This window comes from Tursiops truncatus, chromosome 2 (genome assembly GCF_011762595.2).
Source record: "Tursiops truncatus isolate mTurTru1 chromosome 2, mTurTru1.mat.Y, whole genome shotgun sequence".
Taxonomy (NCBI): domain Eukaryota; kingdom Metazoa; phylum Chordata; class Mammalia; order Artiodactyla; family Delphinidae; genus Tursiops; species Tursiops truncatus.
The window spans coordinates 95,494,795-95,638,973 of NC_047035.1; the positions used below are offsets into that span (position 1 = coordinate 95,494,795).

The 144,179-nt window shown below is 38.1% G+C and overlaps 2 protein-coding genes across 15 annotated transcripts; one reads left to right on the forward strand and one right to left on the reverse strand.

Moving 5' to 3' along the window:
• Positions 1–3,106: 3,106 nt before the first annotated feature.
• Positions 3,107–90,424, reverse strand: ATOSA (atos homolog A). 14 transcript variants are annotated; one of them, XM_033851695.2, is made up of 13 exons: positions 90,220–90,424; positions 88,788–88,903; positions 27,860–28,044; positions 26,698–26,900; positions 26,292–26,417; positions 23,665–25,513; positions 21,422–21,541; positions 18,149–18,228; positions 17,319–17,427; positions 13,615–13,773; positions 8,692–8,760; positions 6,173–6,372; positions 3,107–4,133 (listed from the first exon to the last, which is right to left on the reverse strand). In XM_033851695.2, exons 2-13 carry the CDS (start codon positions 88,801–88,803, stop codon positions 3,980–3,982), a joined length of 3,270 nt encoding a protein of 1,089 aa, XP_033707586.1. In that variant the 5' UTR covers positions 88,804–88,903; positions 90,220–90,424; the 3' UTR covers positions 3,107–3,979. The 14 variants fall into 14 exon arrangements, 12 of the variants coding, with proteins under 12 accessions (XP_033707586.1, XP_033707585.1, XP_033707584.1 ...); XM_033851694.2 differs by lacking the exon at positions 90,220–90,424 and adding an exon at positions 89,240–90,172; XM_033851693.2 differs by lacking the exon at positions 90,220–90,424 and adding an exon at positions 89,221–90,172.
• LOC117311186 (translation machinery-associated protein 7B-like) lies at positions 59,661–61,800 on the forward strand. The gene is made up of 2 exons (XM_033852561.1): positions 59,661–59,670; positions 61,580–61,800. The coding sequence occupies exons 1-2, from the start codon at positions 59,661–59,663 to the stop codon at positions 61,798–61,800; spliced, it is 231 nt and encodes a 76-aa protein (XP_033708452.1).
• Positions 90,425–144,179: the final 53,755 nt, after the last annotated feature.

Genomic DNA, 144,179 nt, shown 5'->3' on the forward strand with positions numbered 1-144,179 from the left:
GCCAAAAAACCCTGAGTATAAATGGTGATGTCTGTGAGAAAACTCAGGGAACATTACCTGAATAAGTAAGTCAGAGAACTGTAAAAAAACAAAAAAAAAGTTTTAATAACTTGAGTGTTGGAAGTGGAGGATGCCACTTCTCTAGGGACTTAGTGAGACAAGAGAACGTTATACGAACTGGAAAGGCTGGAATAGGAAATTTTTGAATGAATTAAAAAGAATGACGAACGGTGGGGTCTGGAAGAGATATTTAAAACTTTAAACATTTAAATCTCATAAAATATTTGCCACAATATGTTTCTAAAACTTCTCACAACTGTATTTGCATGCCTCCTGACAGTATACTAAGTTGAAGGGCCTCTGAGTTGCTTTAGGACATTCCTTCCTAAAGTCTTTTATTTTTTAATCAAAATATTTTTCCCCCTAATGATTAATAGGCATTGCCTTATTATATAATCTCATTACACAGCAAATTAACTTTTTGCCAAGAATATTGATGAAAAGTATATTTTGATGCCAGGCCACAATTAGTAGTAGAAAAAAGAAAAAAGGAAAAAGGGGTGAAATGCCAGTGTAGTAGAGTGGAAAAGAGAAGATCTAACCTAGATTTGAATCCTGGCTCTTCAACTTACTGACCATGGGACCTTGGGCAAGTACTTCAAGTGTCCTTTTTCTTTCATTGTAGACTATATCCATACTCTCTCTGAATCATGGCTTTAAGTATTAAATAACATATAAATTGTTTACAATGCCTGGCACACAGTAGGCATTCATATGTTCCCCACCTCTTCCAACAGTGTTCAAGTTTAAGACATATATCTCTCACAGATAATCCATGGTGGACTACAATGAGCTGATTCCAATGTCACACAGAGACAGTCTTAGGGATTGAGAGTGAATTCCTACCATGATGAAAAGCCTACTTCCCATCTAGACTGATACTGTGTTCCCAGGTCTAGTAGATCATGTGGAGTGTCATATACTAAAATTTTAAGAGCCACCACATCTGTAAAGTGATAGCTAGAAAGGTGGATTGAAGGAGGGACTTTCACATTTACTTTACATATCTATGTACTGTAAAAAATTTTTATAGTAAACATGTATTGCATAAATTAAAAAAATTAAATTTAAAAACAAATCATTGCTTCACTCACGAACTGACTAGGGAGAGTGGGGATCCCAAGGATGAAGTTTTTGAAGGAGAAATTGCTTCCTTTCTCTAACCCTCTGGGAATGAGAGAGAACTGGTGGGGTAAAATGACAGGAGAGGGAACCTTCTGTTGGGTGCCTTGCAGCCAGTCCCCATTGTCACCACTTCTTATTAATATTTTTCATTCTCTTCTGACAAGAAAATCTCCAAGGACTTTCCGGAGGTTACTTGTGTCCTGGGGTTCCTTTTAAAAAGAAGTTATCACTCATTTTGTTAGTCTGCAAAACTGCCAAGTGAGCCTGCAGTAAGTGAGATCTCTATTATCTGTCACAGGTAGCAGTGTTGGTTGTCTTTACCTGCAAGCCAACTCTCAGTGTAGTGACATAATCTGTGAGTACGAAGAGGAGCCACACAGGAAGTGTGGTAAAGTCTCGGCCTATGACAAAAGAAGGGTAGAAAAAGAACCATTATGATAGAGATAGTGCCAGGGCAAGTGAGAGCAGACAGATGCTGGGTCACCATACCTCACTGGGAAAAAGAACACAGACAAAAAAGGCCTTAAGAAGTAGATGGACAAAATGTCAGCACTTGTTTCCCTTGCACAAACTTGCTAGGAAAAGCACAAGATGCATCCAGCTGCTTCACTCATTTTCTGGAAATTTTCTTTAAAATGCCCAGAAATGTGGAAAACCAGGTACTAGAAATAATTCTAGAAAGATTGCAGTGTCATATCCACATAAAAAGACACCTGCATACACATACATCATTAATTTTTGGAGTACTAGAGAGGTCAAAGCAGCAATAACATTTTTTTAAATTAAATAAAGGCATTTTGATGTTTTAAATACTTGGTATTTTCTGAGTTTTATATAAAATTATCAATATTGACTTTTGTCAAATATATATAAAAAGTCTATTGGGATTGACATATACACACTACTATATACAAAATAACTAATAAGGACTTACTGTATAGCACAGGGAACTCTGCCATACTCTGTAATGGCCTGTATAGGAAAAGAATCTAAAAAGAGTGGATATATGTGTATGTATAACTGAATCACTTTGCTGTACACCTCAAACGAACATTGTAAATCAACCGTACGCCAATAAAATTTTTTTTAAAAGTCTAGATACATGTATTGAAATACATATTCCAATAATTAGATGACACTTTAAGAAGAGAAGACACGTTAATGATACTCTCACCCCATTTTCTCAATCACACAGAGCCAGAAAGGTCAGTTCCATCAGATACCATTAGAGTTAGGACTATAATCCAAACCTTATGGGTCCTAATTCCATGTTGATACCACACACCTAAAGATTAAAAACAAACCTTTATAAATTTGTGTCACTGAAAACTTTTTTTTCGTGGAGTGTAAATAGACTTTTCTCTTTAAGCTGGTGTTTCAAAAGGACTTTATAAGAGGCTTCTTGCTGAGCACCCCACAGCCTGCAGGTATACACTCTTATATGCCTTGTATAGTCTATCCATTAGCTGAGTGCCAAAGTAAAGACCCTCCCATCTCCCAAATTCCAGACTGCTCACTTGGTTCTAGACTCCCAGGTCTCCTGGGTCTGGCCTACTTGAACTGTATGTATTTTCTAACCTGCGTTCACAGCTTTGTGTGAGCATTCCCAGTATTTGTGCCTTGTTAACTGATCTGCCGTTGCCCACTGTCCCTGTACAAAGATCTAAAACCACTCCTCTTTCTGAGGGGGATGGATGGGAAGACTTTTGATGCGCTCAATCATGTTCCTTTACTCAGTGTTTTCCCAGTTGCCAAATGCCTTCCATGTGACTGTGAATGAGAAAGTGATAAATTGGTACAAGGCTCAAGATATCTCTCCCCTCTTATCAGCTGTAAAGCTAGAATAGAAACTGTCTGATCGGTACCAGAAATTCACTCAATCATATAAATGTCTCATCTAAAAATAAAAGCCAAATACACATTTCTTTGTTTCTTGCATATATTTACAATATAAATACTAATTTGTTTTCAAAGTACATATTCTTTTAACAATTTGCAAAAGTTTTCTAGAATGGGACAGCAATTTAACGTAAAGCCTTTGTAGTAGTGATTAAGGAAAAAATAGAACTGTTTTGGGGATAAGGGATTCTAGAAGGAATATGAATGGGCATGATGATCTGAACTTGCTAAGGGAATGTGAAGCAGCTTACTCCGCGTTGCACTGCCGATACAGCATGTTAAAGGACTACTGTGTGAGACAGCAACCGGGATGGGGTGTTGTAAAAACTAAACCTGGGAGATATAAAAAGTACACATGCTTGCATAGTGCGTTAATCTTGAAAGAAGCTCAACATTTCATTCTCATTTTCAATAACTTAAATGAATAGTACTTAAAACACATCACACAAAATTAAAAGACTTGTGCATATATTTCAGATTTCAACATTAATGTCAAAAATACATAGTATGATTTTACATAGGATTTGTGCTACATTAGAACACTAAAGACAAACATCACTTGAGTAGTAAGGAAAACATTAAATATTAAATAACTGAGAAACGAAACGTGTAAACGCTAATCTAACTGTGGCGGGGGTGGGGGGATGGGGGGTGGTTTGCTCTTGCAACAAGTCCAGTGAAGTGGTTTCGACAGTACAAAAAGGGTTAGGACATGAGTGTTTCCAGTCTCCTTGGAATATGTGGATCTCATCCCAGGAATCCTTTCATAAAAACTGGTCCAGGATAACAGGAGAGGACCCACTCTCCTGCTTGTTAATTTGGTACACTCCCTTCTACGCTATTTTTTACTTTCAAACTTGGGTACTGAGCAAATACTTTAAATTGTCACTCTTTATCAACATCTTGGTGAAAACTGAGGGTTTGTTGGCGATTCGGTGTAAGATTTGAGTTCATATGCAGCACCGCTATCAACTTCCATCGACTTTCTAGAGAACAGGAGCCGTACATCTCTATGGAGGTAGATCTTTCCAGATTTAGAACTCTGGAACCTAAACAAAGAAACAACAAAATGATGCTTCATTTCAGGGAATTAGTGTTTAAAACAAACAAACCTGAGTAATTAAATTTTGAAAGCAGGAAGGATTAGTCTTGCTACAACATTAACAGTGCCTCTTTAACAAGATATTTAAAGTCTTATATTGCCAAAGCACTTGCTGCTATTTCAGTGCCTCTCCCTCACTATCCCTAAACATTCCATACTCCCTTTCCCCTCTTACAATGACAGAGGTGCTTCTTTTTGTAAATCTGGGTTTCACATGCAATCTGACTCTACATCCCTGACACCACAGCACATGCACCTTTCCTTACCTGTAGTATGCACTTTCAGTTCACGTCAGCCAATTACACTACATTTGGGCATCTTCTAGCTACAAAGAATGACCCATTTCACACAACTTGCCCTCCTACAATTTTGAGTACATTAAAATGGATTCCACACTTGGAAAGTCACCACAGAAAACTATCAAGTTTTGAGACAATCACAGGATGAGAAAGGACTGCTACCACCAGTAGTGGCTAGCTAAATAAAACCTGATCTTCATTAGAAACCAAGAGGAAAGTTAGCAGTGAAATGAAAATGGTTACCAAAGCTGTATATGGAACTGTTTCTATCCTCTGCTAACAGCTTACAGCATAATACAGGGGGTTGGAGGCTTTAATCACATAAACTTAACTGGCAGATAGTCAAACATACCCTTTAGTGTTAATTTCTCTAGTTTTCCCTTTGCATAGCAGAAATATCTGGGTTTGTGGATTTTATTCCCAAATTAGCTGAAAAATCTGGTGGTCAGTTGTATATATTAAAGCAGACCTCAGACTGGCTCACTCTTTGATTCTTTCTGCAGTTTTTCACCTTCTCAATCTGAAGAAGAACATGGTGAGCTTTGGGAATTATGCCATGCCTTCTAAAGCAGTTTCTTCACAGCATTTAAGGTATCTAATCATTATGTGGAGATGACAAAAGCTGGGATAGTTGACTTTTTGGCGAATGTTGGTTATATATGGCTCAGGCTGTTGTAACAGATTGAAGTTACCTCCTCCTGATGAATAGGGCTCCTTGGAGTAAGCAGTTAAGCTAAGATGAATTACTGTCACTGATGTGATTGAGGACTTCTTATGAACAACATCAGAAAATTATTATTAGGAATAGAGTTACAGGCAAAGGGCTACTGAGTTCTCTTCTAAGCAATACACTTGCTCATTGATCTTAAGAACTACACTAGGATTTCAGGGCTAAAAACCTTACCCTATGATGCTGGAAGCATGGACCTCAAGAGCAAACAAATGGTTTCTCACAACCTAGAGCTATTAGCTGGGTAGTAAAAGTCTGAGGAAAATATATTTCTAATGGAATCACCAGAATATAAGCTGTATAAGAACAGAGATTTTGTCCCTGCTGTTTCCAAGAGTCTAGAAGCATGCCGGACACATCAATGTTTGTTGAATAAATGAATGAATAAATGAAAGTTAAGAATTTCCCTGTCCAACTCAGCAGCCACAAGCCACATGTGGCTACTGAGCACCTGAAATGTGGCTAGTTCAAACTGAGTACAGCAAAGGAATGTAAATATCTCATTAATAATTTTTATATAGATTACATATTCCAATTATAACACTTGAATATGTTAGGTTAAATAAAATATATTAAACCTCTGCTTCTTATTACTTTTTTTAATGTGGCTACTAGAAAATATAGAACTATATATATGGCTCATATTACAATTCTATTGGACAGCATGGGTTTAGACAACTGTGTTTCATTTCCCCCAGATATATTAGCATTGTTTTGCTATAACATAGTTTCCATTACACAGCTATAAATGAAAACTCCCCTAATTCAACAAGTAGTAATGACTGAAGGAAGATATGCCATGTGTTTTCTGCATCCTGGCCTATCATAAAGAGTGTCGAAGTTAAGCAAATTCCAAGGGGTACTCGTCTAGTTAGAATGACAGTTTTTAAAAATAAACTAAAAATTTTAGAGTTTTCTTCTAAAGTAACGTATTTTCATATTCATTTGAAACATTACCTCAGATGTATGAGGTAGCGTAATAACCGTTCTTCTGTATGTCGGATGTTCTCTTTATTAACACTTCTCTTCATTTCTTGTTTAACAGGTACAGAAAAAGTTCTTTGTCGTAGGAATGTCTGATGATTGGCTGGCATATCTCGTAAGTCATATATCACAACAAACATCTTCACCACAGTCTTATTAGGATTAAATAAGGTCTGAAGAAACAATATAGAAATTATTCTTTAAAAACAGTGATTTGTTCATTTGATTCAAAATGATTGTGCCAATAATAAAATAGGCTTTTCAATAATAAATTAATCCCAGTGGATATAATTCAGTTTGGGGGAATAAAGTTAATAAAATTTCAGAAGTTTATGAAATGATATTCAATATTTTTTAATGGTTCAATTAGATTTTTTATTTATAGAAATAAAAGAAATAAAAACTCCTGTAACAAATCAAAATCTTTAGTCACAAATGTCATATTAATAATAGATAATACATAACATTTACTCTTGTTCATATTTTAAGAAATGGTTCCATTAGATTAAGCAAAATACACCTTCACTGAATTAAAGCATTCCAGTTCAACTACTTCAAACACTAGCTTTATTAAAATAAGTCAACTGAAAAATGCTCAAAATAGAATTTTAGTTTTCCTCACATTTTAATAGTGAATAAATAGAATTTTTTTAAATAAAAAAATAAAATCTTGGTAAAACTAGAATTTGATATGATGTTTCAGGTACATATGGTTATTATAAAATTTAAAATATATTCTCAAAAAAGAGAATTTTTCTTGTTTGGAAATTTTTCCAGGTTTAGAAAATAAAGTTCATTATTATTAGTTACAAAGTAGGCTAAGTAATACTTCATGTTCTCACAGTTGGATTCATTTCAAACACTGCAGTGACACTAGACTTTTTTTTTTAATCATCATCAATATCATAATAGACTGAAATTAAATTCAGTTGCTACTTGGCCATTAATAACTGAAGGAATATTATTTTTTAAAGTACTAATTTTTAAACAAAATTCCAAGCTGCTGATTTGACTTTAACCAAATTACCAACACATCAATAGGTAACTTGGTGCCCATGCTTTCAGAAGCTCATCCGTGGCACTGGACATCACTCACTGAATCAAAATGAGAAATATATCAATATTATGATCCAATTTTTGAAATCTAGTGAGTCTTAAGATTAAGGCTAATAATACATTTAACAACCACAACAACTAGCAAGCCAGGAGTTCAAGCCATGTTTATACATAATTAAATTTATACAAGGAATGAAAGACATATCCAAATTTCAGATTTAAAATAGCCAGTAGAGTTGGTAGTCTTCAAACAAGGGGTAAATGTGCTGCCTCTGGGTTTCTGCCTCATTATTATGACACCTGATAGCTAGCTTTCCAGTGACCCACACTTTCACAAGCACTACAGAGCCAGAGGCAAGAGATCAGAAGATGATCACTCTTTTAGTTCAAGAAATACATTCAACATAAAAATTTTACTTTAAAATGCAGTGATTTTTCCTTGGTAAAATTTATACGTATGTACATACTGCAATACATACATGCATATATATTGCCTAGTACTATGTTTCATTCCTGTGTGATACGAAATAAACAAATGTACAGACTCTTCGCTATACTGGAACAACGAAGATGAGTAAAAGTGGTCCTTCGAAGCACTGATCACACTGAAGCCAAAGGTCATCAAAAGGCTTGCTGGATTAGACCAGATCCTTAGTGTGAGGAACTCAACTAGACTCTTTTTTTTTTTTTTAATTTCAGCTTTATTGAGGTACAGTTGACAAATCTCAGCTAGACTCCTTCCAAGAGTTGCAAGAGCCAACACTGTAATAGACTTGCGCGCTTACAGGATTATCCTGGGTCTGACTTGGAGATGAACTCAATCACAAACTGGCCTCGATATAAAATTACTCTTCTGAGAACCCTAGATCAAGGATGATGAAGGATTACTGCTCTGGCCTAGAAGAGTTCTCCTAAGCCAAAACTAGATCTACACCTAGACCAAAAGGAAAGAGGCATTCTTTGCCCTGACATCTGTCGGACTGCATTTCTGCTTTGTGTAACCGTCTCATTAAATCAATTTTAGAAATTATTACAGTAGGGATAATATAATTTTGCTTCCCATGTTTCCCTGACAAAGCAATACTAATATTTGGGGTCTCCTTTTACATAGGTCAATCTCAGTCCGGCTTATTATATTAAGTAGAAGGTACTGGTAATCTAAATTCTAATTATACTGAAAATAGCTCTATTTAAATTATGTTAACTGTCATACACTATTTTTCTAAAGCATTCACCTTGATTAGCTTATTAATGCTTTCCTTTTATGGAGGTCCCCAAATGGTCATTCCTGAGGCAGAGCAGGGAAACTCCAAACAAAGCTGCAGCCCCACTGTTACTTACCAAAGTTGTTGCAGCAGCAGTAGCAGGAGAAAGGGCTAAGTTCTATATGTATGTGAGAGAATGATTATTGCAATTGTAGGCTATAAAACACATACCACTTGTATTGTTCCTGAAGGAGGTACTCGATAACCCCTTTTACCAAGGGACTCTAAAGTAATCACACCCTTGAAATAAAAGAAGACAAACTGAGTACAAACTGATGCATATATATACATAAAAGACTAAAATAAGAATAATAAATCATGTAATTACTAACATTTCAGAATTGTATTTGTATGGAAAAACATTCACATTGAATTAATAGAGATACATTCTATGAATATGAAATAGTGAGGATGCCACCTCACTAGGAAACAATTTACTGTTCTTCCAAGAGATGCTTCAATAAACAATACATAACATCAATGACCATACTGCTTGAAATTAATATTAAGATATAAGATATAGAAGTGAGAAGTTCTTTAACTAAAAAGGAAATAAAGGGAGATGACAGGATTATTCTCTTGTACCATGTGGGAGCAGGGAAATGAAGCAAAACAATTTATTGGTCTTTGGACATACAGAAACTCAGGAATGAGGACTGATCCTAAGTCTTTCCCAAAAATGAAGTCAATTCTTCAGTCAGAAAGTTGAGTTGTTATATACACATATGGACTTCTGACTAGAGACAGACCAGCATCATCAGCATCACCTGTGAACTTGTTAGAAATGCATAATTTCTGGCTTCTCCCCAGACCTACCAAATCAAATCTGCATTTTAACAAGATTCCCCAGATGATATCATATGTACATTGAAGTTTGAGAGGCACTGCCATATTATATAAAATAGTTTTCTGAGAAAGATGCTGTAATCACTGCAGAAGTTGAAACAATGACGAACAGTATAAATTAAAACACGGGAAGCTAAGACTGAATGTGTGAAAGTTTCTAGATAACCAGGATGACCAAATTACTACAGGTGGTGACTGTGATACTTAATTCTTAGGTGGCTTTAAGAAACAAATGCTGATTCATTTAACTGGGTGAATAGTTTTCTTTTGAGTAGTTAAGTAGAATAATTGCATGCTCTACAACTCATATCCCATCATTTTACACTGTACCTGCCAAAATGTGTCAACCTTATGTAAAAGTAAATATAAAACAGGACTGTCCCATCAGGCAACATTTGTTGGGTTTGAAAGACAGACCAGGGGAGGCGGTGGGGGGTAGAAAGCAGTGGACAAAGGTAAAAGGGAAGGCCAGACTCTAATATGTGAATACCTAATCTCCAAGTGAACAGCAATTGACAATCAGAATATTAAATTAATACGTTAATAATGGGAAATGTTCATGGAAATGGGCACTGAAAAGACATATGTGGTTCTTAACAAATATGATTACATGGTCATTTAAAGCATGAAAACAGCATATCAACAAACTGCATCCCTAACCAACACAGTAATGAAGTTTTAATAATTTTTCTCTTACAATCTTCTCTACATGAAAAAATGCTATGGTATATAATGCTCCTCTTCTTCCTAGTTCCAGAAAGAAAAAGCAGAATATATCTAAATAATAGCTACCTTTCACATTGCTCCAGGCAATATATTACTGTTTTTCCTTGCCATCCTCCGCTAAATATATATAAGAAAACTGGTGAGGGAAAATCTACTACCAAGCCTACACTTACTTCCTTTAACACAATACAACTCTAATAGATTTTAGAACATAATAACAGTAACTAAATCAATTTATAAAGAAAGAATATGGATAAAACCCCTCAAAGTTTAAGGCAACACTTTACAACAATAATTTCTAAGCAATATAAGACTAGTATTGGCAATGGCAAGTTAGGAATTTTGAAGGGATTGGGAAAGTATTTGGAATTTTATTTGTATTATTATTAAATTTATTATTTTTTTAAAAATTTCATTATTTTAATTGGTTGGCATATTAATATTTCCACCTAGAAAGTTACTGTATTTAACATAAAGAAGAAAAATACATTTTCTTCTGGCATTTTAGGATGGAATAGGTAGATTAAGATGAACTAAATTTGGTCAAAATCTTACACAAAAAATTCTCAAGTGACTGGGGAATAGAGAATATGCAAAGCTAAGTAAAACTGAAGGAGGTATATCTTAATTTCGTTAATTATAAATAGAAGAAAATATATAAAATATATAGTGCTGTTAATATGATCATAAAGCAAGTTATACCATGAATTTGCCACGGGCAAAACTGCTTTAGACCTTTCTGCCTGGTTCCACCGTGCAATAGTTTCTAAACAGTGAAATGTTGCCATATTACGTAACACTTGGAGAACATTTTTACTACTGACATAGGATTGGAGAGAGACATTTGTATGGCTTTGAGCTAGTCTAAAAGGAATTATTTAATGAAAAGCCCTGTACTATCTCTACTCCACAAAGACAGAATTCTCTGTGCTAAAATTTCACCCTTGCAAGTCATTTGTATAATTTGTCATGAGAGGTCCCAAGGTTATTATTAGAGTAACAAATAGGGGTTTGGTGTCTCAGCTCCACTGGTCTGTGATATGTACTATCTTATCAAAACATGATCAGACCTTTGAAAACAGACTAAACTACCAAAATACAAATAACACTCCCTACCGAATAAGATTAATTTGATTAATTTACAGTAGGAAAGATCCGTGGGCTAAGATTTGGACTGGGTCATTTGTAAAGGGAACCCATTCCTAATGAGTAAAAACAATTACATATTGGAAAATTTATTAAAGAATATTATCAGAGAAAAGTAAGAAAAAGATTCTTAAAAGATAGACTAACTTAACCTAATTTAGACTCTTTTCAATATTTATTCAAAATCTGTGATCATTTGTGTGTGCTTTCTGGAGACAGAGTGATAAAATCCTTTATCTCTCTCTTTTTAAAATTTAATTTAATTAATTTATTTTTTATACAGCAGGTTCTTATTAGTTATCTATTTTGTATATATTAGTGTATATATGTCAATCCCAATCTCCTAGTTCATCCCACCCCCGACCCCCACTTTCCCCCTAAATCCTTTATCTCTTAATCCTTATTTTTTTAGAGGTCAACCAAGGTCAAGAATTAATGTTATTTTGCTTTTTTAAAGCATAGTTCAAATTACCTCTTGCTCATGAATTTCACTCAAAGATAGTTTTTTGAGCTGACTTTCAGCCAATTCACTCTTTTACTTGTTTCTAACTCATCCTAATGGTCATCAGGGACTCTGTACACTAATGACCTCAGATCTTATCTTTCCATTCTTTATTACCATGTGCCAATAGAATACCTGAAACTAATGAGACTTCTTGATGTCCCAGTAAAGCAGAATGGCCATCTTTATAGCTATATTCTTTTTTTCTTTTTTTTGCGGTACACGGGCCTCTCACTGTTGTGGCCTCTCCCGTTGCGGAGCGCAGGCTCTGGACGCGCAGGCTCAGCGGCCATGGCTCACGGGCCCAGCCGCTCCGTGGCATGTGGGATCTTCCCGGACCGGGGCGCAAACCCATGTCCCCTGCATCGGCAGGCGGACTCTCAACCACTGCGCCACCAGGGAAGCCCTATAGCTATATTCTAATATTGTAAGCATTCCAGTAAGATACACATTTTTTCTGGTATTGAGCTTATCTCAATGATATTTTCCATTTTATTATCTAAAATTAACAGTTATTTTTTCAAAATTATACTGGAAAGTGGATACATCTTACTATGGTAAATGAGTAACAAGTGGTATATGTGATAACTGGGTAGGCTTGTGAAGAACTGGGCCTCTGTTTTTTATAACAACCACTGTTATGCATCTTTACAATTATGACCCACAAGTGTTATTATTATTGAAAAAAGAAAACTTTGAATAAATGACACCACTGTGCTTTTTAGATCAAAGTATGAAACACCAATCAGAGTCTTGATTAAAATTTCACCCTTAGAATGGAATAAGGCTTAACAACCTCCCGTGAACAAACTACATCAATAATGAGTAGACTGCATTTAGGTCCCTAAAAAACTGTAACTTCCCTTCCTCTGTTGTTTCTCAATTATGCAGAATTTGCTTTTCATAGTTTTTATTAATAACAAAAGACATTGCTGCTAATGTCCTTGAGCAACCTAGAAGGTGGGGGAGAGGGATATTAGAAAGGAAGCAATTGGGTCAGGAGATAAGTTAGGAAATTCAAGTAGCAGACCAGAGCTGTATATTTCTATGCCTACTGCAATTTGTATTTCTCAAAGTAAGACCTAACATAAAATCCCAGATCTGACTCCATATTTTATACCATCAATGTAAACTTCTTACAGACTTGCACTGCTAGCCACTAACTTGTCTTTTGGAAAAGGGCTGATAGTAATCACACACCAGGACTTGGTATCATTTTTGCAGTTGAGGGCTTATTTCATCCTCAAATCCACTGGAATAAAAGATGGGAAAGATAAAATTATAGGATCCTAAGGCTCAAGACAGTGCTCTTATTCCTCTTAGCTATTTTACTCTCCACTAAAACATTGGCATGGAGTCAGAAATAGCTAGTATTCTAAAGAACCCTAGGATTGGAAAAAGAATGGTCCAAAGATAAACCAAACAGGAGAAAGGGGGTGAAAGCGCATCACAAAAGCCGTACGTCACCAAATCTTTACCTAAACTCTACTGAGATGAGGATCATAGTGAAGGCAACACTGTTAGAACTAGAGTGCCCAGTAAGCACTTGAGAATCTGCGTGAACTCAGCAAGATATGGAATCACAGTGTCACTAATCAAAATTTTATCATTTTTTCATATTACATAGAAACAAGTAAATTTTCAGCACAATCCTCAAATGTAATAGAGGATATCTGTTATTAGAGCTTGCTCAGAAAGAAGTTGTGAGGTGTTATTTTGGCATATTCATCTCTATGCAGCCTTCAATCCCCTCTTAGGAAATGCTTTATATTTTCAAGCATTGCACCAAAGTAGTACTAAATCTCTTTAAACTTAAAGGTATTTGTCATTAAGATGGTTGATTTTAGCAGAAGAAGACAATTAAAAATACTTGCCATATAAGGAGAGGGAGCATTATCATCAGAAACACTGTAGAATGACACTTCAACGGGAAGAGTCAAATGAGTGGGGCAGAAAACACCACTTGCCCCTACCTCGGCAGTAAAGCCATCAACAATGCCGAGAGGATCTAAACGATAGTTCAAGACAGACTCCTGGAAGGCAAAATAAAAGAATTTTTAAGAAATAAAATTTAAAAGTTAACACATTCATTCCTTCTTTCTATTTAAAGAAATATGTTAGTATGCTTTCTGGCACTACAAAAGTGGTCGCTGCCATTGCCATGCCCTCATTTCAAATGTTCATCTGACCTGAAATCAACCCCCTCCCAAATCAATCTTCTACCACCTTACAAAGTTTGGCCTCCTTACTATTCCAACCCACACTGAACTATCTTTGAACTTCACCATTATTTTTTTTCACCATTATTTTGATATAATGGTTTAATGAGTTATTCTTATCTCTGTAAAGAAAATATGCTCTACCAGAGCAGGTAAAATATCAGAAATTTTCTTATTCCTCAGAGTATATTTCTACTGTTAGCCACAGAGAAGCACTTGAAAACTTGTTAACAGGTCATATACAGAAGTTCCATCAAAACAGAAAGCCAAGTACTCATAACTTTAACTGAAAAACAACTGCCTCTTAAAAATTGTTGTTGGATGTGACATATGTTTTATTGTTTAGTTTAATTTAAAAAACAGTAAATACACATTGGGAAAAATTTAAAAGTACATAAATACAAACAACAGAGAAGCTCCTTATCCATCTCTCCCAAGCTCATTTGCTGAGGAAACCACTTTTAACAATTTAGTGTTTATCTTTCCAGGTATGAGAAACATGTTAAACCTTTCACAAGCTCTCTTTCCTATACATATATCAACATATATATGCATACATCAAGAAATGTGAGTAACATTTCTTTGATTCAGTAATTCTTTGAAAAGAAACACTCCAAGCCCTCATGAGTCTAAATTTGAAAGTGGCATCAGCAATTCTCAAGTCCCGTGTCAAAAAGACCAGACCAAGAGACCTATGTTACAACGAGCCTTCTATATCTCCCTCCTGCCCTGCAATCAATCCAATCCATACCCTGCTGATGGGACCTCTCAGTCTCACAGCCTCAGCTCTCTCAACACCAGTAACCTAGCTCAGACCCTCATAACCTCTCCTCTGAACAAATGCAATACTCTCTAATTAGTTATTCCATCTTTAGTGTATCATCTGTATTACTGCCAGAGTTTTTCTTTAAAAAAAAAAAAAAGTCTTACGTTACCCACCAGGTTAAAAACTTTGTTTCTTGATGTCCACAGGATGAAGTCAAATATTCACAGCATGGTATGTAAGGCCCACCCTACATCTCTTACCACAGCTCTCCTCACTTGCACGCAGTCTTATACTCCAGTTCTGGATGATGCTTTTCAATATCACCATGCTCTTTTACTACTTTTACACATATGCCTTTGCACATGTAGCTCCCTTTGTCTAGAATCCCTTGACACTTCTCACACAATTTACTTGGCAAATTCCTACTCAACTTTTGTAACTAAGCTCAAATGACAGCTCCTTAGTAAAACTTTCCCAGTCCCTTAGCAGAGAGAACAAATATATGGAGACTGAGAAAATTTCTATTACAGTGCTAATTACTTCGGTTTATAGATTATTTATATGTCCAACTTCTCCAGCAGACTGTAAACTTCTCTAAGGTAGGCAGTTTATTATTTAGCTTTATATTCCTAGCATATAACATGACACATAGTAGGTACTCAATAAATGTTTCTTAAATAAGAAACATGTTCTAAGGATGTATGAAAATTTCAGAAAAAGAGCACAAAAATGCTAATGGATAAGGCCAATGATCCAATGTAGTCTACGACTTTATTCAGATTTTTGTGACTTTAAATGAATATATTGTACTAGCATGCATGTTAGGCCCTACTGAGTGCAAAACTACAAGAAAAGGAAATAAAAGGCATACAAATTACAAAGTAAGAAATAAAACTGTCCCTATTTGTAGATGATGTGGGAATCTACATACAAAAATCCGCCCCCTCCAAATCAATAAAATTAATAAGCAGGTTGAGCAAGGTCATAGGTGATTATATATGTTTATACACACATACATACATACATATATATATATATACACACACACACACATACATATAAAAACACTTATATATATATATATATATATATATTTTTAGCCCCAACTCTCAGCATGCAAGATCTTAGTTCCCCAACCAGGGATCCAACCCATGCCCCCTACAGTGGAAGCATGGAGTCCTAACCACTGGGCTGCCACGGAATTCCCTAAAATCACTGTTGGGAATGTAAATTGGTACAACCGCTATGGAGAACAGTATGGAGGTTCCTTAAAAAACAAAAATTAGAAGTACCATATGCCCCAGCAATCCTACTCCTAGGCATACACCCAGAGAAAACCATAATTCAAAAAGATAAGTGCACCCCAATGTTCATTGCAGCACCATTTACAATAGCCAGGACATGGAAGCAACCTAAATGTCCACTGACAGGGGAATGGATAAAAAAGATGTGGTACATATGTACAATGGACTATTACTCAGCCATTAAAAAGAATGAAATAATGCCATTTGCAGTGACATGGATGGACCTAGAGATTGTCACACTGAGTGAAGTAAGTCAGACAGAGAAAGATAAATATCATGTGATATCGCTTATGTGTGGATTCTAAAAAAAGGGTACAAATGAACTTATCTACAAAACAGAAGTAGAGTTACAGATGTAGAAAACAAACTTATGGTTACTGGGGGGTAAAGGGGGGGAGGGATAAATTGGGAGACTGGGATTGATATATACATTGATATATACACACTACTATATATAAAAGAGATAAAACAGATAACTAATTAGGACCTACTGTGTAACAGAGGGAATTCTACTCAATACTCTGTAATGGCCTATATGGGAAAAGTATCTAAAAAAGAGTGCATATATGTATATATATATAACTGATTCATTTTGCTGTACACCTGCAACAACATTGTAAATCAACTATACTCCAATAAAATTTTTTTTAAAATGTCATTTACAGGTTCATGTTTAAGATTGTTTTCTAATTGAAGAAAACTAAACCCTTGATATACTTGATCCCAAGTAGAAGAGTCATTAAATAAAGCAGCACATGTATCAGAGACCTTTAACCATTTGATTTTTTAAAAATAATCTTATTTTATAATAAATTTAGATTTACAGAGGAGTTGCAAATATAGTACAAAGCACTATTTGATTTTGAAAATCAGCCTCCTTGATCATGAATCAGCTGCTATCAGCCCACAATCATCCTTCCTGGGTCCCAGAGCCAGTTTTACCAGGTAAGAAGGTGCGGTCAAGTCTACTTTCCAGCTCGAGTAACGGATACCTCCATCCAACCTGATTTCACCTAAGTCCTGCATCTCCTCCACCAGCTACCCAATTCTAAAATGTCACTGCCAACAATTCTCCCAACTTTACTTCTCATGAAAAGGAAAGGAAAAAGGGAAATCAAAAAAGGAAAAAGGGATAAGGAAAAAAGAAAAAGGGAAAGGAAAGGAGGTGATTTCAAGGCTTTAGAAAAATATAATCCACTTATTTCCTTTTTAAGAACAAATGACATAAATGACACCATGGGTCTAGGTTAGGAAACTTCAACTCTTAAAATAGTTTCAAAAAACATTACCTCAAAATTTCCTAAGAGACTAAGACTTGTTATAGGTGGAGCACTAGAACTCAGAAATGGTTTTTCATGAATATCTGGATCATCTTCAATGTTTAAACATGGTCGAGGACTATTTAAAAAAAGAACAAATCAGCAAATGGACATATTAACAACAGTATTTTCTAATTCACTTTTGTACAAATTAAATTAGGAGGATCTGATCAATTTTACTTCAACTACCATAATAAAAAATTAATGTAACCAAATTTTAAGATATGAAATATCTCATTTTAAATTCCTGATTAGATTTTATAATCTTTGTTATAATATTTGATAAAGAATATAAATAACATCCTAGGTTTCAAGGTGGAATTTATAACATATCACATAGCAGCATCTACTGGAAATATATAATATTGTAATGCAGTCTTCTATATCAATCTTCATTTTAAGTTAAAAATTAGAATACAAAGGCAAACTTATGTGACTAAGGAATATAATGAGAGTAGTATTTGTCAACATGGAACAAATTGCCAAGGCTTTTTTGCAAAGGAGTATAAGACAAAGGAGGAGGTGAATGACCAGAAACAGACAAACCCACTTAAATGTTAAAACCAATGTAAGTGTTTTGTTTATCATAATGACCACTGTATAGTTAGTTACTCATCATCTTAATTTCTCCCTCACTCATCCTTAATAACTGTATGTGTGAAATCATCTTGAAAATGATAAACTGAAAAATGGGATTCCTGTTCAAAGTTTGATTTTCAGAGTCAACATTATTTACTGTGAAAGGCTAGAATTTTGTGCAAGATTATTTCATATACACTAATGAATTTTAAGATAAATACCTTCTAGATGATAAGCTTTTCAGATGCAGTAATGAAGAATCCAGATTAAAGCAACCTGATTGTGCCTTTCTTTGAGGAACCTAAGGTTAAAATAATCACTTGTTAGGTTTCAAAAGAATTTCAGAAGACTATAATTTTTTTCTTGAATTGACAGGACAATTTTCAAATGAAAGCTAAGCATATCTTAAAAAATAATAAAACTTCTCTCCTAACAGCTTATTAAAATCATGCTCTTTATTACATATTGTCCCTATGTCCTCATTTTATTAACTAGTTTGGAAAAAAAGATGATTAATAAAAGCACTTTTACTAGGTTTTTATTTTTTTCTTTTTTTGGCCAACCGCACTTCGGAATCTTAGTTCCCCAACCAGGGATTGAACCCTGGCCACAGCAGTGAAAGCGCTGAGTCTAAATCACTGGACCGCCATGGAATTCCCTCGGTTTTGATTTTTTAAGAACCAGAACCAGTTTTTTCTAAAACCAAATCTTACATGTAATCCCAACATATAATATAATAAGACTTTTACTTTTTTACTTTATATACTTCTGTATTGAGGGGGTAGGAATAAATGATTAATAGCTTTACAATAAAAGGGGGAAAAAAAGAATTAAATGGCGATGGGAGTCTGGGGTCCTGACAACTCTACTGTTCTTTTAACCATCCCTACCCGACTGCACATTTCCCAGAACCCTGGCTGGGGCTTCACAGAGAATAGGTTTGAAAAATACTACTGTGGATTTTTAACCACTATTGTATAACAAATTACATTTAAGACAAACCACCAACTAGCTAAAAATGATCTAAAAATGAAAGACCCAAGTGTAAATTAAAGGTAAAATCACATACAACATACAAGTTAGACGGATTTGTCTCTAGAATTAATGTTAAATATGTATAAAGTATCTGAGTGATTGGTCTAATTTGTGACTAAGAAACAGATGATACTGAAAGTCTAAAAAACCTCAATATTTTTGAGAGTTGTACAAGCGCACCATTCTATATTTTGGAGTTAGAACTTAATGTGAAATCTTCAATCCAAATTCTCATGTCTTCAATTCAGGAAAGTTTTCTACTTTCATTTCTTCCAATACTGCATTTTCCTCATTCCACCTAGCCTTCCTTTTGGAATTTCTACTAGGTTTATACTGAACATCTCATTTTATCCTCCAGGGCTCTTTCATATTTTACCATTTCTCTTCCCTTCTGCACTTTATTCTAGGTGCTTTCTTAATACGTGTCTATCCATTGACTAAATCTCTATTCAGCTGATTCCAGTCCACCATTTAATCCATGTGTATGTGTATGCGCACGTGTGTGTACACTTCAATTATATTTTTCATATTTTTGATTTCTATTTTTCCAATCCCACATGTTCTCTTATCTCAGTTCCCTGTCTTTATCTTCATTTATCTCTTGGAACATACATTCACTCATTCATTCATTTATTTATGTTAAAATCTTTATTGGAGTAATTGCTTTACAATGCTGTGTTAGTTTTTGCTGTATAACAAAGTGAATCAGCTATACATAAACATATAACCCCGTATCTCCTCCCTCTTGTATCTCCCTCCCTCCCACCCTCCCTATCCCACCCCTCTAGATGGACACAAAGCACCAAGATGATCTCCCTGTCTTGAAACATTTTAAAAAGAATTATTTCTGATTCTCTTTCAAGTTGCTCTGATAACAGGATTCCTAAATATGAATTTTCCCACTTCTTCTTGCTGATTCTTTTAAGGTGCTTTGTAATTTTAATTCCCCTGAGATCATCCTCAGTAAGAGTTATCTTCCATGAAAATAAATCCTTGGTGCCATGGGTGATAGATGTGGGATAGTTTCATGTTTTCTCATAGACAGCACAAATTCAGAACCCCCTAACCATGGGTGACTTAGGCTTAGGTCCAAATTCTTTTGGGGGCTTCTTTTCCCATCTACTCTATCCCTCCTATTGCACCCCTTAAGTAAATAGGTGATTTCTTTTCTCTTCTCCCATTTCTAGAATGGCAGTCCTCACCTGTTTCTGGCTTTATGGAGTTTGGTTTTAGGTCCCAGCTACGACCGGTATAGACCTGACTCCTGATCCAGCAGGAGCATTAAACCCTAGCACTATATTAGATTTAGATATCCTAGAAGGTCATAATTTGCCCCAAGTTAGTTTCGGAGATTTACCTTTCTTGCACTTACACTATATTATGTATTTAAAAGTTGTGTTATATTTTGTCCAGGATTTTTGTGTTTGGGAAGGAGGAAGGATCTTCTTGTATTAACTCAGTCCACCACATTGAACAGAAGTCTGTAGTGCTTTTTACACCAGCATGATGCTGTAAGTTTTTTCCTCATCACTTGGGCATTTTGAAAGCACCTCATACATATGTCAAACATTTGGGGTTATTTTAAATTGTTTAGAATTCAACTTCCCTAAAATAAACACCTAAGGTCCAAGTTACAAATTTAAAACTAAATCTCTTATTCAAGAATTAATTTTTGAAAATATGCTAGATATTGTATGCTTTGAGTTTACTTAAAAAAACTCACATAAAAACAAAAATTATGTCAATAGCAAAAATAAACATGTTTTTAGTTTACTAGGATATTGACTGCTTACCTCTGGTTTAACCGAAATGGCAGCTTTAGCGACTATCAAATGCTTACCAGGAATGATACTAATCATCTTCCCAACACTAAGGTAGACATTATCACCCATTTTTCAGATGAGGAAACTGAGGCTCAGAGAGACAATATTCCTCACCTAATGTCACACAGCTAGGGTGAAGTCAGCGTGATGCCAAAGCGAGGTTCTTAACCATCACACTCAGATCTATAAATTTATTAGTAAATGTAGAGTGGGGAAACGTCTCAAAATAAGACGGTTAACTGTACAGGTTGCAAGTCAAAGACAGCCACAAATTTGATTCCCAGATGATTCAGCTGGTGGTGTCAACCAGCCACAGTACTATGATACAAATCTATTTAGAGAAAATCCACTTTACACTAAGTATTTTCTTTACATTAGTGAGAATTAATACGCTGGACAAAAGAATTTCAGAGAAATTTTATAATCCTAATACAATAAATTCATTTTTATTCATTTTTTCTGCCTTTTTCCATATTAACATTTAGCTATTAAATGTATCAAAAAATAAAATGTTTTCCCACTAGAAATTTATTTTGAAGGTATTTAAATTTTTTCAATTAAAATTTGGATAAAGTGATTTGCAAACATTTTACATGTTTTGCAAGTCTAAACATAAAATAAGAGAAAAACACTTACAGGACTGGAAAGAAGAGGCAATCCAGTTCGAGGATGAAAGGCTCTGGTTGAGGTTCCATCCAAGGAATGAAAATTATGTTTCCGCCAGACACTTGAGTGTTTAAGTGGTATAGTTCTCTGCTAGGAAAAGATTTAGATTTTAATGGCAATATTTAAAATTTTTTTGTTTCTAGATTTATTCTTAACATCTACTGAGGTATTACATCCTTGGTGGTAAAGCTAACAACCTATATAACTATCTATACACACATATATATACACTTTAATCAAAAAACAGTGTTTAAGAGTTTTTTCTAAGTTGATGAATAAACTCAAATATTCTAAAAAAAGTATGTCCAAACACAATTGCCTTATCAACATATTTATCAAAACTCAGTCTGGGCTTCCCTGGTGGTGCAGTGGTTAAGAATCCGCCTGCCAATGCAGAGGACAAGGGGTTCAATCCCTGGCCCGGGAAGATCCCACATGCTGTGGAGCAACTAAGCCCATGCACAACTACTGAGCCTGTGCTATAGAGCCCACGAGCCACAACTACTGAAGCCCGTGCGCCTAGAGCCCGTGCTCTGCAACAAGAGAAGCCACCGCAATAAGAAGCCCTTGCATCTCAACCAAGAGTAGCTCCCGCTCACCACAGCTAGGGAAAGCTCACGCACAGCAATGAAGACCCAATACAGCCAAAAATAAAAACAAATAAATAAATAAGTTTGTTTTAAAAAAAAACAACTCAGTCTATCATTTAGTAAGCTAATATTCAATTCTTTTAATCTGTGGGAAAAAAAACTCACAGAAAAAAATTAGTAAAATATTCTAAAATATAAAACTATGTCAGTAGCAAGAGCCATTCTCAGAAAATATAATTTGGTACAGCATGATACAAAAATTTAAATGTGAATTTTAAAATATACTTAACACAGTCACAGTATCATGTTTTTGAAGTGATATAAGAAATAGACTAATTCTTAAGAATTTAAAATGGCAAATTTATACCCAGAAACAAAAAATGCATAAAAACACATGAATAAAAATCAGAGAAGAATAATTGGGGCCCTGGCTCTACCATTTACTAGCTTTATGACCTTGGGCAAGTTACTTAACCTCTCTGGGCCTAGAGTTCTCATTTGTAAACTGGAGTTAGTAATAGCGCCTAACCTCAGAGCGTAGTGAAAGGATTTAGTAAGCCAGCATGTATAAAACACTCAGAAGAGTGCCTGGGCATCCAGTAAATGCTATATAATTATATTTAAAGTAAGTGTATGAAAAAACAAATCTTAGTGGCTTGAAAAATACCATGGTCAAAGTAAGTCTCCCTATTAGGTACCAGAAAGGATTGTGAAAAGCTAGTATTCTTAAGGCCAGGGTAGGTTTTTGTGACAATTATAGTTTTAGGAAATTGGAAACTGTCATTTGATTAAACCCATGTGTTAGAAAGAGATCGTCTGTTGAAAAATATTAATTGGAAACATGGCATACTTTTAAGACTCTAATGTCCGGCAAAACTAATTTGTATGATAAAGAAGATGAATCAAGGTCATTCAGATTTGGATCGAGGCAGTTAAGTAGTTTTCCATATAACTGAGATATAAATTTGTGATACTTCTTGGAAAAATAAAGGAAATTTAAGCCTAGTAATAATTTTCTAAAGTTAAAAAGTGATTTGGTAGACAAATAAAATGGAACTAACAAATATCTTTGATTTAGGTAGTGCATTAAAAGCTTACAAAATGTTTAAAGATCTATAATTTGATTATCACCACAACTATAAGCAAAAGATATTCATCGTTCTTATTTTAAAATCGAGGAGACTGAGGGTTTTACAAGTTACGTGATTTATTCAGCTTCACTCAAGGACCAAATTGTCAGGACTGACACTTGGGTATTCTGACCAACAGCCCAGTGATTTCACTATAGGTATTCCTAGGCATAACACAATGGGCACACTGCTTGTACTAGGCCAGAGCTGCTGTCAAACAATACCTTAAGCTAATGATACAAGTTTCATTTCTGACTCTTATTTACTCTCCAGCAACTGTTCACAGTATTAAAATAAACAAAAAAAGGCAACAGGAAGAATTTACCTAGCATTTGCTCTGAAGTGGGCAGGTTATTTACAAGGATGTTTATTATATCAGACAGTGAGTTCTATAGATAATGGGCATCTTGGGCCTAACTAGATCTCCTGTAAACAAAGTTCAAACCATAACAAATGTTTGAGGATTACATTTGAAATGTTAGATATTACCTACCAATACCTCTTTATCTTTCAGGCGTTCACACGTAAACAAACAGTCTTTTATATTCTTCCTCTGAGAACAGTTTTGAGATTTTTCATCAACTGGATCTTCTTTCTTATCCTGTTCACTGTTTAATTGGTTTGGCTTTTTGCATTTGAAACCTTCACTATCTTTATTGAGGTAATTTTCTATACTATTAAGTTGAGTATTTTGTTCGCATGACTTAGGCTTTTTTGAGTCTTTATCTGAGCACTCATTTGCATGTTTGTTCAAATATCCAGACATTTCCAACACAGTAACATTTATTTTCGAGTCATTTTTTTTTGAATGATCAAACTGGTGATTGTTAAAAGATTCTGGATTATAATTTTCATTTATTATTATTTTGTCCTTATACTTATTTGTGCAAATCTGTTTGTCAATACTGTTACATTTTGAATACTGTTTATTGATTTCATTGTCAATTTCTTTTTCCTTAAATTGACACTCAGAAAGTGTGTTTTCCAATCTTATTGTGAAATCTAAGTTATCTTCTTTGCAAAGAGACATATTTGAAGGATTCATTAAACCAGTGGCTTTGTTCTGTGTCTCTTGAAATGTACTTTGGATTTCACTAGGATTGTTCTGATGCAGATTTCTTCTTGTTTGAGGTTTCAAAGAAGGCTTGACATTACTATTGCATTTAAAAGAACTAAAACGTTTATTAGGTGTTAAGTGTTTCCCTTCACTGATGTTATCTAACAAGGAAAATTTTGTATCAGAAATGGAAACAGAGGTGTCATCCTTGTTCTTCTTCAACAAATTTCTGTCTTCATAGGAACTCCTAAACACTTTAGAAGGAACTGAACTGGAGTCCTGAATGTTGAATGATTGCCGGGGCATGTGAGGTGCTGTTGGATCAATGTGCTCCAAGTGCTGAGCAATCCTTGCAATGACATCTTGCCGCTCCTGGAGTAAAGAGCTTATCAAAGGATTAATCTCACCAACAGACTGATCAGAATGAAGACCATTAGAAATGCAAGTGTCACTTCGAGGAGTTTCTGGTTTTACTCGAATTTTCCCTTCATTGGTGTCTTCTGAGGAGGTGAGCGCTGGATTACCAAAAGAAATGGAGAACGTTTCTTTACATTTTCTCACATTTTCATTTTCTTGTGAAACCCGGAAAAGCTTTGAATTAAGTGAACTAGATTCTTGTGTATTAAGTGGATGTCCAGAAACATGTGAAGTGCTTGGATCACAATGAATCAAATGCTGAGCTATTCTTGCAATAACTTCTTGTCGCTCCTGAATTAAAGAGCCTATTAAAGGATTAGTCTCACCAACTGACTGCCAGGAACTCTGGCGGCTAGATTCACTAGAATCAATCACTGAAAATGATTTTAAAGTTCTCACTGATGTTTCATGTGACTTTTTATCTCCTATACCACTGAAGCCCAGAATATTGCCTTGAGATGTTCCATAGTCAGATTTACCACTAGTGCCCGGATATAGTTTGACATTTTTGACAGTTGCAGTATATTCTGGAGTTGTGCCATTTTTTGCATGTAATATTATGCTTTCGGGTGCCATGGTCCAAGTTTGTTTGCTACACAGACGCTGTGAACTGTTTGTACTACATTGCTCTGCTTCAGTAGAATTTCGGTGCTGATGGGTTTTAAGTTCATGGTCTTGAACTCTTTTCTCAAAAAGGCCAATATTAGTGTGAATACTACAGGTCAAAACTGGATAATTAGATTGTCTGGGCAAGGACTGAACACTGACTTTCAAGGCCACATTGTGAGACACATTGGGAACAGGAAACACATGTTCAATTGGAGTTTGTGAAAAATTCCACTGTAGGTCTACATCAGCAGCACTGATTCTAGAATCACACAGAAAAAAATGGAATCAGTGGATTATAAAACATATCATTATTATATGTTATTTAAAAAATGTTAAACAGTCATATACTTACCTTTGTTTGCATTAATTACTATTGAGATTTTATTTTAACCTACTTTACCATGCATGTCATTCTAACAAAACCAACATAAATAGATTATACCTGGAATAGAGACCATCTTCTTTTTAAGAACACCATTCTATTAAAGCATTAAAGCTCAAAAATACTATAATTTAAAATTTGTTGTCAAAACAGAAAAAAGGACTTTCCATTTACTACTAAATAAATGGATTCAGCTAATTCTGTTGCGCATGGTGATTAAGAGATACTCTCTATCTCACGGCCACCTGCCTAAAGAGACAGTTAAGACAGTTGTTCAGCAGCCTGTGTGTTTATAATTTTCAGGATCTAAAAATTAAGTCTACCATTATGGAAATTCAGCAACCCAGAAAGTTTTTCCACTTTATTTATAATGGTGGTACATTCTCATTGTTAGTTCTGTAAAGTAAGCTAAAAAGTTCTCTGAAAACTATTCTACACCAGATTTAACCCAAGAAGCAAAATGCATATTGAGTCATATCTAAATTTCTCCAACTTGTTTTGAAAAACAAGTAAAGTTTTTAATTTTTAATTTCAGTAAATTTTGTCCACTTATATTTAGAAATGAAGGATATAAACTGCCTAAAAGGTAAAATGTCATTCAGTAGCTAACCACTGTAGCTGAATACACATTGTCCTTTTTCTGCCCTAGACATACCTGTAAATAATATTTCGTGGAATAGCACCATGAGAAACACTCAGCCAAGCACTTAATTGAGAAAAAAACACAAATGAGCGGACAGCCAATAGGAGAGTCTTCTCTTCAATAAATCGATCGCCACTCCTAAGGGAAGTAAAAAAGCATCATCTAAATGTCAACAAGTACAAAATGGCTAAATTTTAGAAAGATAAAAGCTGAAATAAACATATCACTCAGGACATGTGCTTTCAAGAGTATAAGAGTGCATTTACCAGTGTCATTTGAAGTCACATAAGTACTAAATATGTAAATTTTACTACATAAATAGAGGGACTCAAAGATATGATATATTATTAAAATAATTTATAGAAAGTAATGGAAAACCTGATTTACAAAGGACAACTTCAAACTCAGTTCAACTTACTGTCGAGGAACTGGCTCCAATATCCATCTTTCTAATAATAACGCATCTTGCTTAATTGCAGGATCATTTAGATCAATCCCTTCTGTGGTGGGCCCATCGTCACTGTAGCAGCAATCTGGTAGTAGCATCACTTCCACCATGATTGGAAGGTTATTCTTCCACAATAATGCGACCTCAGACCTAGTTCGTCGGGCTTGGCGACACTTGAAGAAGATGGAGATAAGCAAAATGGCTCAAGAGCCCACCCAATTTTATATTTAAATTTGAAAAATATAATTGTAAAGCAGACATCTGTATGAAAATGAGTTGCCTATTGCAGGGCTCAGCTCAGGCTTGTCTGCCTATTTAGGTTTCCTCATTAAACAATGCATCAGCACTAGGAGCTCTAGAGTGTGGGGATTAGTAGCAAACAACAATTATGATGCAAATTTTCTCCGGGGAGGATATCTTTGCTCTATTTTGCGGAAAAAGAACTGCCATGCCCAATGTCTGACAGGCCGCAAGATGGCCCAGCCTCGCCTCATTTGTTAATTACATCATCATTAATTAGAGGAAAGATTCATTCTAAGATCAAAATATTAAAAACTCATTTTCATTAAACACTCAAAGTAGACAACATTTTTAGAAGTTTAAAATTTTGGACTACAGTTAAGAGACTAACTGGGAGGAAAATCCTTACAGCAAATTATACGCTACATATCAAAATAAATATTTTTAACAGTATTCTACAAAAACATTAATGATAGCAAAAAGTATCCTCCCATTAAAAAGGGGAGGGATATAAGAGGGAAAGTGATTAATGTGGGGAAAATAATTATGAACATCAATCTATTAAATAAACAAGAACACAAAGTTGATGAAGCGGGGCTGAGACTAAAACTAAAGAAAAGCTAATTCATAGTAACAAAGATAATCTTAAATCTGGTGTGTGTGGAGGCAGGTATGAAACTGGCTGCCCACCTGCCTGCTGATGGAAAAGCCTTTTAGAGCCTTGTTCACAGCCAAAATTATTAGCTGCAGTTCAGGATTAGTACCTTTTCTTTATGTTGTGACCAATTTTATACTTAAATGTGAACATTATAATTGTGATTTAACAAAGTCAATGACAGAATTTAAACAGGTTTATATAAAAGATAAAAAACATTCAAAACACAGTTCTCACCTGGGCCAGCTTATCACTACATTCATGTTTGCTAGTTACTGGGTAACAGGACTGTGCTGGAGGGCAATGGAAACTTTCCGTCCGACCTTTAACAGAACATTCAGGTGTTCGTCCTTCTGTTATTAACAAGGCCAGAGAGACCAAGAACTCCTCTGCATCATATTCAAAATATTCATCCAGACTATCTGGTATCAAAAAAAAGAAAGAAAGAAAGATGGGTCCTTGCTTTAAGGTATTCTTGACAAGAACTCTTTTTTTTTTTAACATCTGTATTGGAGTATAACTGCTTTACAAGAACTCACTTTTTTATGTCTAAAATAACTAATACCATAGCCCAAATTCAAGTATATTCACTAACAAAGAGTGAAAAGAGAATAAAAGTGAGGCAATTAAAATACAATAAACTCTTGGTACTTCCCTGGTGGCGCAGTGGTTAAGAATCCGCCTGTCAGTGCAGGGGACATGGGTTCGAGCCTTGGTGCGGGAAGATCCCACATGCCACGGAGCAACGAAGCCCGTGCGCCACAACTACTGAGCCTGTGCTCTAGAGCCCATGTGCCACAACTACCGTGAGCCACAAGTACTGAAGCCCACGCTCCTAGAGCCCGTGCTCTGCAATAAGAGAAGCCACTGCAATGAGAAGCCCGAGCACCGCAATGAAGAGTAGCCCCCCCTCACCGCAACTAGAGAAAGCCCGTACGCAGAAACAAAGACCCAACGCAGCCAAAATAAATAAATAAACAAACTTATTTAAAAAACCCAATAAACTCTTAATTCACAAGGTACAGAAGTCAGATGATGATGGATAATTCAAAATTTCATTTAAGACAAAGCCGGTTAAAATTACGGCATAAAATTGTTTTTATGTAAACTTCAATTAAAATGTTTAAGATTTAGGAGTACATTTATAATCTTTTAGATAATGATATTTTTGGACATCAAATACAATAGTTTTCACACACAAAACTTCGCTAATAGCCAAAAGGTCAAAATGTCTTATTAGGTCATATAAATATTTTCAGCTAAGACGTTTTATTACTGTTATTAAATATTAGAAAAAGAGGCAGATACAAATGTATGTTTCTCCCTTTCTCTCCCTCTCCCTTCCTTAACTAGTTCCTTGTTCTTAGAGCCCTAATTCTGTGATGTGGACACTCACAGCCACAGGGTCCTTCTCTTTCCTTGCTATGCAGTGGTAGTAGTTTCAGAGGAAGAAATTTTATAATTATCCAACAGGAGATGCAGGCCTGTATTGCAATATATGAAGTGTGATATTTTTTGGTTACTAGGCAGTTCCAAACAATCTAACCTGCAGATGTTTCACTTAGATATATTAAATTAAATTTTTTTCACAAGTCCTCCAATTTTAAAAGCACGGTTAGTCTTTAAAACTGTTAACCTGCTATGCAGGTTGAACATGCATGCATGTGTACATGCACACACGAAATTCAATTTATAGTGCAAACTTGAAAAGGTTGCTTTCTCTTATCTCTGCCAGCTAAGCAACACATATTTTAAGTGCCTAGCACACTGTAGTAGGTGACAAGGGGACACAAAGTTGTACTGCACATAGCTAATAGTTTCAGAGGATTTGATTCAGGGACGATTTTTTAAAACAATAGAACACTGAAGCATATAATAAATTCCAAAGAAGTTCAGATAACAGTGGTAAAATTTTGCCAAAGAGGTAGATGTTAAGCTGAACCATGAGAGAGAAAGTGCAACTTGAGCGGAGCATTTGTACAAAAACAGTGTAGAAAAGGCAGGACTGGAGCCTGATTGTGAATAGCCTTGAAGAGTATGACGACGAGTGCCTATTTCTAGCCTCAGGAAGGCCTTACCAGGAAAAGAAGGAGTCTTGAGAGCCAACTTGATTGAGCTGGTATTTTAAGACCATTCAGTCCCTAAAATGACCATTTGCAATATATAAAATAACAGCCAGCACTTAGTAATGTTGTTAGGCATTGCCAGTTCTCACTACTTTCTATACATTAACTCATTTACTCCTCAAAGCACCTCTAGAAGGGACTATTACCACCATTTTTATAGATAACCGAAGCATAGAGAGGTTAAATAACTTGCCCAAGATCACCCAGCTAGGAAGTTGCAAAGTTGAAATTTGAACCTACACAAGTCTGGTTCTAGAATCTGAGTCCCTAACTACCCCACACATGCTTCCTTTCACTGTGGCTACAAATTTTGCCTTTATATACTTTAATAGACATTTGTAAAAATATAAATAATATGTATTCAACATATATTTTAACAATATATTTTGGAATATTGTGGTACAGGATTTGTTTCCAGGAAAAGGACCATAATTTATAATAATGTGCCAAACTGGGGGAAAAAAAGAGGTCTCAACTTTCAACTTTCCTCCAGGAACCAATTAGGTCATAAGCCAAGGGTCTCCGGTGGTCTCCTGGGACTCACTGAGTTAAACCATGGTGTCCTTCAGAGGGAAGCAAAAGACATAAAAACAAATCCATTCAGACCTTTCTCTGATGGTTCTGTGGGTTTTCAAGGCTAGCTCAGGCTTGCCATGGGCTGGCTACATGGGATGATTTTAGCTCCCGGGAGATTTCTCTGGGCTCATCCTTTTCCCTCTCTCGGACTGTGGGGTAATCCTGCAGAGCTAAGAATTGTGGCAGAGCAGTGGCTCTTACACTATGGAAAGCTGAATGATGTCAAGATGTCAGTTACTCCATGTGAGTACCAAGGATGGTTCACAGCCTAAGTAATGTCTCATATATATTTGGCAGTATTTTTTTTAAATTATAATTTATCTCCAAAACCCTAGCAGGATATCCATTGACAGATGAATGGATAAAGAAGACGTGGTACATATATAATACCATGGAATATTACTGAGCCATTAAAAAGAAAGAAATAATGCCACCTGCAGCAACATGGATGGACCTGGAGATATCATACTAAGTGAAGTTAAGTCAGAGAGAGAAAGACAAATATCATATGATATCACTTATATGCGGAATCTAAGAAAAAAAATGATACAAATGAACTTACTTACAAAACAGAAACAGACTTAGAGAATGAATTTATGGTTACCTGGGGGAAGGGTGGGAAGGGGGAATGAATTTATGGTTACTGGGGGGAAGGGTGGGGAGGGGGATAGATTGGGAGTTTGGAATTGACATGTACACACTGTTATATTTAAAATAGATAATTAACAAGGAGCTACTGTAAAAAAATAAAAAACAACCCTATCAGGAAATGGCTTACTCATATACTAGAAATTACCAAGTTTAAAGTGATAAAAATTAAACTGTTATACACTGTAAAGCAACTATACTCCAATAAAAATTTTAAAGAACTGTTACGTGATGACAACCTTTAGGAACTTGTCAGGAAAAATTTATGAGTGTCTGAATTTTAATAAATGAGAATACTAAATCACAGTAGTCATTAGAAAAGTTGCATTATTAAAATTTTGATAATTTCAATCTCTAAAACCTCTGCCATAGCGCAGAGTTTACTGTAATAAAGAATATGACTAAGGAACTGGGAAATTTTATGTCATACCAAAGAAAATTCATTAGATCCGACGATACTTTGAGGACATAGCTTACTCAAGAAATAAGGTATAATTTTTGGGTCTCTGAAAACAATTTACTCTTTACAAAAACAAAAAGTGCTGCAAATCTAGACAAATACGGGCTGCTAAGGCTTACCTACTAGCTATACATTTTAAAAGAGATAAATTATTTGATGTAAAATATAACTTTGAAAAGAACAGAAAGGATGTTATAAATTGTCACAGGCTATCAATGACAATTGACAGTGGGAATTAATCAATCAAATCATAGTCCCTCTGCCCCCAAAACCTCAATGAGGATAGTGTTTACACCACAGTCGGACTAGAAGCCATGACCAGACTAGCTCCTTTTTTGTGGCACACTCTTCTGGCTCCGGAGTTCAGCCATCTTAAAGTTCTTCATCTGTTCTCTCCAACAAAAGAGGTTAATAATTTGGCCACTGGGAAAACCTTAAATAATCAGAATGACCCATAGGTGAAACAGACTAACTTGGGAAGTAAATTCTTCATCACCAAGGCACAAACAGACTGATAAACAATTGCCAGGGGTGTGGTTGAAGGGATTTAGCTGTCAAGTGGAAACTGAATTAGACTTGCAGTGGTTCTTTCAACCTTGAGAGTCTATGAATCTCTGTTCTTCAGAAGTACTTCATAAAAAACCTAGGGGAGAGACCAGAACCACCACTTCCTTCTTGGGAGGCCCTAACCAGGAGCCCCTCTCAATCAGAACTCATCATAAACACTTAATGGTGGTGCCTCTGGATCCTTGATTTAAAACAAAAACCTAGGATACTTCAAAGCTCTGTCTCAAGGAAACAGAAGAAGGTCCTTCCTACCATTGGGCTGCTGTATATACTGTTCAATGTACTTCTAAAGCCTGCCAAGGTAGTAGATTGCACCCCCCTCATATATGGAATAAAATGGCAAGAGAAGCATGAGAACCCCTGGGGGATTGCCAAAAAGAAAGTTTCTCTAAAAATAACGTCCTTTCAAACTTATGATGGACAATCTAATAATACGAATAAAAATTATTCCATGAATTTATTCCAATGAAATAACAGAACAAGTACACAGAGATGAATGTTGAAGGATATTTATTAAAATGTTTATACCAGTCAAAAATAATTGTAATCAATCTAAATGTCCAACAAAAAGGGACTGGTTAAATATACTGTGGTACAGTTTTATCTAAAATAATGATATAGATCTACTTTTGACAAGGAAAGATTATCTACATCATAAGTGAAACACAACTCTCAAAAGAATGTTATGATCATGTGTTTGTGGAATTACACATGCATAGAAAGATATACATGCAACAAAATATTATCAGTCCTATAAAGCAAACACACAAACACATAAACTAAATTTTAAATAAATTACTATTCTCTGACTGGCATTAGATAAATGATAAAGCCTATTAACTGAAAAATAATATGTAAATAAAAGAATTACATAGTGTCATATATTTTAATTAGAGTTATTGTTTTGTAAAACCCCTGCTAAGGAGATCATAGTCTGGTTACTCAGTAGAGGAATTTGTGAAGACACACGTAAGTAACAGCACACTGGTTCTGGTGTTGAAAAATTAGAACTTAGCAGTTTGAAACACTTTTCTGCTTTGCTTTGCTTTCTTTTTTTCTCTTTATAAATAATCTTTTAAAAATAATTAGGTAAGAACTAGCACCTCAAACTGATAATATGAGAAACATATGGATGAATCTGAGAAAGGGTGTTAAGAATTAGTAGAAGAGGTTATGCTCAGAGAATTGGACTCTCAGTTGATATTACCAGTATGTAGGTATGAAGATGGTGCTAAGTGCCATGCTATAATTGCAAAAATTGAGAATAATTATGTAAATGCTTTATACTAACTGTTGAGGGATGGCTTTTCTGAGCAGATAACATTTAATTAAGCCAAGGTCTGAACAAGGAACAAGCAATTCAAAAATCAGAGGAAAGAGCATTCTGAGCAGAGGGTCTAAGGTGACAATAAAGGAGTAATGTCCCAGGAACTAAAAGGTGAGTAAGGCTGGAATGGCAGTAGCAGAGAGGGAAAGTGGTAAGAACTATAGTTTAGAATGGTGGGCAGGGACTACATCACACAGGATTTTGAAGCTAGGGCAAGGAGTTCAGATTTTATCCTAAATGCAATGGGAAGTCACTGGAGGGTTTTAACTAGAGAAGTGACACGATCTGATTTACTTTTTTAAATGATCGCTCTGACTGCTATGTTGATAACAGAATAGGGGAAAAAGAATCAGAGTAGGTATACTAGTTAGGAGGTTGTTGTTTTCCAGGGTTGGGGATATAGTTTTGGGAATCATTGGCATTTGGATAGTATTTAGAGTGAAGAGTTACCTAGAAGCATGTAGAGGGTATTCATGACAAAGGCCAGAGGCACTCTAAGAAGTAGAGATCTGTTAGAAGATGATGAACCAGCAAAAGGAGCTGGTATATGTCAAGTATGGTATCATGGAAGCTGCGAGAAAAAAAATGTTTCATGGAGGGCATGGCCAATGGTCTTAAACACTAGTGAGGTTTAATAAAATATAAACAAAGAAATGACCACTGTATTTGACAATAAGGAAGTCATTGGTGACTTTGACAATAGCGATCTCAGTAGGTGGTGATGATGGAAGATTAGATGTGACATACATTGTCAATTATTCTGAAGGGTACAGATGATAAATACAAAAGCCTACTTTCCTAGTCCTCTCTTAACACAATGGCAATTCATGTATCACAATATAAGTATTACACATGCAAAATCATCACTCATACAAAATTGTCGCCAAATCCCAAAAGGGAATAAGAGAAGTTCCCTTCTAAGTCTATGGTACAGGGGCAGGAGATTCTCCCTCTTTATGGTCCTAAAATCCAGTGACTGAACAAGTCACTAACTTGTTCTTCAAATTTCTCTTGAAATTAAACCTTCCTTTTTAACCTCAAAACAGTTACCAAGTTAGATTCCTATTACTTTACACATAAATTACTACACCAGTCTCCTAGCTATGGTCTAGGACTCTAGGCCCTTTTTTATTCATCTTGCACCCTGATGCAGATTAATCTTCCCGAAAGAAGATTAATGCCATTCCATCACATTCCTCAAAGTTTTTCTGTTTGTTGTTTGTTTGTTTTACTGGCTCCCTAACTTCCTATTAAACCCAGTGTGAACTCTTAAGCCTGACATTAGGGCCAGCGCCACTGTACAGAGGTAGCTACTCTGGCTGGGCATTGCCAGATTCTGATGTGAACACTGCCTCTTGAAGTTATACACTGAGGTGACCCTGCTTAAGACTCCACCCACCTCTGGTTCTTAATCTCATCTTTTACTGCTCTCTGTGTTCTACCCAAACTGCTGTCTATACCACGCTCTACTCATTTCTCACCCTGTACCACTGCTTTTTCTTTCTGTACTGCTAACTTTAGCCAACCCTCTCCCAACTGCAGGCACTTCCAGAGTTACACTAACCCATCCATTTCTTTATAAAAATATTCTTAATATTTCACAGATGTTTATCTCCTAATGGGTTAAGTTCTACATACATTGAAATATTTTTGGTTTCTCATTTATATGTTCCAATCTCATAGGTATGTGTTGAGTGTTTCTGTTTTAAGTGAGAATTGTAAAGGACCTTAGAAATCATGTGGCCTAATCTACCTTACTTCCAGATGAAGAGAGTAAGGTAAAAAGACATTAACTTTCTTGCTTAAAGTTGTATGCAGTATGCATACTGGAGAAATCCAGGTTTCTTCATTCCTAGTGCAACTTGACTTATACACCATGAGAAGTCTTTAAGCAGAGAATAAAAGACAAAGCTGACTTTAATGACAAGTGCAAAAAATAGTGGCTGTGGCTATAAATGAAAGCAACTTTATATCTGTACTATTATTTTATTAATACTAGTGACACATAAATATTTCCACTGTCAGAAGAGTACCTTCAAACACAAAAATATTCTCTGTTTTTGTTAGCCAACAACAAAGCTTAAACTGAATTTAAAAAAATCCTCAGCACTCTATTATGAAAAAGGCAAGTGATCTGTAAACAAACTTATCATGGACTGACTTTAAAAGCTTTCTAGACGTGTGTGGTTTAAATTCAACCAAGTATTTCTGCTGTACATCTACAGTAACCACCAAAATTCAAAATTATGATTAAAACAATGAATATTCTGAGGTTCTATCTGAAAAACAAAGTCATGTGTATGTTTTTATAATAATCTAGCTCTTTGAAAACTGGCTATAAATTTTAATTGTCACGTAATACAAACATTCAGTTAAACAAAGATGATCATTATCATCTTGAGTTGTGGAGTGTTTTATCAAGTGCTTCCTCATCTTAATTCTCATGATGTAGCATAAAGTAATAGTTAAGAACATGAACTCTGAGGTCAGGCAAACAGTTCTGTTACTTGCTAGTTGTTTGGCTTTGTACAAGTTATAGCGATACAACCTCTCTTTGCCTTAGTTTTCAAAAAATCTATTAAATGGCAATAATAGTAGTATTGACCTTCAGAGGGTAGTTAATAGGTTGTTATTTGTAAAATATTTAGAATATTGCCTGGCACATAGTGAGCACCATACTGTTTCTTTTTTCTTTTATTTTCCATCTAACGTTTCTTAAATTTAAAATAAAATAGGGACTTCCCTGGTGGTGCAGTGGTTAAGAATCCTCCTGCCAATGCAGGGGACACGGGTTCGAGCCCTGGTCCAGGAAGACCCCACTTGCTGCGGATCAACTGAGCCTGCAAGCCACAACTACTGAAGCCCACACGCCTAGAGGCCATGCTCCACAACAAGAGAAGCCACCACAATGAAAAGCCTGCACACTGCAAGGAAGACCCAACACAGCCATAAATAAATAAATAAATAAATAAATTTATTTTACAAAATGAAATAAAACAAAAATAAATGCGAAGGCATAGGTTTTTCTCTCATTTTACAGATGAAAAAACTAAATTTGTAAAATCATTTGCCCAAGGTCACAAACAGTATCAGTAAGTAGAGAACCATCTGTAGGAGCCCACTTTCCACTACCAATAGTTCTTAATAATTCTCAATTATGAAAGTTCATTCTTATTTTTCATTTCACACAAAAAAGACTCATTTTTAGGGTAGAGGTTACCCTACCAACTCAGGGCATAGATTCTAGAAATCTCCTCAGATAGACATATCTTCAAGGATTCCTGGTATTAAAAGAATTTGGACAGCTATTCCTTTCTCTCCTTATGTCTCCCAAGTTTAAAGGTTTCTCAATTTAGATATCATGGAAAAGGTCTGGATCATGCAGTTCCAGAAAGAGCAAGAGGATATCCCACTTAAAAACATTATCCTTATAATGCTTGGCAAAACTGTACAATTACATCTGCTTATAAATAAAATGTTTCAATGTTCTGTTTTGTGCATTCAAAACCACTTAGAGTTAATTAAAACCAAACTTGGTCCCTCTGTCATCAAAGAAAAATAAGCAGCTTCTGTGGGCAAAACTACAGGGGATAAGTTAACAAGTGGGGCGAGGTGGGGGGAGTCTTGGCTTTTGTATAGAATTCAGGAGTAAGAACTCAAAGGAACCTTCAAGAGTATGTATTTTCATTAATCTATAGATGAAGAAATTGGACTTCAGAGAGTAAAGTGACAGCTCAGACACACAGAGCAATATAATGGTAACGTGAGGCCTTAAATCAAGATCTCCTATGTATATAAAATGCTAAAAATCTGAGGACTTATTTCCAAGTCTCATCCAGGGTGCCTACCTAAACTCTACTCCCCAATTAGTCCAATTCCAATTCTGGCTCAGGAAAGAATAATGGATGGAGACTCAGCCTCAGGTATTTGTTGGCTTAGCATCAAGATCATTCTTACAGCTCATTCTGTATTGGTTATCCAGCCTGTGAATGCTGATTCTGGTCCTTACTGTAAAACATCTTGATGTTTAATTCCCAATCTCTGTTTTCCTTTGAATTCTAACTGGACTTTCCAGTTTACACGGTTACTATTCTGCAATCTTGACAGAATTTTCTTTGTTTCTCTGCTCATGCAACCACTCTGAACCCTGTCTTTCACCACTGAGACATGAGGTGCTTACCTATCTCAGGACTGTTTCCTCAATATCTATTATATCTGATAGGGATTCCTATATGCCATGGCTACCCAAACTAAACCTGACACTTTGAAAGCTGCAAAAGAAGAGTTGTGAATGAGTTGGAAAACCAAAGGGGGAAGGGAAACGGGTTAAAAACCTTAACTAAGGAGTACACTGTTACAAACTGTGTATTTTCCAATGGAGAAACTGAAAATCTGCCAACTTTTTTCTAGTCCCTGATTTCAGTTAAATTTCAACTCAGGCGGGAAGCAGACACAGAGGGAAATCCTCTCATAAGCTTCATGTGTTCCTACTGCAATTCTTAATCTACTCTAATGGCCGATTGTCTCTAATTAGATTATAAACTCTAGGCATGCAGGAGCCAGGTCTAACACATCCATCATTCTATTACCAGTGCCTAGGACAGTGCCTGGCGTATAGGAGATGCTCAATGAATACATAAGCAAAATGAAAGAGTGGTTAAAGTGTAGTTATTTAACTAATTAATAAGATCTCAGTTGCAGATCAACTTGAGATCTATGTTAAAGTATGACCAACTCTGAAGAATTCAGGTATTATAGGACAAGTGACCTCAGATTATTAGCCCTCTAACAAATGGCAGATTGAAGGTGCCAGGACATCAGGCAATGCACAAGAAATTCTTTTAGCTTTTATTTTACTACGTTTTTTTAAAAACAGAATTTAACTTATTCACACTGACATTTTAATAAAGAGTTGTTAAAACACACACACACACACACACACACACACACACACACACACACACACACACACCACTAAAATGATTATATTCATGTGTGTTCCTGGGCCTCAATCATCAGTATCTCAAGAGAATTTGTTTCCTACATTCCAATTTGACAGCCAGTTCTGCCATCTGATAGTGTATTCTCTAAAATGTTGAAAGCAGGTAATTTTTGAGGGTCAGATCTTACAGATATCTTCACACTAAATCTCAGAGAAACCAAAGGAAAAGCCTTGGCTAATTCTCTAATCACTAATTCTCTATCGTTAACAATTAGCACAACTAGTATAACCAATGGAAATGGACTAAAGGAAGGCAGGCTTAGTGATCTGACAGGTGAGAATTAGGACTTTCAATTATTTTCAATGCTCCAAAATGTTTCTTAAATTTTTCTAAAACTGCTCATGTTTGTAGACATTCTAACAGGCTCAGAACTGGTGTTTTGAAATTTTCATATATATACACAAAAATTTAATTATTGTGAACAAAATCAATACAAAATATTCATTCCATCATTCTTAGATATTTTAAGATTAATAGTATTTTCTAAAGCACTTTGAACTTCTTGAAACAAGGATCTAAATAACATTAAAAGACAAACAGTTCTAGTTCTAAAACTAAAAAAGAACATAAGAGAATTCTGGAAGCATAGAAGGTGCTCCTTTGATATGAGCTATGACAAGCCTGTGTACTCAGAACTCAGCCCATACTGAGTTCCTATGTTCCCTAAATTACTTACAGTCAAGTAATAAGTACTAACCCTTTTCCCACCTTTGCAAATATTGCATAATAAAAAACAGCAATCACCTACCAATTTGAATTTGTTTACCACAACTATTAAATAAATTACAGTAACAAAAAATACAATGCTATGTAATTTTTTAAAACACTATCGTAGACTATATTAAAACTTTAAAAAAGGCATATATTTTATGCCATTTAAACTGCTCAGATGATTATATTATAGGTTAAAAGCTTGCATAACAAAGAAATATGGCATTTATGATTAGTATTTACATATCTTCCATCAAAATAATTTTTAACTAAAAGTGCTACATAGGCATAACACAAAAGAAACAACTCTTTATAGTAGTAAAACAATTGGTGAGTTCATTAAAAAAAATTCAATCTAATTTATGCAATACTTACTACTGAATTTTTCACCCAGTTGTTAGCAGATAGATATTGTCTAGGCACAGAAGAGTAAATAGAGTTCACCAGAAGCCAAGGAAGGTAAAGCTTGTACTTCACACAATTCTGCAAGGCGACTCTCTTCCCAGAGGACTGTAATTGGCTGCCGTAACAGACATCTTTTCCTCTACAATCCGAATTCCCAACTACACAAAGCCTCTAATATGTAAGTGCCATCCACATTCCCCTCCTGGCTCCTTACCAATTCAACCACAGTAATTTGGTCGGAGATAAGGAAAGTTTTAAAGAAAACAATCAGAAAAGAATAGAAGGATAAGTAACTAAGAATTGTGATCAAAATAAAGAGAAAAAAAGGAGGAAAGGGACAGGGAGAAACAAAATAGACAAAGAAGAAAGAATAAACAAGAAAATAAGATGGGGCGGGGGGGGGAATATAAAGGGAAAAATAAAGTATACAGAGTAAGAGTAGAGTTAGAGGAAGCTGAACAGATGAGGGAGGGAAAAACTTTTCAGGGGAGCCATCACTTTCTGTTCTAATTGTTCCTTAGACTCTTTTCCTAAACTCCCATCTTTCAAACATTGCAAAGTAGGCTTCCCTGTCTTCTCACACATGCTCTACTAGCACCCCTAAAAGGAGCCCCAAATTTGTTAGGTAGTTGTATACCCATTGATTAAAAACATTTTAAAGTAGAAAAGGCCAATTCAATCTGGATTTCAGTTCACAATAGTGTTCAAAAGGTACAGAGCTTCAATTTAGTGAGCATAAAATATTAACTGTAACCTAGGCAAGTTGCTCTCTTAATTATTTCTCTGGTAACTAAGAGATGATTTATTGTTTGATAACCATATTGCTTATAATAATTTTTCTGTTGGTTTTAGATAAATGATCTTAAAGATTAATTTTTCTAAAGGACACATAATAAGCCAAAATTATAACTGTGAATTTTAAACCTGAAATATTAAAATTTTATGTTCTTCTATAGAACTGTGATGGTTCTAAACTGTGGCCTAACTTCGAGGAAAAAATTGGCTTTATGATCAAGTAGATGTAAATTCAAATACTGAGTGAATCTAGGCAAATTAAAATAATTCTTTGAGAAATCTCTGAGAAAAAAAAGACTCTGCCCTTTGATCTCTGGCATACACCGCTATGGTAGGAATTATCAAATTAAATTTCAGTTATTATTTAACCTTAAACATCAAACCTCATGTAGTTGACAAATATTTATTTATTTATTGACAAATATTTAAAAACCCACTATAAATTCACTGCTCTTTATGGTCAGAAGACATTCTTAGTAAAGTTTTCATACAAAGGGCCAGAATATAAATTAATTATTGATTTCAGGCTGTATTTCCTTCATAATGTATTTGATCCAAGGAATGCTATGAAGCATAAAACCTTCCCATCTCCAGAAATGAAATGAGGTTATATACAACATAACTGATGGTCAAAGTGAAAATTAAAATTCATGTAAAGATCTAAAAATAAAATTAACCTTTAATAACTATTTCGTAACTGCAATACGTAAAACATTCACTGCAGAATTTGATTTTACTGTTTTCACAAAGACAGTAGGATCCAGTGAGGACAGTCCTGGGCAAGTTCAGGCATGTCACTTAATTTCTTCATTTATACAATGATAATGGTAAGTGTCAGGGGAGAAAGGAACTTCTTCCCTTTACCTGGGTTGGGTCTCTGTACACAGGGAGAGCAGGACTTTGCCACAACTCTTATCTTCCACCAAGGAACATACTGGGGAGAAACGCATGATTTCTATGTTCATCCATTTTATGAATTCTTCCACAAGGCCAGTAGGATGGCTGACATGACTGGTTTGATTTTGGTAGTCACTGTGCTATTTCCAGTCAAAATGGAGTATCAGGGACTTGATTTACCCACACACCTAAACCACAACAAAATACAAACAACTGTTTCCAGACACTGGACAACAGACAGTGTAAGACAGTGATCTCTGAGAGAAAAATAAACAGGTGAGCTCGAAACTGCCCAACTTTAATGCCTGGAGAACGTTTCCAGGCCGAAGGACAGGGAAGGAGAAGGCAGATGGAATCCAGCAGTCTCCCTGAATCAAGCACAAAAGAACTAAGGGAAAGGGAAGTTAGGTGGCTAGAGTCACAGGGCAGAGTACCAGACAAGGGAGAGTAGCACAAAGAAGGTGAGCTCAGGAGAAATAGAGAAGGAGTGAAAGAAGAAAACTGTCAACCTGGAATTCCTGAAAAACAAACAAACAAACAAAAACCTTAGACCCAGAAAAGCTGAAACAAGTTTATCACCAACAGACCCTCACTACCAAAAATGGTAAAGGAAATCCTTCTGTCAGAAAGAAAATTAAACCATTTGGAAATCTGGATCTACACAAAGAGAACTGGAAATCATAAATATGTAGGTAAATAAAAAATAATTTATTATTTGTTTTTAAATAGAACTATTTAAAGGAAATGTTGAAGTATTTGAAGGTAAATACTTCAAAGTATTTGAAGGTAAACTGTGACAAGTTAATTATTGCATACTTTAAAGTAACTACTGAAAAAACAAACAAAACATACCCCCATAAAACTAATTATAATTAATAAGTTAACAAAGGAGATAAAATGAAATTATTCAAAAAAACCCCCCAAACTGTCAATCCAAAAGAAGACAGAAAAAGAAGGATAAAGGAACAAAGACCAGATGGGACAAATAGAAAGCAAATAATAAGATGACAGGTTTAATCCCATCCATATCAACAATAACCTAAAATGTGAATGGTCTAATTAAAAAGCAAGGATTGGGCTTCCCTGGTGGCGCAGTGGTTGAGAGTCCGCCTGCCGATACAGGGGACACGGGTTCGTGCCCTGGTCCGAGAGGATCCCACATGCCACAGAGTGGCTGGGCCCGTGAGCCATGGCTGCTGAGCCTGCGCGTCCGGAGTCTGTGCTCCACAGCAGGAGAAGCCACAGCAGTGAGAGGCCCACGTACAGCAAAAAAAAAAAAAAAAAAAAAAGCAAGGATTATCAGATTGGTTAAAAAAGCAAGACACAACTGCATACTACCTATAAGAAATCCATTTTGAATATAAAGACACAAATAAGCTAAAAGTGAGTGCAACACTAGCCAAAAGAAAGCTGGAGTGGCTACAGTAATCAGATGAAACAGATTCCAGAGCAAATGAACTTGCAAGTGATAATGGTGGCCATTTCATAATGATAATGAGGCCAATCCATCAAGAAAGCATAACAGCCCTAAACATTTACGTACCTAAGAAAATAGCTTCAACAAGCATAAAGTAAAAATGATAGAACTGTAAGAAGAAACAGACACATCCACAATTATATTTGAGATTTCAACACCCGCTTTTTCAATAATCAATAGAACAAGTAACAGAAAATCAGTAAGAACATAAAAATCTTGAACAGTACCATCAATTTGACCTAATTGGCATTTACATTACACTCCACTCAACAAAAGAAGAATACACATCTTTACTAGGTACACATACAACATTTACCAAGACAGACCATATTCTGGGCCACAAAACAAGTCTCAATAAATTTAAATAGTTTTAAATCATCCAAAGTGTGTTCTCCAACCATAATGGAATTAAATTAGAAGTCAGTAAGAGAAAGATAGCTGGAAAATCTCTAAATATTTTGGAAGTAAATAACTGGTGTGATTTCAATAGTCACTGGACCACCTCTTTACTCTGAAGTGAGGTTTCCAAGTTTATGGACTGAAATGTGTCCCACCACACCTCCCCCGACCCCCAAACTCATATGTTGAAGCCCTAACCTCCAATGTGACTGTATTAAGAGACACGGCTTTTAGAAGGCAATTAATGTTAAATGAAGTCATCAGGGTGGGGCCGTAAACCAATAGGATTGGTGGCCTTACAGGAAGCGGAAAAGAGAAATCTCTCTACCTCTCTTCCTTCCCCTCCCACCTCCCCCCTTTCCAAGCACATGCACCAAGGAAAGACCATAAGGGCTTCCCTGGTGGCGCAGTGGTTAAGAATCCGTCTGCCAATGCAGGGGACACGGGTTCAAGCCCTGGTCCGGGAAGATCCCATATGCTGTGGAGCAACTAAGCCTGCACTGCACAACTACTGAGCCTGCACTCCAGAGCCCAAGAGCCAGAACTACTGAAGCCTGTGCGCCTAAAGCCTATGCTCTTCAACAAGAGAAGCCACCACAATGAGAAGCCCGTGCACCACAACGAAGGGTAGCCCCCACTCTCTGCAACTAGAGAAAGCCTGCGTGCAACAACAAAGACCCAATGCAGCCAAAAATAAATAAATTAATTAATTTTAAAAAAAGGGGAGACCATATGACCACACATCAAGAAGGCATCCATCTACAAGCCAGGAAGAGAACACTTACCAGAAACCAAATCAGCTGGCACCTTGATCTTAATACTTCCCAGCCTCCTTAACTGTGTGAAAATGAAATTCTGTTGATTAAGCCACTCAGTCTATGGTATATTGTTATGGCAGCCCAACCTGACTAATACATCAAGGATAAAAGCCAGGAATCTGCCTCTATATTTCCTGTTCTTTGCTGAAACTCAGAGGGTGTAGTCCTGCACCTTGTTCCAGATTTCTAGATAAGGGCATGCTGGAGCCAGTGCCTAAAGCCTACATGTTCTCAATTAATAAAAGAGGGAGTAAAAATACCAGGCATAAATGGGTTTCCAGAATCCTTGCACTTGGAGAACCACAGGGTGCATGCCTGGTTTAATAAAGTGATACTCTATTTCTCATTCTATTGATACCATCAATCATGTGTGTATATACTTGCAGTTGGAAAGGAGAAATGGTAGTTAGTACTATGAATCCCTAGCAATTATAACTATCCAACCATCTTACATAATTGTCATGATGATCAGAAGTGAGGTATGCCAAACACTGATTCATTAAATTAATCTTACTCAAAGGAAAAAAAACCCCTTCTGTTCGAGGGCATGGCTACTTAATGAAGTCAAGGTGGGGGCAAGAGGAGAAAACTGAGAAAAGAGTGAGGAATAAGGGGAAAAGAAAAACAAAAGTAATGATAAATACATGAAGAATTCACTAAGTACAACATCATATTCTACTCCCCCCTACTACCTATACATCTTCAAACCCAAATCTGCTCTTTCTCTTGAGTTCCCTATATAGTCTAACATTATCGATGCTTAACTGCCCAAGCCAAAAACTTGGCAATGGAGTCCTATAAACGGCACCACCTAAACAGCTCTAGCCACTTTTCTTCCTCACTCTATGGCCCCTACCTATACTACCAATGGCCATATGGGGACTTCCCTGGTGGTCCAGTGGTTAAGACTCTGCGTTTCCATTGCAAGGAGCATGGGTTAGAACCCTGGTCAGGGAACTAAGATCCTGCATGCTGCATGGCGTGCCCCAAAAAATTAATAAATAAAAAAATAAAATAAAGAAACCGTTAAAAAATACATACTTTAAAAAATGTCCATATGTTACACACTAGTGTGTATAAAATAGATAACCAACAAGGACCTACTGTACAGCACAGGGAACTATACCCAATACTATGTAATAACCTATAAGGGAAAAGAATCTGAAAAAGACTATACATATATATATATACGTATAACTGAATCACTGTGCTGTACACCTGAAACTTATATGATATTGTAAACTATACTTCAATAAAAAATTTAAAAAAATAGCCATATGTTAAAAAATACCTCCTGTAAAATGCTATAAAAAAAATATATATGTATTTCACCAAGAGTGAACCCTAATGTAAACTATAGACTTTTGGTGATGATGTGTCGATACAGATTCATCGACTGTAACAAATGTACCACTGTGTCATGGGGTATTGATAGTGGGGGAAGTTGTGCATGTGTGGGGAACAGGGTGTATATGGCACTCTGTACTTTGTGCTCAGTCTTGCTGTGAATCTAAAACTTCTCTCTAGGGACTTCCCTGGTGGTCCAGTGGGTAAGACTCCGAGCTCCCGATTCAGGGGTCCTGGGTTCGATCCCTGGTCTGGGAACTAGATCCCACATGCATGCTGCAACTAAGAAGTCTGCATGCCACAACTAAGAAGTCTGCATGCCGCCACTAAGAAGTCCACATGCTGCAACTAAAAAAGATCCCACATGCCGCAACTAAGACCCAGGGCAGCCAAAATAAATAAATAAATATTTAAAAAAAATAAAACTTCTCTCTAAAAAAAAGTTTATTAATTAAAAAATATTTCCCTTCTATAAAATGCCAGAAAAATATTCTTGGTGTTTTTTTTTTTACTTTCTGCAGATTTAAAAAAATAAAAATCAATACTGAAAATAATCTATTCACTTATCCCAAAATTGTACTTAAGAAGTTTCCCTCAGGAAGCATGAATTATGAAGACAAAAACAAAGATTACAGGGGCTTCCCTGGTGGTGCAGTGGTTGAGAGTCCACCTGCTGACGCAGGGGACGTGGGTTCGTGCCCCTGTCCGGGAAGATCCCACATGCCGCGGAGAGGCTGGGCCCGTGAGCCATGGCCACTGAGCCTGCGCGTCCGGAGCTTGTGCTCCGCAATGGGAGAGGCCACAACAGTGAGAGGCCCGCATACCACAAAAAATAATAATAATAATAATTATAGTAGAAAGCAACAAAAGAAGCACAAAAGAAAATTATCAAATCTCAGATGAGCTATCACTGTCCCAGGATCAAAAAAAAAAAAGACGTTCTGTACAAACTTAAATTAACATAGTTCATGTTTTATATTAAAGCATTTTAATGCCTGATAAGTATGAATATACTTAAAAGTCTTCAGGGTCTGAAAAGAATGTGTAAGTTACTGAAAGAACTGAAATAATGTTCTGCAACATTATTTGCTATTTAATTTGTATTACAGGTAAGAAGTTAAGTGACTGAGGGAAGCACAGTTCTTATTATAACTGATATTCTCAAAGTCTACTGACAATAATATTGTTTCTCATATAACCTCTGGTGCTGAGCTTCTTGGACAAAATTCCCCTAGACTAGACTATTGAATACCTATGTTAAATTCTGTATTTTGAGAATATGCCAGAGTAAGAGTCCTTAATGAGCAGTACAGTGCAGTATATTGTATAATGATGGCTTTCAGCATTCTATAAATACAGCAGTCTTGGAAATATCAATTTAATGCCAGTCAGATTTGTTTATAAAAGAACCCACCTACAGGAAATAACTTAAATAAGTTTCACTTACAAACTGAAGACTGCTTGGACACCTTTCTCTGGTCTGTGGTTGTGGATCCATCATGCAATTATAACACTAGTATTTACAATGCTATAATAACAGCTGACACTTCCTAAGCTCTTACTATGTGCCAGATACTATGATGATTATTTTATCTTATTTAATCTTCACAACGATACTGAGAATACATCACACTGTTTTACCTCCAAAAATAGCCTGATTATATACGGAATGGTCATTCATATATAACCACTATTGTTAATTCATCAAATCTAAGATGTCATTAATTTTAAGATACATGACTATTTTATCTTTCATTAAGAAAGAAAAATCTGCCAATTTAACTACAGTGTGCATCAAAGTGTAAGAAACAAATTTCTTTCTGATTTCAAAGATTTAAAATATAGAAAATGTGCATGCTAAAATCAACCAAATATGGTAATCCTAAAATTATAAGTTTAATCAGAATCTGATTTAAATGCAGTATTTCTTAATAGACCTGAAAACAAAGTGAGCTAACTAACTGAATGTTTTTCAGCCTCTTTTGAGAAGAAATCCAACCTTGGAGAATGAAATCATTTCGCCAACAAACTTCTTAACTGAATGGGAAAAAAGAGAGAGAGCTACAGCTGCAGGTGTTCATATGAACTGCATTCATACTTTACGCTTATATATTTTTAGTCTAACTATGTACATTCATTATTCAAAGTAAAAACACCTTCATCAAAGTGTGTGTTTAACAGTGACTGGTTAATCTATATTGTAATAAAAGGGTGAAATAAGACTGGATATTTATAGTTTCGTGGTTAAGATCATGATTAACAGACAATCTGAATCCTGGTTCTGCTGCTAATAACGATGTAGCCCAAAGGAACTTATTTAGTCTCTCTAAACTTTACTTTCCTGAAAAATGGAGGTAATACCTATTTCATAGCATCAGTGATTTCATGAGGTAACAGTATGTTGTGTTGGACAACATGGCATACAGTAAGCAGTTTTATATAATACATAGTCTTACTGTTCCTTAATAAGCCAAAGTATCTGGAGAGAAATTTTCAATAGTTCTAGAATCTTGTGGTTTGGAATCCCAGCTGCACATTGAACAAACTGGAGAGCTTTAAAAACAAAGTATAAGACAAAACAAAAAACAGAAACAAAACCCAGGGACACATCCAAGACTGGATATTATATTCTTATAAAAGCTCCCTAGGTAATTCTAATGTAATTTTAATGCAACAAGGATTGAGAACCACTGCTCTAATTGGAAGCTTGAGGCTAAGCAAGGGGAGAAAATGAGGATATTAGGCAAGGTGGTACATGGAGAAAATAGTGGTGACATTCAAAAAGCAAGAGACCCGCTTTAACATATGTACACTGGAGTTACATTTTCAGTTATAGCTGTGAATTTTCAAATATCCATTTATAATATATAACTGAGGTAGAAGTGGTTCTCAGACTGGGGTCTGTGGACATTCTGGGGATCTGACAGCTCTTTCTCCAAATTTAACACGTGATTTATTTTCAATGAAAATCTCAAAAAATGAGCAAAAACCTAGCCTGGAACATCCTGGACAATGATAATCAAGGATTGCCTTATAATGTCAGTGCTATATTCATATGTACTATTATGATTTACATTTACAGTTTTGCTGGTGTTTAAATAACACGACTTTAACAGCTCTAGGCTAGTGAGAGAGGTGGACTTAACACAGATGATGTTTTTATATTGTGTGCAAAATGGTGGCCTGGGGTACCAACAAAAGTTGACAATGAGTCAAATGGGACAAGCAAATATCAAGCCATTGTACGGTAGGCACGTTCATCTCAGAAGGACTTGGCCCATAATACCAATCATGATAGTCACATTTTGACCAGTAACTTTGTAACACATCATAATGATTTAAAGTTTACTGGTTCTACAGTTTTATTTGCACTTAGTTTTTAATTTTTAAAAACTTTTTAAATATTTTAATTTTATTGGAGTTGATTTACAATGTTGTGTTAGTTTCAGGTGTACAGCAAAGTGATTCTGTTATACAGATACATATATTCATTGTTTTTTAGATTCTTTTCTCATATAGGTTATCACAGAATATTGGATAGAGTTCCCTGTGCTCTACAGTAAGTCCTTGTTGGTTATCTATCTTATATATAGTAGTGTGCGTGTGTTCATCCCAAGCTCCTGATTTAACCCTCTCCCCCATGTTTCCCCTCTGGTAACCATAAGTTGTTTTTGATATCTATAAGTCAGCTTCTGTTTTGTAAATAAGTTCATTTGTATCTTTTTAAAATTAAATTCCATATATGAGCGATATTGTATGATATTTGTCTTTCTCTGACTTACTACACTTAGTATGATAATCTCTATGTTGCTGCAAATGGCATTATTTCCTTCTTTTTTATGGCTAAGTAATATTCCATTATATATATGTACCACACCTTTTTTATCCATTCCTCTGTTGATGGACATTTAGGTTGCTTCCATGTCTTGGCTATTGTAAAAAGTGCTGCAATGAACATCGGGGTGCATGTATCCTTTCGGATTATGGTTTTCTCCGGATATATGCCCAGGAGTGGGATTGCTGGATCACGTGGTAGCTATTTTAAGTTTTTTAAGGAACCTCCATACTGTTCTCCATAGTGGTTGTACCAATCTACATTCCCAACAACAGTGTAGGGAGATTCCCTTTTCTCCACATCCTCTCCAGCATTTATTGTTTGTAGACTTTTTGATGATGGCCTGCATTTAGGTTTTAAAAATCATTTTGGTTTTATAGTTGTACGAGGTCTATAAGAAAATTACACTGAGTTCAGTTTTCTACAATGTAATTAAAAAATAACTTATGTCAGCTGGTTCAAAAATTTTTTTTCCCTTAAATAGTTGTGGGGAGTCCTGGAAGAAAGACTGAATGGATTCAAATCTCAGTTCCATCATATAAGGAGGAGGCTTTCAACTTTTCATAAAATCTTTAAGATCTCTTTCTCTCTCTCAGGTATTATTCTGAAGTTGGCAAAAAGTCATACTTGGCACACCTGTCAGAATGGCTATTATCAAAAAGACAACAAATAACAAGTGTTGGTGAGGATATGGAGAAAAGGGGACCCTCGGGCACTGTTGGTGGGAATGTAAATTGCTGCAGCCACTACGAAAAACAGTATGGAGGTTCCTCAGAAAACTAAAAATAGAACTACCATAGGATCCAACAACTCCACTCCTGAGTATTTATCCAAAGAAAACAAACACACTAATTGGAAAAGATATACGCACCCCTATGTTCACTGCAGCATTATTTACAATAGGCTAGATATGGAAGCAACCCAAGTGCCCAGATGAATGGATAAAGAAGCTATGATTTATATATACAATGCAATATTACTCACAAAAAAGAATGAAATGTTGCCATTGCAACAACATGGATGGACCTAGAGGGTATCATGCTAAATGAAATAAATCAGACAGAGAAAGACAAATACTGTATGATCTCTGTTACATATGGAATCTAAAATACAAAACAAATGAGCGAACGTAACAAAACAGGGTCATAGATATAGAGAACAAATTGCCAGAGTGGAAGGGGGTTGGTTGCCAAAGTGGAAGGGGGTGGGGGGAGAAAAGAAATAGGTCATGGGTATGAAATGTACAGTGTGGGGAATATAGCCAGTAACTATGTAATATCTTTGGTATGGTGACATATCATAGCTACACTTATCATGGTGATTATTTTGAAATGTATAAATACCAAATCACTATGCTGGTGCAACAGGAACTAATATAGTGTTGGATGTCAACTGTACTTCAAAAACAAAAAACTAATGCACTCATAGAAAAAGAGATCATTGTGGTTACCAGAGACAAGGGGTGGGTGAAGGGGGAATTGGAAGAAGGTGGTCAAAAGGTACAAACTTCCAGTTATAAGATAAATAAGTACTAGGGATGTAATGTACAACATGATAAATATAATGAACACTGCTGTATGTTACATATGAAAGTTGTTAAGACAGTAGATCCTAAGAGTTCTCATCACACAAAAAAAGGTTTTTTTCCCTGTTCTTTAATTTTGAGATGATGGATGTTCACTAAAGTTATTGTGATAATCATTTCATGATGCAGGTAAGTCAAATTATTATGCTGTACACCTTAAACTTATACAGTGCTGTGTGCCAATTATATAGAGAGAGTATGATCCTATTTTTGTTTAAAAAGAGTTTTAAGGGCTTCCCTGGTGGCGCAGTGGTTGAGAGTCCGCCTGCCGATGCAGGGGACATGGGTTCGTGCCCCGGTCTGGGAAGATCCCACATGCTGTGGAGCGATTGGGCCCGTGAGCCATGGCCGCTGAGCCTGCGAGAGTTTTAAGACATCTAATATTATATATACTTACATGAGGACAGGAGAAAGAGTAAAGATACAAGCACAAAACTATAGATACTGTTTATCCCTGGGAAAGTAGGCATAGGAAGAGGTAAGGAGTTTTCCCTATTTGCTTATACACTTTTTGTTTGTTTGAATTTTTTTTCAAACACCATGTACTATTACTGTAATTTTTAATCAAATTTTTCAAAACTGGGGGACGGGGCAGTGAGAATCAAATAAAGATACATGCCTTTAAAGGATTTTAAAATCACAGATAAGAAATACCTACCATAAAAACTAGAGCATTACCAACTTTTTACTTTGCTAGATATTTTTTAAAAGACTACTGAAATAGAGAACTCCTAAGATGACTAATTATATATAAAACTTTAAGACCTCTATCTTATATAAACTTTCCAAGACACAACAATATTATTTAATAACAGTTCAAATATATATACAGTGATTAAGGGAAAAATATTGAGTATCTACCATACACCAGTGTTTCTCAAATTTTAATTTTTCTAAATATTATGGTAGACAGAGTAATGACCCCCCAAAAAATGTCCATGTCCCAATCTCTGGAACCTGTGTATATGTAACTTTACATTGAAAAGGAACTTTGAGGATGTGATTAAGTTAATCTTGAGATGGTGGGGGAGGGGTCCCTGGATTATCCTGGTACGCCCAACATAATCACAAATCCTTATAAAAAAGAGGCAGGAGGTAGAGGTGAAAGATGATGCTACATTGCTACCTCTGAAGACTGGTGAAGGGGCCATGAGCCAAGGAAAATAGGAGGCCTCTAGAAAGCTATAAAAGTCAAAGAGACAGACTTTCCCCTAAAGCCTCCAGAAGGAGGAAGACAGCCCTCTGGACCCATTGTAAACTTCTGACCCCAGAACTGTGAGACCATGAATGTATGTTGTTTTAAGCCATAAAGTTGTGGCAATTTCTTACAGCAGAAATAGGATCCTAATACAAGTATCATCTTAGGAGCTTGCAGAAAATGTATATTCCCAGGTCCTACTCCCAGAGATTCTGACTCAGGGGGTCTGCATGTTTAATAAGAAAGCTCTATGCCTCTGATGCAGGTGATCTCTGAATCATACTTTGAGAAATAGCACTTTAGATCATACATCAAAATAAATACCTCACAAGTAAAAAAATCACATCTAAATTTTAACGGGGAAAACTAGCAGAATATTCAATATGTATTTATTTGACCTGTGGAATAATGAGACCTTTCTCAGCTTGGCAAGAGAAAAATACACACAAAGGAAAATATTGGCAGATTAAAATGTTTTAAATCTAAATTTTATATATTTCTTTTTATATTTCTTAAAGGTAAAAGGTAGAAGAGGACTTCCCTGGTGGTGCAGTGGTTAAGAATCCACCTGCCAACGCAGGGGACACGGGTTCGAGCCCTGGTCCGGGAAGATCCCACATGCCATGGAGCAACTAAGCCCGCAAGTCACAACTACTGAGCCTGCATGCCACAACTACTGAGCCTGCGTGCCACAACTACTGAAGCCCATGCACCTAGAGTGCGTGCTCTGCAACAAGAGAAGCCACCGCAATGAGAAGCCTGCGCACCGCAACAAAGAGTAGCCCCCACTCGCCGCAACCAGAGAAAGCCCGTGCATAGCAACGAAGACCCAATGCAGCCAAAAATTAATAAATAAAATAAATTTATAAAAAAGGGAAAATATTTCTATACTATATGGTTGACAAAGTGTTCCTATTTATATTATATTATTCTATATGCTATTTTAATTAAACTTACTATTTCAAAAGTTGAAAAGAGAAAGAATTCACATAAGGTGAAATAAAAAGAGTAAACACATAGAGAGGAATGTTTACTCTCTCTAGCAAAGAAATACCAATTAAAACCATGTTGAAAATCCATGTTTTATCTACTATAATAGTAAAGTTAAAAATAATTTTTTTAATTATCTATGAAAAATGGTTTGAGTGATGTTATGTCAACATGATGGAATATCCAACAGCCATTAAAATAATTATATTATTTAGAAAAATGCACTCAAAATCCATTAAGTTAAACAGCAATACATACAATATTATATTTAAGACTTTTTTCAATAATGTATAAACTGATATAAAGATGATCTGAAACAATGACAATATAAAAAACTATAATAAGTTTGCTAAAGTTTGCTAAAATAAGCTCTCTAAAGCTTCTGAAGATTTTTAAATACTTTACTTCTTAAAAGCAAAATTAGAAAGAAAAACAGTACTATCTACCTATCTTTTTACTTTCACCATCATTTCATAAAAGAAATAACAAAAATTTAACAGTCATGATCCAGAAAAAGGAGTCTCTCTTGAGAAAGGCTGCCATCTTTGCCATGGACAAATGAAAAGCTTATGTTAGACTAGCACAGGTCTGAGGACCAGTCTTTGGGAACCAACTACTACTACCCTGAAAACTACTGGACTTTAGGCCCTGTGTGAATAATAACCAAGAGCCCAACTACAGTTCTCTGGGGGTTCTTCCTCTTTCTCTCTCTACTGCTCCCACTTCAATCAGCCTGAGAAGCTTGTCTATCATTTGAAGGAGCAATGATAGGGAGGGTAGAGACCATGTTCCACAAAAGTGGAAAACTGCCAATTCTAAAAAAAAGGGGGCAATGGACCAGAAGTCAATGAGAAAGATAGCTTGCCAAAAAGAAAATGAGATGATGTAATAGCACCAAGAAAGAATACCCACTGGTTCCTTCAGTGATCCAACTGGTTGAAGCAGGGAGACAATGCCACCCTTTTAACCATTTGTTTGTTCAAGTGGATTCATTCATTAACCTCTGTGCAAATGTGGGGAGATCAATTATTTTGAATGGAAGTTGCAGTTTAGCTGTAAATGGCTATTGTAAAGATGTCACCTTGCTATATACAAGGTTGGTAAGAAAAGAAACAATACTTTTTTCTCTCTAATTTTTTTCCTCAAAGGCAGTTTCATATTGCTCTATTTCCCCTTTAAAATGGGTAACTCTGCCAAAGACAGTATCCTTTGATAAAGATAATGATCAAGCAGGGGGATTTAATGCTAATGTAATGCTTTTAATTAACGTTTTATTGGATAACTCTGTGGTCATTATCGTCAACTTCAATCAGCCAAGTACAGGGTATTTCCTAGAACCAGATTAAACTGGTTTTAGTTCAGCCAGTATACACACAATTAGAACTATCGTCAGTCGAGCATAGCTATTATCATCAAGCAATTATTTATTGTTATATTATTTTAAAATCCTCTGTTTAGAAGATAAACTTGCCAACATGCTTTAATTCCATATTTAACTTAGATCTTTTACCTAAATTTTGATAGCTAAATAAATCTTAACACTAACATTTATACTTGTAACAGATCTTGAAATTGACAGATCTCTCAATAAAACAGAGGACAAATGAAAAAAATTTTATAATAACTTGCAAAAAGTATGAAAATGCTATACTAGAAGTCAGAAGATCTGGATTCTAATTTCAGCTTTGTCATGAACTGGTTCCAAGACTTTGGGAAAGGTCAGTTAAACACAAACTCACTTGTAAAATGAAGGAATGTGAAACTAGATGGCCCCTTCCAATTTAAATAATATCTGATTCTACATGTGCCAATTTTTGGAGTTATAAAATACTATCATCCCATTTACTGTCAGTACCACTTTGTCCACAAACACAGACTGATCCTGGTACATCTAGCCTACCACAAACTAAAAATAATCATGGGGGTGCTGGTCAGAGTACAAAACTTGTCCCAACTACAGCTGTTTTTGCTTTGTGTGACTCAAAATGTTAGAATTATCTATGCCTCCTCCCTTTCTCCCGCCTCCAATAAGTAAAGTCTGACTGCTTCTATTAACAATCTCCCATATCTGATCCCTCACCATTCCCAGTTTGGCCAAAGCGTTGGTTGCATAAAGAGAAGCAATGAGAGACGAGGTAAAATAAGGACGCTATCTGTCATTAATGCCCTTTATGCATCCAATGGTCTGGCTCACCTGATCTTATTCTCTCCCAGAGCCACCTCAAGATATCCCACCCCTCCGTATTCCACTGAATCACTATAATTTTCTTGTTTCCAGCACTCCCCTCCTGGCAAGCCTCATAGCCCCACCTCGGTTGTTTTAATCATTCTCTCCAACTATTCCAGTATTCTTAAAGCCACACCATGGAAAAACTTTGTGGTAAGGAGGTGATTCATCCTTTGTGCTCCAACTCTCCTAATACTCTTACTGCTTTTCCATTCTTGATACCCCACTAATTTACCAATGAGTCCCAAAAATTACAGCTAGTGACTCAAAAATCACTTCAACTAACTTTTTTTTTTTTGCGGAGCACAGGCTCCAGACACACAGGCTCAGCAGCCATGGCTCATGGGCCCAGCTGCTCTGCGGCATGTGGGATCTTCCCAGACTGGGGCACGAACCCGCGTCCCCTGCATCAGCAGGTGGACCCTCAACCACTGTGCCACCAGGGAAGACCTCAACTAACTTTTTTAAAACTGCATTTTAAAGGTTCAAATCTCACCATTTATACAAGCCTTCTAAAATATTCTTTGGAAGAGTTTAAAAATTTTCTTCATAAAGAATTTGCTATTAAGTTCATTCAAAATTAGATTTGTTTGTTACACTTGTGCATGGGTTTTTAAAATTACATTTTCTAACAATCTCTACTCTCATGAAGTTAAAAATTTAACTTTACCACTTGATCAAAGTTCTACAGATTAAAAGAACAGGGTATGATATGATCCGGCAATCCCACTACTGAGCATATACCCTGAGAAAACCATAATTCAAAAAGAGTCACGTACCACAATGTTCATTGCAGCTCTATTTACAATAGCCAGGACACGGAAGCAACCTAAGTGTCCATCGAGAGATGAATGGCTAAAGAAGATGTGGCACATATATACAATAGAATATTACTCAGCCATAAAAAGAAACGAAATTGAGCTATTTGTACTGAGGTGGATGGACCCAGAGTCTGTCATACAGAGTGAAGTAAGTCAGAAAGAGGAAAACAAATACCATATGCTAACTCATATAGATGGAATCTAAAAAAAAAAAATGGTTCTGAAGAACGTAGGGGCAGGACAGCAATAAAGATGCAGATGGAGTGAATGGACTTGAGGACATGCAGAGGGGGAAGGGTAAGCTGGGACAAAGTGAAAGAGTGGCATGGACTTATAAATACTACCAAATGTAAAACAGATAGCTAGTGGGAAGCAGCCGAATAGCACAGCAAGATCAGCTCGGTGCTTTTTGACCACCTAGAGGGGTGGGATAGGAAGGGTGGGAGGGAGACGCAAGAGAGAGGAGATATGAGGATATATGTATATGTATGGCTGATTCACTTTGTTATAAAGCAGAAACTAACACACTACTGCAAAGCAATTATACTCCAGTAAAGATGTTTAAAAAAAAAAAAAAGAACAGGGTATGAAATAATGCAATGAGCTCTAGTTCAGCTTAAATACACAATTCTTCCCTAGGTCTTATCTCAGCTCATCTGGTCCTATTATACCTTCCCATGATGTTTTATTGTTTTTAGGAGAAGAGCTCATTGTACCTTATGCTTTTTCTTCCTAAAACTTAGCACAGATAAAAATAAATCACTATTTGCCTCTCTTCTCTAACCCACTAAGCTACATGAGAACAAGGACCAACTCTCTTACAGTTACCCAGCACAGCACTTAGCATGAAGAAGCTCTCAAACACTTGTTGAAATACTGAATGGTTAATGTTCCATCATATTTTGTTTTCTGCCTATTTCAGCTTATTTCTGGTTAAAGTGATAAAGGCTTGCTGTTACCCTTTCCAGATAATTATCATTTTATTCTTCTCTTGGATTTGACATTTTGCACTGAAATAGTTTTTGTGAGTTTTTTTTTTAATGCCCTTATCTATATAATTTTCTTAAACGGGACAAGGAAATATTTGTTTTTAAAATAAAGAAATTGCATTAGGTAATCACCACATCTCTAGCCCAGGACAAATACATTTTCATTTTAAAAAATAAAAAAGAGAGGGGCTTCCCTGGTGGCACAGTGGTTGGGAGTCCACCTGCCGATGTGGGGGATGCAGGTTCGTGCCCCGATCTGGGAGGAACCCGCGTGCCGTGGAGAGGCTGGGCCCGTAAGCCATGGCCGCTGAGCTTGCATGTCCGGAGCCTGTGCTCCACGACAGGAGAGGCCACAGCAGTGATGGGCCCACGTACCACACACAAAAAATAATAATAATAAAATAAAATAAAAAAGAGAGAGTACTTTCTGAGTTCTAATTTCCATATTGGTTATTGGAATTTCTAGGCCTCAACAGTCTTTTAAGGGATAACAGAGAATTCATCATACCAACCTATTGATTGCTTATGTGATGAGTTGGGGGCAACTTAAGCTCTAGAAAGAAAACTGTATTTCAAGTAATTTAAAGACTGGCTATAAGGTAAGAGTGGAAAAAAGAGGTATCTGCATGTCAAAAAATTCAAGTGAAATCCAGCTCTTCTCCAGAAGGCAATGGGAGAATGCCTTCAAGTAGAGGACAGTCTTATGGAGCACATTCAGATAGTCTAATTCAGGGTGATGCCTGATAGATAATAAAGGTGTTACTAGAATGCTTAGGTGGGAACTCAATCTCAGATATCAGAAAAAGCTCCCAGAAGGCCTGATATTTAAAATGAAAGAATTAGGGAATTCCTTGGTGTTCCAGTGGTTAGGGCTCGGCGCTTCTATTGCAGGGGGCACAGGTTCGATCCCTGGTGGGGGAACTAAGATCCCGCATGCTGTGTGGCACGGCCAAAAAATAAAAAAAGATAGAAAGAATTAGACCTAGTCAGTGTTACTGAGGTGTTCTTTTGTTTTGCCTCCTTAAGTTCAGGCTGCCAGAACTGTGCTTTTAGCCACGTATCATAGATGCACAGGCACAAACTTAGAGCTACACAGATTTTATTCATTTCCTTTTTACTTGCACTGACCCTATTTTTTAATTTCTCTGTGCTCTGTGTAAACCATTAAGCCTAATTCACCACTTTTTCAGGGCCTGAAAATCCTCAAGTAGAAAATATTGTCCTTTCCACTTTTGTAGGAATATTCCTATATTCCCATATAGGGTGTTATCACTCCATACCACATGCAGAAAGAACCATGGGACAAAAAAGCTGAGAAAATACTGCCACAAAAGGAAACAAAATCCTGGGCTTCCCTGGTGGCGCAGTGGTTAGGAATCTGCCTGCCAAGGCAGGGGGTCATGGGTTCGAGACCTGATCCAGGAAGATCCCACATGCCACTGAGCAACTAAGCTAGTGTGCCACAACTACTGAGCCTGTGTGCCACAACTATGAAGCCCGTGTGCCTAGAGCCCGTGCTGCACAACTACAGAAGCCACCGCAATGAGAAGCCTGCACACTGCAACGAAGAGTAGCCCCTGCTCGCTGCAACCAGAGAAAAGCCCACACGCAGCAACGAAGACCCAACGCAGACAAAAATAAAATAAATAAATTTGTTTTTTTAAAAAAAAAGGAAACAAAGTCCTGTCTTTCAAAACGACTAGTTCTAGATTTAGCTATACACTCAAAAGATGACCCTGTGCTAAAAAAGCAACAATCCACTATTCTAGTTCTGTTTTGTTTTGTTCCAGCTTTCCTAATCCCAGATAACTGGCACATAACTTTCCAAAATTACTCTCAAGCTTAACCTAATTTAGTCTTTCTTACATTTTTATCTCGTGGGAATATGGTTACAACATAGGCTAGTCCCCAAAAATACATCCTGTCCTTTCAATCTCCTTCCCTCTACCACATGCATGATTCCTACTTTTAAGTACTCTTAACATTCATATTTTCCACTGACTGTGTGTTGGTATGTGTGAACCCTAAAACTCCAGCACAAATAAAAAGTGGATAGAGAGTTGTTTTTAGTTAAGAGTTGAAAACTTGCACATACACACTAAGATCAGTTCTGCTCAGTTCTCTTGAACAAAGATGGAATTAGGTAACATCTGTTGCAGTGCACCTGTCAACTCTAGGGCAGAGCTATTTCTGGAAGAGCATCCAGGTAAAAGCCTAAGGCCATAGGAGGTGTCTTCTAGGTCTCCTCTTATCTCAGTCTGCAACTCAGAGATGATATGTACGTGCTGGGGACCTAGATATTACATTCCAGGCCTGGTCCTTTTGTACTAGGTTCTTTACCAGAAGCCCATCCAGAATATAGGAGTCAGCGCAGGAATATGGGGTACTCCCTAGGACAAATCCATTTGCAAGAGTATTAATGTACAGAGTACATGATAGAACATTTTCCCCCTCCTCAGAAGTTACAAAACAGCATCCCATGTTCACTACTTAACACTTTGCTCGTATACATATCCTGAAGTTCTTATCCAGTTTGTTTTAAACCTCAGTTCTCTAAAATTAATGCCTTTATTCTCTGACTAAAGGCAAATTATGTTTAACAAGATTTCTTAACTTAAGAGAATTTATGAACCTCTGGATATTTTCCACAAAATTATGTATGTATATACACAGATGCATTTTTTTTCCTAGCAAGAGGGTTGATACTTTTCAGCAGATTCTCAAAAGGGTTAGTACCCTAAATGAGAAACAATGACATAGAGCAATCTTTTTTTTCTTTTTCTGTGTGGACATTTTTCAGAAAAAAATGATTTAAGGTAAACAAATATACCAACGCAATGCAATCAGGTAAAATCAGGATACTTATTTCTAAAAAGGTTCTCCTACCCTTTTTGTTAGATGTGAAATAGTCTCTGGACCCAATGCAGAAGCCACTTGGGCAGTACCACTGAATGCATTGACAGTGAAAAAATGGAGTACACTTGCAAGAGACTGTCTTTTCTTTACATTTGCTTGTTCTCTAATCCTCAGTAAGCTAAACTTTATCTTCAGCAAATTGGCAGACTAAATATGTTTGTGTTGGCTTCCCTGGTGGCGCAGTGGTTAAGAATCCGCCTGCTAATGCAGGGGACATGGGTTCGAGCCCTGGTCCGGGAAGATCCCACATGCCGCGGAGCAACTAAGAGCCTGTGTTACGCACCTACAGCCGTTTCTCCGCAACAAGAGAAGCCACCGCAATGAGAAGCTTGCGCACCGCAACAAAGAGTACCCCCGCTTGCTGCAACTAGAGAAAGCCCGTGTGCAGCAACAAAAACCCAACAGAGCCAAAAATAAATAAATAAAATAAATAAATTTATAAAAAAACAATAGTTTACATAAGAATCACAAAATCTTAGCATTTGATGAAAATATGAAAACCAGGATGGGAACCCAGATTAACCCTCTCTCCCAAAATAACTTAAAATTATCACCACCCAAAGCAATGAAAATACTGTGCTCAGCTGAAAAGAATCTGAAATTTTGTGTACTTATTAAAATGACAAAAGAGCATTTTCTGAACATTTTGGCTTAGAAGTTTGAGTTTTCAAATTTTAGCCCTACACCACCAGATTTTTATTCTGTAAGTTCTTATATTTCAAAACTGTTACATTCATCACGTATGTGACAATATTTAATTTCTGGCTTCCAGACAGCTGGCTTGTCCCTTGTCATCAATGAGTGGTAAATACAAGGTCACCCTTAGCCCAATCCAAGTTGAGGAATTCAAAAGAAAAGTTAGAAATGAGTTACTTCCCGGTAAACAAATCCCCAGTGGATTTACCAACTCTAGTCAGTCAGCCCAGCACTTGTGGGCACTTGTATGCACACACAGGTGTGCACACACACACACACGCACACCAAAAATAACACTACATCAAACAAATTTTTTTCTGCCTTCTCTTCTTCATTTATCTTCCCATTTACTCATTATTTCCTTGCCATTATTGACTATTATCTTTCTTCAGAGGTTTAGTCGCATACTTCCCTATCAGCCTTGCCCTTTCTTCTGCCCAAATCCCCAAACTTCCACAACTTTCTGGGTCATAAAGTAAATTGAGACATCTGCATAAAAGTATATCTGCATATGTGAAATTTAGAGGGAAAAATATAAAAAACTATACTTAAAATTCTCAGAATTTAAAAATGTAGAATAATTTTAAAGAAAAGAGAATGGTTAATATTTAGCAAAAAAAATTATATAAATAACAATGATTGTAAATAACTGGCGGAGTTCCCCTTTCATACTCTGGATGACAAGATGCCTACAGCAAAATCTGAGGCCCAACAATGTATGACCCTTAGGGCCCGGCTATTTTTTCTACCCTATCTTGACTACTTCCTGTAATTTATAATTTTAATGTCCCTGTGCTTATCATAAACCTTATAATTCAAATCCTTTGATGTTCAGAAGTCTTTAAATGAGTAAAATAGAGACCAGTGAGCAACAAGGCAACATTTCCAGTTTCTCAAGTAACAGTCATCATACTACCACTTATAACTCAGCCTCACCACAAAGGATTATATAATCAGATTCAAGCAGTACAGTAAACGACTATGTTTTTTAAAACTTGGGTCTTTGATTTTAGATACAACGGCATCTGAAGATTTAAAAAAAAAGATTTACTATGCTCTTGCAAAAGCAATATAGTTTATGCAATAACACTGTTGCAACATGAAAATGCTTGATAAAATGCTGTTAAGAGGCATCTGGTGGCAGGGTCTGGGGAAGGGGCGGCAGGCGCCACGTCGGGCCACGAAAGTGGCAAGAAGAAGCCCCTGAAGCAGCCCAAGATGCAAACCAAGGAGATGGATGAGGAAGATAAGGCATTCAAGCAGAAACTGAAGGAGGAGCAAAAGAAACTCGAGGAGCTAAAAGTAAAGGCCGCGAGGAAAGGCCCCCTGGGCACAGGTGGAATTAAGAAATCTGGTAAAAAGTAAGCTGTTTCTAGACTCCACGTATTGTGTCCAGGCAAGTTAATGAACAACACACACACACATACACATGTGCACACAGCAGCAGCAACAACAATCTATGGGGTGGGGGGCAGGGGTAAGAAATGAGAATCTAGATTTGCTACCATATATTATCAAATATGTCTACTTATCAAAAAAAAAAGTAAGCTGTTCCTTGTGCCTGAGGCAATGATGATCCTTAATTCCGTTCCTGTTTAAACATCTGGATTCCCTGCCATAACATCTGTTGCCACCTATAGCTAGAATGAAGTGTTGTCTTGAAACCTATTGTACATTTAAGAATAAACTTTTGTAAAAAAAAAAAAATCATTAAAAAAGAAAGTGCTGTTAAGACAAAACTTCCCTGCCTAGCTGACTATAATAATCAAATCTTTTCTGGATTCAGAACATGAACAAGTGATGGAATTTCTGCAAGAAGGAGTCAAAGAAACATTGTGTCATAGAGCACTTAGAGCATACCTGTAGGAATCAAACGTTTGGGATAATACTTGCTGTAGGAATGATTTTTCACAAAAGACCAAAAGAGAAAGAAATACTCAGATTGTTACCCCTTCCCAGCCTGAAATTTTAAATTACAGAATTTTTTTTGAAGAACTATAAATGAAATACTATTTTCATATTATTGCCTGGTTATTTAAGAATAAACAAAAAAAATTATTTTATTTAAAATAAAATCTGTTACAGCAATCACACTGCATCTGATAAATATAAGAACTTCTATTTGCTACTGTATCAAGTGGCTAAGAGAAAAAAGAAATCACTATTTTTGAGAACTGAAGTATTTTTCTATTTTCAAGTACAAAGAAGTATAGTTAATTTAAAGATTTGGCACAGAATAAGACAATTAAAATTCTATTGTCAAATAACAGATAAATTCAAAGAGTTGAAATATGCTAGCAGTGTCACTAGCCTTGACCAGAGGAACTTTCAGATGTGTTAAGACGTGTAAGAACCATCTTTAGGGGCTGAGCCCAGGAATAAAATCTGGGATTCTGCCAAGACTATTCCTCCTGCAACACAAGGCAAAGCTTTTGTGTGACACAACAGTAGATCCAAATTTCTTGCCAATATCATGTACCTTTATTTTTGCAGCATATGAATGAAATCACCCTGCTCTTGGAAAGTCTGTTAATTCTTAAGAAATAAACCAAGGAAAAGGGAGTAGTAAACCAGTTCAAGCAACATTTTGGTTTTTGTGGTTGTATATTAAAAAATAAAATAGTAGTTGATGAGAGTGATAGCTAAAAAAAAATGGAAACTAGATTGACTTCCATGTGGTTAGAGCTACATTTGATGATCTTGGGTCTACTCAGCATACCTCTGCCTCCCATCCCTGCCCTTCTCATAGCTCCTCCTCTGCAAATGAGTGCTTTATATTGCAAAGGCCACCAAGTCCAAAAACTATAATAGCTTTCCTTATTTTGCCATAATTTTTGTAACTCCTACCAAGTTCAAGTTTGGGGGTACACGTAACGAACTGAAAAAACTAAGAAATGCCAGTCTTTTAAAGTTTAGCAACATGTAGGCTCACATAAAACACTTTTTTAACGTTTAAGGCCAATTTATTTTGTAAATTTTCACCTCCTATTTGAAATCCTTAACTTACTATAAATATATATGTATCTTTAAAAATGATCAGTAATGGGCGCAAAAGCATGAAATGTATTTTGAGTTCTTTTCAAGAAAAGATATATCTCTCCTCTCTTATAAAATAATGCTACCCCTTCCTAATGACAAGCACTTCTTGAAGAGAACAACAATATCAAAACCAATCCTATTCCAAAATATATCATTTGTAGAGATAAAAAATAAAGCTTGAATATTAACTTGGAATTTATATTATATTAATTTTATTCAGACATAAGTTACCTAGTGAATTAAAAAGGAGCCACTTACACAACTGGGTGAAACTGGATAAGCAAAAGAAAATTGTTCATAAATGGGTAATATACTAATTAGTATTCTGTTCTGCTTTAATTAATTTAAAAGAATCATTAGCTAAATCAACTATATAAAATATAATTTCACAGTATTTGAAATTATGTAAAACTTTTCTTTATATCTAAGATATTTTAAAACTTGCCTATAATTGGTTGGATAAACTGGTTTTTCCAGATCTCATAAACTGTAACCCATATTCTGTTCAATTATTACAAAATTGAATTAAGTTCAATTTAATAAGACTGTACTATATTTGCAGTATTAACTAAGTCAGATATGGAATTATTATATTTAATTAAGGTTTACTTTAATTTTAAAATATTATCTTAAACATTTCTGGTTTGTCTTCAAAATCCTTTATTTTTTCAGTTTTCTATATGGACATTTAATAGAACATGCCACTACCTTTGCAGTTGGATTTTACTACTATCCTTTATCTGAACTGAGAAAGTACTAGCCAACAGATCAAATAATTAAGAGGTTATACAATTTGAGGTAGCATCTTCACAAATCCTTTATAGAAAGACACCATGTCAAAAGTATGTCAAAGTTCTCACTAAGCTAAATTCTGACAATCTCTGTCAAATTCAGAAACAATGAATTTCAGTTAAAAATACGTAACTTATATTAAATACATTCTCCTTAACAGCTTTTATTTTAAAAACACCTCCTACCCCCAAGTACAGTTAATACTTCTGTCTAAACCTCATTCTCGTCCCAGTTTTCTCATTTTTATCGTATTTTTTTCCCCATTAAAGTAAGCATATTGTATTTTGGTTTCTTTTCTCCCTACTCATTGTTCAGATCAGCATTTTAAAAATCTTTTAAGCAATGCTGTTCAAAGAAAACAGGCTATATGAAGCTAAAGAAAATTCCCTAAGTTCAATGTTTTTCAACCTGAGATCATTTTCCTGGACCTATTTATTAAAAATCCACGCAAATCAAACACTACAACTGTAAACAGCTACAGAAAATTGGAAGCTTAAAAATAAAGCCGTTGAAAACACTTCATTACACACCTTCTCTGTGAAGCCCTTTGTTTCCACTGAAAACCATACTGGAATCCTTGTGTAAAATAAGTTGCCTTCTGGCTGTCAATAGCTATACAGTCAGTAACTGAGGGATCCAGATGTCTGCAGTGGTTAAAACAAATGTTCAGCAGTGGGTGCTGATTCCGCTTCCCTCTGTGTAAGGTTTTTCACAAAGGCAGCAGAGTAAGAGCTCACATAGCAACAGCACTCACAGCTGATTGGATGGAGGATACGCTCTGCCGCCCCTGCTCGCTAGGTCCACTACAGCTTCCTGTCTGCTTGGCAGCGGTATCTTGTTGTCTTTGCTCCTCTTACCAACTCAGCTGTGTTTAGGCAACGTGAAAGGAAAGATCAGGAGAACGATAATGACAAAGTATTCTAGCATGAGTCCCTAAAATGTGCATCTCTGGGTGCTTTTAAAAAGGAGAGAAATTCATAGGGCAAACATTTACTTCAGTGTTTCACATAAAACTGAGGACAAAGAGGGGTAGTGGAGGGAATCAATTTATTACTTCGCATTTCAAGTAAATCAGGCTCTACCAAGTGAAACCCTCTGAAAACAAAGAATACAAAAATTTTCGACAATTAGGATAAAGCATCAACCTCCATCTACCTAGAACTATGAATTACTTTACAACAAAGTTCACAAATTCCAAGAAAATCACGCAGGACCAGTTAGATAGTTAAAATGAGACAGGGCCTAAAAATAGTCCTCCCTCAAATTTATGCAGTACCTTTTAAGAGGGCAAGAAAAATTGAGGTTAACAGATTGCTTAGAAAAAGATTTTAAAAGGAAAAAATAATTGCTTAATAAACTCTGACAACAATAAAAGATTTAACTAGGTATCTGCATTAATAATATCTCTTCTTACATAAACGACAATGACATAAAATATAAAACAACGACACTGAGCCTGGATTAATTTATTTTCTCTATCATAAAAGTATCTGGAGACAGGAAGGCATAGGAATTTTTTTACCCCTAGGTTTCAAATACTGGGCTTCAATGTACCAATCTACACTATCTCCACAAGCTTTAACAACAAAAACAAAAATCCATCCCCAATTTACGAAGATGTTTGGGGGAGTCAATGCAAGTGTAGTAGGACATAAACAGATATGAAGAATCGGAAAAATTCCTCATTTAGGAAATATTTCCCTTGAACTTCACACAAGCTAGGATAGTGTTTTTCAAATTTTTAAAGCAATGGAACCCTTTTAATTTGCATTCTTCCAATAAAATGCATTATTAGTGGTGGCATTAGGATTTCTATACAGGAGGGGTTTGTGGGAGTAGGCAGAGGCAACAGCAGAAGCATGCTGTTTATTACTCAGATCTTTGTTTATGTGGAGTGTCTTGTGGGTAGGGCAGAGAGGCTGATGGAAATGCTGGCACTACTAAAGCACCCCATGAGCACCATGAGGCTATTTTTAAATGAGAGGCTACAAACAACACTGCAGTTTCATATCAGCCCCAGAATCTACAAAATTCCTACCCTTGAAAAAGCTTTTAGGATCTCTGGAGTTCTACAGTATACAAACAAGAGATATAACCTATAAGAGTTAAATCTTATTATTACCTTAGTGTAAGGAAAGAACCTGATCCTTGCCTCCACAATTAGCCAGAGGGAGAGCTGCTAAGCCCTCTGAGAAATAACAAGAGAGAAGATGTGTTTAGGAGCACAATAACCGCTGAGCTAAGTGACTCGGAGAAAGAATGGCATAGTAGAGAGAACAAGGACGCTGGAGTCAGGCTGACCAACCTGGGTTCAAAATATTAATCTGCCATTTACAAACAGTAAGACACTATACAAATTACTTAACCACTCTGAGCTTCAGTTTTTTAATCTATAAAATGGAGTTAACTCACAGGATTATTGTGAAGGTTAAAAGGTGCTCTTTGCCAGCCAGACTGCTTTTTTGGTTACTAAGTCTCTTCAAAACTTAGGGTCTTTGCAAATACTATTCTTCTTTTGCTAGGACTTGTCTCCCACAACCCCTTCCATTGATAAGTCTCCATTAAATTTCTCTTCCCCAGGGCAGCTTTCTGTGAGCCAAGACTAGTCTCAGGCTCCCTGTACTTTTTTCTTAGTACTTAGCTCACAGAACGTTAAATAATTATTTGCAAAAAGACTGGTTGGACATTCTCCTCCACTACACTGTAAGTGCTTTAAAGGGAGGTACTACATCTGTCTACATTATTGCTTACCTAACACCATGCCTGATTTATATTCCACATACTATTTTATTTGATTTCATAACCTTGGGAGGTAAATACAAGTATCATTATCGGCATTGTTCAAATAAGAAAATCAGCTCTAAATGTTTATTTACTCAAGTCATACAACTAGAAGTCAAAGGAAATACATTTTTTTAAATTTTTGGATGAATAACTTTATAATTCAAAATTAACTTCTGGGCTTCCCTGGTGGCGCAGTGGTTGAGAGTCCGCCTGCCGATGCAGGGGACACGGGTTCGTGCCCCGGTCCGGGAAGATACCACATGCCGCGGAGCAGCTGGGCCCGTGAGCCATGGCTGCTGAGCCTGCGCGTCCGTAGCCTGTGCTCCGCAACGGGAGAGGCCACAACAGTGAGAGGCCCACATACCGCAAAAACAAAAAAACAAAAACAAAAACAGAATTAACTTCTTCCTATATCTTTGAAAAAAAGAACATATAATCTCTAAACTGTTTTAGAATACTTCCTTTCAGTTATAATTCTTAAACTTTTTAATTAAAGTCTAATGATAGCCTGTTTCTATAATCTAAAACTACTGATTAACATTTACAAAGAGAACTTATTGAAAAAATATTAACTTTAATCAGAAATATGTAATTATAAGTGAATAAAATGAACTCCAAGAGACATGCCACCTTAAAAAGTAAAATCCAACCAAGAGATTTATTTAGTGAAATGCTTCCTCTGCTACCAGTTTTCTAAATGGTAAATAAATTTCAAAATGGCACTTTATATAACTCTGAAGAATGCTTGCTTTTTTTCCTGGGTCATCTTGGTACACAAAGCTATAAATAATTTCAACAGTCTACAAGTTAAGAATCTGAATAGGACTTCCCTGGAGGCGCAGTGGTTAAGAATTTGCCTGCCAAGGCAGGGTACACGGGTTCAAGCCCTGCTCCGGGAGGATCCCACATATTGCGGAGCAACAAAGCCCGTGCGCGACAACTACGGAGCCTGCACTCTAGAGCCTGCAAGCCACAACTGCTGAGGCCTGCGCGCCTAGATCCTGTGCTCCACAACGAGAAGCCACCGCAATAAAGAGTAGCCCCCGCTCGCCACAACTAGAGAAAGCCTGCACGCAGCAACAAAGACCTAGCACAGCCAAAAAAAAAAAAAAAAAAAGAATCTGAATAATATAAAATGCTATACTAAGTGCTAGTCTCAGGTTGTCAATTCTCAACACTTAACCATGAAAAAGCCCCTTTTTGCCCAGCGTGGTCATAACTGTACTCTCCATAGACCAGTTCAAGAAATATAAATTATTTATATTATACTAATGTAGGAAATAAATAGGAAAGCAGATCTTCCATAAGAGTTTTCTAAGGTACATATTCCAAATATAAAATGGAAAAATTTGAATTATCAACTGTTTCAGATCATTTGTGTCCTCTGTTAGCAGAAATAATTGGAAACTATCTACTTTTAAAATACCTTAGATATAATCATGCTAGCTTGGACAGTTTTTAAACAAAAAGATATCCTTCTAGAAGGAAAAAATAACCCTTCAAAGGTAATGATTATATAGCTGCTATATATGTAGGCCCACGGGCCAGGCATGGGGCTAATTTCTTTACATGCCCATCTCTTCTGACTCTATGGTAGTTAACTATCCTGAGAGATAAGGAAACCGGCTTGTAACCTGCCCAAGTAAGCAGAACTAAGTGGGCAAAGCCAGGAAGTAGGTCTTCCTAAATCTAACATGTGTGCTCCTAACAATTCCTTTCATAATTACATTTCCATAAGATAAATATGGCATCACGTAAGAATAACGTTTAAATACAGAAATCTCAAGTTAACATTTTCCACTTATTACTCATTCAATAACCACCACTACAGCCCCATTACACCTCAGAACTGTCATTGATACACTACTTATAATACAGAAAAACAGGATTTGACTACTAAACAGGGAGCCAGGCTGTAGCAATAGTGAAGGCACAATAAAAGATTCAATCTGTAAAACTTCACTACTTTATGGTCACAGAACACATACCTGATTCAGAGAAAGTATAAAGGGAGTATTATACAAATGAACATTGAACCAGGAACCACAGATCTGGGCTCTAGTCTGAACTCTACCACTAATGAGCTTTGTGATCTTAAGCACTTCTCTGAAATTGCTCACGTCTAAGTCAGGAATCTTTTTTTTTTTCCTTTTCTTTTCTTTTTTTTTTTTGCCTGCAATATTGGTATGTTGCAAGGATCAAATAGGACAAGAAACAATTATTTTGAAAACAGCAAAATGCTACACAAATAGGATATTGTCATCCCTGGTGGTCAGTCTTCTACGGGTTGGCACAGTAAACATGTTTGCACAAAATCCAGTGTAATTACTGAAAAGATCCCTTAAAGCAGCAAGACATAATGGAGAAGAGCCAGACAGTCTAGGGTTCAAGTTCTTTCCACTTAACAAGCTGTGCTATCAAATTATTTAACCTACCTCAGTCTCTTTCTTCATCTGTAAAGTGGGAGTAATAATTTCTCTAAGAGTTATGAACCATGTAGTCCAATACTTGCTCTCAAGCAATTTAAGTGTCCTCTTTTCTTTTGCAAACATCAGTTCCATAAGATGTTACTAAAGAGCAAATGTACATGCATACACACATACACATACCAACAAATAAAGGGCAATACATCAGTAGTATCCCATATTAATAACAGTGGGGATAAAATTTAAATCTTGACTACCAAAGAAAGATTTTTATGACACTGATTTTTTTTTTTTTTTTTTTTTTTTTGCCGTACGCAGGCCTCTCACTGTTGTGGCCTCTCCCGCTGCGGAGCACAGGCTCCGGACGTGCAGGCCCAGCGGCCATGGCTCACGGGCCCAGCCGCTCCGCGGCATGTGGGATCTTCCCGGACCGGGGCACGAACCCATGTCCCCTGCATCGGCAGGCGGACTCTCAACCACTGCGCCACCAGGGAAGCCCGACACTGATATTTTTTAAGTTCGTTAAATGATGTCACTTTGACGACACGTTTCACAGCTCACTAACTTATTTGCAAGAAAGACTAAACAAAACTAAATTTTACAGTTTGGGGAATTAGGGAAATTTATGGTTTTTCTAATTAAATCAGAGTTTTTATTCAAAAATTATGCTGTCAGGTCACTACTGGGATAAATTAAGCCATAAAAAGCTATATTAATTTCCACTCACATGGAGATTCCTAGTGATCATTATTGCTGAAATGATTATCCAGTGATTTGTATTTATTATGACAGGGTACCAATAAGCCAAGTGGCCAAACAACAATCCAAACATACTGTGTTTTTAAGAGCTAAAACACTTCTTAAATTTAAAATATTAAAATGTACCTAAGAGACTTAATTGGGATTCTCATCTTTCAAAAGATTTGGGGTTATGATGACCTACATTAGTTCCAGGAGCAGAGCCTTGTTTACAAAATCTAAGATCTTGGAGAGAAGAAAATGTTCTAGCCTGTTTTTTGGCATCACTCATACTACATTGTTTAAAATGAGCTAGAACAGGGATTATTTATAATCTAAGCTAGTGGACAAACACTCTAATAATATCCACACACTAGTCAGATTTAATAAGTATCAAGATCAGGTATAAGAATCCATTTTTAATATCCTATAGTACTTGGTCTTAATAAAAATATCATTATTTATTTTCTTTTTTTAAAAATTAATTAATTAATTTTTGGCTGCATTGGATCTTCATTGCTACACCCGAGCTTTCTCTAGTTGTGGCAAGCAGGGGCTACTCTTGGTTGCGGTGTGCAGGCTTCTCATTGCAGTGGCTTCTCTCCTGTTGCAGAGCACAGGCTCTAGGTGGTGGGCTTCAGTAGTTGTGGCACGTGCGTTCAGTAGTTGTGGCTCGCGGGCTCTAGAGCGCAGGCTCAGTAGTTATGGTGCACGGGCTTAATTGCTCCACAGCATGTGGGATCTTCCCGGGCCAGGGCTCGAACCTGTGTCCCCTGCATTGGCAGGCAGATTCTTAACCACTGCACCACCAGGGAAGTCCCCTATCATCATTATTAAATATGTGCCAGGATGCACATGGGTTCCCCTTTACCTATACCCATATTTCTTTAAAGATATGATCTAGGACGTTGTTAACCTTCTGCTATTATAAAGAATGGTATGTTTGATTCATACCATCAACCTAGAACCAATCAAGGGTTTTTTATTCTGATAAAATGATATTTTAGTAAAAGTATTTCCATACAGATAATGTATCTTACATTTACTTGTCCCTTAGATGATCACAACTTTGTGAAATAAGAATGAAGAAACAGAATCACCTAACCCAGGTTTAATTCCAAGTCCTGGTTTGTTTTGTTGTTGTTTTTTTTCCCCACAACTAGCCATCACTGGTAATGTCATTACCTCTACTAATTATGCCAATAGTCATACAAATGACAGATTCTGCATTTAAAATTTTGGAGAATGTTAACAAAAATCTAGTAAAGTAAATTAGTTATGTGGAATTAAGACAACCTCATGTAGCTTTAAGACTCAACTGCTAAGCCCTCAAAGTTTTAATAATTTGCTTGCATTTTTAAAAATTTTGCTAATTTCAGACTATTTCATATAGTCTTGTTTCCAAATGATATAACAACTCTTCTGGCTACCTGTATCACTGCAAACTCTAATGTATCTAAAACTGAATTACTTTTCCTCTGATTAGGATTCACCATTATTATCACTCCCAGTTTCCTAAGCTAACAAACTTCGGAGAGAATAAAAATAGCCACTGATTCTGTGTTTATTAAGTGCCTGATACAACGACTTTACTCAAGTTATGTCATTACAACAAACCTATAAAATGAATACCATTATTATCTCAATTTTAACCAATGAAGAAACTGAAGCTCAGAGAAGTTAGGTAATTTGATCAAGCTTACATAGAGCAGGTGACAAAACCAGAATTTTAACCCAGGTCTTTCTAGTTCTTCTAAATGCTAAAACAATCTGCAGGATTAAATGTGAAATTAATTTAAGGGACTGGGGCTATCATTTTCTTTTTAAATGAAACAGGAAAAAGAAAAGATGAGCCACCATTGCGTGCGCAAGATTGAGTAATGAGTTTTGCTTAGGAGGAGGGAATGTTGTTATAGGGCAGGAACTTCAGCTGTCTTTGTGGGCAGTCAAAAAAATGTTTAACCTACTGCTCCGTTTGATACTGCCTCTCAGTTACCACCACCCCCTTAATTTTCCCAAATAGGTGTTTGGTTCTACCTTATCACATTCAACCAACATGGACTTTGGAAGCATATATTAAAGGCTGATGTTAAGTTTTACCTAGTTTGAGAAAGAAGTAGTTGCTAGAGATTTACCACCAGAATGCATGAATTCTGTAACTACTAAATACACTTTTTTGTGTAGAGGGAGAGCCTTTTCTTCACACAAATGCTAGTCAACCTCTCAAAGCTTTCCACTTTCAATACAATTTCAGTTTACACAATTATTTTACCCAGCAAGCCAGTGCAAAGTACTTATACTTTGCATACCTTAATAGTTTCTAACCTTTTAGACCAGGAAGGTTTTAGTTGCATCGCCTAGAGGGGAAAATCAACAAGACCTCATGAACTAAGCACCTCAATTGAAACCTGCACTTACTGAGAATAAATTTCCATTCCTTATTCTCAAAAACGAAATAAAACAGAACAACCAACACATACATACATACCCCCTATATTCAAACCAAAAATATTTGAGACAACCACAAATAGAAAAGGGTAGTGGAACGTCAAAGTTCTACAAGTCTGTGCAGGCCATCTGATACTCTCTTCCTCTGGGCCAGTTCCCCTACTCCCCACCTGCGCCTCTTCCAAAACAGTACAGGGTAACCACTCCAGTCCTGATTTGTCTGTTGACTCAGGGAAAAAAAGTCAGGAAAGACTACATTTGACAACAGGTTTCACAGGGCAAAGATCATGTTAGTTCTTGCTCATGATTATATTTCTACCACATATGTGCCAGGCACATAGGAGGTGCTCAATGAATATTTGTTTCAGGAGAAGAGAGGGAAAGGAATCTAACTGTCCAAAGTTTTATCATATTTAACAGTAAATTCTAAAAATGATAAGTCATTTTATCCATATACTATGTAATCACTAATTTAAAGTTTATTACAGAAGGCACTGTTCATAAGAATTCAGATGACTTTGAATAAATATTTTTTTTGCTATAATATGTGCATTTTGGTAGAAACATTTTAGAAATCAAGAATTTCTGAAACAAAGTCCAGGTGTTTTGTACCAAATCAACATTCCATGTTGTCAATCCCTTGATTTAGTACAAGAGTCCACATAAATTATAAAATACTAGATGCAATATCCTACAGAACACAGCTGAGGCAAATTGTCTGCCTTGAGCTATATTTAAGCTAGCTAAATACAGAATAAAATACAAGTTAATGGAAGACAAGATTTGAGTGCACTAGCAGGACAATAAAATGGCTAATAACTAGGGTGAACATAAAGTTCTTTGTCCAAACAATGACACATTTAGAGTGAAAGGAGACAACTGTGAAATAGGATTGAACACAAGCGCAACAGGCATAAAACCAGGACCATCCCAGGTAGCATTTAATCCATCCCATCCCCCAAGAAAATGTGAATTTCATGGTTAAAATAGATATATAAAATGGTTTAAAAAAAGATATATAAAATGGTTAACTTAATTTTTTAATGTAAATTTTTTATTCCATGAAACTCACTGATCTGAGTCAAAATATAAAATTTATGATATTCTATGATATCTGAAATACTTTACAACTGTGCATTAGGTTTTTCAAATGTCCTTAAAAAAAAAAAAGTTACCATATGCAGCTCACTAGTCCTAGCTTTCTTGTCTGAAGGGAAGGGAAAGAAAGATCAGGTCTTCACCCACAAAGCACTGACAGTGATTAAGTACACAATAGGCACTTAAATGTTTTCTCAAACATCTAATAAATGCCAGCTCTGAGCCCAGCACCATAACAGGTGTGAGGGAAGAAGTCAGATGCTGTGCTGCCCTTGGAGAACAAATACTCTAGTGAAGGAAGCCCAAATTGTGGTATGTGTCCTAGTCTTCTTTCATTTCCTAAAGCATGCCAGTCTCTTTCTAAATTCAGGACCTTTGTACATACTACTCCCTTGGCCTGCAATGTTCTTCTCCTCACTCGTTACACAGCTAGCTCCTGTTCTCACCTCACTTTCTCAGAGAGGCCTTAGCTAATCATCCCAACCAAAGGGGTCTTCTCCCTGCCCTAAGTTGTCACCCTCTTAACCTTTGTATATTTCCTTCAGAGCACTTAGAACATGTACTTACCTTACTTGTTGAAGAAATGTTAATGTATTAACAATAATAGGTAACATTTATTGAATATTTCTTCAGAATCAAATACTATTCTAAGCACTTTACATGGATTACTTCATTTAACCACTATGACAGTCCTTTATTTAGGCACTATTACTAGCCCTGCTTTTCACGTGACAAAACTAAAGATGGATTTCCTCTATAATTCTTAATAAGCAGCTTACACTATTTCTTGACTTTTAAATTTTAGGCGTTATGTCTAATTTCTTTATATTCCTTTCTCTTTTTAGCAACCCAGTTTCAAGGATTAAATATTTCTTTCACTTTGAGTCTATGTATTACGATTTGACTTTCTTTTAAAAGTATGTATACATTACTTGAGAAGAATGTTAAAATATAATCACCTAGCCTTTGTTTCTTTCAAGTTCCTTGAGGAAGGCTGGATGATCATGATGTCATTTCTGATGCCAGAACCTAGAGGCAACTGTGATCTTGCTAGAGGTAACAGAGTATAGAAAAATACTCAACTGGCTAGCAGGTAATTTAAGTTTTACTTTTGTAGTTAGAGAGGTTACTTCTTTTTTGGGGGGCCTTATGTTTTCTCAACTGTAAAAATGAAAGAGATTCACACTCTCTAAGGACCTTTCCAAATCTGTTGTCTAGCAATAGCATAACTTTTAGAGTAATTTCAGAATAACAAAAGCATTTTCATGTCCTGAGCTCTTCATAATGGAATTTAATCTGTACCACGATGTAACCCGATGATTTTTTTTTCATTGTTAGTCATTCAGAGTCCCCTGGCAGATCCCTGAACTCTGCAACATAAGCTACAAGAAACAGCACAGGCCAGGGTTGTTATATGCTGGACTACAGAAACATGTCTCCAGGACTATCATTCAACCAACAGAATAACTACCAAGATTTGAGTATACTTCCTCAAAGGCACAGGTATGTTCCTTATTCCAACTTCTGAAGAGCAAGTATACCAACTTAAGAACATACATGCCCAGAGAAACAATTTTTAAGAAAGGAGTTATGAATGATGGAAAATAAGATTTCCTGCTGTGCTCTTTCTACCACAATACACTGCTGAACAAACCCCTCTTATAACCAAAATTTTTTTCTTGAAGCTTTGGTGTGATAAGTGTTTATTTGGTTGGGTAGTGGAGAAGATATATGTTCATTCTCTCCTTAACACAGCTAGAAAAGCTTATCAGTATTGTGGGGAATTTCCTTACTCTTAATGCTCACATGCAGTTGGGAGGTACAAGGGCTTCTAATCCTACAGAGTTCATTAAGTTTCTCCCAGCAATTGTCTGGAATGAGAGAAGGAATCTCCAACTTCATCCTGTTCTTTTCCCCTTTATTTGTTCTAACACACAGCTACTTTAAAATAAACTGTGCAGTTTACTACTCTGACCAAAGAATATCATAAAACAATAGCCATGGTATTGTGTGCCATCTTAATATTCCCAAGAATTTTCATAAAAGGCAATACACACTAATCCCTCATATATTACAACAAATGGTGGTGAAGGGAAAAACATATAGAGAAGAAAACAGCCAACAGTAGACATGAGTGTCAGGTAATTTTTATAATACCAGGTAATAATGTAATTTTGAGGGCTAAAAAACTGAATTTAAGACTGTCGGACATTCAATAATCTCTGTTCTGGTTTATAATGAAATTATATAAATGTACTGCCAAATTATTCTTCCAAAAAGTTCTCTTAATCATACAAAACAGTAATTAATGGTGCCCCACTATCGAATGAATGAAGCTCAAAGTCCTTAGCTTGACATTCAAAACCCGAATCCCCTCATTCCTAAGTAACCCTTCCAATTCACATTAGTATACCTGCTAGCCCTCAAACATCTTTATTGCTCATGTCCTCTCTTCCAATCTTTCCCCTCTTAATCTCTGTAAAATTTCCATCTATCCAAATCAAACTTTTAAGGCTCAATACAGCTGCTGTCTCTGCCAAAAGACAGGCTTTGCCCTGAAATTAATCATCCCAGCTGAAATTAATCATTCCCTACAAACTCTGATAGTAGACATTACTTTTACCATTTACCTTACTCAGTTACGAATATCTTGTATTATGTTTGTTTGTTTGTTTGTTTGTAGTTATCTCATTTGATCCTTCCAATAACCTTGAGAAGTGGGAATAAATATTCTCATTTAGAAACAAAAATGGACACTGTAGAATTAATTCTTAGTTATACAACTAACAAATCACAGAAAAATAATGCAAAAAGTTTTCCAGTAATAAGTTTTATGCTGCACCACAAAGATATTAAAATGCATGCAAGCATTCATTCAATGACAAATATTTATTGAGCAGCTACTAAATGCTAGGCACCAGTCCATGCATGGGGAAACACAGCAGTGGACAAACACCACTAAGTCCCTGCCCTCTTGAAGTTTACGTTCCTATTGGGAGAAAAACAAAAACAGCAAATAAATAAACATAGAACAGCAGGTCAAGCAGTGGTAAGGACTATGAAGAGTAATGCAGAGTCAACAGACAATAAAAGAACTGTACTCTTTTGATAGGATGATCTAGGAAGGCTTCTTTGAGGAGCTGACAACTGAGCAGAAAGTCAAATGAAGTAAAAGACAGTCATGAGACTTATATTCCAAAAGGGAACAGCAAATGCCAAGTCTCCATGGTGCCAATGTGCTTGTGGTGACTGAACAGCAAGATCGATGTGCCTAGAGTACAGGGAACCTTAGAGAGTACCAAAAAATGAGGTCAGATAGGTAGCATGAAGCTTCAGGATTAAAAATGGAATTCTTCCCAATGCAAAAATAATTTAAAATATAATTCTTTTTCAATTGAAAAAGTCTTAGAATTTCACCAATACTCATTTTCCTCTTACATCTACTTAGTCCAGGTAATTTTTTTTAAAGCTAAATAAAATAAGGAAAAATCTGCTAAAATCTTAATTAACTGTCCTATTTACATGACCTAATTTTTTTTTCCAGAAGCCAATCATTTTATTTACTTGTACCTTTACATATTCTTATGGTGTACTCCAAGAGCTTTCTAAATGTTGTTCAAACATCAGGGTCTAACTCCTTTTCTGTAACAGAAAGCAACTTACTTCCTTAAAAGGCAGTATGACTATAGACAATACCAGGACAACTAGAGAAATATGAATATAAACAGTATATTAGATATTAGCATTGTGCCAATAGATTTCTTGGGTGGGATAACTGTATTGCAGGTATGTAGGAGAATGTTTTTATTTTTAGGAGACACACAGTGGTATGATGGTAAATGTTTAACAACTGGCTCTGCAAAGGAAAAAAAAAAGCCCTGGTTTGTAGCACTGCCAATTTCCATGGTGTAAATGCTGGTACCATTGCTGATTTCAAGCAACCAACTTGATGCAGAGCTGGGAAGAAATGTACACAATCAGCTTTCACATGCTGTTACCAGCCAGTTCCACACTGAAGTACACAGGGTTGAAGTGTCATGATGTCTGCCACTTACTCTCAATTTATAGAAACAAAAAACAAAACAAAACAAAAAAGCCCCTATGTCTGTCTGTCTAACCACTTACCTATCTACTGACCTCCCACTCAAGAGAGATAAAACAAAAGTGGTAAGATGTTTACAATCCATGAAAAGTATTTGGATGTTAACTGTATGATTCCAACTTTTCTTGTGGGTTTGAAGTAGAGCAAGCAATGTACGGAAGTTTAAAGAAATCCTATGGCCAACTCTATTGTATACCAAAAAATTTGTTTGTATATCAAAATTTTTTTTGTATGTCAAAAAAATTTGGGGAAGTATACCGAATATGATATAGAGCTTTAACTTAAAGTTATTTTTAAGATCAAAACCTTGGAATTCCCTAGCGGTCCAGTGGTTAGGATTCCACATTTTCACTGCTGAGGGCTCAGGTTCAATCCCTGATCAGGGAGCTAAGATCCCGCAAGCCGCACAGCGCAGCCAAAAAAAAAAAATCAAAACGTTTTTAAAAAAAAGCAATTTGCCAATACTGAATGCTAAAGTTATACATTCTCCTACTATTATGAATTTAAGTAGAAGTGACCCACTGGATAATGCAACAAACCATGATATGTCTTCACAAAAGAAAATGGCTGATTTGGTTAAAAAATGTAAAAGAATTCTCTAGATGTCAGAGTAAAGTTTTATCAATATAAATGGCCCGATTTCAGCTACTGTTATCAAATTTTAATTCCATTCAGAATATATAAGTTTAATAAGTGGGAAAATAACAAATGGGAACTTCATATTAATTTAAAATGTTAATTCCTAACTATAAACTAGTTGTGCTCTCAAAAAGGATGTTTTAAAGTCCAAATAAAAGTCATACTTTGAATAAATATTATTTATAAATAATAAATAAATAAATAACAATTATAAAAAGTTATGACTAGATTCCCAGGCTAGCCTACCAAAGGTTTCTTAACCTATAATATTAGCCCATTTCTTACAGCATCATGGAACAAGTGTAAATTCTGGGTCACAGATGCAGAAGGGCCATGCTCCAAGCACTGAAATCAATCCTAGCTTATATTCTAAAATAAAGAAAAAAGCAATTTGGGGCACCATCTGACCATTCTAATAATTTCCATCAACCTCCTTCTAGTGTCCACCCCCACCCGAATCTCTTTGCCTTAACGCTGCTCTAAATGCTCTTAATGGTGTATGATCACCCAGAAATAGTTGGTGTGCTCCAATTACCTACTTTCCCTCTCCCCTTGCATGCACGTTACAGATGTGTAGTTCAGTACTTGTTTCGAGTTCCTCTAGTTGTATATTCCAGAATACAAGGTTCAGAGTGACAAACAATAAGGGCCTATCGATCTCTTATGCCTTTTATGATTAACTTTCACAACAGAGTACTGAAACATTCATTTCCTCAGTGCAGCTGATCCAAGTTGTGTATCCTTGGAAATAAAACACTCACCAATCTCTATCCTGTGCCAGGCACAAGCTAGGTGCCGAACCATAGGTTCTCAGTTCGTCTTTCCCACAATCCTTAAGGTTGATGTTATTAGAACAAAATGAACTGAAGTTCTGACAGGTTATGTAATTTGCTCAAGGTCATTTGGCTGATAAGTGCTGAAGTTAGAATTTCTAAGTTTGACCCTAAAGCCTTAGGGTCTTAACTCTTCCTTTTTAGCATGCTGTAATTTGAACTAATTTTATAACAAAATATGCCCATTATTTCAATAATCCAGAAAAATGTATAATTAAATATACATTTATTAATCTAAATGGATCTCTTGTTGGTGTAATTTCAATCAGAATAACAAGGGGAAACTTTAAAAACAGTAAAAACCAGGCACTGTGTGAATGGATAATTTTAGACAGAATGAACCCACCTAAGATACACTTGGGAGCACCTGGCCCTTTGCTCATCTGTACAGATGATCCTGTCCATAGGGCAAACCAGTCAACATATATAGCATTTCACACCTTATAAAGTTCTTTGACACATTATCTTACCTGAAACTCAGAAGCAACACTTTGAGCCCAGTACAATTTACAGATGAGAAAACAGGCTTGGAAGTTGACCCAAGTCACAGAACCTATAAGTGACAGAATGAGCCCCAAATCTAAACTCTAAATCCTTTGAGTCTTTATCCTACTTATACTCATAAATCTGAAGTTATCCAACAAATTTAATCTCTCTTTCTTTCAAAGAAATAGTAACAGGAACAAATTCAGCATGGTGGTTGGAGAGCAGAGAGCTACCAGAAGATGTCTGTGTGTGGATCATTTGTTAAGTAGATGTATATAAACTGGGGACCACCTATACCAAACAGCTTTTGCCTACTTCTTATTTTACAGCATTTTATTTCAATTTAATCAATTTAAAAATATAACCTTTTTTAACTTTTTATTTTACATTATAATTTATTAACAATGTTGTGATAGTTTCAGGTGTACAACAAAGTGATTCAGTTATACATATACAGGTATCTATTCTTTTTCAACTTCTTTTCCCATTTAGGTTGTTACATAATATTGAGCAGAGTTCCCTGTGCTATACAGTAGGTCCTTGTTGGTTAAATATAACCTTCTTTTAAGGTAAGTTACGGGCAAATATATCTTAAATCTATTTTTTTTAATTAGGTATAAAGTTGTGAAAATAGACTAACAGTCAATAATGCAAACAAATTCCTAAAGTGAGAGAATTTCAGGTGGTGACACTAAAACAATCAATGATTGCTAATCATCTGCTTCTACTCCTATTTGTTCCACAAATATTGGGATATACTAGTGATTCATTCTTTCAGCAAATATATATTAAGCACCTCCTATGCACCTACCATGTATAAGGCTATCTGCTAGGTGATGGAAATATAGTTGCAAACAAGAGATAAGGTTCTTGTCCTCATGGAACTTAAAATCAAGCTGTGGAGACAGACAATAAGCAAAGAAAAAAATCACAAAATGTGGTAAATGCGGGACTTCCCTGGTGGCACAGTGGTTAAGAATCCACTTGCCAATGCAGGGGACACAGGTTCGAGCCCTGGTCTGGGAAGATCCCACATGCCGCGGAGCAACTAAGCCCGTGCGCCACAACTACTGAGCCTGTGCTCTAGAGCCCGCAAGCCACACTACTGAAGCCTGTGCGCCTAGAGCCCATGTTCCGCAACAACAGAAGCCACCGCAACGAGAAGCCCGCACACCACAACAAAGAGTATCCCCTTTTCGCCACAACTAGAGAAAGCCTGCACGCAGCAACGAAGACCCAACACAGCCAAAGATTAAAAAAAAAAAAAAAAATGTGGTAAATGCTATGAAGGAAACAGACTGCGGAGACACAGAACAACATAGGACACTAATTTAATAAATAATAATAACAGCTAGCATTAATTGAGCACTTTAAATAGAGTAGTCAGAGAACATCTCTCTGAAAAGTGATATTTAAACCAAGGTCAGAAGAATGACAAAGAGCTACCCATGTGATAACTAGGGAGAAAGGCTTTTTAGGCAGAGGAAATAGTGCACACAGGGCTGTGAATGGTCATCAAAAACCTAAAAGCTGGCCAATGGCACTGGGCATGCTGAACAACGGGAAGAGATGCAAAAAGCCTTATCATAATTTTACTGGATGAGTTTCTTTTATATGAAAAGGAATATATGAGAAATCTCAACTCAGGTTATTGCTAGGTCTGTCTTTGGTATTACACATGGATTAATGTCTAATATTTTGACTAGCTACTGGCATTTTTAGCCAGTCCATCCTGTTTCAGTTTAAAAAGAAAGTCTGACACAATCAACGTCAGATTTTTCACCCATTTGAGCAAAGACAGAATTAAGTATTAACAAATTGACTTTGGTTTACCTACTAAGAAAGAAATACTGTTTCCTAGTACTACAATTTTGCTTTTTCATTTAAAAAAAAGTCAGTATTAAGTTAGAATTTCTAAGTTTAACATTCCCTCAGTTTTTAAAAACTTCAGCTTTAAATGGGGGAAAAATACTACCATAATTAGGTGCAAAGTTGAGAAGGACAAAAGAATAAATGAATATAAATATTCTTCATTTAACAACTAATTTTTTTCTATACTTGTTCATAATACAGAATGCTTAGGCCCCATGGGTTTCTTCACTTTTTGAAAAGGAAATCAGCTTTTGAGTCACTCTCCCTATGTACACATTAGCCTCTCAATTCTACCTTCCAATTATCTTTTTTCTCATCCTTCAAAGAAATGACAGTGTTCCACCCACTGAATCACTTCCTTCTTACTGAATGACAGGCAAAAACATAGGGAACCTCTATGTCAAGCCCTTTAGTACTGAATCTCAGAAGTTGTATCAAGCCAGCAATTATTTGACAGCTACTGATGTGTCAAGACCCATCAATGTAAATGGATGAAAGATCAACAGTAGTCATTTTTGGACTTGAGCTCACAGGGAGTATACAAAACATATACAGCTTAATTAGCCCCTTTCTTTTGTCCTCCCCAGCTTTCCCTAAATGATTGACTTCTTAATTAGAATATGTCCAATTGTAGCAAGAGCAGTTCACATTTGAATGTCTACTATATCCCAGCCATAGTTCTAAGCACATTACATGCACTAACTTATTTACTCAAAGTAACCCTAAGGCAAGGTACTATTACTTCCTCCATTGTAAAGATGAAGAAGGTGAGGCACAAATAAGATATACAGTTTTCCAAGATCACAATAATTAGTAAATCTGTTTTTCATTTTCCTCAGGCCTATTTTAAAACAAATTTGGTCCCAATATCTTATAATACTTTAATATAACATACTCCTACAAGTCAGAGGGTTAAGAGCATGTACCCAAGCTTATTTCAAATCTGGGCTAGCCCTCTTATTAGCTGCGTAACCTTGGGTAAGTTACCAAACCTCTCTCTCTGACTCAATTTCATTTATCTATAAAATGGAGATGACAATAGCATCTAATTCCTTGAACAATTGTGATGTTTAAATGAGTTACATATAGGGCTTCCCTGGTGGCGCAGTGGTTGAGAGTCCGCCTGCCAAGGTAGGGGACATGGATTCGTGCCCTGGTCTAGGAGCGGCTGGGCCCAGTGAGCCATGGCCGCTGAGCCTGCGCTTCCGGAGCCTGTGCTCCGCAACGGGAGAGGCCACAACAGTGAGAGGCCCGCGTACCACATAAATAAATAAATAAATAAATAAATGAGTTACCTATATAAACTACTTGGAATAGTGCCTGGCACATAGTATGTAGAAGAGTTAGCTGTTATTAGTAATAGTACCACACCACTTCCACCCCGGGAATTTAGCAAAAGCCTGATCTATTTAATCTAGTCAACACTTCTTTTCCTCTAACATCTGTCATTCGTATTGTCTGACTTACACTGGCTAACAATGAACTATTCTTAGCAAGTAAGCAACACATCTAACTCCCATGCTATTTTTTTCTAGTCCTTACCACTTCTTTCCTCCTATTTCAGTTGCCCAGGAAGAACTGTTTGAGATTAAAATGGTTTGCATTATACTCTAGGCAAGTTCATAAGCCATCGCAATACTAAAGCTAAAGCCTAAATTTGTAATACAATCAAAAAGGGGGTTTCTTAGTCTATTCAGCCTGCTATAACAAAATACCATAAACTAGGTGGCTTATAAACAACAGAAATTTATTTCTCACAGTTATGAAGGCTGGAAAGTCCAAGATCAAGACACTAACAGATCTGGGTGTCTGGTGAGGACCAGCTTTCTCATTAGGCAGTTGTCTTTTCATTATAACCTCAGATGGTGGAAGGGATAAGGGCACTTTCTTGGGTCTCTTTCATAAGGGCACTAATGCCATTCACCCTCATGACCTCATCACCTACCAAAGGCCCCTACCTCCTACTACTATCATTTTAGGGCTTAGGATTTCAACACATGGATTTTGGGGGCACACAAGTATTCAATCTACAGCAGAGGGAAAAAACTAAGCATTCCTCTCAGTTTTAACCTCAAAAAATCAAATTGATTGGTATTTTATTCGTGGAACAGGTTTTGCACTAATAGTTTTTTCTTAAGAATTATAAATGACTTACAATATGTGTTCAAATATGAATTGAAACAAAGTATGTTTAAATTATTAATGCCTTGATGATTTCCTAGATGTTATAGGCCTTAACCTTTCATAACAGTTGATAAGCTCAGACAACATTCTTAGAAATGTCTGATGAATAAACTGTTTCTAACCAAAGCATAAAGCATAGCAAAATTGACATTTATCTTTTAAATTGAAAAGATGTTGATTCTACTTAAATTGTTGAACAATACCATGAACTTGGGACTTCTGAAACCTTGGGACTTTTTTTTTTTTTTTTTGCGGTACTTGGGCCTCTCACCCCCGCGGCCTCTGCCGCCGCGGAACACAGGCGCCGGACGCGCAGGCTCAGCGGCCATGGCTCACAGGCCCAGCCACTCCGCTGCACGTGGGATCCTCCCGGACCAGAGCACGAACCCGCGCCCCCCCCGCATCGGCAGGCGGACTCCCAACCACTGCGCCACCACGGAAGCCCGCCTTGGGACTTCTGAAATCAAAACATAAGCTTATATTCTATTATTTTGAAAAATATTTTTATAGAAAAAATATGCATTCAAAAACAAACAAGATTATAAATACCATACATTTATACCATAAATAAATATTAAATGTTAAAAACATAAAATGCTTTAATTGCTTCTATGCAAAGACCATACTTCAGAAATCTCTTGAAACACTGGGCATTCAATATCTAACTAGGATCAGATCCAAACTTTACATCCTTGAGTACAAGGTGAAGTAACATTGTTTAACCTCTCCAGCTGCCCAGCTCTAGTCAGAATTTAAAAATATATTTCCAGGAAGCTTGGTCCACCCATGCCACCCCCTACATATAGAGGTTAAGATGTAACTGTAATAACAAATGACACAGAAATAAATTACACATACATCAAACATCCTTTCATAGCTTTTGTATCTTCTCAGATAACTATACATTAAAAGCCTACTAAATCTGCTTGAGCCTTAGCAGGTTACAGGTTATGAATGCAAAACGAAACAAGATACTATTAGGTTATTGCACATTTGACTATTTCTTTACCTCTGTTGAACATATTTTATAACCGACCAACATATAACCACCTGTAATATCTTGTTTAACATGGTAATGATCATTTATTTAAAACCTACTATGTGCCAACCAGTGTCGTATTTCATTCTAACAACTATGAGAAGTTGGAATTATCCCCATTTTACAGACAAAGAACCTGAGACTCTCAAAGATAAAGGAAATTAATGAAGATTACACAGCTAGCAAGTAATGGAACAAGGATACAAATACAGGTCTGATTCCAAAACCTGTGCTAATGATAACATCAAAGACTCATCTTTGGCAGCATTGCACAAGTAATGTTATATAACTGCTGAAAAATTTAGAAAAAGAAAAAAGAGGAAAAAAAAGATTTACCTCAGACTATAGTAAAATTCTATTGACTACTGTGAAACATGGCCATTGTACAGTAACATCTTAATTATCTGGAAGTACAGTAGAAGGTCTTTTAATTTTCACTTAATCAACTAGCAAGATTGTCCAATGCTTTCCATATCTTCCATAGAAGCAAACTGACAGACATGAGCAGCTAATAAGTTACTTTCCAGTTGCCTGCACACTTCTACTCCTACTAGTTGAGTTGTATGCTTAAGTAGTATCTGGTGTTTCTTCCCAAATCTGCTTATGTGAATTTATTTTAAAACTATATAAATCAATGAAATGAATGCACAAAAAGGTTATTTCTGTGAAAACTACGTTGAATGCTTTGGAAAGCACATATTTTGATGAACATAATTTTGATGAATATATATTCCCTCTCCTCCCAAAACAAATTTCTGTTGACTACACAAATATCCTTGTAATTCCTGGTGTACACAGACACCTATAAAGTTGTGTGAAACATTAAAAAAGAATTTAACACTTTTTAAATGTAAAATATTCCACCCTTGGATTTTTTTGCAGTCTTATTCCACTTTAAAGAAATTGAAAGTAGAAATCTTAGGTGTACATTTTTGGTGTGGTTTACATAGGGAAGATCATATCTAACTCTGAAAAACAGACCCCATTTCACCCCCCAAAAAAGGGCCTTGAGCCTACACCAAAAGACAAATGAAATAATTAAGGCTGCTATTTTTTCTGATTCCTCATTTAAACTTTTTAAATTAGCCAACCAACTACCACATGCAACCATGTAGGATAAGAGGGTCCTTTTGCACTTAGAAACTTTCTGAAGCACAGCTGTATACCACTAAGCAAATATCTCACAGTTTCTACACTAGAATCCGTATACTTTCTTAGCTTCTGAGTGAATATCTGAAGGTTTTCCTATTTATTCTCATTTTTTAGAGAACTCAGTGCTAAGCATGGTTATCTAGTTCTTTATCCCAGAGACTAAAAGCAGTAAAATTAAAAGGAGACAAGAATAAGCATATTGACAACAAAGACTGTTGACAGCATGGGAATTCAAAAATCAGATCTTAAAAAAAATAGGCTGAAGTGGTTTAAGCTAGAGGAAAAAAAAAATCTGTGTCCACATATCATGATTACAACTGAAAATATTTTTGGCATTTGAAGAGTAAAGTTTCAGTTAGCCAGAAAATTAACTCATATAGAATAGCTTCTTAGTTACCAATGTAGAAAAAGTGAAGTATTACTGTTGTCAAGCTCTCCCATAATTGTGCCTTGTCAACCACAGGTCAAGAAATCAATTCAATGGATTATGCAAGCAATTTTTAACAACAGAAATAGAACAGAAAGTACAAGACCACACTGCACATAGTACGAGTAAGTATGTTTTGTGAAGTTTATTTCAGTATTTCTATACTACTTTGCAAAGTAAAAGATACTTCTTACTCTAGGTCCTGGTCAAAAGAAAGCCATGGGCCTAAAGACTCATATTATAAAATATAGTCACAATACTAAACTGTCAATCACCTCATTTTTACATCATAATGCTAAAGATAGCTACAATTTTAACGAGAAAAAAGTCTCCTTTTTAGGAGTCTTGATGCATAAATGTATTTACTTTTCCTAGTAATCTACATTAATATATAACATTTTATTGTGTTTAGTACTAGTTTTGGCTAAATAGAGATTGTGTGCAAATACTATTTTTTTTAACTGCTTAGGGGACTTCCCTGGCGGTCCAGTGGGTAAGTCTCTGCCCTCCCAATGCAGGGGGTTCAGGTTCCATCCCTGGTCAGGAAACTAAATCCCGCGTGCATGAGGCAACTAAAAGATCCCGCATGCCTCAACAAAGACCTGGTACAGCCAAAATTTTTAAAATCAACAAACAAACAAACAAACCTGTGTAGGACCTTAAAGCGACTTTTGCAACAACCACCAACACAAAAACAAAAAACAAAGAGCAACTCTGATTTTCTTTGCTTGTTTATTTTGAGATGCAATTACCGACCTTGGTGCCATCTTTCCAAAGTCACAGATGAAATCTAAAAGTCTAAACTTGGCATTCTACACAAGCAACCTGCTTAGTAACAATATTCTTGCTAATACTTAATTCATACAAAGCTGATTTTAAGAAACAACCAAACACTTAAACTAATCCACTAAATTAAGTATGGCTTTCTCCACTTCTTTCTAGTGCATTTTAAGACAGTATTGCCAAAGATGTATTTTAATAGAAAAGAAAATTTGACTTTCTAATCCAGTTTGAAAAACTATATGGAAAAAATAACCAGTTTAATATATATCTTTTAAAATTATTTTATTTTATTCTTTTAAATTATCATTTATTGATTGATCGATTGACTGCCATGTCGAGGCCTGCGGGATCTTAGTTCCCCCACCAAGGATCAAACCTGTGCCCCCTGCAGAAGAAGCACGGAGTCCTAGCCACTGGACCGCCACGGAATTTCCCTTTTTTTTTTTTTTTTTTGCGGTATGCAGGCCTCTCACTGTTGTGGCCTCTCCCGTTGCGGAGCACAGGCTCCGGACGCGCAGGCTCAGCGGCCATGGCTCACGGGCCCAGCCACTCCGCGGCATGTGGGATCTTCCTGGACCTGGGCACGAACCTGTGTCCCCTGCATCGGCAGGCGGACTCTCAACCACTGCGCCACCAGGGAAGCCCTCCCATATCTTTTTTTAAATAAGCATCTAATTCATAAAGATAAATTAACATTTCCAATCTGAAAGTCTCAGATTTGGAAGGAACTCTGTCATCTAGTCCAACTCCCTACCAAATACATTAATCCTCTTCCTACAATGTTCCTTGGACTCAAATTCCCATATGACAAACTCCTACTACCACTATATTAAAACCTTCTAAAGTTGGTCCTTGCAATGGCCAATCAAAAGCAGATTGATAAATGAGTTTTCAATTCCTTTGAAATCCTTGAGAAACACAGTGTATGCATTATTCCCATAAGTCCTGAAAATACAGGTTTATTAAGGAAATGGCACATTTACAGTTACTTATTATAGGGATTTCAGTAGCCCTGTGTATATACTGATATACTGGACAAAGCCCTGGAGTACTCTGCAAACTTTTAGAGTTTGCCTAAAGCACAAAAATCAGCAATGACAAATAATATTTGTGAACTCAATTTTAAATTTTCTCAGTTTATCAAGATCAAATTCTCAAGTTGAAAAAACTTTTAAACTTCTTTAAAATCGAAGTTAGATTGAACCTAAAAATGAGTAATGTAACTCTAAAATGATACCAAGTATTGTGGCAACAGATACACGTGCTGTTCTTGGCAATTTCATTTTTAATATCTCTTGAAACTAATACTTTGAAGACATTTTTGAAGAATGTATTCTCCCATCTAGTTCCTAACTCTTCCATGCGCCCTTCTCTACCTTACCAGCTGGAATCTGTAACAGAAACAAATAATCATATGTAATTCACAGAGAGTTGATCTTGCCGCAGAACTAGGTTAACTTTTCTAAAATGGGGCACAGAAAAAAAAATCCTACTTAAATCAATTATTTACCTCGGTCTGGCTTCATCTTCACGCCAATTTCCACCCAAGGTGCTGTGAAATACACGTGTGGGTTCTTTCAACAGGCTCGCCGCCGATTCTGTGGCTACTGCTCCGTTTTTAAAATGCTAAAAGACATCAAAATAAAATTAATCTGGTCTTGCCCTCAACACTCGATCTTGCAAGAAAACTACTGCTAACAGGCCTCTCCCTGGCACTAAGCGCGGTGACAGCACCATCCGCAGGTCTGAAAAAAGCAAAACTCTGCACCGCCCTCCCCCATCTCCTCCGGACCAAGCACCCCTCTTCCCCGCCCCTGTGCTCTCCAGGCCAACGTGTCCTTCTTTGACACAGTGTTTCGGAACCAAAAGGAAGACCTATTTATAACCTGAAGGTACAGGCAGGGAAAAAAAAAAAAGGATTCAAACAACACAAGCTAACTAACCCCTTTGTAAGAAAAATACCGCTGGGAACAGTGGCACCTCCGCAGTGGCTGGTATAGAAATGCTCCGACCTGGTGACTTGGGCGCAGGAAACTCTTCAAGACCCCAAGCGCCTCGCCTACAGCTCCGCCCGCCCCGCCGGGCCTCACCTGTGTAGTTACCCTCTGGCTAGTCTTCCTGCCTCAACCGCGGCCAAGTTGACACAATGAGAGGGTCAGAAAGAAACGCGAGTCATCTCCTCGTGCCCAGCCCCCAGTCCCAAACGAACTCTACTGGGCTGTCCCGGGGCGCCCCTGCCACCCCCCGGCCCTGCGAGGTCTTCCCGGGAAGGTGTTTACGGCCGGGCGCTCGCCCCTGCTCGGCGCAGCCTGCCCGTGCGGCCCCCTTCCGTCCCGCCGCGGCCCTGATTTCCTTCAGCCACGCCGTCCGGAGCGCCGCGCCAGCCCTTTTCCCCGCCGGAGAGTTGTTTTCATGGCTCCCTCGGCCGACCTCTGCTGACTAACTCGCTCTCCTCTCCCGTCCCAATCCCTCCTCCTCTTGGCACTTCTCTCCGCCGCTCGCCCAGCGGCTCACATCACACTCCCACCTCAGACGTGAGGCTCCGAGAGGCGCAGGGCCGGCGAGAGCGGAATGTGGCGCGCAGCGGCCCCCGGGGCTGCGTTAGAGGACCATGGGGGCCCGAGACAACAAGCCCGACGCGGCTCCCCGGCGCCCCTGTGGCCATCCACCCCCGCCTCGGCCGCCGCCTCGCTCCGCTCCCGGCGCTCAGCCCCTCGCCCTGCCTGCCCGACTCGCACCCGAGCCCCGCTGCCCCCGGGCTTCGCCTGCCCGTCGCCCCGGCCGGCCCGCTCGCCCCGCGCCTCTGCCAGCTCTTCGCCCGCCCGCTGCCTCTAGCTCTGGAGCCCCAGCTCCCGGTCCCCCTCGCTCGCCCAGTTCTTTCTCTTCAGTTTGCCCTGTCAAAACACTGCCCGGGTCACGTGTCCCAACAACAGCCAACCCACCGCTCGTCACTTCCTCCCCGGCGGCCTCCGCGGCGGGCGCCCGGTTGTTATGGCAACGCTCCCCGCGCCCCGGGGCGCTAGCCTGGGGGCCTGGGTTCCCTTGCTGGTGCTGCCGGCTGCGAAGGGCCGGCGGAGCCCGGGAGGCCCGAGAGGCGCCCGGCGCTTTGGCCGCGCTCGCCTCCTGCCTGCGCTCCGAGCTGGCTGCGGCGCTTCTGGGACCAGGAACCGGAGCTGCGCTATTAGAGCACAGGGTAACTGGGGAGATGTCATCCGAGGGCCTGCCCCAGACGTGGAGGATAATTATAGTCTCCTCCTCCTCCTCCACACTGGATGCTGGCGCAGAGTTGTGACCCAGCCCCAAGGGGCTTGCAGTGCACGGTGGAAGTCGGGTCTAATTAATGTGGCCAAGACAGGAGAGTGGGCAGCCATACGCTGCAGGGATTGGGGAGTTTAAGAGCAAAAACCCTCCCCAACCAGATTTTTTTCAAATCACCAGGGATTTTAGTAGGATTCGGAACCCAAGCTCTAGAGGCCTTCACTGTGCTAAAAATAACTTTTATAACCTCTAAAACACTGACTCATGGCAGGAGGACACTTTTGACACCGTGTTATTGTTAGGGAGCTGTAATTTTGTTGTTGTGCTATAACAATGTGACATGATGACATTTCGTGTTGCGATGTTGTATCATCATTTCAACACAAACAGATGACAAGGATCTACTGTAATTAAAACAAGCAATCCTAACAAGGGCTGAAGCTATTAGCTACTCAGTTTATAGACAAAGTACACATGGGGTTGTGAGCTCAAAACAGAGACAAAGAGAAGTACAAAATTTGCAATCCTCTTTGGTTTCATTTAGAAAAAGCCTTTTTTTTTTAAGAAATAATTTTGCATACAAGAATCACAACAGGCAAGTACTAGGTTAGGTTTAAAGGTGATTTACTTTAGTCTTTGTACTCTTCTGAGGTTTCCAAAGTTTTACAGGAAGTATGTTTACTTCTACATCAGAAAAGTTTTTGTAAATTACAAGATTGGGATTGCATTTTTTTTGCCTCAGATCTATTAAATACATGAAATTTTTATTATGAAGAAAACAATATTTTCTGGATGTTTTCATATGCACAGTAAAATTACATATGCACCTGCAATTAAAAACCTTAACTCTAAGATTGCAACTAATCAAAACAGGACAGAACATTTAGGAAGGTAACATTCATCTTCATGGGAAATGTTCTGGCATCCTGAAGATGAAACGTCTGACAAATGGCAACAGTTCCTTTATGTAATAGCTGCAAATGTTAACTCCCAGTGGATTTGACTTTGATATTACAGAATACTGTAATATGTAGTTTCTTTTATGAACTGAAGCTTTACTTGTTCTAACATCACTTCTCAATTAACCTTGGTAATGGGAGACAGAAAGAGCAGTTAAAGATAATCCAAAATCCTAAATTTAGCACAACAGCTGGGACCAGATAACAGCTATTGTAAAGGCTTACTGGGTGAACAGGCAGCAAGATTTGTGATTTAGCTCCTCTTCCTCTGCCGAATTTGCAAGAGGTATAAAGACCAGAAAAATGTTGAGAGTAGAAGCTGAGAATATTGGATAATCTGGAAAACAATTCTCTTTTAAACAATTAAGTTTGTTGTTTGTTTTTTTTGCGGTACACGGACCTCTCACCGCTGTGGCCTGTCCCGTCGTGGAGCACAGGCTCCGGACGCGCAGGCTTAGCGGCCATGGCCCACGGGCCCAGCCGCTCTGCGGCATGTGGGATCTTCCCAGACCGGGGCACGAACCTGTGTCCCCCTCATCGGCAGGCAGATTCCCAACCACTGTGCCACCAGGGAAGCCCTAAACAATTAGGTTTTAACAGCACATGGATAAATGATGCTGTCTGAACATTTGTTAGACTACCTTGAAGCTTTTTATTGAGAATCTTAAATTTGTTGAAAAATTGGAGATCATTATGGTAGTGGAAAAATATTTTAAAAGAGGTGTATTTTTGACTCATTCATTCATTTTTCAAATTATTTTTTCACTCAGCCTACATTTATGGAGCACTCACTGTCTGCTAGGCATATGCTAGTTTCTGAGAGCACAAAAGTCACCAAAAACAGGGTCATTACTCTCATGGAGCTTACAGTATTGATTACTACAGTTGCATAGCCTAGGTCAAGTCACATTCTACAGCCTCTTTTAACCTATAAAAATGAGGGGTTTGGACTCAGGCAGTAAATAATCTCTTTCCTTTCTAATTCTAAAACAATCCTGTAATTGTATAAAGCATTTGTAGAATGGTTGGAAATAAGGACCTACCTACCATGGCAACTCTAAGTGTTGGTGGTAAAGTGTGTTTGCACCTTGGAGCACTCAAGCAAAACAAACATCTCTGGTTCCTGCTTGGTGAGGTGTGAAAGTGGGTGAAGAAAGCAAGTCAAAACAGCTGGCAGGGGGCTTCCCTGGTGGCGCAGTGGTTAAGAATCTGCCTGCCAATGTAGGGGACCTGGTCTCGGTCCCTGGTCCAGGAAGATCCCGCATACCGGGGAGCAACTAAGCCTGTGTGCCACAACTACTGAGCCTGCGCTCTAGAGCCCGTGAGCCACAAGTACTGAAGCGCGCATGCCTAAAACCCATGCTCCGCAACAAGAGAAGCCACTGAAATGCGAAGCCTATGCACCGCAACAAAGAGTAACCCCCTCTCGCCGCAACTAGAGAAAGCCCGCGCGCAGCAACGAAGACCCAACGCAGCCAAAAACTAAATAAATAAATAACTATTTTTTAAAAAACAGCTGGTAGGAACCTTTCCCCTTTTGCATCTGATTTGCTCTCCATTTTGCTTTCCCCTAGTGTTGCAAAGACTTGAGTAATTAACTTCAAAAAAGTTAGCTCATCTTCAGCTAGGAGGTAATCCCCTCAATTTTGATATGTTTTGCTGACATGGGCAGTGTATAACAAAACTGTGTGTTTAATGGAGGTGTTTTACTAACTAAGGTGATGAGGATTACTGGTTTGCTCACTTTATTAGTACAAGGCTGTTACTGTTACCAAGGTCATGGAACCAGTCCAGGCTACCAGAATGAGCTCCACCAAAGCAGGGACTGGTGCATTTTTCTTCTTGTATCTCTAACACCAAGCATAGGACCTGGTACAGAGTAGGAGCTCAATACATGTCAACCTTTGTATTCACCAATAAAATATTCTTGTACATGCCCACAAACTGTACCTCTAATACCAGTCGGCATTTACTCCCTAGTGGGATAAAGCTAGATAGAGAGCTGGGAAATCAGTGGGTGGCACAAACTTCATACATGAAGGATAAGTTTTCATTATACTTTTGGTATTGTCTTATAATAGTAGGAGCTCGTTGTGGGTTGAATTGTGCCTTCCAAAATGCTATATTGATGTTCTAACCCTGATACCTGTGAATGTGACCTTATTTGGAGTTAGGGTCTTTGCAGATGTAATCAAGTTAAGATGTAGTCATGCTGGAGTGGGGTGGGCCCTAAATCCAATTACAAGTGTCCTTATAAAGTGAGAGAGATTTGACGACAGAGGAGAGACAAGGAAGATGGCCATGCGACCGGGCAACAGAGATTGGAATGATGCAGCTGCAAGCCAAAGAATGCAGAAGGTTACCACGAGCCACCAGAGTCTAGTAAGAGGCAAGGAAGGATTCTTCTCCAGAAATTTCAGAGGGAGCATGTCCCTGCCAGTATCTTGCTTTTGTCCTTTGCATCTTCAGAACTGTGAGGGAATAAATTTCTGTTGTCTTAAGCCACTCAAGTTTGTTGTATTTTGTTACCGTAGCCCTAGGAAACTAATATAAAACTCCAGCAAAGAATATTGCCATAATTTTTTCTTGGCCTGTAAGTTGCATTGCTGATATTGCAAGTTTTCTAAAGTTTCCAGATTCTGAATGGTCACCAAATCATGGAGATCTTTAATTCTATAAAAATTACAGTAAATAGTTGGAAATGTGAAGGAAATCTCTCTAGTGTCACAAAAGAACAACTTTATGATCATGAATAATAAGTGGTTGAGAATCATCACATGAAAATACACTGTTTTAGATATGGAGATTGGTAGATCTGTTTTCACCATATTGTGGAAATAAAGACTAGTAGAATTAACTGGAATGTATAGATAAATCTTCTAAGGTAAGTAAAAAAATATCAAACTGTGTACTTTTAGTTCCTGAAGCAACAAGAGGAAAGTCACGCTATCTTTTCTGTACCAAAATTGTTTCTGATTGTTCAGTCATATTTATTACAGTTCATTTCTTCCTAAGGGAGAAAGGTCATGGAGTCGTTGCTAAGGTATTGTTCTCATGTAAGCAACCCTCCACCTTCTTTTAAATCGGTTGGCTGATCTGTTCTTTTTTGAGACTCCTGTTTGTCCACCTTCTTTAACCACGGGTATAAGGAAGTGAAAAATGATTCTTTCTGGTTCCTGCTTGCAGAAAGTGACTGTAGTACTCAGAAATATGAAAGCTTCTAAACTTCAAGCCATGGGAACCTTTCATCTGAAGGTTTGCTGAGCTGCTAGAGGTCTCTGAGCCATCAAGACTTAAGATCTTTTCAAAAGTTAAAAATAATTCTTCATTTTTGTGACAGTAATTGTGCTCAGCACTTCACATATATTATACATTTGATCCTGAGAGGGTGATATTATCTTGTAGATTAGGAAACTGGGGCTCTGAGATGAGTAAGTTTCCCAAGGCTGCAGTTAATAAGTAGAAGCAGCCTGCTTCCTAAGTGGGCTCATTTAATTTCCATTACAACATGATAAAGTAGGTTAAATTATTCCAAATTTTTCAAATGGGGAAACTAATACTCAGAAACATTTGAGAATGGTTGCACATTTGGAATGTAAATTGGTTTATGTAAACTTAAGCTCAGTGCTTTGAGATATAAGTTCTAAATAGAATGGCTGTGGTTGGTTTGTTATATGTAAACTCCAAAGAGCAAATAGTCACACTTAGTTAATAACAGCAGCTAATATTTCTTGAGCTTTTAAGTAGTAAGCACTATACTGAGTGCTTTATAGGTATTAGTTCATTTAATCCTCACAATATCCCCATGAAGTATTATTATCCCTATTTTATAATCAGATAAACAGGAAAAGGGAAGTTAAATAACATGCCAAAAGTCAAGCAATTAGGAAGTGTCAGAGCCAGGATTCACACCCAAGGAGCATGACTGTGGAGCTTATGTCCTTAACTACCACCTAGTACTGGTCCCATATAGTTTGGTTTTCCTCCTAAACCCTGTATCTTCCTGCCACTGGACTTTTGCCATTTCCCCCACAAAATGTTCCTCCCCAGTTCCTATCTAAACCCTTGTGGACTTTCAGGGCCCAAAATCTTACTTCACAATGCCTTCTAACACCCACACTCACACACACCCATCTGTCTTTTCTATGAACTCATGTTTTATTTATTATGTTAAAACCACATACTATATATTTTTTTATCTTTTTATGGGCAGAGATGAACTGTGACCTCGGGTTCCTTTTTATTTCTTGTGTTGACTGACACCAAACTGGGCACAAAGCCTGAAGTAATTACTGAAGACCTGAGGCCATCACTATTCTCTAGAACTACTCCAGCCAATACAGTAGCCACTGGTCACATGTGGCTACTGAGCACTTGGAATGTGACTAGTGAAACTGAGAAACTGCGTTTTCCATTTTAATTTAAATATAAACTGAATGACTGGTTCTTGATTCCATGATTAGAAAAGTAAGTATGTTTGGAACAACTTAGGTATATGAATCTACTTTTTCCAACTGCAAATTGTAGGAAATATAAATATAGATCAATTATTTCTTTTTTTTCAACGAAATTTTTTATTGTAGCAAAATTCACATAACATAAAAGTCACCATTTTAACCATTTTAAAGTGTACAGTTTAGTGGCAATTAGAACATTCACAATGTTATGCAACCATCACCACTATCAGTTCCAGAACATTTCCAACGCCCTAAAAAAACCCTTGTACCCACCATTCAGCAGTCACTCTTCATCCTCCCTCCCCCAAGTCCCTGGTACCCACAACTCTGCTTCCTGTCTATGGATTTGCCTCTGTTGCACATTTCACATAAATAGATCAACCAACATTTTTCAGGCTCAGCACCTGCTAGGCACCAAGGGTATGAAGATAAATATGACAATCTGCTCTTAATGAGATCACTTTCAACTGGGATGAAACATTTAAAAAAATCATAGTAGAATGTGATGTGACAATTATTGTAATCAAAATATGAACATTGTGAGAAAACAGATGAGGGAGATAAGGGATGCTGCAAGAAGTAAGATTTGAATTTGGGCATGGGAGCAGAAGTTTGCTAGACCAATGAGGGCTGGGCAGGAGGGTGGTGTAGAAAAGAGGGAGCTGGAGTAGGACAGGGAGAGTGTGACCAAGGCACTATATCAATTATTTCTAATGAAAATTTAGCAACCAAATTGAAATGTGCTGAAAGTCTGAAATATACACCAGATTTCAAAGACTTAGGAAAAGTATAAAAAAAGGAATATAAAATATTAATACTCTAAAAATGTTGATTATGTGTTGAAGTGATCCTATTTTAGATAGATTTGGTTTCTTTTAAAAAATTTTTTAATGTGGCTACTGGGAAATGTAAAGTTACATATGTAATTCACATAATACTTCTATCAGACAACACTGCTCTAGGACTTGGTAGCTTAGTAGCAGCAACACAAAAGACATTTGAAAATCAGCTATGCTCCCCAACCAAGTGATGCCTTCTAGCAGTTCAGATTTAGGGCTAAGGGAACTTACTGCTTGCTCTAGTCCTATCAAGAGTTCTATGCATCCTAAGCAGAAATAGAGACACAGATGTAGAGAACAAACGTATGGATACCAAGGGGGAAGGGGAGGTGAATTGGGAGATGGAGATTGACATATATACACTATTGATACTATGTATAAAATAGGCAACTGATGGGAACATACTGTAAAGCACAGGGAACTCTACTCAATGCCCTTCAGTAACCTAAATGGGAAGGAAATCGAAAAAAGAGAGGATATATGTATACATATAGCTGATTCACTTTGCTGTACAGTAGAAACTAACACATTTTAAAGCAACTATACTCCAATGAAAATTTAAAAAAAAAAGAGAGTTCTATGCATCCTATGGGAATTCCCTGGTGGTCCAGTGGTTAGGGCTTGGTGCTTTCACTGCAGAGGGCATGGGTTCAATCCCTGGTCAGGGAAATAAGATCCTGCAAGCATAGCGGTGAGGCCACACACACACACAAAATTTCTCTGCATCGTAATGAGACTTAAACGCACCACAAAATGGTGAGAGCATACCTTAGATATAGTAGACACAGTAGTGAATGACCCTTCCAAACACACATGTTAAATTCAGTAGTGTTTTCATAGAAATTATTTTCCCTTTTGTGCCTGTTAAAGGATCACACACAGAACTATCTTGCCCCCAAACAGTGTGAGCTATTTTCAGAAGCAGTGATGGGTGGATTTCAGTTAAACTCTCCATGAGCTGGTAGAGACATTAAGTCTAATATAAATCAAGTTACTGGTCCTTTAAATCTTTTCATCAGAATATATCAGTTCATTGCATCCTAATGCGAATTCTATGACAGTGTTTTTCACTGTAAAAAAAAAAAAAATCCAGACCATTTGACTTGAATGTAGATATAAACAACAACAGTGACCTCTGTTTCAAAATGTGTATGATAAGACACAGCAGTGTAAAGCAACCATACTCCAATTTTTAAAAATGTATGTGATAAACTAAATGATTAGATATTTCAGAAAAAGTATTTTGAGCAGAGTCTTATTCTTCCAAAAGTTTTTAAAGAAGCAATCTTAGGTTATTATGCTATTAGGTTTTTAAGAAAGAAAAAAGAGTGTAAGACTGTACAAAAATAATGCAGAAAATCTCCAACTCCTTTTTACAAATGGGAAAACTCATAACTGAAACTAAATTCTTCACGTGCAATTGATAGAGCATGATAGAACAATTTGTAATATAATTTTTCAAATCAAATTTCTGCTGCTTCTGCCAGAACCAAAAAGCTCAATGCAGCATAAAAAGAATTCTAGAAGTGATTCCTTTATTTGCCTGCTGTGTATATCTTAATAATTTCATTCTGCCATGCTTCAGAGAGAAGAGAACATTAGCTGCCTTCTTATTCCAAATTTCACAGGCAAAATTCTGTACTTGCAACTCAGTGTAATTGGTCTTTATTTCCAAAACGTCATTTCTGTCTAACATAAGTTTAATTCAATTTGGCATTCATTGAATTTTGAATGCCAAATACTTTGCCGGGCTCTAGAGAAAAAGAGGCCAGAAAAGCAAGTACTTACACTCCAAAAGCTTTATTAATCTAAAAAGGAGGTGGCAATGTAAATAAATAACTGCAATTTATTTGATAGCAGCAAAAAATTCATGCATAAAGAAAACAGCTGTCACAAAGAAGGAAAGTTGCTTCTCTCTAGGAGAAGGAGTTGCTTAGGAAGGAAAAGGAACATATTAGCTATGCTTTGGAGCATGAAGGAGTCATCATCAGACAAGCAAAATGGGGTGGGATGCAGATGGGGGAAGTTGTTCCTAGCATGTCACTCCAGCATGTTACTGAGGCAGGATAGAATATATTTTGTTCAAGATGCCATATTAGGTCAGATTCAAGAAAGTTAAATGAAAGTGATAGGTACAATATCAGACAGCCCCACCCCTTTTGCCATTGGCCGCAGTTCTTCATCCCTCCAGGTATCCATGCTTTTCCCTTGTAACTTGCAGTCTCTCCCAGTAATAGGTCAGAATACATTGCCCAGATCCTGGTTCAGCCACACTACTTACCCTGACAAATAGAATGAGGCTAACATGATAGTTTTGAGCTAGACCTTAAGAGGCCTTAGCTGTTTGCTCTCTTGTGCCTCTACCATTTCCATGAAAAACAGATACCAGGGCTAACCTGCAGGTCCCTGGAAGATGAGAGACAAATGGAAGGAACTTTAGCCACCTCACATGACCCACAGATCATTCCAGCTTTGATTAGCAGTACCACCATAGCCAACCCATACACCCAAGAATATGAATCGTTGTTTTAAGCCACTAAGGTTTGGAGTGGTTTGTTACACAGCATTTTTGAGGCATTAAAAAACCAATACAGCCGTAGCAATGAATTTGCGTCTTACCTTGTGCATGACAGAAAACTATAAAGGATTTTTAAATGAATAGTTAGATTGTTTCAGAAAGATGGCTTCAGCAACAAAGTGGAAGATGGAGACGGAAAGAGATGGTGGCAAAAAAGCTACTACAGGGCTTCCCTGGTGGCGCAGTGGTTGAGAGTCCGCCTGTGATGCAGGGGACGCGGGTTCATGCCCCAGTCCGGGAAGATCCCACGTGCCGTGGAGCGGCTGGGCCTGTGAGCCATGGCCGCTGAGCCTGCGCATCCGGAGCCTGTGCTCCACAACGGGAGAGGCCACAACAGTGAGAGTCTCGCGTACCGCAAAAAAAAAAAAAAAAAAAAAAAAAAAGCTACTACAGTTGCCCGACCCCGAGAGTATGCAGACCTGAACTAAGGCACTGGCAGTGGGAATAAAGTAGAGAAGACAGACTGGAGAGAGGTTTAGGTGATAGAACTGATAGAATTTGGGTGGTGACTGGTTGTAGGCAGAGAGAGAGGGCAGCATTCCCACACTTACCACGCCATCCTACCCTGGCTCAGAATAGCTGATGAATCACCATGTACTTTTAGACAGGAAAAATCAGATGGCCACTGAAGGCTGGGGTAGGGGTGGGCAACAGGGGATAATGTATTTAATTTAGATACACTAAGTTTGAAAAACCTGTAATCATCTAGACAGACAGTATGAAAGCAGAGGAAAATTCTGCTCCGAAGCTTGGGGATGAGGTCTCATCTGAATGCGTAGTGCTCAGAAACCATCACCATAACGAATGGTGGGTACTCCATGGGATAGAAGAAGGTGCTATCATGGGATGGAAGAAGGAAGGTGCTCAGAAATGGTGGCTGCTGCGGAGAAGTCAAATAGGTAAGGGAAATATTCTTTTGATTTAGCAATCACGTCACCCTTAAGAGAAGAAACAATTTTGAAACTGTTTTAACAGATGGACAGCAGTAGCAGTAGCCTGGGTCCAATTAAACTCATTGTCTATTCAGAAAATAACCCATAGTTGGGAAATGCACAGCACCAGTGCTTTGAATCAGATCACTACTTTACACCAGGTCAGTCAGTGTGGCATAATTCTGAGAACAGTTGATATTTGACTATGAGCACATGCTTTGGGAATTTAAAATCATTTGTGCTATATCCCAGAAACACCATTATCCTTGATTTCATGAAGTGCACCAGCAAAATCCAACATGCAGAGATTTCACAGAAATTGTTTTTCTGAGAGTAATGTACTTCAGAAATGTTTTCTGATTTATAGGAGTGTCACATATGAAAAACCAGAAAAAACCCTCCCCAGCTCTTATTCATAAGTGCCCATATATTGAATTTCTCTTCAGTGTGCTATATACATGACATTTTTCTCTCAGTAAATCATGGTTCATTTCTGTCTCTTCATCAGAATACACCATGGTGATTCTAGGAAACGTGATTGGGTATTGATGGCTTGTCTAGTAAATGAAATCCACACAGCAAAGATGTGGCAATGTGAATTAAACTACAACTCGTGTGGCGGTCTGGATTGTTAGATATTGATATGGGACAGGCCCTGGTTATTGCTTTTAACAGTAAGGTAGTACTAGGCCAGGCCGTGCAAACTGCCTCAGGGTACCTGCCTCATTTGTGGCCCCCCTTTTGCCATGTGACCTTACCCCCTTTGCCACAGGTGACTGAACCAAGGATCATTACCTGAGCTGAAGGCAACACTATATAGGTTGGCAAGTGACCTGTGAAGTGGCTCAGTGCTAGAGAACTAAGCCCAGCAGGAGTACCATTATATTGGTTAATGACTGGCTAATCATATTCATTATGATGGTGGTGGTGGGAGGGTAGTGATGTACTTCAGACATGCAGAGTTAGTGGCAGCTGAGCAAACACAGAGGCCTCCTTAATGGTGAACAATGGGAAAGGGGGCAACAGACACCCAATTCTGAAAGAGCATTAACTGCTCTTAACCCAAGAGCTGCAATTAGGCTGCTAGGGGTGTTGCCAGTCCCAAATGATGGAAATGATGGTCAGTCGGCTGTATACCTGTTGGGATTTTTTTTAATCTTCCTTTTATGGCTCCATGAATCCTTCCAATAAACCCCTATAACAAAGGCAATCTGAAGATCTCTGATACTTGAAATTTGAAAGCATCTAACATAATTTTACATTGCTTTTTATCGTAACAATGTTGAGATACATTATTGAATTAGGGTCCCTACACACATCAATTAATTATTCAATCAACAATATGTACTGATTACCTACTATGTGCCAGACGCGTACTTGCATTAGGAATTTAGTAGTAAACAAGATTGACATGACTCCTTCTTGTATGGTGCTATGGTCTAGCCTGGAATACGTAGACTACTCGGGTCTTAATACGTACTATATGGACAAACCTAAACTTAATATGTCTCACAAGCTTGTGATCTACAATTGTTTTTCTTGTTTTAAATATTTATGGTTTTCCAAGTATATGACATTGATAAGGGTATAGCATTAATACTTGTGTTAATACTTTGGTCTAAGGATACTTACATTTATATCTGAATAACAGTTCAGAGCTTTCTAAGATTTACCATATTAGAAACAGAGCAAACAACAGAAATCAGGGTTAACAAAACTATAAACTATTAACTAGAACCTGGCCCCTAAGTAGAGCCAGAAGTATAGTAACAAGATGAGGCTTGTATATAGAAATCAACCAAAGAGAATAAAGTGATGACATTTGTATGCCAGTATTTTGCAACAGTGGTAACGTGCCACCTATAAATGAGAGTGAGTCCTGAAGTAGAAAGGCTGAACATTTTTCTTTGCCTTAAATAAAAGATAAACCGAAAATTAATGGCATGGATTGCCCAAGATAACACGGCTGAAAATAAAGGTATAGGTGATTCATTAAACTAGACTGAAGAAAAATGGAGAAGATGGAATCTGGTGCTTGGTGAAACTGAAATCTCAAGGAGTTGACATTGATGCATCCTGTTGGTAACTCAATAGTCAAGCAAAAAATTTTAATGCTATATTTCTTAGGCTGACTAAATTAAGAGTGAATGTCTTTCTCAGTGGAGATAAGATGGTCCAGTGAGAGTAGAGAGTTGGGGAAACACTGTTAAGTTCTTCAGAGTTTCTCGCACTCTATTATTTTACTTGGAGCATCAAGGGACTGAAATACTCTTAGTTATATTTTACCATTAAAAGTTTTTCATGTTTACCTTCCAAGATACTCAAATCCCTAAGCCCCTGAACTTCTAATTGCTGTATGAGAGTTAGTCTGGTTGCTATAGTAATGCTATGGAAATTATCTCTTGTTGTCTTCAATTCAATAGGTTGCAGTTTAAAGGTCTGCAGCTCTAAGCAGAGAACACAGACAACAATGGAAATTAAAGAGATGACATAACCACAGCTACAGAAGATAATTTAATTAGCACAAAATTTTATTTACATAATTTATATAATTAATTATAAAATTAATATGAAGTGGATAATCTTACAGAAAATATAAACTTATAATATGGAATCAAGAAGAGGTAGAGAACCTGACTAGACTAATCATCATCTAAGAAATAGAAAAGTTAGTCAAATATCTACTTCTTCAAAAAAGATAACAGGCCCAGAAGAGTTTGGGAGAGTTCTGCCAAACCACTGAAGAACAGGTAATTCTTTTGTTATACAAACTGTCCAGGGCAAAGAAAAGGATAAAAAGCTTCCTATTTCATTCTGAGACCAACATAACCCTGATAACAACCCAAAATGGAAAGTACTGTTTCCCCCCCAAAACCCCACAAGAAACAAACGTCATTTATGAACACAGAAGCACGTATCCCAAATACAGTATTAGCACAGAATATGGCAGTATATTAAAGGACTAACACATCAAGACAAGAGAGTTTATTCTGGAAATACAGAACTGCTTCAACATTATGAAGTCTATTAATACAAATCACCATACTATCTGATTAAAGAAATAGAAACCAAATGATCATCTTATGCTGAAAAAAGAACTTGATAAAATTTAATACCTTTCCTATCAAAATGCCTGAGAGAGCTAACAAGACGGGAAAACTTCCTTATAGAGAATTTACCACAACCTTATGGCAAGCATCATCCTAATAGTGAGACATTCAAAGCAAGCATCCCCTTGAAAGAACAAGATAAGAATATCTACTTCCACCATTACTATTCATTATTGTATTTGAGGCTTTAGTCAACGCACTAAAACAGGAAGAAAGACATAAGATACAAGTAAATGGAAAGGTTGAAACAAAACTATTTCAGAGGTTATGGTTAAACTAGTAGAACAAATAAGGGAATTTAGTACCATGTTCAAATATGTGATCAACATTTGAAAAATTAATAGCTTCTAACACTCCAACAATAATCTATTAGAAAATGTCTATTTTATTTATTTATTTAAATCTATTAGAAAAAAATCTATTAGAAAAAGCCATTCATTTCAGCAACAAAACCATTACATCACTTAGAAATAAACCCAATGAAAAATGTTGAAGATTTACATGGGAAAACAACAACAGCAAAACCAAAATGACATAAAATATTTAAATAGCTGGAAAGACAGACCATGTTCCTGGATAGGAAGACTCAATGTTTAAAGATAAAATACCTCAATCAATCTAAGTGATTTTTATCTTCTTTATGTTTATAGTATGTATTTTCTGATTTTTCTATAATTGTTACAAATTACCTGTAAAATAAACATGAAAACAAACACATACACACACACGCACAAAGATTTCTCAATCTATAAGTTAAATACAACCTCAATCAAAATCTCTACAAGATTTTTAAATGGAATTTGACAAGTTGATTACAAAAGTTTACATGAAACCCTAGAATTACACTTAATACAGTGAAATGCTTACACTAAGAGCATGTGAAAACTAATACCAGCTAATGGAATCACCTCTTCAAGCCTTACTTCTCATGCTCACATAGAAAAAGATATTAGTTGAGGGGGATGGCAGATAGCAGTGCCTGCACTCTTCTCTCTCATACCTAACTCTCCTTTCTCTTATTCAAAGACTCTAGGTGAGTTCTCTAAATTAAGTGCACTATATAATGTGACTACTCGTCACTTTGATACATTTTCTAAAGAAATACTACCTAGAATTTTGCAACGTTTCACATCAGTCTCTTTGCATTTTACACTTAAACCTCCAACTGAGTACAATTTAAATATGTGATTGCTTAGAATTAAAGCATATAATTAACATTTCTCCTCTGAGACTCAAGAATTCATAGAAATTTGATATGGCACCTTTGTGTTAGGTCAGGTACAAAATACAAACAATACTGAAACAAAACATTTGTAACATACACAAAACCCCACTGTTTCACAGAATGAGAAAAACCCATTACACGTTTTTAAAATCTAATTTTGAAATATATTTTGTCCTATTTCCCTGGATTACCATACTTTTCCACTGCTAAATTTAATAATTACTGTACGTTTTCTGATAGCTCTTTCTAGTGTTCTTTGTTTTGCGGTCACATTTTTTCTGACTACTTTTTAAGTGTTACTTTTCCTCCCAAATTCCTTCTGTCATTAGTCAACAGGTACTCTATGAACAAGCCCAAGTTTCAGCTATCTCCCACATGCTGATCAACTTCCAAATCTAAAATTCTGTACCAATAGTCCTTTCCCTCGAACTCCAGACCACCCAGGTATCCACCAGGATGACCCACGGATCCTTCCTTAAAATATTAAATCAATAACATTCTCTTTGTTTCCTGAAAGCTTCTACTTCTCTCCTGCCTTTCCTTTTTTAGAGCTGCATCACCATCCCCTATTCATTCATACAGTATCTATTGAGCATCTGCTGTGTACCAACCACTATTCTTTTTTTTTTTTTTTTTTTTTTTTTTTTTTTTGCGGTACGCGGGCCTCTCACTGCTGTGGCCTCTCCCGTTGCGGAGCAACAGGCTCCGGACGCGCAGGCTCAGCGGCCATGGCTCACGGGCACAGCCGCTCCGCGGCATGTGGGATCTTCCCGGACCGGGGCACGAACCCTTGTCCCCTGCATCGGCAGGCGGACTCTCAACCACTATTCTTGATATTTGGGACCACAGTGACCAAAACAAAGATCTCTGTTCTCATGGAGCTTACATTCTAGTGAGAGAAGATAGACAAGAAATTGAATAAGTGATACAGTATGTAAAAGGCAGGAAAAAAATAAATCAGAGTAAGTGGGATTTGAGGAAATGTTACTAAACCAAACTTGGGTCCACTCACGCACGTGGAGTAAAGCCTATCTACTGACACTGGGTTATGGTGAAGGAAAGTGCAGCGTTTATTGTAATGGTGCCAAACAAAGAGAACAGGTGGCTCATGCTCAAAACCCTCGAACTCTCCAAAGGGTTTCAAGAAAGCGTTTTTAAAGGCAAGGTGAGGGAGGGGTGTCCCAGTGTATGTGATCAGCTTGTGCACAATTCTCTGATTGGTTGATGGTGAGGTAACAAAGTGGTTTCACAGGGGTTAACATTATCAATTCTTAGGTGCCAGTAGGCCTGGGGGCTACATTCTTATGATCATCAAGTAGTTAATTTCTTCCATGAGGTAGTGGTTTTAACATCTGAAAAACTCAGGAAATATGTATTAGATACTATTATCTAGGAATTTCGGAGAGGAGCTAAAGCAGAGGATATGGGGGAGGGGTCTGTCCCAGAAAGGCCCCATAGGGTCCTTCTTGGTTACAGAGATGCTATTTCAAATAGGGTTGTCAAGGTAGGCCTCACTAGTGTGATTTGAAGGAGGTTAAGGAAGAAAGGACTTGAAGAGGTTTGAGCAAAGACTTGAAGGAGTTAAGGGAATTAGCATGTGGTTAAAGAAGACTGTCCCAGACTGAAAAAGAGTCAGTGCAACAGCCCAAGGCAGGAACATTCCCTTGTTTGTTTGAGAAGAGGAGCTGTATCTGAAACAATGAATGGGGAGGGAGGGAGAGGAGAGGAAGTGGAGACAGTAGGAGATGAAGTCAGAAAGAGGACGGAGGTTCAGACCATGTGGGGCCCTAAGGACTATTGTAAGGACTTTGGTCATTGCAGGGCTTTGAGCAGAGACGTTATGTAATCCTACTTACATTTTAAAAGTCCACTTTGACTGTTCTGTTGAAATCAGACTGGGGGGGATAAAGACAGACACTACTAACCAGTTAGTAGGCTATTACTGCAATCTAGGTAAGAGTTAGAGTGGCTTGGACTGCCAACAGCCCTCTTACCCAGTCTCCGAACCTCAGTGAACTCCTCTAGTCAGGGCTCTCTCCTGCTTTCCCAGTCATCGCCCCACCTACTCCCAACACACACACACCTCAATTCTATTTCCGAATAGTAGACACTGCCTTTAACCCCACTACAATGGCCTCCATTCAAACTAGTCTGGACCATTGAAATGGTCTCCCTGCCTCTAGCTTATCCCTTCTTCTAGTCTATCCTATCAGCAATGGTATCCTTCTGATCACAAAGAATCTTCATCTGAGATGCACACATAGAGCTCACTGGGTCTGTGAGCTTGGTGAGAAAAGAACATTTTAATTTTTACTAACATCTAACTGAAATTTAGTATTTCTTTCAGTTATGAATGTAAGCAACAAACCATAGTAATGGTAGAACCCATGACTATTGTCAACAGAAATTATAGACATTTTCGTATCACATTAAAGCTGAAACATATATCTCAAGACATCATTTATAGCCATACCTACTTTGAAATTATGATAATTATTAGATCTACCACTAGATCTTTTTACATGCCAATAATGGAACAAATGGGGCTTCACTGGTGGCGCAGCGGTTAAGAATCCGCCTGCCAATGCAAGGGACATGGGTTCGAGCCCTAGTCTGGGAAGATCCCACATGCCGCAGAGCAACTAAGCCCGTGCGCCACACTACTGAGCCTGAGCTCTAGAGCCTTTGTGCCACAGCTACTGAAGTCCACGTGCCTAGAGCCCATGCTCCACAACAAGAGAAGCCACCTCAATGAGAAGCCCGCGCACAGCAACGGAGACCCAACGCAGCCATAAATAAATAAATAAATAAATAAATAAATGGAACAAATGCCATAATTTAGAAATATTTTGTATTTCAAGATTATTGGATTCCTTTGAATTCTTATGTAGTTTCATTTATACATTTTAAATTATTATTATTAGGAATTTATTCTTAGGAATTCATAGGCTTCATAGGCAGACTTCCAAAAGCATTCAAGGCCAGAAAAGATTAAAAAGATTAAACCTATTGTTCTAATCATATCATAAATCCATTTGCTTATAAATAAATTTGCTTGCAAGTCACAGAGTAGAAGATATTTGCAATACATACATCTGGCAAAGGATTCAGACCACCTTAAAAAAAAAAAAAAGACTCCTATAAAGCAATAAGAAAAAAGGCAACCAACTCAATTAAAAAAAAAAATGGGCAAAAGACTTGAACAGGAATTTGGAAAACAAGGATATCTATGTGGGCAATAAACATAAGTAAAGCTCAACAGCGATTTATATGCCTCATCAGGGAAATGCAGATTAAAACCACAACAAGGTTACCAGGGGGGAAGGGTGGTGGGGAGGGATAGATTGGGAGTTTGAGATCAACATGTACACACTGTTATATTTTAAATAGATAGGCAACAAGGACCTACTGTATAGCACAGGGAACTCTGCTCAGTATTCTCTAATAACCTAAATGGGAAAAGAATTTGAAAAAGAATAGACGCACATATATGTATATATAACTGAATCACTTTGTTGTACACCTGAAACTAACACAACATAGTTAATCAACTATATTCCAATATAAAAAATAAAAATAAAAAACCACAGTGAGAGACCACTATTCCCTCCCCAGAAAGGCTAAGATTTAGAAGACTGACAATATCAAGGGTTTTCAAGGATGTAAATCTCATATACTGTCGGTGGGAGCTGCAAAATGATGCAATCTCTTTGGAAAACCATTTGTTAGTTTCTACTAGAGTTAAATATGCATTTGGTTTAGGATATAGCATTTCCTTTTTTTTTTTTTTTTTCTTTTTTGCAGTACGCGGGCCTCTCACTGTTGTGGCCTCTCTCGTTGCGGAGCACAGGCTCCTGACGCGCAGGCTCAGCGGCCATGGCTCACAGGCTCAGCGGCCATGGCTCACAAGCCCAGCCGCTCCGCGGCATGCGGGATCCTCCCGGACCGGGGCACGAACCCGTGTCCCTTGCATCGGCAGGCGGACTCTCAACCACTGTGCCACCAGGGAAGCCCTAGCAATTCCATTTTTTATCCCCCAAAGAAATGCCTATGCCCTCTAATTTGTACATTATATTCAAAGCAGCTTTATTTATAATATCCAAAATATGAAACAATGCAAATATTCATCACACAGATAAATAAATTATGATAATTTATGTAACGGAATACTACCCATCAATTAAAAATGAAAGTCTCCAACACAAGATGGAAAAATCTCATAGATACTGTGTTGCATGAAAGAAGCCAGACACACAAAAAATTCTAGTATGTCATTCAATTTACATACAGTTTAAGAGCAAGCTAAACTAATAGATGTTTTTAGAAGTCAGAATAGTGATTAACCCTTCAAGGAAAAGAATGAAAAGTACACAAAAGAATCTCATAGGGTGCAGGAAGTATTCTACAGTTTTACCTCAATGGTGGTTATTCAGATGTATACGTATGTAAAAACTCAAACTATATGCTTAAGATTGTGTACTTTATGCACTTTGCTGCATGTACGTTATCACTCACTAAGTAAAATAAAGTTGGTCATATCTGCAGAAGTGGTAGTGTTTAGGGAAACTCAAACCATGGCAAAGCCATTTGGAAAATGGTTTTAATATAGTCCAAAACAAACTGCTGGTTGACCCAGTGGAAAAAATAAGAAAGTTATTCTTGGATGAGTAAAAGGGAGAATGAAAATAGAAGTTGTTTGTTTTTTTTTTATGTTGAACCTTCTTTTAATTAATTAATTAATTTTTATTTTTGGTTGTGTTGGGTCTTAGTATCTGTGCAAATGTTCATAGCAACTTTAATTGTGGTAATTCTAAACTGGAAAAACCCAATGCCCATTATCATGTGAATAGATAAACAGCTTTCCTTTTGTTATTTATTCCTAACTTCATCTCATTTGTAGTCAAAGAAGATACTTTGTATGATATCTTAATTTTAAATCTATTGAGACTTGAGTTGTGGCCTAACATGTGGTCTACCCTGGAAGATGTCCATGTACACTTGAGAAGAATGTGTGTTCTACTGTTTTGGGGTAGTGTTCTGTGTAAGTCTGTTAGATCAAGTTGGTTTATTGTGTTGTTTAAATCCTCTACTTCTTAAGGGGGAGAGGAAAGGGTAATGGATGAAGAATTGGAAATGGAGGAGAGGTGGAAGGAATATGACCGGAGGGTGAGCATGGGGGGCGGGAGTATGACTGAAGGGGGTGGAGCATTTAGAGAAAAGCAAGTAATTTCATGGCTTGTCATGATTAACTATTATTTGGTGTCGTTACTACTAATCACAGCTATTAATAATATAATGCAGTTAGCATAAGTCTGGTCCAAAGTAGAAATCTGATACACAATATTTAGTATTTTCTTTTCAATTGACATGATGACTTCTGTACACAATGAAGGTACTCATTCACTGGTTCATCTAATTTGTCACACTGTGCCGGTTGATGCTGAGGACAAGGTGGTAACAGAGACAGCCCAGGCCTTTCCCTCATGGGGTTCATCTTCCAGCGGGGAGACAGACCTTATCCCCAGAAAGATTGAGCCAGGGTGGGCAGAGCAGGATTGGGGAGCCCAGGAGGGTGAAACAGGAGAAAAATCTCATACACATAGAGAAAATGGTACAATGTACACTCAGTTACCCACCAGCCAGATTCAGAACTTGCAAGATTTTGACACCAGAGGCACAGGTTACAAAAGAAAAAACAGACAAATTAGACTTCATGAGAATTAAAAAAATTTTGTGTATCAAAAGACACTACCCACAGAAGAAAAAGGTGACCCACAGAGTAGGAGAAAATATTTGTAAATCACATATGTGATAAGGGATTAATATCCCAAATATATAGAAAGCCCCTAAAACTCAACAAGAAAAAAACCAAACAACCCAGTTCAATAATGGGTAAAGATCTGAGTAGACAGTTCTCCAAAGAAGATATGCAAATGGCCAATACGCACATGAAAAGATGCTCAACATCACAAATAATTAGGGAAATACAAATCAAAACTATGATGAGATACCACCTCACACGCATTAGGATGGCTGCTACCAAAGAAAGAGAAAACAACACGTGTTTGTGAGGATGTGGAGAAATTGAAACCTTGTGCACTGTTGGTGGGAATGTAAAATGGCATAGTCACTGTGAAAAACAGTAAGGCAGTTCCTCAAACAATTAAAAATAGAATTATCATATGATTCAGGAATTCCACTTCTGGGTGTATAGTCAAGAGAATTGAAAGCAGGGTTTGGAAAATATATTTGTATACTCATGTTCACGGCAGCATTGTTCACAATAGCTAAAACTTGAAGGCAACCCAGTGTCCATCAATGGGTGAATAGATAAGGAAAATGTGGTATGTATAAGTTGTAAATACACACACACACACACACAGAGGAATATTATTCAGCCTTAAAAAGGAAAGAAATTCTGCAATATGAGACAACATGGATGATCCTTGAGGACGTTATGCTAAGTTAAATAAGCCAGTCACAAAAAGATAAATACCATATGATTCCACTGAGAGTACTTACAGTAGACGAAGTCATAAAGTCAGAGAGTATTAGTGTTGGTTGCCAAGTGCTCAGGGGAGGGGAGAAGGGTGTTATTGTTTAATGGGTATAGGGTTTCAGTTTTATAAGATGAAAGAGTTATGGAGACGGATGATGGTGATGGTTGCACAACAACGTGAATGTATTTAATACCGCTGAACTATAATTTAAAAATGGTTAAGATGGTAAATTTTATATTATGTATATTTTACCATAATTTTAAAAAAGGAGAAAAACCACTGAATTGTATACTTCAAAAGGGTGAATTATATCACTAAAGCTGTAAACAAAGAGTGTCATAGAAGGGAAAGCTCTTTCTTACAACAAATGTCATTTAATAAATGTAGAGTCAGTGGTGGTATAACTGGGAAATTACTATTTTGCAACCATCATGGAAAAGAGTGGATGCTAAATCTAGTGGGAAAATTTGATGAGGAGCAGGGTATTTGTATGGTCTCATTGTCTCCAAAGCTTGTTGATTGGCTGCAGGGGTACAAGCAATGAATATATAGTGAAGAAATAAACAATGACTGGGTGGTTGAAATTAACATCACCCAATAAATGCTGACAGATATCATGTGTCTCCAGATGTGATAGTCTGGGGAGACCACAAAATCACCAAGTAATGATCTAGCTGGGGATACATAATTTGAATTCTAGTGAGGAAACACTAGATAAAGCAATTGAAGAATGTATAACATAATTGGCCTACATTCTTCAAAAAGGTCAGTGTCATGAAAGACAAAGACAGACTGAAGAACTATTCCAGATTAAAGGAGACTACAGACATGGTATGATCTTATATGGTGAAGGAAGTATTATTTGGACAATTGACAAAACTGGAATATAGACTATAGATTAGATTATTTTATCAATATTAACTTTCTGGAATTTGTTAATTATATTGTAGTTATGTAAAAGAATATCCTTGTTCTTAGGAAATAAACACTGAAGGCCCATGATATTTGCCACTTGCTCTCCAATGGGTGAAAAAAAAATTGCAAAATAGTGGTGGGGCTTTGTGAGGGAAGGAGAGAAGAGAGAGAGAGAATGATAAAACAAATGTTGAAACCCTGGTAAATTTGGGTACAGAGTACACAGAAGTTCTCTGTACTATTCTTACAACGTTTCAGTAAAAAAAAAAAAAAAAAGTTAAATAAAAGTCTGTTTAATATTGTTAAATTCATTTGCCTTTCATATGTGAGCCCGAGAGCAGTTTTTTTTTAGATTAATTTTTATTGGAGTATAGTTGATTTACAATGTTGTGTTAGTTTCTTCTGTATAGCAAAGTGAATCAGTTATACATATACATATATCCACTCTTTTTTAGATTCTATTCCCATAAAGGTCATTACAGTATTGAGTAGAGTTTCCTGTGCTATACAGTAGGTTATTATTAGTTATCTATTTTAAATACAGTAGTGTGTATATGAGATTGGAATTGACATATACTCCTGAGAGCAGTTTTGCTTTGGATAGCCAGGAAAATCCTAGTCCCATCTCTACACTAGCTCTATGTCATAGAAACCTTGTCAACAGGGGGTGGAACCACAGGAGGCCTAGGGATGTTTTCTGGGACTTCAAGAAAGGGGTCAGAAAGAGAAAGACAAATACCATAGATATCACAGATATGGAATCTATCTATCTATCTATGGAATCTAATATATGATACAAATGAACGTAACTATGAAACTGAAACAGACTCACGGACATAGAGGACAGACTTGTGGTTGCCAAGGGAAAAGGGGTTGAGGGAGGGGTAGAGTGGGAGTTTGGGGTTAGCAAATGTAAGCTATTACATATAGAATGGATAAACAACAAGGTCCTACCGTATAACACAAAGAACTGTATTCAATATCCTATGATAAACCATAATGGAAAAGAATATTACAAAAGAATGTATATGTATATATATCTGAATCACTTTGCTGTACAGCAGAAATTAACTCAACATTGTAAATCAACTATACTTCAAAAAAAAATTAAAAAAAAAAAAAAGGAGTGTAGTTACCCTCGGGAAATTCTAGTGAATGTTAATTTAGGAGAAATGTTAAATAGGAGAAAATGAAAAATGAACAAAAGGAAGGGAAGGCTAATGCCTCTCAGTCCTGTTCAGCAGCTCGGGGTACTATGACTCTTCAACCAGAACAGCATACCCCTTCCGGAAACTTCTCCTCTCACTTACATGTCCTAACCGGCCTCTTCTCAACAGAAAAGGGAGGGAAGGGAGGAAGGGGACTTTCTTTCAGGTTCCGAAAAGTGAATCAAGTACATTTTCAGATAGACTTGAGAGTAAAGGCCGCTTCCTGATTCCTATTCCTCACCCAAAATAAACTTCTCACCTGAGTCTTAACCCTTTAAGTAGAGAACAAATCTTCTCTTTGAAATAAAGTGTTCAAATGCAAATAATTGGCCAGAGTAACACAAACATGGAAATGCATTCATGTTACTGTATAATCAGTTCATGAATCAGTACAATCCACAACTCTAAAGGACTAAGAAAAAACTAGGAAGAGATTTTCTTGTTTTGGAAAAGAGAGGCATTGAGAAAAAGAAAAAGAAAGAAAGAAATTCCTGACATGTAAAGAGAGGGAAGAAACAGGAGAAGAGAGATCTTTACTACCTTTATAATTTGCTGGAAAGTTAATCCTGGGATTCTCAGGACCAAAACACTTGACGGGGTCATTGCTATTAAACTGCAGGACACTAACTTTCCTGCTTGCACGATTTACGAAGCTAGCTTATCAGACTGACTTCATAACAGATCTCAGGTTTTGGAGGATTTTCTGAATCAAGATGTGAGTATTAAATTAAGGCACTTTGCCTCCATTTTTTTTTTTTTTTTTTTGCGGTACGCGGGCCTCTCACTGCTGTGGCCTCTCCCGTTGCGGAGCACAGGCTCCGGACGCGCAGGCTCAGCGGCCATGGCTCACGGGCCCAGCCGCTCCACGGCATGTGGGATCCTCCCAGACCGGGGCGTGAACCCGTGTCCCCAGCATCGGCAGGCGGACTCTCAACCACTGCACCACCAGGGAAGCCCTGCCTCCATTTTTTAATCTGTAAAGTGGCTATAGTTATATTTGTAAAATCTACCTCACAAAAGAGTTGGGACTGAAGAGAGAGTTTCTGTTAAACTGCTTTAGGAAAGCAAGACTAGCACCGATTTAAAACTGTATAATTTTTTCCTATTCCAATTGGTCTGAACAAATTCTCCTCAAGCCTCTTACCTTAAAATTAACCCTTAGGTCATTCACCCCCATATTATCCATTGTTCACAGATAGCTAATTGTTTCACTGACATATTACTGGAGACTTCTCCCTTCCTCCCTAGTAACATGAGTTTTCTTAGTTGACCAGTGTCACAACCTCAAATCCTCCAGGGCCCAACCAAGTACCACAATTCCTGAAGCTGGCTCATGTGAGGTGAGTGTTAGGGAGCAGTGAGGACTGGGCCAATGCAGACAGCGTGCCTGCCTGAACCCCTTCACATGCAAAACATGTTCAGGCAAGTGGGTCAGTTTTGTTCCCTCTAGATTAAAGGATGTCTAAATTCCCTTTTAACTTCCAAATCTCATGATTGATTATTTTGAAATCTCACATTTGGCATGGTAACTGGCCTGGAACCCCTTTCCCAGTATGTATTAAACTGCATGGCTCTTGCTGGTCACCTATCATTGCAAAATCATTGGCCTTTGCACAGTAGCGCGGTTACTATCAAATAAAAAGTTCACATAAAATGTTTCGCGAATTTGTGAAACTTTGCCCCAAAGCTCGAATTTGGCTGTCTCTCTTAAGGGACCAAGCTATTGGTTATAACACGACAAGTTACGGATTATTTTTCACATTGACCTTTTAACATAAAATGTATACAGGTCCCTTTCACCCTTCCAAAGATTGTACCCAATTTCTACTTTATCCCCCTTGAATATTCCAGATAACTCTAACCTCATCTGATTACAAATCCCTTCACCTTGCCTAGTCTCTTCAACCACATCGCCGCAACCACAACCTCCCATCTCTTATCTTTTTACACCCATTCCCCCTTTCCTCTTCCCCCCTTTCTCCAGACACATACCCACTAGGTCTTGTTCACAGAGGCCAAAGTGTTCCCTGCCACAGAAGATAAGATGAGGATCTGGGAGTCTGGAGACAGGAGCAGCCGCCTAGGTTGCTGCTTCAGCTGTAAATAGGCAGAGGGCGGAGCGTGTAGGAGGGGGAGACCCGTTCATTAGAGAGGCTGGGAGCTCTGGCTTGAGGGAGGAGGGGGCTCTCGGACTGTCGCAGCTGCTAACCCCAAGTAGTTTTGTTGTTAATGCCTAGTTCCTGATATTTCAGCCTGATTCGTTCAACCTACAATAAATCAGCTCAGGGTGCTTTTTATTGTTGTAATGATAATGACAATTATGCCCCCACAAGAACTCAGACCTCTAAATTTCTGGAGCTAGTGAGTTGTATTGCTGGCAGCTGATCCCAAAGAAAGGCAGCAGCGAGGTCAGGTGTCTTAAAGTTCAGAGGCCTGGTGTGAGAGGTTGCAACCTGGGAGATTGCAGCTGTAACTAGTGTAGTTTCTGTTCCCGTTGTATGTGTATCTATATGTCATTTTAGGTCCACGAGGGACAGGCCTGGGCCGACCAGCTCCTTTGACTCTTGTTAACAGCTTGCTGTTCTGCAGCCCCTGGAGCCAAACTCTATCATGGCCTCCAAGGTCCTTCCTGTTCTGCCTCTGCCAGCATCTCCACTTGTTGCCCTACCATGTGACCCTCTTCCACTGTGCTCTGGCTACACTGTGTTCTCAATGAACCATATCCCATAAATAAACCAAGTGAGTTCTGCCTCAGGACCTTTGCACTGGCTATTTCTGTGCCTGGAACATTCATCCCACTGCTACTGTTCTTCCCTTTGCGTAAACATCTGGCTCCCCCTCATTCATTAGTCAGCTCATTGAGTAACAGTCTTTCTAAGGGTTTCCCTTGACTTTCCCCTCAGCCACAGGACACTGTTTGATTTTCTTCATCGTTATTAGCACTACCTGAAAGTATCGAGTTTCTTTGTTTACTTGGGTATTTCTCCAGTCCCCTCCCCTCACTAGATGGTTAAGTGCCATGAGGGCAGAGCTGGGCCTGTATTGCTCATAATATTATCCCCACCTTCAAGCTTAATACCTGACACAGTAGGTGTTTAATGTACCTTCACTGGCTAAATGAATGGGACACTGTTCATTCATTGACTGAGTATTAGTGTGTACTTGGTGTGTGCCAGCTGCTGTGCTGAGCACAGGAGATATTAACAGCAAACAAGACTGGTAAAGGTTCCCCCAAGGAGGCTTCAGGTCTAGAAGGAAAGACAACTATTAAAATAATAATCAATTAATTGAAACTGTATCTTTTTTTAGATTTTATTGAAGTATAGTTGATTTACAATATTGTGTTAATTTCTTCTGTACAGCAAAGAAACTCAGTTATACATATATATATATTCCTTTTCATAGTCTCATTTTCCTTTCCATTATGGTTTGTCACAGGATATTGAATATAGTTCCCTGTGTGATACAGTAGGACCTTGTTGCTTATCCATCCTATACATAATAGTTTGCCTCTGTTAATCCCAAATTCCCATTCCTTCTCTCCCCTCCCCCCTTCCCCCTCAGCAACCACAAGTCTGCTCTCTATGTGTGTGAGTCTGTTTTTGTTTCGTAGATATGTTGATTTGTATCAAATTTTAGATTCCACATATAAGTGATATCATATGGTATTTGTCTTTCTGTTTCTGACTTACTTCACTTAGTATGATAATTTCTAGGTCCATCCGTGTTGCTGCAAAGGCATTATTTCATTCTTTTTGATGGCTGAGTAATATTCCATTATATATATATATGTGTGTGTATATATATATATATATATATATATATATACCATATTGTCTTTATTCATTTATCTGTCATGGACATTTAGGGTGTTTCCATGTCTTGACCATTGTAAATAGTGCTGAAACTGTATCTTTTATTTTTTAACATCTTTATTGGAGTATAATTGCTTTACAATGGTGTGTTAGTTTCTGCTTTATGACAAAGTGAATCAGCTACACATATACATATATCCCCATATCTCCTCCCTCTTGTGTCTCCCTCCCACCCTCCCTATCCCACCCTTCTAGGTGGTCACAAAGCACTGAGCTGATCTCCCTGTGCTATGCAGCTGCTTCCCACTAGCTATCTATTTTACATTTGGTAGTGTATATATGTCCATACCACTCTCTCACTTCGTCCCAGCTTACCCTTCCCCCTCCCCGTGTCCTCAAGTCCATTCTCTACGTCTGCATCTTTATACCTGTCCTGCCCCTAGGCTCTTCAGAACCTTTTTTTTTTTTGATTCCATATATATGTGTTAGCATACAGTATTTGTTTTTCTCTTTCTGACTTACTTCACTCTGTATGACAGTCAGAATGGCCATCATCAAAAAATCTACAAACAATAAATGCTGGAGAGGGTGTGGAGAAAAGGGAACCCTCTTGCACTGCTGGTGGGAATGTAAATTGATACAGCCACTATGGAGAACAGTATGGAGGTTCCTTAAAAAACTAAAAATAGAACTACCATATGATCCAGCAATCCCACTACTGGGCATATACCCTGAGAAAACCATAATTCAGAAAGAGTCATGTACCACAATATTCATTGCAGCTCTATTTCCAATAGCCAGAACATGGAAGCAACCTAAGTGTCCATCGACAGATGAATGGATAAAGAAGATGTGGCACATATATACAATGGAATATTACTCAGCCATAAAAGGAAACAAAACTGAGTTATTTGTAGTGAGGTGGATGGACCTAGAGACTGTCATACAGAGTGAAGTAAGTCAGAAAGAGTGAAACTGTATCTTAAAACAATAAACAAGAAATTGCTTGTTTGTTCACAGATTGCTATAAATGTACATACCAGACGTGTTGATAGAGGAGGTAAAGCTGTCAGTCACAGAGTCCAGAACTCTCAGGAACCTGAGTCACATTTATGAATTGATAAAAGGATTTTATTCCTGGAAACTTGATGAAATTCCATGGAGCAAACAATCCATTTCTAGTTCTCAGACTAATATTCTGCTGAGGTGTCTGATCAAGACTGCCCTGTGGCACCAGCGTATTTAGCAGTCTCAGGGAGTTAATTTGACAATAACCTTTGAATCCATGCTTCAACATCCAAAGAATTCAGATTCTGGGGATGACCCAGGGCTCTGAGTGTCCTTTGGAGATTGTAAAAGAGATCTGGCATAAGGCAGGCATTGCAATAGGTAAACTTTAAAGTTTTAGAAGGGAAGTTGGGAACAGGTCACTTTCCTCTAGGAGAAGTTACAACCAGTAATTTTGTTGGAACTCTCTAGTTTCCCCCAGGCTCCCGAGTCTCTACTGGACTCATTTCTTTCAGCTGTCAGGCCCCTGAAGGCATTTGATTTTATGAGCCCTGCTTCTAGACATTGAATTGGACGCGCTACGAGTTTTAGTATTCTGAAATCCCTGGAAATTTTCTGTTAGACAAATAAACTATGATTTGGGGAAATTCAAATGCTAAGATGCTGGTGATTTAAGCACCAATCCAAAAATCCTCAATATAAAGGGGTCTAAGATACTAGGATGATAAATCTCAAATCCTAAAGATTCATAAAGTAAAACTTTTTTAGCACATCCTTTTTTTTTTTTTTTTTTTTTTTTTGCAGTACGCGGGCCTCTCACTGTTGTGGCCTCTCCCGTTGTGGAGCACAGTCTCCAGACGTGCAAGCTCAGTGGCCATGGCTCACGGGCCCAGCCGCTTCGCGGCATGTGGGATCTTCCCGGACTGGGGCACGAACCCGTGTCCCCTGCATCGGCAGGCGGACTCTCAACCACTGCGCCACCAGGGAAGGCCTGTGTAGACATTCTTGCATTTAGGTTTATCAGAAAACAAATGGCCTGGTCATCTTCTGTCACGTTTAGTACATACAGCCATCACCAAAAGCTACACTTTGCTTTGGGGATAAATTCTGGGGTGCTGAAAACAATCAGTAGATCCCAAATGCTTTAGAAAGATGTTTTGCAAAACTGTGTTCTGAGCACTAATTCCTGGAGATGAGAAATCTTCCCAGATATTAATAGCTAATAACATATGTAAGTATTAAAAGATTTCCACAAAAGAAACCTGTTTGACATTGTTTAACACGGTGACCAAAAAACTCGCTTTTCAAGGAGATCCTATTAATATCCCTTGGAACTAGTACTCTGTGGTAATACTGTAACACTGTTGTCTTGTCCTTAAAAGTGTTTGGGAACAGCATCAAAAAAAGTACTGTTGGTTTGTCATTTTGTCTTCAATGTTCATTTTTAACTTCTGATTAAACTGCTGCCAGCTGATCTGATTCACTTGGGGGCACGGAGGACAACTGGGGCCATTTGATAAAGATTCATTAATATAACACCACCGTGTTGCCTGGGTTTCAGGGCCACTTTCACAAATGTGAAAAGCAATCTGGGGTATAGACTGTAAAAGAACCACAGAGCTGGAAGAAACCTTAGCGATTATCTACTTGAACTCCTTTATCTCAAAGATGGAAACTGAGGCCTACCTCTGTTGGATGACTTTCCCAAGAAACATTTGTCTGTGCCAAACCAGAAGTGGAAGCCAAATGTACTTTCCTAGGGTAGTTTCTCCAAATATAAAAAGTGCAACTGTATGTCTTAGAGTAAGTCTGGATCCTATACCCCTTAGAAACAAGAGTTTGGAATCAGGCCTTAGGAGACTCTGCCATTTATTAGCTGTATGATTTTAGGCAACTTACTAACTCACTCACCTTCTCCAAGCCTGTTTTCTCATCCACAAATGGGACTGATATAGTACACTAGCTGCATTATGGGGGTTAAATGAGGTAAGGTACTATACGGAGGCTTATGCAAATGTGGTCGGTCGATTGGTTTACTTGCCCTCTGCTCACATGTAGCTTTCTGGACTCCTCAGTAGTTGGATTGGTTTGAGATGCGGATGGACTCACCAATGCAATTAGTCATTTAAAGTAGCTGCTTTCTTTTTACGTCTTTGTAAATGACACAAAATGAATAATTGAGAGCAAAACCTCAAAGCACGTTTCCAAAGATTCTTAGAGGTAAAACCTAACACACCACTGATGCCTCACCATTGTGCTTAGGAGTTGGAGGATCTAATGTTTGTCTTGAAAAATTCTGGGTGTCATTGCAGCACTATTTACAACAGCTAAGACATGGAAACAACCTAAATGTCCATAGAAAGATGAATGGATAAAGAAGATGTGGTACATGTATACAATGGAATATTACTCAGCCATCTAAAAGAATGAAATAATGCATTTGCAGCAACGTGGATGGACATAGAGATTATCATACTAAGTGAAGTAAGTCAGACAGAGAAAGACAAATATCTATCATATGATATCACATATATGTGTAATCTAAAAAAAGTGATGCAAATGAACTTACTTACAAAAGAGAAACAGACTCACAGACATAGAAAACAAAATTACAGTTACCAAAGGGGAAAGGTGGGGGAGGGGGAGGGATAAATTAGGAGGGATTAACAGATACACAAGTATATATAAAATAGATAATCAACAAGGACCCACTATATAGCACAAGGAACTCTACTCAATACTCTGTAATAATCTGTGTGGGAAAAGAATCTGAAAAAGAATAGATATATGTATATATATTTATATAACTAAAATCACTTTGCTGTACACCTGAAACTTACACATTATAAATCAACTATACTGCAATATAAATAAAAAATTTTAATTCTAAAAAAACCAAGACAAAAACAAAAACCAAAAAAAAAAAAAAAAGAAAAAAATTCTGCGTGTAGGGAGACCAGTTAGGCCTGTTTCTAATACTGGTAGAACTGGGGTAAGAGTCCAGAGACCCATACACCATATGTCAAAATATTTAAAAGTTGCAGATAAAACTGATCGATTGTTAAATAAATTATGTTTTATCTTCCGATCTTGACAAATACCCATTCATAACAATCTGAAGAGCCAGGTTTGAAGTTTAAATTCTCAGAAACTCATATCAAAATATAGTATCGCAGAGAGAGCTGGCCCTGGCTCCCAGCCCTGCCCCAGCACCCATCCCCTTTTCTTCATCTGAGATGCTCCAGCTCTGCGACTGCCACTCCCACATCCAAACTGCGCATCCACACCCCCCTCAAACAGCTACCCTCAGGCCACCCTTTAGATCCAGGGCTGTGCATACTGGTTACAACATTCACGGCTGGGAGGATGGATGCCAGGAAAAAGCCTGCACAGGCTCTGGAAGTAGGCTTAGGACTATTTGGACAAGAAATTCTAGGACAATAGCATTCCAACAGTGGCCTGGAAGTGGGGGCTTGGACTTGAAGTGGTGTCTCCCTCAGCTCTGCAGTATCCTCTTTGTGCAGGAGGGCACAGCCAGAGGAAGGCCAGGGCAAGGGCCCCTTTTGCCTGGGTCCAAGAAGGACACTGCAGTTAGAAGGCTCTTGCAAAAGTCGCAGTGAAGGGTGACAAGGCTGTGACCAAAGGAACGAAAAAGAGACAGCAGTTGAGAAGATCACACAGGGAAGATTTCCAGCTTCTTAGAAACTACCAAGATGTGGGAGAACAAAAAAGAAAGAAGATAACAGAAGATGCCAGATTTTCAGTCCTGGGTTCTTGGTGGAGCTGGGGCGAACCCTCTGACCTAGGATATCTCAGATTTTTGTGAGCATGTATGATTTTTTTTTTAATATTTGTAAAATTAATTATTTATTTTTGGCTGCGCTGGGTCTTTGTTACTGCGCGCAGGCTTTCTCTAGTTGCGGCGAGCGAGGGCTATTCTTTGTTGCGGTGCACGGGCTTCTCATTGAGGTGGCTTCTCTTGCTGCGGAGCACGGGCTCTAGGCGTGTGGGCTTCAGTAGTTGTGGCACACGGACTCAGTAGTTGTGGCTCGTGGGCTCAGTAGTTGTGGCTTGTGGGCTCTAGAGTGCAGGCTCAGTAGTTTTGGCGCATAGGCTTAGTTGCTCCGTGGCACGTGGAATCTTCCTGGACCAGGGCTTGAACCTATGTCCCCTGCATTGGCAGGTGGATTCTTAACCACTGTGCCACCAGGGAAGTCTAGCATGTATGATTTTTTTGTGTGACTGAGCAAAACCCTTCCTCAAAGATTTTCAACCAGAATTTTCACCCATTCATATGTACTCATAATAGTGCAGAAATTTAAGCATTTGCTCCAAGCATCAGATATAAGAATACTTTTGCTTAGAAATGTTTATTAACAGCAATATCTTAGAGCAATAGACTTTAGGAAAATGTGTGCTTTCTATTTAAATATTATGTTACCTCAAGGTATACAAATTAACTTCATTTGATAGTTTTTATGGCTTAGAATTTGATCAGCTACAAAATAGGGCTATTGAAATTGCTTTATTATTAATTTTTAAAGTCCACTGCCAGAGTAGAATGGGGTGGTATTTTACTCAGCCTGAGTCCTCAGAAGTCTGAGACATGACTTTTCCTATTACAGGTCAATCCAAGCTGAATCATAGGTGGAAAATATGTAGATGGAATATAATTATTCTAATTGGAAAATGGTCATGACAGCTCACTAGCCAACCTTCCAGTCATAAAAACAATGGTTATTTTTTTTTCATTTAATTGCTTTTTATGAGCCATGGCAATAATAGTTTGTGTCAGACAACTCTGACAATGTAATTGAATTCTGGAATTATTGTTCTAAACCCACTTTGTAATATGAGAAACAAAAAGTGTCTTTCTTTAAAAGTAACCCGTCAAATGTTTGCTTGAAAGGTAAAAATATTTAGGGTTATGAAAGGTCCCATTGATAAATAATAATGGTATTCCCACAGTGGTTTTTCCTAAAGGATAGTAAGGATTTTTAAAATGGTCCACTCTTTCTCTTAATGTTGATAACTACGCAAGGAAACCACATGGACTTAAGTCTATCTTGGGGTGCGGGCTCTTAGAGCATTTGAAATACCCTGGTGATCCACGGTGTGCCCCAAATCAAAGCCTGGAGGACACTGGAAGGGAGTGGAACAGGATATAACTTGTGAATGACTAGGTCCTCGTCTCCAGCTGTAGGTGTTCTCTGGCCCACAGAATACATTTGACAAACCCCAGGTCCAAATGGGGATGGGGGAAGGTGAAGGCTAGGGGTGGAGGTGAGGGGGGCGGGCAAGATCGCTAAGAAAATGTATCAGAATAGATGCTTGTTCTTCAGGGGGCACTGAGAAGCAAGGGGGTAGAATTCTTTGCCAAGCACGTCTCCTCAAGTTGTCATTGACATCTTAGGGATGCCAGTCAAACCCATGCTTCCTCCCTTCAGGCTCTGAATCAGTTGAGAGATAGGCACACAAATCTAGTGGGAATAAAACCACACCTTTACTAATGCTGAAGCTGGACTAGAGAGCACAGCTTGCACCTGTGGCCTAGGTAGGGCCTTCAGCTCTACCTGTGGGTGGAGGGAACTGCTCTGCAGGAAAGGGAGTTTCTGCCCTCACTCCCTACCAGACTCAGACAGGAGGCCCGGGAGACCTTGGCCTCCAGAAGGCAGGCCCCTGCCCATCTCTGCTTGCCTCTTGGGAACAGAGGCAGAGAGGAGAATGTGCAGGCAGGTTTCAGCCAGAGGGAGCAAGCCGGTGGCGTGACCTTTACCCCCATCTGCCAGGTCATGTCAGTCACTCCTCCCCAAAGGGCAGAGCCGGGAGCAGCTTTCTCGCTTCCCTGAGAGGACAAAGTGTGGGCAGAAGTGACTATTTTAGGGGTCAACAATGGAGCATGAGAAGAAGGAGAGAAGTGTTCCCTCGATTGTCATGTGACTCAGTCTTAACCTCTCCGAAGAACATTCCAGAACAGTTGGGTCCTGAAAGTTATATTTTTAAATGAGCCCAAGTTTGAATCAGGAGCCGCTGTTGCTCATGGGTGAGTGAGTCGGGGGCGGCAGATGGAATTTGTAGTTGGAGCCTTTGCAACTGAAACTCTGAGATCAATCTTGAAAAGGAGCCAAAGAGTCCCTCCTGAGAACCCCACAGGACTTGTTTGAGGGAATAAAATCATTTATATTTCTTTTTATTGGAAGCTGCCTCTCCCTTCTGAGACTGTCGGGGGAGGAAAGCCTGGAGTGGGGGTGAGGGGCTGGAAGGGGGAACCTGGATATATGTGCACCGGCAAGGCTGAGGTTTGAAAAATTGTGAAAATTACATTCATCTTTGTTATTCTCAATCTGCTCTTCAGTCTGCTGCCCTGTGATTCCTTCATCTTCCAGATGTCCTTTCCTTCCTTCTAAACTTGTCAAAACAAGCATTCCTTCATTCCTTTAAGTGCAGCTCATAGGTAGACGGTAGGAGAAAAATAAATTAATTAAAATAATTAACAATGAAGTGTGAATCTTAGCCCTCCTTAGCTACCTTGGATGCATTTGAATTTTAAAGGAAAACACTAGTTTACAGGTGTAGATGTCTCAGTGGTTTAAATTTCAGGCAGAATTCTGAAGCTGTTTGCCTGGGAATCGGGGATGGAATTGTTCCCAGCGCCAAGCAGACAATACAGTCTTCTGTGAACACGTGGCATGAGTAAGGACCAGGCACAGACTCGGCAGAGGTCAAGGATGAAGACAAAGAGGTGACCCTTGGTTGGCATCGAATGAGGTCATTGGTAACTTAAAGGAACCAGGGAGCAACAGTGGCAGTGATGATGAAAGATAATACAGGTGGCATGGGTTCAATTCAGCCAGTTAGATTCAGGATACTAATTATCTGCTAAGCCCTGGGCTGGATACAACTAAAGCCACAGGAAAAGGATACACTCACTTGGAAGAACAGGACGGTGCTTGGGAAGGGTAGTAGAATGAGCGTTTTAATTCTCTGGACATCTGAACTGGTAAATATTCTTTGCTTTTTCTAAGCAAACCCCTAGTCTTGAACAATGGAAATGCTGACTTCTCCCCTTCTAGCTGCAGGACTCATGCTCTACCGTGATGGTAAGGTCTGCCCTGGGTCAGTCTCCTTATCCATCCAAATATGTGTTCTGCTCCTCCCCACAGCAACCCCTCTGTGCAGCCAAGTGGGCACCTGATTGATGTCTCACATCCTTCACATTCTCTCCTTGCCTCTGCTCTGACTGTTCGTCCTGCCACCCCGAGGTGTTCGTGCCCCTTCTGAATCCTGCACATCCTTCCAGGCTGGCTCAGGTTTCCAGACACTTCCTTCTGTGAGCAGGCTTCGCTGAGTACCAGGACCGCTCCTTTCTCTGAGCTCCAAGTATTGTAATCATAATCATAATGGCAACGATCACAGCAATAATAATAAAGCCCTACATTAGAATAGTACTAAGAATTTTTCAAAGTGCTGACACATACTGTGTTATATTTGTGCATCCCAGGATCATTCAAAAGATGCTAATGGATTAATAGAATGCTTACCTAAAAACAAAACAAGACAAAAATCAACAAGGGAACTGAGGTCCAAAAAGAGTAAATGCTTCTCCCTAGACCATATACCCCAGGATGCATTATAGTTTCTGCCACTTTGGTCTCTCTGATTTAAGTTATGACTTCTGATGAAATGTTATCTCTCACTGTTTTCAAATAGTTTCCTGTTGCTAGTCTTGGCTCTCTGATAAGATTATACTTTTCTTCAGGGCAGGGAAAATCTCATGCATTATGGTATTTTCTCAACACCCAGAACACAATTTTGAGTACACAATTTTGGCTTAGAAAATGCTGCGTTGATGATGCGGAGGGTCACATGTTTATATTCCTGCACATTGTGTGAGTGTGGACATGGCCCTGTGATTCCATTTGACCTTACTTTGGGTGTTGGAGATCATGAGGCACACACAGACCACACACAGGAGGAGCTCTCTGAGACGGTAGCCACCATAAGTAATCTAAAAGGCCTTCAGTATTGGTATAAAGTTGGGAAGGAATGAAATATCTCTGTTTAATGTGTCACCTCCATAGTTCCTACATTATTAAGTTTAATTGGGTAACATGCATCCTGCCCTCATCTGATCTGAAATTCCTTGCCTCCCTCTCTCCCATCAATAGTGGTATCTGATGAAAACACTAATTCGAAAAGATACATGTACCCCGATGTTCATTGCACCACTATTCACTTTCATTCACATGAAAGCAGCCTAAATGTCCATCTACAGATGAATGGATAAAGAGGATGTGGTACATATATACAATGGAATACTATTCAGCCATAAAAAAGAATGAAATAATACCATTTGCAGCAACATGGATGGACTAGAGATTATCATACTAAGTGAAGTCAAAGAAAGACAAATATCATATGATATCACTTATATGTGGAATCTAAGAAAATGATACAAATGAACTTATTCAATATTTACAAAACAGAAATAGACTCATAGACGTAGAAAACAAACTTATGGTTACCAAAGGGGATAGTGGGGGTGTTGGGAGGGATAATTTAGGAGTTTGGGATTGACAGATACACACTACTATATATAAAATAGATAAACAACAAGGACCTACTGTACACCACAGGGATACAAGGTATAGTCAATATCTTGTAGTAACCTATAATGAGAAAGAATCTTAAAAAGAATATATATATATAAAAATCACTTTGCTGTACACCTGAAACTAACACAACACTGTAAATCAATTATACTTCAGTAAAAATATAGTGGTATCTGACCTGTACCAGGTTCAGTGGGGAAGATGAAAATCTCTGACTTCATGACTGACAGTGACAATGCTGGTGAAGAGAATGAGCTGGGAAGCTTAGTGACTGTGCTGGCAGCTTTGGGTTTCTTAGAGGTAAACTGGGGAGGCACAGGTTGGCTCTCTCTCTCTCCCAGGGCTTTGAGGAGGAAAGATGGTCTATGGGTTACTGCTCTGGCTCAGTGTTTGACCCCTGAGGGAGAGGAAAGAGAGGAGATCTGCACAAGCTCCAAACCAGATTTCTGGAAGTTGAAGCTACTGTAGATGGTTGCAGGGATACAGTCAGGGCAATTTGGGTTTCAGTTCAGGGATGGGCCAACCCCACGTCCCAGGAGTGATGGATCCACTGGTAGATGTATCTACTGGCTTGTTGCCACGTAGATTTATGTCCCACACTTAGGGTGTGTGATCTCAAAATATAATGATATCGGAAGATTTGCTTAAATTTACATCTGAAAAAAATATAGTGGGACATTGTAGTTTCAATACTTGGAGCAAATCCTACCAACTATTGATTACTGTATAAACTGTTAACTTAAAACAGCATTCAAATTCAAGTATGGAAGCATGCCAGTAAGATTTTTGAGGCAAAAATTATCAATGTACGACTTTTGGTTTCTGAATCAATCTTGCGGCTACCTCTTTTTTTTTTTTCTCTTTTGCGGCACGCGGGCCTCTCACTGTTGTGGCCTCTCCCGTTGCGGAGCACAGGCTCCGGACGCGCAGGCTCAGCGGCCATGGCTCACGGGCCCAGCCGCTCCGCGGCATGTGGGATCTTCCCGGACCAGGGCACGAACCCGTGTCCCCTGCATCGGCAGGCAGACTCTCAACCACTGCGCCGCCAGGGAAGCCCGTGGGTAACTTTTAATAAACACGTAATACCTACTTCATCTCTAAGTAATGACATCAAAGGTTCCAGGGAATTTGCCCTTCTCCAGAGGGAAATCAATCAAACTATGATAATATAACAAAATCCTGAAACAAACATATGAGCAAAGGAAATAAAAAGAATATTTATTATAACAATTATTTCCTTTTCCAGAATTATGACCCTCTGATTTATCAGACTAAGAAGCCCTAGAATAGGCTGTGAAATTAAAAACAAAGAATAGTTTTTAAATTCTGAGTAAGAAAATATTCATTTTATTCATATTAAAGTATAAAATCTTATTAGAGAACCAAGACTAGCAACAGGAAATTATTTGAAAATAGTGGAAGGTAACATTTAGTCAGAGACTAAACTTAGAGAGAGCAAAATGGCAGATATAATGCACAGATGCTGGTACATAGTTAGAGTTTAACTCATAACTGAAAGTAAAATAGCAAATACTCATGTAGCATTAATTATATCCCAGGCACTGCTCTAAGTGATTTAAATATATTAATGAATTCAATTCTCATAACAACCCAGCAAGATAGGCTTTATTATACTCATTTTACAGATGAGGAAACTGTGGCACAGATCTGTTAAGTAATTTGCCCAAGGTCACACAGCCAGTCAGTGACAGTGCTGAGGATCTGACCTCAGGCAGCTTAGTTCCAAAGTCTGTGATCTTAAGCACATGGCTTCTCACACTTCTTCCGCTGTTAGTAGTAATAATCATAGTAATTTAAAATTGTTTTTTCTTATGTTAATACCTTCAGTAAAGCTTCGGGTGTTAAGTGAAATACATGCCTGCACGTCACTGGCCTTTGCTTTATAAGAAGCGACATCCAGAATATGCCATCTCCCAGACTGTAATGGACAGACTGTATGAGCGGCTGGCTCACTGCCCTGCTCACTTACACAAAACCTCAAGTTGTTTGTAGGCCCACAGCCCGAGGAGTTCCTTTGGTCGCTCCCCAGGAATCTTGATTGCATAAGTTGCTCTCATTTGTGCCTCGGAGACATGACCTACCACCCCAGGCGCGAACACCTGCTCCAAAGGCAACCATCGAAAGACTGGCCGGTGACCTACGGATTGGCCTCCCCTGAGACCTTCAGCCAACACTGTGGTGACTGGACCAGTCAGACTCTCTCCCTTCAAGACATTTAATGTGAGGCAGAGAGGGGATGCTGAAGGAGTGAACTGGTGTTGGGTTAGAGAGAGACACAGAGAAACCGGCAGAAGGCAGGAGGCACAGAAACTGACTTTGCAGGAGCCATGAGGTGGGCAGGGAAAGTGGGGGAGTTGGTCGGCCGTGCGGGAGGAGTGAAGAAACAAGAGGAGAGCAGGCTCTGCTTGGAGGAACTGAGCCACAAACTTGGCCACTGACAAGGATGGCAGTGGAGCCCTGAATTGATACTGGATCACCAGGGCCACGTGGTATCTTGAGATGACATGAGTGACATTTTCATGAAGCCAGAGATGCAGTTATGGAGATGGTTTCTTGTCCCCTTTAGGGTTCCACGTATCCTTAAAATCCACCCCCATTCGCAGGGGTGTTCCGATTATATTTTTTTCATCTTGCACCCTGAAAGGACCTGACTAGCCCAGGGATTCCAATCCTAGCTTCTCCTCCTTGTTCCCCCTCCTCCCAAATGCCATTACCAACTCCTGCCACATTTGTCCCCAGGCCCCTCCTCTCCACACCTTCCTGTTGATGAGAGGTCCGTAATCATCCTACCCACACAGCTGCAGTGACCTCCTGGCAGAGGTGGCTTTAAAAACTCAGAAATATAATTTTCTAATTTGTTTAAAATTTGTTCTGATAAAGATTTTCAATGGAGTTAAAAGAAAAAAGATTTTCATTTGTTAAAAAACAAAAACAAACCTGTAAATCAGCCCCTTCTGATTAGTATGCTATTACCACTGATTGAAATCAGAGAACATGGACATTTTCTAGCTGAATTTCAACAAAAATGTTTACATCATGGGTATGTGGGATTGAAAAAAAATTATCATGATTTATAAGCACGCTTCTTCCTTTGGGTCTGCTTTACTTTGGTGAGGTATCTTTTATCAGCCATGACAACCACTAAAACCCAATGTCAGAATATACCCATCTTCTGTTAAGTCATGATTTCCAAAATAATGAATCATAGCCCATCTTATGGCTCAACCTAAATTATTAATTTTGTTTTTAGGAAAAACAAATATTAAAAATTATTTTTAAAATGCTTATTTAACCAATCTACTTCATTACAATTTTTGAGTGTATGTTTTATAATGTACATATTAGTAGAGAGTACAAATGTTATACATAGGGGTACAAGCTTAAAACATTTTATTGCGATTAAAAAAATACCCTGGCCTAAAGAATAAAATGCTAGGTCTTCAAGGCTTTTCTCCAGCCACGTTCCCCTTGCCTCACCTCTGAGCCTTATCGTACCACAGTTCCTCCACTCCGGTCAAGATTGCCATTTCTGGAAGCTCACGCTCCTCCAAGCTTCCCTCCAAGCTTCTCTTCCATTAGGCAGCCTCAGGTGACATAACTTTATCCGCCTTCCACCAATCCAGATGGTGAAATTTTATTTTTTTAGAAAAACCTTATGGTTCCTAACTTTTAATTCCTTGCCCATAACGCAGACTCTAGTTTTAAAAATGTTAATATCCAATATTGTGGTTACTTTCTATTTCGTTTTGTGTTGGACTACAAATTGGATACTAACATTATAATGTTACAGTAACAGAGTTTGTTTGGATGTACCTACATGGTTGCCAACTTATTGACTCATCATTCTTTACAGCACACCAGACCTTTCCCATCCACAATCATTTTCCAGTTTTCCTGCAGCACATGGGTAGTGGGGCTTTGCCAGTGGCCCTTCATATCCCCTCAACACTTACCACTTCCAAGCTCGGCCAGGCCTACTTCCAACTCTCAGCACCTGTCACTCGTCTTGAGGGCTCTGTTTGGCTGCTGCAGCCCAGCTACTCCTACCAGGTGCAGGCAAGGAGTATGTGGGGTGTAATGCCTCCTGGGAGCAGCCCTCCAATGAGGTCTGAAGGGAATTGGTAGATTGCCAGCTCTCTTGCCCTTTGGGGAGGAAAACTGAGACACTTTCTACACTGGCCCCAGGGTCCCTCTATGGGATGAAGCTCCCATCCCCCATGATGGTGACTTGCTTGATGGTGCACCTTTTCTGGCTTGCTTTTCTTTCCTCTCTCACTTCCCCACTTGCCTACAACTATTTCCTAGGGTCACTTTTCAAATAAACTACTTTCACTCCAATCAGAGTATACTCTTGGAACCCAAACGAAGACAAGATCCTTTAGAAATTCCCTTAATGCAGGTTTATTGGTGGCAAATTCCATTTTTGTTGATTAAAAACACCTTCATTTCATTCTTGTTCTTGGATAATGGTTTTGCTGGATACGTGATCCCAGGTTGTCAACTGTTTTCTCTCAAACTTTGAAGGTATTATTTCACTGTTTACTGTCATTCTAATTACTGTTCTTTTGTAGGTGATCTGCCTTTTCTCTCTGAGAAAAGATATCTTCTTTGTTTCTGGTGTTCTGCAGATTTCATTATGATACAATTAGGTTTAGATTTTTAAGAAATTTACCTTCCTTGGCATAGATTGTTCTTACTGCATCTGTGGATTCTTATCTTTCATCATTCTGGAAAATCCTCAGCAATGATCTCTATAAATATGCCTCTCTTGCAGTCTCTCTTACTCCTTCTGAGACTCTGGTTAGATATATGCTAAACATTGTCCTTTTTTCTATGTCTTTTCTTCTGTGCTACATGCTGGTTAATTTCTCAAGATTTTCTCTTCTAGTTAGCTAATTTTTGCTTCATCTTGCTATTCAATTTCTCCATTGAGTTTTAAAATTTTCTATAGTTATATTTTGTATTTTAAAAATTCTATAGAGATCTTTTCCCAAACCCATCATTTTTTATTCCTTTTTCCACTTTTGTGGTTCTAACTTTATTTGGATGTTTTGTATATTATTATTTTATATTGTTTAGTTGATAACTCTAGTGATGAAGTTTATATTTTAAGGCAGGTCAAGAAAAAATTAAACACAAAGTTCTCTCTGTGTGTTTGTTTGGGCCTCCTCCCTCCCTCCCTCCCTAATGCGCAGTGTGCGTCTGCATTACACATTAACCAGAGCTCTGCAAAAGGGGGAGTGCCTGCTCAACCAAGAAGAGCAATTCTTTCTCTTTCTTCTGATGCTAGCAAGACAACTTCTTAAGAGAATAGAGTTCTTTCCCAGCTCTGTAGGGCGTCATGGTGACTTGCTGCTTGCTTTGTGCATGCTTATGTGGACTATGTATCCTTGGTCAACTTTCTGTAAGATATCAGTATGTCATTTTGATATATGATCCTTTGTCTTGAAAATGTATAAATGCAGAGCTTTCTGAGAATCTGCTTCCCAGGTTATAATCCTCAGTTGGACTTGAACAAAATTCCCTTTTTTTTCTTCTTGATAATTAATTGAATGTTCATGGACACTAGTATTTAAAGTTTGGGGCGGTTCTGATTGTGGTCTGTTGTTTTTGCTGATGCTCACTCATCGTGCCTTTTCTTCTTATTGATCTTTGGTAAGGAGCGCACATGTATTTGCTATTAACCTACAGGGACCCTTAGGGCCTAAGGTTGGGTTACTTTCTTTCAGGGGAAATTTTCGTTTACATCTGCATACAGGGGGCACTACCTACTGGGACCTTTTGGCCCCTTCCAGGATTCTAGGCTTAATCTGGAGTCATGACCCAAGGTGTAGACTCTGTTATGGGCTAGATTGTCCCTCCTTGCACCTCCCAATTCCTATGTTGAAGTCCCAATTCTCAGTACCTCAGAGTGTAACCATACTAGGAGATAAGGTCTTTAAAGAGGTGATAGGGACTACCCTGGCGGTCCAGCAGCTATAAGACTCCAAGCTCCCAGTGCAGGGGGCTTGGGTTCGATCCCTGGTCAGGGAACTGGATCCCACATGCCACAACTAAAGACCCCGCATGCCACAACTAAAGATCCCGCGTACAGCAACAAAGATCCTGCTTGTTGCAACTAAGACCCAGTGCACCCAAATAAATAAATAAAACATTAAGAAAAATAAAGAGGTGATGAAGTTAAAATGAGACTGTTAGGATGGGACCCTAATCCAATATGACTGGTGTCCTTATAAGAAGAAAAGATGCTAGGGAGGCCTGAGTACAGGGATGACCGTGTGAAGAGGCAGCAAGAGGGCGACGATCTTCAGGCAAAGCAGAGGGGCCTCAGAAGAACCCAATCCTGTCAGCACCTAGATCTTGGACTTCTGACCTCCAGAATTGTGAGAACATAAATTTCTGTGTTTCAGCCCCCTCCCAGTCTGTGGTATTTTGTTATGGCAGCCTGAGCTGACGGATACAGGCCCCACAGCGCCTTCATTAGGATTTGCACTTGGGGTAGCTGCAGTTTTCCTCCCGTGTGCTTATTATTCACCACTCTGGTTTCAGCCAGCATTTTAATCTCTACTCCAGGGAAATTTCCCTTACTTCCTAAAAGCTCACAGATGCAAAGGAGAGTATATTTCACTGCAGGTCTAGTTGTTTTGTTGGAGGATCTATTCAGAGCATCTAGTCTGCCATACGGCCAGCAGTGCCTCAAATTCTATTGTTTTCTTAAGTACCAGCTTCCATGTTCTTTTCTTCTACATCTTCTTGAGTCATCTCCCACAGTAATAGCTCGCTTCCTTAAACTCTTAGCGTGTATACATAATTTATTCTTTGCCATTTATGCTACCTTAGAATTAGTTGCCAACTACTTCCTTGAAATCAGAGGTCAAATCCTATAGCTTCTTCTCTCCCAGCTCGTAAGGCAATCCCAGATACCACAGGCAATGATTTCATGTTTATGAAATGAGTGAATATAAAATGAGAAACAAAGGACCAAAAAGCTGTCAATACTACATTGAACAGACTACATGAGCCATAGAAATGATTGTGGCTATTAAGTTGTCCAAATATGTTTTAACAACAAAAAGATCACATTCGAGGTCTGATTCACTGAGTCTTTGAGGAGTTGATGAACAGACCTTCCGTTATTCCTTAGAAACAACCCTGAAGGAAATGAAAATTGAAGTAAATCAGATCTGTAAACCTAAGCTGTTTTGCAAGTCCTGCTCTTCCTGAGAAACAATAAAAATAATAGAAACTAAATTCATGTTGCACTGCCTCACACCAAAAAGGAAAATACAGTCACCTGTTGTAACTCATGCAGCCTATTTGGCAATGACTTCCAGATTCCTCTTCCAATTGAGAAGCAAGACAGCAGAACAAAGATTGTTTAGTTAAGTCTGTGTGGCAATAGATATTAGACTGTAACCACATGAAGTCCCTTGCAATATGGGGACTTAGTCTATAAATGAATTCTGGGTTTTAAATTTACTGAGATTTCAGGTTTCTTTCATCAATTCTGTCATTTCATATTGCTGAAGGAATAAAAAAGAGTTAGGGGGAATATAAAAATTTAATAGTTATATAGCCACATGGTCAAAATTATTTTATGATTCTAGAATTTGATTTTTAAAAAGCTAAGAGATAAGACCCAACATGAAGAAGAGGGATGAGCAGTTGGGAAGCAGGAATGGAGCTGAGAGATGGAGAGGGGCCACAGCTGAGAACAGCTTGGTGCCAAGGCTACCTCTCTGAGGTGCCTTGGAAGACTGGAAGTGACCTTCCTCCCTTCCAGCCCTGAGGACTCTTTGAGGGGTTCCAAAGAGGCATTTGGAATCCGGAACAAGACAGAGAGCTAGACAGTATATATTATGCTGCCCTGGCTCGTAACTGGGAGCATTCCATGTCAGTGACACGAGCGCAGCCAGGGCTTAGTTTACCACGATCTGAAAGACGGCTAGGAGCGAGCTTATCCTTAGACTAGTGTGAACCACAAAATCCTGCACTGAATTTGATTTAGATTCTTCAAGGAGTGCCATTTTCTGGAAGGCTGTGGAATTAAAGGATCACATAGCCTTGTAATCAGAATTTTGGTGGTCTCTATAGGTTTATAACTTCCTATTGTTTCTTTTTCGAAACAAACTCACTACCTGCTTAAGTTTACCTTCCTTTCTCCTGAGGCAAGGAGTGATTAGCTCCAAATGGGCCCAGACAAGTTCCTATCTAGCCCAGCACCCGTGTCACTAGTGGCTTACAGGGATATATGTTTACCTAAGTGATATGTCTGTATCCCTCTTTTGTTAATAAATCTGTAAATCAGTATCCCTTCACTCTCTCATTTGGTGAGAAAAAAATTCACTATCCTTCAATTTCCTAAGACTCTTTCTGTGTAACACACGTGCTTCAACTTTTGTCTTCATCTCATAGACACCAAGATCAATTTCCTGTTGACTTGATATTTCTCATGCATGGGCCACTAGATCTTATGACGAATGCACACCACCTTCGGAAGAGGACCTAAATAGCCTACCTGTGATTCTAGTTCTTCTGTAACAGACCCACATCTGGTTTGTCTTCCTGGTGTAGCTAAGATGATATGGAGGTAATTTTTCCGTTCCTTTTCCCATGGGGGTGGGGGGGTCTGGTGAGCTGCCCATCCCTGCACTTTCTTTTGTCAGAAACAAAAGAAAGACGATATCCAAAGGGTTTGGGGGGGAAGCATAATAAATAGTTTTTACTTATTACAGCTTTTACAGTCCAGTTCTCCAAGGAGCATAAAACCAGCACACTGAGGTAGGGCAAACGAGTCTAAGAGTCGTATCTCAGCTTTCTTGTCTCACAGTACACCCTGGAGAATACCTGAACCTCCGTGTAAGCCAACACCAAGGTTAAAAATACCTCTCTCTGCTCTGGCTGGGGGAGAGCAGGGCTTTACTCTGCAGAGGGGCAGTAAAGGCCCAGCCACCCCTGGCTGCCCAGGGCATCCTCCTTCTGGAAAGCTGCCCAAATACAAGCATAGCTCCCACTACACTTCTCTCAGAAGTGTGGTGAGGCCTGTCCTGAGCTGTCATCGTAATTTCAGAAGAGTTGGGACAGACTTTCTTCTGGGTAAAATACCTTCCCTTCCCTGATAACCAGCCACCTGAAATGCTATTGCTGACAGATACCTTTAGCTGAAGACATGGGAAAAAGCAAATCCTCCTGAGAACGGTTACCCTATGGATCAATGCGTTAAACAAACAACCAACAAAACTGTGGTTGGTGAAAAAGTCATACGTGCACATGGTAAAAAATATTCAAATAATGCAAAAGGTTTTACAGTAAAATTAGTCTTCCGCCCCATATCCTCGGTCTCCCTGCAGTTATACTCATCAGACTCTTATATATCCTTCCAGAAATAGCCCATATATATTCAGGCATACATAAAATAGGTGTCCCCTTACAGCACACCACCACCAGTTTTTCACCTGCTTGTGAGCACACAGGTGTGGCTTCTTGGCACCTTTGTTTTACAGACTGAATTACTCTGAGAGTAACTTAGCACATGAAGATGGAGAGTATCCTTCCCAGCAGCTACCCAGTGTTCCATGATCACCATCACAGAGGGCACAGCTGCCCCGTCTTAAGGAAGGTCCAGAGGCTCACATTTCCTAGAACAGAAGAAATGGCTGAGATCACTTTAAGGTGGCTTGTTTCTGGAAGACACAAGCTCGTAGAACAGATGATTTATTCCACAAAACATGGGAAATTATTTAGAATTTGGGGTAAACAAAGTTTTCAAATGAGGAGCCCTTGTACACTGTGAGAACAAGGTAGAATTTCAACCTGGATTTGTTGTCGCTGCTGTTGATCTGTCACCTGTGGGGTTAGGGCTGAGGCAGGGCCCGGGCAGAGCATACGTGAAGCGCATGTGCTGGAGAGGGACCAGAACCAGGATCGGGGTCAGGGTAGGGCTGTGAGTCAAAAACTGGAAACAGATCCATTTCCCAAGACAAAACAGGGGTGTTTCCTGATTTTTCTTTTTTTTTTTTGCGGTACGCGGGCCCCTCACTGTTGTGGCCTCTCCCATTGCAGAGCACAGGCTCCAGACGCGCAGGCTCAGCGGCCATGGCTCATGGGCCCAGCCGCTCCACGGCATGTGGGATCTTCCCGGACCGGGGCACGAACCCGTGTCCCCTGCATTGGCAGGCGGACTCCCACCACTGCACCACCAGGGAAGCCCTCCTGATTTCTTTTATGTTATCTTCTAAGTCATATTTGACCACATGTTTGTGACTTACAAGATTTTAGGGGTAAAATTATAAGTAGATTCCCATCCATACAATGGATAAGTAAGTAGGTTTTGCGTTTCATGAGATTAAGATAAAGGTGGCTTAACTGAGCGGTACCACTTCATACACGTGTGATACTTTATGTAATATATGATTGTCATTTATGCCATTCAGCTTTTCTGTGGGACACTTTCTCCATTTTATAAAATACATTTAGATTCAGGTTTCACCTGAATCTTTAACTTTTAGGTATAACTTCCAGGTTACAGGAAAGTCGAGGGATAGAGAAACAAGCAAACCACATCTAGAAGAATTTATCAGACACACCCAGGAGGCAAGCATTCTGCAGGTCAACTGACCCCCACATCTCCAAACGGTCAGTCAGTAGCATGAGAAAAGGGAATGTTGTAGATTAAGAGACAATAGGTACATAAGAGTAGGTGCAATGTAGGATCCTGTTATATTGGATCCTAGTTTAGACAAACCAGCTTTAAACGACATTTTTAAGGACAATTTGAGAAATTTGAATTTGAACTGGGAATTATATATTAAGGAATATAATTATATAATTTAATTTGGCTAAATGTGAAAATGTTCTTTTGACTATAAAAAAACATTATTTTAAAAAGATGTCAGGACTTCCCTGGTGGCACAGTGGTTAAGAATCTGCCTGCCAATGCAGGGGACACGGGTTCGAGCCCTGGTCCAGGAAGATACCACATGCCATGGAACAACTAAGCCTATGCATCACAACTACTGAGCCAGCACTCTAGAGCCCACAAGCCACAACTACTGAGCCCACGTGCGACAACTACTGAAGCCTGTGCACCTAGAGTCTGTGTTCCGTGACAAGAGAAGCCACCGCAATAAGTAGCCCTAGCTTGCTGCAACTAGAGGAAGCCCACAGGCAGCAACAAAGACCCAACACAGCCAATAAATAAATAAATTAAATAATAAAATATTTAAAAGATGTGTACTGAAGTTAACAAACTGTTTTTGTTTGTTTGTTTTTTTGTTTCCCCCAGACCTTGAAGCTCTTAAAATGAGGGTTACCAGATCAGGGTAGGGTAATAGGGCTGGGCTACATTTTCACTTTTGTTCTGGTTAAAACAAGTGGTTAAAACACCACTGGCAACCAGGGCACTGTGGGCTGTGTTTGCAGCCAAGCATGGCTGCCTTTCTTGAGCTGCCTCTTTGCGGGGTTGAGTTCTTGTATTAAGTTTTGCACATTCAGCAGAGCAGGCATGTGTTATGTAAAGCCAGAGATTGTTGCATCACAGCCGTCAAGCCCTCTTACCCACATCCTGTCACATTCAGCTGCAGATGTGGCAAGAGGCTCCGAGGCAGCACAAAAGGCTTGGGACTGCAACCTGTGCGCTGGGCCTCAGTCTGCTGTAGGTCAAAGTGAACTGCGGGGACTGAGTTGTGTGGGACTTCAGTGTCCCCCAAGCAGACAGACCTCAGAATTGTCTGCGCCTTGACATTCTAAGTAAGGAGTCCCTTGTCAGGCAGCGCCAATGAGATGGATTACCTGTGATCTGGGCCCTCCAGCTCTGTGATGGCTGGTTTGGACTAGACCTTGAGACTCCCGTAGAGACAGCTGCCCTCGGTAGCCTCCACCTGGACTGGACCAGAAACTCAAGAACAGCTCCTACTGGAACTGATTCCTGAAGCTCATCCTTGTCAGTCCTAATATCTCTCAGGCTGAGGTCCCTGCTGGTTCTGGCTGATTCTGAAGGCCATGTCCTTCCACACATCCTTCTAACCTGCTGCTTTGCTGAAGAGGCGGGGGGGGGGGGGGCAGTTGCAGGAGGCCAGGTGGTGAGTGCTCACCGAGCAGGCAGCACGATGTCCATCTGTCCATTAGCAGTAGGCTATGGATTAGGTGTGGTATGAAGGGTATCTTTAAATAGATTTCTCTTGTTTGTTTGGTTTCAGGCCTAGTGATTGAGGTCACTCTGGGAGAAGCTTCAGAAGCAGCAGGAAGCCCTGGTCAGAATTTTGGGGTTTTATGTTTCACAACCATTATCCATCCTCCCACTTCAGTGGGGGAAAGAAAAGGTTAGTCAGGTTGGATAGTGGAATAAGGAAGAAAAGCTCTCAGTCTAGAAAAATCAGAATCTAAAGTATTATTAAAATATATATTTTAGGGACTTCCCTGGCGGTCCAGTGGTTAAGACGCCGCGCTTCCACCGCAGGGCGCGCGGGTTCGAACCCTGGTCGGGGGACTAAGATCCCGCATGCCGTGCAGCCAAGAAAAACAAGACAAAACAACAACAACAATATATATATATATTTTAACAATTACAGGTAGAGTTCATCTTAGCACAGCTCAGCTTCATCGGGGACCCTTGGTGCCCAGTACCGGAAATCATCCCACCCCTGTCACCTGGGAGCCCACGCCTTCACACATGAAAGGCAGGGCCTTAGGATGAGTTTCCACCGCATGGAAGGAGAAATGAACTCATCAAAGTCTTGGCTTGAAGTCCTAGTTCTGGCACTTGCTGCCTGTGGTCTCTCCTGACCGCCTGGAGTTCGGCGACTACCAAAAGATGGCTGAGACATTGAAGTCAGGTGTTAGACTCTGATGGGAGCAGTTCTGGGGTTTGGGAGAGAAGTCGGCAGAGAGAAGAAAGAGAATGAGTGGAGTTCCTTCCAGGCCCACCATTCTCAGAAAAACCAAAAAGAAATTTGGTAAACAGTCTTATTTTAAAATTATTAAACTTTTATACTATTAATGATTTATAGTTTCTTTGTAATTCATTCTTTAAAAGTCTCGCAAAGTCACCCGTTGTTGTCCTTTCAATAGTGTGGCATTAGCACCTGGTGGAGGCAGTGTGGAGGGCTTCTTCCTGATGCTCCAGGCTGGGGTGGGAGACAGTAGGGATAGGGTGGAGTGGATGATTTTGCCGCCAAGCCTTACATCACTGTTTACAAGTTCTTTCCTCCATGCCTCATCATTTCAGTGCCCATAAAAATGGATCACCCTAGAGTGACTGTACATCAAATAATGACAATGTCACCTTTACCTCCTGTGTCCAGGACGTCTCATTGTTTCACCTCCCTCTCTTCAATCTCATCGCTCGTTCTTCCTGGGTTTGGCCGATGAGAAACTGGTCAAGTGCTGCCACCTACTGGCCAAAATGTATATAACTAAGGAGCTGTGTCCCGGAAAACGTTAAGATCTAGGGTTTCCAAGACAAGGTGCTTTGTTGTAAGTGACAGGGCTGCTGCTATTCACGTTACTCTGTTAGCAACCTATAAAGCAAAGAAGGGGTCCACAACTGCACTTTCAGAGAAAAATGAATTTGGGCAAAGTTGTTTAAAGCGAAGTTTTTAAACCTTTTATGTTGAAATAATTTGAAACTTACAGAAACGTTGCACAAATAGTACAGGGAGTTCTGTCTACCCTTTATTCAGCTACGTCTAATAGTCACATTTTACATAACCATAGTGCAATTACTGAAGCCAGGAAACTAACATAGACACAATACTTTTAGCTACTCTAAAGACCTAATTTGAATTTTGACTGTTTTCCTACTAATACCCTTTTTCTTGTCCAGAATCCAGTCCAGGAGCTCTCATTGTCAAGTCTTCTGAGTCTTCTCCAATAGTGACAATTCCTCAGTCTTTCTTGACCTTAACACTTTAAAAAACAAAAAAAAAGTTTATTTATTTATGGCTGCGTTGGGTCTTCATTGCTACGTGCGGGCTTTCTCTAGTTGCAGAGAGCGGGGGCTACTCTTTGTTGCGGGGTGTGGGCTTCTCATTGCCGTGGCTTCTCTTGTTGCGGAGCATGGGCTCTAGGCACGCAGGCTTCAGTAGTTGTGGCTCGCAGGCTCAGTAGTTGTGGCTCCCGGGCTCTAGAGCGCAGGCTCAGTAGTTGTGGCACATGGGCTTAGATGCTCTGTGGCATGTGGGATCTTCCCGGACCAGAGCTCGAACCCATGCTCCCTGCACTGGCAGGCGGATTCTTAACCAATGCGCCACCAGTGAAGTCCCGACCTTGGCACTTTTGAAGAGTACTGGCCAGTTAATTTTGTATAATGTTCCTCTGTTTGTCTGATACTTTCTCATGATTAGATTGAAGAAATATATTTTGGGTGGGGTACTGATGTTGATATGCCTTATTTATAAATAGTGATGCTAACTTTGATCTCTTGGTTAAGGAGCTGTCAGGTTTCTCTGCTGTAAAGTTACTATTTTCCCCTTTGTAATTAGTAAGCATCTTCTGGGAAGATACTTCGAGGTTTTGCATGTATCCAATTTCTCATCATACTTTTACCTATTGATTTTAGCATTCATCAATTGTTGTTGTCTGCAGCACTTATTACGGTGGGGTGGAGTTTGGCTAGTGGTGATTATCTATTTCAGTCTCTCCTACATTTTTTTAATTGGAATTCTACTGTAGAGAAAGGCTGTCCCTTCCTCCCATTAATTTATTTATTCAGTTATGTATTTATATTAGTATAAACTCATGGATATTTATTTTATTGTATGGGTTATAATCCAGTACTCTCATTATTTATTTTGTAGTTCAGATTGTTCAAACTGAAGCCTTTGGGAGCTCTTCTGAAGTCTGCTCCGGTGCCCTTCGACATGCCTCATTATTTTAGAAATAACAGAATTATTAAGATATAATTCACATAAAATTTACCCTTTTATAGTGTACAATTCAGTGGTTTTTCGTATATTCAAAATATTGTGCAACCATCACCACTGTCTAATTCTAGAACATTCTAATCACCCCCCCAAGAAACCCCGTACCCATTAGCAGTCACTCCCCATTTCCCCTTTTTCTCAGGCCCTGGCAACCACTAATCCACTTTCTTTTTCTATGGACTTGCCTATTCTGGACATTTCATATAAATGGAATCATACAATATTTGGCCTTTTGTGTCTGACTTCTTTCACTTAGCATAACATTTTTGAAGTCCATCCATGTTGTAGCATGTATCAATTCTTTTTATAGCTGAATAACGGTTCAATACATGGACATACCACACATTGTTTATCCATCTATCCAGTTAATGAACATTTGGGTTGTTCCCACTTTTTAGCTGTTACGATTAATGCTGCTATGAGCATTTGTGTACAGGTTTTTGTGTGAACATATGTTTTCCGTTGTTCTGGTTATATACCTACTAGTAGAATTGCTGGATCAAATGGTAACTCTAAGACTTACAGTTCGAGGAACTGACAATTCATTTTCTGAAGTGGCTGTACCTTACATCCCCACTGGTAACGCTGGTAACGCAGGAGGGTTCCAATTTCTCTCATCTTTTGCCAACACTTATTATCTTTTTTAATATAGCCAGTCTAGTAGGCATGAAGTAATATTTCCGTGTGGGTTGGATTTGCATTTTCCTTATGACTAATGATGCTGAGCATCTTTTCCTGTGCTCATCTTCCCTGCCATTTATCATATTTTAATTTACTTAGATCATATTTTTCTTTCAATTATGTGTTGCAGTTTTCAGTGTACAAGTCTTGTACTTTCATCAAATTTATTGCTAAGTATTTTATTCTTTTTGTTGTTCATGTAAATAGAACTCTTTTCTTAACTTCATTTTTAGATTGCTCATTGCCAGTGTATACAAATACAGTTGATTTTTGTATAATGATCTTGTATCCTGCAAGCTTGCTGAATTTACTTATTAGTTCTATTAATTTTTTTGTAGATCCCTTAGGATTTTCTAAATACAAGACCATGTCATCTGTGAACAGAGATAGTTTTACCTCTTCCTTTCCAGTCTAGATGCCTTTTTCTTTTTCTTGCCTAATTGCCCTAGCTAGAAACTCCAGTACAATTTTGAATAGAAGTGATGATCCTATACATTCTTGTTTTGTTCTTGATCTTAGGAGGAAAGCATTCAGTCTTTTGCCATTAAGTACGATGTTAGTCGTGAGTTTTTCATAGATGTGTTTTACCAGGTTGAGGAAGTTCCCTTCTACTTCTACTTTGTTGAGAGTTTTCATCATGAGAAGGTGTTGAATTTTGTCAAATGCCTTTTCTGCATTCCATTAAGGTGATCATGTGGATTTTGTTCCTTACTGTATTAAGAATTGATACTCAGATGTTAAATTAATCTTGCATTTTCAGGAGAAATCCCCCTCAATCATGGTGTAACATCCTTTTTATAGGTTGCTGAATTTGGCTTGCTGGTGTTGCCGTGGAGAGCAAAATCATGCCTGGTTGAAAATCACTGCTGGAGGAAGGACTAAATTATCTTTCTATTCTTTTTATAGTGACCATTTATGTAAGGAGGAAATCTAAGAGTATGTAGCCAATGCCTTGGCCTGATAGACGTAGACTTTATATGAAGAAAAAGACTTCCCAGCCCCTCCTTCCCGTGGGCACAGCTGTATATGGCAGCCATAGATGCTATGGAACTGAGGACAGATGGGGCAATCCTTGAGTCAGGCATAGGCCGAGGAGACAATCAAATGCGTGTATCACCCGGGAGCTGGAAATGTTAAATCTCAGATCCCACTTCAGAGGTTGAATCAGAATATGCATTTTAACAAGAACCTCAGGTGATGTGTGTGCACGTTAGTCTGAGAAGCACCAAGCTGAGAAACTTGTTGAAGATCGTAGACACAAAAAAGCCAAAAGTGGGACCCATATCTCCTGACTCCTGCCTATTGTGTATTTACGTGTGTGTATTTGTTGTGTGTGTTGTTTGTGAGTAGCCATTGTGGATTTAATTACATCCACCAAAGTGTATTAAAAGCCTCCCATGTAGCAGTTAGTGTGCTGGTGCTGATGAAAACTCCATTTACAGGGCATTTTTTTTTTTTTTTTTTTAATTTCACCTGACTCAGAGCTCACTCAATTTCAATAACCTTTTCCCTGGGGCACTTGTCAAAAAGAGTCAAGTACAATTGTTTAACGTTGCAGCTGCTTGAGGTAGTGACAGCAGGTGGGGCAAACAAGAAGCTGACTAAAAAACTTAAAAGGAAAAGCTGGGGAATGAGATATCCATAAAGGGTTCTGAAAAGCTCTGAAGGATTCCTGGGAATCTGGACATCTATGCACATCGGTGTGGGATAATCTCTTTTACTTAGAGTCAAATTATGAACTGTAATCGCATCCACAAAATACCTTCATAGCAATACCTAGATTAGTGTTTGATTGATAACTGGAGACCAGAAACATAAAACTGACCATTATAGGAGAGAATAGAGCTATAGGGAAGCAAAGTT

Coding starts and splice junctions, on each gene's coding strand:
- ATOSA (XM_033851689.2), bottom strand. CDS start 64,833: ATGGTTTTCAGTGGAAACAAAGGGCTTCACAGAGAAG. Junction 25,514..26,291: donor CCACGAAATATTATTTACAG/GTATGTCTAGGG, acceptor GTGTGATTCTAG/AATCAGTGCTGCTGATGTAG. Junction 13,774..17,318: donor GTCTCTTAGGAAATTTTGAG/GTAATGTTTTTT, acceptor TTTGCCTTCCAG/GAGTCTGTCTTGAACTATCG.